This window comes from Myotis daubentonii, chromosome 13, assembly GCF_963259705.1.
Source record: "Myotis daubentonii chromosome 13, mMyoDau2.1, whole genome shotgun sequence".
NCBI lineage: Eukaryota > Metazoa > Chordata > Mammalia > Chiroptera > Vespertilionidae > Myotis > Myotis daubentonii.
In genome coordinates, this window is record NC_081852.1 from 58547266 (window position 1) to 58689945 (window position 142680).

General features: G+C 48.4%; 3 protein-coding genes and 1 long non-coding RNA gene across 16 annotated transcripts; 2 read left to right on the plus strand and 2 right to left on the minus strand.

The window, feature by feature from the left end:
• Window positions 1-1942: 1942 nt before the first annotated feature.
• RGS10 (regulator of G protein signaling 10) lies at window positions 1943-34594 on the minus strand. 3 transcript variants are annotated; one of them, XM_059661590.1, is made up of 5 exons: window positions 34439-34594; window positions 23721-23839; window positions 22559-22645; window positions 12447-12590; window positions 1943-2421 (listed from the first exon to the last, which is right to left on the minus strand). In XM_059661590.1, the coding sequence occupies exons 1-5, from the start codon at window positions 34485-34487 to the stop codon at window positions 2275-2277; spliced, it is 546 nt and encodes a 181-aa protein (XP_059517573.1). In that variant the 5' UTR covers window positions 34488-34594; the 3' UTR covers window positions 1943-2274. The 3 variants fall into 3 exon arrangements, with proteins under 3 accessions (XP_059517573.1, XP_059517574.1, XP_059517572.1); XM_059661591.1 differs by lacking the exon at window positions 34439-34594 and adding an exon at window positions 28736-28875; XM_059661589.1 differs by lacking the exons at window positions 1943-2421; window positions 34439-34594 and adding exons at window positions 8626-9704; window positions 28736-28885.
• A 2824-nt stretch (window positions 34595-37418) lies between these two features.
• LOC132214400 (uncharacterized) lies at window positions 37419-38481 on the plus strand. The gene is made up of 2 exons (XR_009448278.1): window positions 37419-38065; window positions 38120-38481. It is a non-coding gene; the product is annotated as an uncharacterized LOC132214400 (long non-coding RNA).
• A 16752-nt stretch (window positions 38482-55233) lies between these two features.
• Window positions 55234-74545, minus strand: TIAL1 (TIA1 cytotoxic granule associated RNA binding protein like 1). Of its 10 annotated transcripts, none has more exons than XM_059661598.1 (14): window positions 74338-74478; window positions 72050-72117; window positions 71491-71552; window positions 67781-67877; window positions 62177-62275; window positions 61882-61936; window positions 61609-61696; window positions 59711-59786; window positions 58429-58537; window positions 58026-58121; window positions 57828-57912; window positions 57460-57583; window positions 56994-57133; window positions 55234-55737 (listed from the first exon to the last, which is right to left on the minus strand). In XM_059661598.1, exons 4-14 carry the CDS (start codon window positions 67790-67792, stop codon window positions 55611-55613), a joined length of 1011 nt encoding a protein of 336 aa, XP_059517581.1. In that variant the 5' UTR covers window positions 67793-67877; window positions 71491-71552; window positions 72050-72117; window positions 74338-74478; the 3' UTR covers window positions 55234-55610. The 10 variants fall into 10 exon arrangements, with proteins under 10 accessions (XP_059517581.1, XP_059517577.1, XP_059517582.1 ...); XM_059661594.1 differs by having other exon boundaries at window positions 62177-62326; XM_059661599.1 differs by lacking the exon at window positions 71491-71552.
• Window positions 74546-103959: 29414 nt separating this feature from the next.
• Window positions 103960-127554, plus strand: BAG3 (BAG cochaperone 3). 2 transcript variants are annotated; one of them, XM_059661609.1, is made up of 4 exons: window positions 103960-104482; window positions 121099-121425; window positions 122800-123195; window positions 126207-127554. In XM_059661609.1, the coding sequence occupies exons 1-4, from the start codon at window positions 104303-104305 to the stop codon at window positions 127023-127025; spliced, it is 1722 nt and encodes a 573-aa protein (XP_059517592.1). In that variant the 5' UTR covers window positions 103960-104302; the 3' UTR covers window positions 127026-127554. The 2 variants fall into 2 exon arrangements, with proteins under 2 accessions (XP_059517592.1, XP_059517593.1); XM_059661610.1 differs by having other exon boundaries at window positions 126210-127554.
• Window positions 127555-142680: the final 15126 nt, after the last annotated feature.

Here is a 142680-nt window from a genome sequence, read left to right on the forward strand (position 1 = left end):
CCTGCTGGCAGTGGGCTTCCCAGGCCGCCCCTAAGCGAGAGGCCCTGCTCTCGGGGGACAGTCGTGGGCGGACTGTGTCCTCCACCCGGACCGCCACCTCCAAGGGTCTCTGACCCCAGTGGGGAAAGGGTGAAGCTAGAAAGAGGCCCCAGCCCACGGGTGGGCACAGGCTCTCCAAGGGCAGCACCCGGCAGGTTGCTCAGCTCCACGGACCCCGAAATGACCCTCTGTCTGCACTGGCACCGGGGGGCCCGGAGCTGTGCATGTCCTGGCTGGTGAACTCAAAGTTGAACTAGAGAACCTTTATTCTTAAAAATGCATCCGTCTGGCCTGGCCAGTGTGGCTCAGGGGTTGAACATCGACCTATGAACCAGGAGGTCACGGTTCGATTCCTGGTCAGGGCACATGCACGGGTTGCAGGCTCAGTCCCCAGTGAGGGGCATGCAGGAGGCAGCCAATCAGTGATTCTCTCTCATCATTGATGTTTCTCTCTCTCTCTCTCCCTTCCTCTCTGAAATCAATAAAAATATATATAATACAATAAAATGCATCAATCTGCCCTGGCCAGTGTGGCTGTTGGTTGGGAGTCGTCCCAGGCACGGAAAGCTTGCCGGTTCGAACCCGGCACATGTGGGGTTTCAGACTCAGCCCCCGGTAGGCAGCGTGCATGGGGGCAGCTGATCAACGTTTCACATCGATGTTTCTCTCTCTCTGTCCTTGCCTCTCCCTAAAAATCAATAGAAATAATTGTAAAAAAAAGACATTTAAGTAGCGTTCCTTAGAAAGTAGTTTTTTTGTAAATAAAATGCATCACTCTGCTCTGCTTGAAGGACTGAATTTCTCGGATGCCGGGGCCCTTGGAGGTCATTCTCAGGTGGAGAGGCCGGACTAAGGAGAAGCCCCCTGGGCGGGGGGGGAGGGGGTGGTCCAGCCCGGGCAGTTCCTGCTGGATGCTCAGCTGGTGACCGAGTTCTCAGCAGTGAATGGCCCCCCAGGCCATCCTCCCCCAGGCTGGACACGCAAGGGCCTGTCCCACAGGTCACCCTGCGGGAGGGTCATCCGTCGGGACACTGCGAACCGCTACGCCCAGAACAGAACGAGCTCACGCCATTGCCCCCTGTAATTACTGAACTCACCCCCACCCTCTCTAAAGCGTCCTGGTTTAACTGGAAAGCTATACAGTCACCCTCAGCACCAGGCAATTTGCAAGTGAATGGGACGTGGAAAGGCTCACAGCAACAGGGTCAGCAACAGGGTCTGCCTGCTCGGTTTGCACAAACCGGAGTGCGAGGCTCGGCAAACCGGCCGGAGAAGGTCTGCAGGCGCAGGCGGCAGGGAGAACTAGCAGGAGGGACCTGGGCTCGTGGGCTTAGCTCCAAAGGGGGCGTGACCCGGGCTGGCGGGGTCAGCCTGGGCCGAGCTGGGCTTCCCTCGAAAGAAGACTTTCAGAGACGGCATTTCTGCCTCCTGGCTGAAGATTCGAGCCCGGAGTCCAGCAAAGGGTGGGGGCAGAGCGGGAAGGAGGGCGGTGCGTCCCCGACGGGCTACGGGGAGACAGGGAATGTGCACGCCTTCCATCGTTGGCACAGGCCGGGCGGCAGGGTCCCACTCAGCGCCACCCCCCGCCCCCCATTGCCTGGGCGACTTCCCATTCGTCTTTCTTTCTTCCTCGAGATCGTATTTGTATCAGGATGAACTATTTATGTTGCATGAAATGTCACAGACTGTGGGCGAAACCAGGACAGACCCCGCACAAGGAAAAGCCCCTGGTGATGCTCCCCGACAGCTCCCCGAACCTGCAGGGCTGAGCTCGCCCGCCCGAGAGAAGTATTTAACCCAAAAGGCGCCGGACAGACAGCACCGCCCCCCCCCCCGCCCCCATGGCCTGAGTTTGTGAGGTCCACTCCCACAGAGGCAGGGCAAAGACTTGAAAGCTAAGAGGTGGCTGGACGTGTCGCCTGGCGGCCTCGCCTGACATTTAATCAAACTGTAAAATGCTCAGTGTCCAGTGTTTAAGGACTCCTTCCACCCGTGTGTGTTTGTGAACTGAAACTTCAAAGCAACATGTGTGTTCTCTACGTAAGCTTAGCCATCATGCAAAACTGACTGGTCAAGCAGTTAATAAAATACACGTATCCCATGGACGGGTGTTGTACATTTCAGTCCTTGCAGATAACAAAGCAATTCTTAACCCTGCACGGTCCTGAGTTCCTTGGCGCCGGGAGCTGCCAGTGCCGACCGCTGGCGGGGAGGGGGGGGGGCGGGGAGGGGGGCTCATGTGTTATAAGTTCTCGACGCTCTTTTCGCTGCCGTCTGCGTGTCGGGCGGCTCCTCCTCCTCCTCCTCGGTTCGCTTGTGCTTTAAAAACAAGTCAGACTTCAAGAAGCGGCTGTAGCTGTCGTACTTCATGAGGTTGAAGATCTAAGGGGAAAGGGAAAAGACGGCTGAAGGCTGAGGCGGGCCAGGCCATGACTCACCCTAGCAAATATTTATTAAACGCCGCTCACGCGCCAGGGAACGCAGATCCGTGCGAGACACACACGGGCAGCTAAAGCCGGTCCTGTGCTGGACGATTCTGGTCGCCGTGAAATAACCTCAGAGGAACAGAACAGCTTGGGGGGGCGGGGGGGGGGTCACATGAACAAGCCCCTCTCTGTTTTCCACGGAAGTCTAGCGCACGCAGCACTGATTCACAGCCTTGTGGCGAGAGGTCCTTTAAGAAGCTCCACTTTATGTGGAAAAATGACACACAGGGACTAGAGACGGAGGAACAGGAGCTGTTCCCGTAGAGACGGTGCTGGGGTGCAGGCCAGAAGAGGCCAACATCGTCAGAGGCACAGAAGCCTGGCATCTAAGAACTCAAACAAACCCCTCGTTATGCCAGGAAGCAACAGGGGGCTCATTCAATCCGGGCAGAGGGGCCAGGCACAGCCTACGAGAGGAAGGCTTTAGCAACAGGCCTGATGGAAGGGCCAGCGGTCTGGAATGGCGCTGGCTGCCAGGCGGGGTTGCCAGGCGGGTGCTAACACCCTGACGTCTTTTACATCTGCCCTTTCCCTCCAGGCACACGAGCTATTTTGTAAATTAAAGGTCTGATGGAGTCTGCTGGGGGTGGGAGACCTGGAACCTTCGGCCTTTGCACATTCATGCCCCCCTTCACGGTCCCCACTCCAACCACAGGGGGTCCACCTAAACCATGTGCTATCGGCAAAGCCAACAACCCAGGAAGGTTTAGGATTTGGGGTTTCTTTCGACTCAAACTCCTGCCTGCCCTTCCCTGGTCATCCTTCCCGCCTGCCCATGTCTCCAGCGGCTCCGAAAGGCCACGCCTCCCAGAAACCTGTTGTGTAGCAATCTTGTCATCCTAGACCCACTGCTGAGGTTTAGAGACTGTATTCATTAAAAATAATAATGCCCCCCCAAATAATAATAATAATAATGCCTAGCCAGTTTGGCTCAGTAAATAGAGGGTTGGTCTGGGAACGGAAGGGTCCCAGGTTTGATTCTGGTCAAGGGCACATGCCCAGGTTGTGGGCTTGATCCCCAGTAGAGGGCGTGCGGGAGGCAGCCGATCAATGATTCTTTCTCATCATTGATGTTTCTCTCTCTCTCTCCTTCTCCCTTCCTCTCTGAAATCAATAAAAATATATTTAAAATAACAATGCCCAGAAAATACTAAAATCGCAGCCAGGGGTAAGACGGGGGATGAGGAGTTATCACCCCGTGGCCTCCCACGAACATGCCGAGCGGACGTTACCGTCCCGACCACCGGCCTGGCCCGGCCCTGCAGGCCTGAGGGCCCCCACCGGAACTCTGCGATGCCCACCGAGTTCCAAGTGTGGACCGGGTGCTCGGAGAGGGACTGAGGAAGCCAGCTCCCGAGGCCCCTGCCGGCACCCAGCCTGCGCCCCTCCCCACACCGGGTCCGCCGCAGGCGGGACCCCCACTGCCTGCAGGATGCGGTTCGACCCCACGTCTGTCTGAAGTCGGTGCGCGTGGGAGTGGAGCATCCTGTTTGCCTGTCGTGGCTCTGAGGCTCACACTTCAAAGAGAAGAGAAAAGGCAGGGGCTGGAGGCACCCAGAGCCGGGGCGGCGGGGAGGGCGGGCGAGGGGGCGGCTCAGCAGGGGGAGGCTCAGGCGCTGCTCAGTGGCTGGCAGGCGCTTTCTGCCTCCAGGAGACCCAGGCTCCCTCAGCCAGCGCCAGGGCAGGGGCTGGGAGCTCTGTACCACGAGCATAACGGCCACACCACCGGGGGCAGGTGTGATGCCGGGAAGTCCTCCAGGCTGAGCTCCCATCCAGGCCCCTGGCCTGCCTCCTGGTGTAGCTCCTGGCGCTGCAGTCACTGGGGGGCAGCGACAGCCCTGAGGCCGGACAGATGTGGAAAAGAAGAGACGTCACTCCCAGTGGCCGCATTTGCTGAGGCTGTGAGCTGCCTGGTATCCCTGCACGGGCCTTCAATGGCACGGCCACAGGCCCTCCTGGCACTGGCCTCGGAGCACATGGCCATGGGGCGCTCCGACCACACGGTCCATTCAGGGTGGTGCTCCGCAAGGACGGCTTACAGGAGAGAGAGCGCACCCAACAGTCTCTCCCAGGAACGTGTAGCCAGCTGCGGCCCCAGCAGCCACCAGGGCAAATGGCGTGAGTGCGGCCCAATAAATGCCCACCCGGCGAACGAACAGAAGCCGCCCAACACGTAGAGGCTGGCGAGGTGCATCGGGTGGTGCCAACGCGCCGAGAGCGCCTTCCAACAGGGCACCGGGCAGCATGATGCTCATGTGATCTCACCAAAGCCCCGTGAGAACCCGGATTACACAGAGGGAGGAGCAGGGCCCAGCGGCTGGTGTGCTCGTCTGCTCTGCGGCCGTGACGAGTCCCACAGACAGGGGATGGGGGTGGGAGGGTGTTCAACAACAGGGATGTCTTTCCTCGCAGTTCTGGAGGCTGGAGGGCCAAGGTCGGTTCTCCTGGGTCCTCGCTCTCTGGCTTGTGGACGGCTGTCCCCCCCCCCCCCCCCCGTGTCCTCTGTGTGCGTCTGTGTCCTAATCTCCTCTACGTGTAAGGACACCAGTTGGCCTGGCGTGGAGCCCACCCCCAATGGCCTCGTTTCACCTTAAATTCCTCTTTGGAGACCCTCGCTCCAAACACAGTCACATTCTGAGGTCCCCGGGCTTGGGACGTCAACATATGCATCGGGGAGCGGGGAGGGGGAGCATAATTCATTCCACAGCAGTGAGCACGAGACCAGAGGATGCAACCCTGGCAGTCCAGCCCTGGAGGCCACACCACTAGGCTGCACTGTCCCCCACACGGCGGACCAGCAGGAAGTCTGTAAAGAGTTTCGCATGGAAAAGTAGATGTGAACGCACAACAACTGGACACTAAATTTTTAAAATGCACTAGAAATAAACACAACGATCCCAAATATGCTCTTTACGAGTGTTTGTGAACACTTTGCAAAGTACGTGATTAGCTAACCACTGCTGCACACCTGAGACTAATATAAAATAACATGGAATGCAAACTGTAATGAAAAAATAAATTTTATAAAAAAAGGTGTTTGTGTACAAAGGAAAATAAATATCTTCAAAGGTCAGTGTCCTGGATTAAACGGTGTCCCCCCAAGTTCCTGTCCACCTGGAACTTCAGAATGTGACCTGACTTGGGAGCAGGGTGGGTTGAGGATGCCGAGATGACAGCCTGGATTTAGGGAGGAGAGGACAGACACGCAGAGGGGAAAAGGCCCCGGAAGACAGAGGCCGAGGCCGGAGTGACGCAGCTCCGAGCCAAGGAACGCCAGCGGCCACCAGACACTAGGAAGAGGCAGGAAAGGAGTCTTCCCGCCCGGCTGGCGTGGCTCAGTGGTTGAGCATCGACCTGTGAACCAGGAGGTCACGGTTTGATTCCCGGTCAGGGCACATGCCTGGGTTGTGGGCTCAGTCCCCAGTGTGGGGGTGCAGGAGGCAGCCGATCAACGATTCTCTCTCATCATTGATGTTTCTGTCTCTCTCCCTCTCCCTTCCTCTCTGAAATCAATAAAAATATATTTTTTAAAAATGAAAATCAATAAAAACATTTTTTTTTAAAAAAAGGAGTTTTCCCTAGAGCCTTCCGGAGGGGTGCAGACCTCCTGACAGCTTGATTTCGTACTTCTGGCCTCATGAGCTGTGAGAATAAATTTCTGCTTTAAGCAACTCAGTTTGTGACAATTTGTTATGACAGCCCTTGGAAACTAAATTATTGACTTCCCCTCACTCCTCAGTGAGCACAGAAAATGAGCTGGCCCTCAGGCTTCCAGAAGGTTCTATAAAACCAGGACACTCTGATGGGGGGAACTGGCCTCCCTGGGGCTGGGCTGTGACCATCACCTGACCCACACGCCTCAGGCTGTCTGTGGGGCAGAGGAAACCGTGGCTCCAAATCTAGGACGGGGGTGAGGCTCCAGGTGGGCAGAGCGGCCGGCAGAGCAAGGAAGCAGCCAGTCCTGCCCAGGCAGCCGATGAGGCAGAAAACGCAAGTTGGCAGCTAAACTGCATTCCGTGCGTCTTTTTTTCCCCCCAAGACAGCTGTGGCTCAGCAGGTTTCGGGTTTTGGCAGCGCCACATCTGTGAGCTGCATGCCCAGACTGTAAACTGTTTGGCGTCGTTGCCTGGGGATGCAATCCTGCAGGCAGCTGGAGGTGGGAGCCTTCTGCCCACGTGCAGCTATGCACACGGCCCCACAACGCCAGGTCATTGCACAGCCAAGGCGCCCCCCCCTCTCCGGACCCCTTCCAGTGGGGACTGGCTGGGACCTGCCTTTCCGTGGGCGCCCCAACTTGAGAGTGTCCCGGATCTGCCGCTGCAGAGAGGGACTCCCTCCCGGCGCCCTCCTCATCCACGTGGAGCGCGAGCTTTCCCAGCCTCGAAGGGCCCTCGGTGAAGATTTCAACACTGTCCCAATGAAGCACATTTCAAGCCTAATAAATCTCCTACCACTTCTCAGAAGACGAGGACACTGGGTACAAGGAGGGGCAAATCGATCTGTTCGTGCAAGTTTTATTAATGGGACTTCATGTTTGCTGCAAGAACTGGGTTTAGTTTTTATATTAAGAAATTGCTGAAAGGCCTTAGCCAGTTTGGCTCAAGTGGCTAGATCATCGGTCTGCGGACCAAAGGGTCCCGGGTTTGATTCTGGCCAGGGGCAAGTACCTAGGTTGCAGGCTCCTCCCTGGCCTGGGCCTTGGTCAGGGCTCATGCAGGAGGCAACCAATCGATGTGTTTCTCTCACATCGATGTTTCTCTCTGTCTTTCCCTCTCTCTTCCACTCTCCCTAAAAATCAATGGAAAAATATCCTCGTCTGAGGATTAACAACAACAAGAACTACTGAAAGAAGGCGGCCAGCGCCCCTGTCTCCAGATTCTCTCTCCTCACACACCCAGACGACAGACGTGCTTTCAAATGCACACGGACAGACAGAAAGTGCAAAGAAAGCCCCTCTCCTACCGGCCCTCCAGCCTGGAGGTGACGGCCGCCTCCCCCTCTTCTGAAGTGGGGATGGGGTGCATCCGGGAGAAGGTCGCGGGCAGCTGGCAGAGAGCAGGTGAGGCCAGGCCTGTCCCGGAACTATGGTGGCCCTGGACCGTGCTCCTGCTTCCCAGGCAGGCTCATTGGAGACGGACAAGGTGTGGGGGGATCAGAACTCCAGAAAGAGGCTGGACGTGCGTGGAGAGAGACCCCCGCTGGGGCAAAACCCCCTCACCGGACGTGGGTCCTGGGCAGCCCCATTGCGGGGGGGGGAGGAGGGGGTGGTGACAATTTGTTCACTTGTCCGGAGTCCATGATACTCCAATCCAAAGCCCAAATGACATTGTTTGTGCACAGGCCAAGGTATTTTATGTTTGCTTTCTGCCATGAGGAGAGTTAAATGCTATTCTGATGCCTGCCCCCTCTCTTCTTCCCCTAAACACCATTTCAAAGTTTAAAAAAAAATCTCAAAGTCTTGGAGATACTGTCCTTCCCGCCCCGCCCCTCCTAAGGCGAACAGCTGTGGGAGGCGCGGGCACCGGCGTTCCTCACATTTGAACGAAGCCCCACGACCTGCCCTTTCTGGCTCTGCGCGTTGGAAAAGGCCGGTTTCTGGGCCGGACTGGACCTTGGGGAGCGAGTGTCCGCCGGCACCCGCAAGACGGAGGATTCCAGAATCCCCAGCTCCAGCCGCCACGCAGACTTAGAGAAGCAGAGGGTGGGAGAGGACCCCCACCCCATGGCCCCGGGACGCATGGCAGCCCCGCCCCAGCTCCGGTCCTCACCAGCGGGTCCAACCCTTCCTGCTCCCGTCTCGGTTCTGGGGAAATTCACAGAAATGCCGCTGCTGAAAGGGGCCGCCCGGCGCACGGCCCTTCCTCTGCCCGGGATGCGGCGGGCGCTCACATCTCACAGGCCTTCCTAATTGTGTTTCTAATTTTTTTTTTAAGCATCAGAGGCCGAGGCTTCCTTTTCCGTGGAGACGGCACCTCCACTCCGCCTTCCCCAGAGCAGACCCAGCACCAGCCCCGAGCCCGGGGAGGGCATCCTGGCAGCACCCAGAACCCGCTCCGTGCAGGCCCCGGGCCCTGAGCTTCCAGGGAGATGAGCACCTGCTCCCCTCCAGCCTGTCCTTCTCTTTCGCGGCCCGACAAAGCGATGACCTCGAGTGGCCGTTTGCAACGACCTTGACCTTCCATCCTCTCCAATCTCCTTCCGGTTCCATTCAAACCAGAGGCTTCAGAGCAAGAGAGGTGCGTGAGCGGGTGCTGGGAAGCTTGTAGGAGCAGGATTTGGTTTGAATCTCTCGTGGGGCACAATACAGGCCACTGCACAGCTTTCAAAGGGCTTCATTTTTAAACGTTTGCAGAGCCGACTTCTCTGAAACACTCACTCCGCTCACACGAGTTTTCCAAAAAACCGAATTATAAACTTCTCTTAAGTTAGCATCTTGACAAAAACTCATAGACACAGACAGCAGTATGGGGGTTACCAGAGGAAAGGGTGGGGGGGAGACAGTAAAGGGTTTGAGGGGCCAACTCTATGGTGACGGGAGGAGACCTGACTTGGGGTGCTGAACACACAATGCAATATAAAGGTGATCTATTAGGGAATCGTGCACTTGAAACCTATATAATTTTACTAACCAATGTCACCCCAATAAACCTAATTAAATACAGAATAATTTTTAAAAGTACATCATTTTGATGAAGTGCTTATTACAAAATGTTCTTCACAGAATGCACTGGCCACAGTTTAAGTTTGCCTGATGCTTTGGGGTCATTAAGATCACTGACCCCGTCATCGCCCCGCGGCCCAGGGATGCCCCCCGTGCGGCGTGTGGGTGGGGGTCCCCGAGCTCGGTGGCTCCAGACCGCTGTGCTGTGGTTTGTGTTTAGTATCCATTTTTCTGCCCCCCCCTCCCCCGCAGCTGTTACCGATTTTGCCGCCCGTCTCCCCACAGCCTCTACCAGCGTTTCCAATCTATTGCGGACTGAAACCCCAGAGCTGATAGAACTGTGTGTAAACCAAGAACAAACAGGACCCGAGTGGGGACCCCCAACAGGAGAAGATGCATGGATAGGGGCTCGTCTCACCCGATGCTCGGGGAGGACTTTCCCATCCTTCTAGGTCCCGGCTGTGCCCCAAAGTCCATGCTGCCCCATCAGCTGCCTCCAGAGCACAGAGCACCGCCCACTGTAATGGAAGTGGGGGTGGGGGTGGGGGGGTGAGGTCACCAGGAGCTGGGGACTCCTGGGCACCAAGCTGCCTGCTCAGACAGCTCCGAGACAGGGCAGCCAGCGGGGCTGCATGCAGCCAAAGCCACGGAGTTGGTTCTGTGGTGCCCAGCCGGCTCCCTCAGCTCCAAACTCCCTCGCTCAGGACACCCGGGCTCTGGTGGGGGCCTTCAGGGAGCAGAGACCCACAGAGCGCGCTGAGCACACGCTTTGACGGTTACCAGGCCCCCGACAGGCAGAATTTTCTGAGGCAAAACAGGACCCAGAGGCCCCTCAGAGGGACTCGCTCTGGCATCAGCTCCGATTCCCACCCCTTGTCGTCAGCCAAGTGAGCCTCAGAGAGACAGTGAGGGCCTCTCTATCCCGCTCAGAGACTGACTCTTAACAACAGTATAAAAGCACTTCCTTTCCTCTCTCTATTTTTTCCTTTAAGCCCTGGCCTGTCCCCTGGCAGGCAGGCAACAAAAGGTAGCATTTATTAACCATTTATAGTCGATTCAAAGTCCTTTCTTTCTGTAAAATAGTTTGAACTAAAAGGGTTGGGCCGTATTTGTGAGATGGGTGCATGGATGCATGTGTAGGAAGAAGGACGGAAATCTAGCGACCCGATGGTAGTTGGGGGTCCTGTCCAGGTACAAAATAATGATTCTTTGTCGTCGTCGTTGTTGAGCACGTGTGACTTTTATAGTTAGGTAGGTAAAAGTTATTTTTTCTCTTGTCACTTAGAAAGCTCTTCCTCTGTCCCTTGTGTCCCTTCCTCCTTTCTGTGCCAGCAAAGCGCCCCATGTATGACTCTAGTGCAGCGGTTCTCAACCTTCCTAACGCCGCGACCCTGTAATACAGTTCCTCATGTGGTGGTGACCCCCAACCATAAAATTATTTTCGTTGCTACTTCATCACTGTCATGTTGCTACTGTTATGAATCAACATGTAAATATCTGATATGCAGGATGGTCTTAGGCGACCCCTGTGAAAGGGTCGTTCGACCCCCAAAGGGGTCACGACCCACAGGTTGAGAACCGCTGCATAGAGGGGCATCAGCCCGTCTCCCTCCCTGTCCCTCCCTTGGGGTCTGCAGCCGGGAAGGGGGCCTGTACTGACAAGGCCTTCCCAACCCTCTGCTCCAGCTGGTCTCCTGGGCTTGGAGGAGCAGCGACAGGCTGCCCATGAATGCAGCAGAGGGTGGCCTGTGAAAGCAGGTGTGATTTTGTGCCATGAAACCATTTAGCACCCCTGAACCCTGCTTCTTCATCACCAAAGTGGGAGTAATATTCCCTGGCGATGCAGTGGATGCAGCATGCCCAGTGGGCATCAGGCACAGAGGGCACCCCTGAATAGCAGACACTGTGATTCGTGGAAATGCTTAGCACTCAGGGGCTTCAGTACAGTTCTCAACCCTGGCAGCACTTTAAAATACAACAGGAAACGAAAAGACTGAGGTCCCGGTGGGGCAGACATCCTCGTGCAGCCAGAGCCACAAAATAATTGCCTTTGGGTCAGACATTCCACTTGCTTTCCCTCCACAAACCCACACGCACGGCGTCCTTTCCACTGACTCGAAATCACCCCCTCCAGGAGGCCCTCGGCAAGTCCCCCGTGCGCACCGGGTTCCTTCAACACCCATAGCTGATTTGGAATTCAGGGGAGTTTGCACTTGCCACTGTGTCGATGGGAAAACACCCTCCAGCTACCTCTCGCGTGCGCATTGGTTTTCTGGCTGATGGCTGCTGGGGCGGGCATGCTGTGGGCTCTGTGCACACTCACACCAAGGCCGGCCCTGGAGGGACCAGTGGTCCTCAAAGTGCAGTCCCAGGACGGGCAGCACCCGCACCCGTCAGCTGGGGCCTTGCTGGGTCCCGCTGGGACCCTCGCATTTGAAACCGTTTTCTCGGGAGAGGGGGCCGGCGTCTGCCTGAACAAGCCTCCAGGTGGCTCCGGGCGGGCGCAGATGGGGGACTGCTGAGTCAGGCGAAAAGCCGGTCCCCCCCCTGTGTGCCACGGGAGCCCTCGCTTCCCCGATGAGAACTCGGCCAGCAGGAGTCAGAAACCGGTGCCCCAGGTGTGCGTAATGTTTCACAAGAACGGGGCACGCTACGGAGCCACCTCTGCAAGCCCGTGTCTGTGAGAACCCCGGGGGTGCACTTTCACCCCGCTGCCCATGACCGTGGCCGTTCCTCATAGGAGAGTTTTCCGAAAAACCAACTTGCCCCTTCTAGGTCTGTTTTCAACCTGATTATTCCTGCTTCACGTGGAACACGTATGCTGCCAGATAGTAGCACTTCATTGTAACTCCGGGGCCTCATTAAGACCTAGCTTATGGTACTGGGCCGCCGGATGTAGGCGATGATGTTTGGACATCTGCACACAAAAAACAGCCCCATGTTCCCGAGCATTCTGAGTCTTTGGGCTCGCTTTCTAGAATTTTCTGCCTGCGCCTACCTTCAGCGGGTATCACAGGGTGCTTCCTCAGCGTGGGTGCCTCAAACAGCCCCAGCCTCCCTTCTGATCTGCGTCGAGAAGACAGATCACCCTGCCGGTTCACACGGCGTGCTGAGACCGGCGTGGGGGAGCCGCCGGGGGTTAATCCCGAGCCTGGCATTCCAGGCCTCTGTGCTTTGCCAGCCGCGCTCCCTCCTCCACGTGCCCGGCTGCGGAGACACGTTGGCTTCCAGTCACAGTGCAAGCAAGGAGGTCGGGTTACCTGGTCCTGGAGCTTCTGGAACATCAGGGGGTGCGGCTCTTCCAGGATCTTCTCGTTGAGCCGGGACTGCCCCTCGACGTTGACTTGTGACGAGGCCTTGCTGGACAGGAAGGTCATGTAGATCTCCTTGGCCTTTTCCTGCATCTGTGGGAGACACACAGGGCCTGTTCGCGGTGAGCTCAGCCCTTCCCGGCCTGAGCCCAGCTCTCCCCGCCGGCCTGGCCTGGGGGCTCTGCCTGCTGCTCCATCTCCTGTCACAGACGGCTCCCCTACCCACTTGGAAACGGTGACAGGACAGATCCTGGCCCACAGTAGTGACCTTTGGTACCATTCAGGGAGTCCTGTGAATTCTCCCAATTAAGGACTTAAGGACTCAAGGCAGGGGAGGGAGGGGATGGATGAAGGGGGTCCTAAGATATGGTGACGGGAGAAGATCTGACTTGGGATGGTGGGCACACAGTGCAATACACAGATCTTCTAACATAGAAACCCACACCTGAAACCTGTATGATCATAGTAACCAATGTCACCCCAATCAATTTAATTAAAAAAGAGGAGAAAAAATAAAGGACTTCTGGGAACATTGTTCAGGCATAACAAGCAATGAAGTCCTGGCAGGTGCACTGCGTGGGTGACCTTGAAACATCATGCTAACTGCAAGCAACCAGACGCGAAAGGCCACATATTGCGTGCTTCCATTCACCTGAAACACCCAGAATACACGAACCCATGGAGACAGAACATGAGGGGTTTCCCGGGGCTGGGGGCAGGGGAGAGGGGAGTAACTGCTTCATAGGCAAGGGGTTTCGGGTTGGGTGGATGAGAAATTCTGGAACTGGGTAGTGGCGATGACTGTATAAGTCTATGAGTGCACTTAAGGTCACTGAACTATACACTTTATTTTCAATATATTTTTATTGATGTCAGAGAGGAAGGGAGAGGCAAAGAGGGATAGAGACATCAATGATGAGAGAAAATCATTGACCGCCTGCCTCTGCACGCCCCCCACTGGGGATTGAGCCTGCAGCCCAAGCATGTGCCCTGACCGTGATCTCTGGTTCATAGGTCGATGCTCAACCACTGAGCCACGCCTGCCAGGCTGAACTGCACACTTTAAAATGGTTAAAATGATAAAAACGAGAGCCCTAAAAAAATGGCTAAAATGGTAAAATTTTACGTGCATTTTACCACAATTTAAAAAAAAAAATCAGTGGCCAGGAGAGCGCCCAGCTGATCCCGGGAGCCCGCAGGAGCCTGAGGACCATGCGCTCCAAAGCCTTGCATTGCAGCTCAGCCCCGTGCCTGCGGGATGCATCATCCCCTCCAGGGTGCTCCACGTGGCAGCCTCCCCTCCAGGGTGCTGCTTCCAGGTCATGAGGTGTGAGCAGGAGCGAGGGAGAGAGCACTCACTGGCCGCCCCGCGTCCCAAGGGCAGTCCTTCTGGGAAGCACTGGCCGTTGAAAGGCCTGGAGGCGGAGGGGGCAAGGTGCGCACGTCTAATGCACTGGCAGCCGACCTCGGCCTCGGCTGGCACAGGGACACGCTCGCCCTAAGTGCTTTGTCTTAAAAACAGCCTCGCCCAGCGGGCGTGGACCCATGAGCCAGGAGGTCAGGGCTCGATTCCTGGTCAAGGGCACGTGCCCAGGTTTCAGACTCGATCCCCAGTAGGGGGCGTGCAGGAGGCAGAGGGTCAATGATTCTCTCTCATCATTGATGTGTCTCTCTCTCTCTTCCTCTCTCTGAAATCAATACAAATATATTTTTTAAAAACTAACGAACAGAAAGCCGGCCTGCCTCCTTGCTGGGCTGCAGAAGGCAGCCTGGTCTTCGGGGTGTCCCCTGAGGGTTCTCCGCTCTTAGAACCAGGAAAGTGCCCGCACTCAACCTCAGGGCAGCACACAGGGGGGCTGTGTCTTTAAACATTAAAGCCTGAAGTATCACTTCACCCCGGGAGGAGCCGGACCATAAATGTCTCAGAAACGCAGCCGGAGCTACGCTTTGTGCAGGGAGTGAGGGGCTGGAGAGGCCTGCCAATTGCCGTTCTCCCCAAAGAGACCCCAGCCTGTGAAACCCTCTGGCCTCATGGAAAACACCAGAAGGCTTTCAAGCCCTGGTGTTTGAAAGTAGACAAGCAGTCCTTTAACTTACTTGGGGTCCAAGGACAAGTTGACAAAAGGCCCGAGAGGCCGAGGCCCGCCCGCCTCCTGCCCCAGGAAGACTGCCCAGGCGGAGGCCGCCACCCAGGCCCCGGGGTCGGTTCGTCAGCACCGGGCCCAGCGACAGGAGGAGCCTCTCATAATCAACATGGCCGGTCCAACGGACAAGCGGGGCCCGTTATCCAGATCCGGGTCGGGCAGCACCTTGGGGCTGTTCGCCTCTCAGAGACCCACCCCCTCCACGCAGCCGCGAGCCTCCCTCCCGCTGCCCCCCTTCTCCCAGGAACGAACATTTTGGGGAAACTTCTGCCTGTTTCATGCTTCCTAAGAGCGTCGGCCAGTCAGAGGAACAGACCCCGTGCAAAGCGCTGGAGGCAGGAACCACTTCAGGCCTCCCCTCCCCCTTGAATAGTCTCTCTCTCTCTCTGTCTCTTTCTCTCTCTTTCTCTCTCTCTCTCTCTCTCTCTCTCTCTCGCTCGCTCTCTCTCTCTCTCTCTCTCACACACACACACACACACACACACACACGTTTCCAGATGAGCCCAGGCTGTCTGGGTGGCTCTGAAAAGACGTGGAATGAATCAGTAGCTTGAGGCGTAAAGGAGGGGGTGTGAGGGGCCCGGAGGAGAGGAAGCAGGCTCTGGGGGGCCTGCTCTCACCCCCTGCCCATCCCCAGCCCCCCCTCCTGAGTGCCTGTGGGTCCCCGCGCCCCTGTCTCTGAGAACAGCGGCAGCGGCCGAGCTTATCTGGCCGGGTAGGAAGCGTGACTGGGAAGGGAAACCCTGACGCGGCGACCGCAGGCCAGTCACGGGAGGCCGCTGCCCACCCGCGGGCGCTGAACAGAAAGAGGAACCTGCGTCTCGAGACACTCTGGTGGGTTTCCCAGAGCCTGGAACCCTATTCTGGCTTCTGTCGGGACCGGAGCAGACAACGTCCACCCACAGGCGGGGTCCCGGGCCTTTGACCCTGGGTGTGACCTGGAGGATGGCCCTTCTCCTCTCCTGCCCCCTGTGGAGGGCATCCCACACTGCCCCAGAAGGTGCTGGAGAAGGACCCTCCTGGGCCACGCCAGGATTCCCGGCTTCAGCGCGAGGACTGCCTGTGGGGGCGTTTGCACCCAGGGGAGCTCTTCCCAGACACCCCATGAGCCTGGGCACCAGCCCACGGTGCCCAGGCAGCCTCTGCCCCCACCGCACACATGCTGGAGAAGCGAGTTCCCTTCCATGAGCCTGAACAGTCACCCCCTCCAGGAGGGGCCCAGGCACAGCTCCTGCCCCGCCCCCCACCCCCACCCTCACCCAGGAAGCAAGCTGAAACTTTTCCCACTGGGAAAATAAAACCCCATCTCCTGTTAATCACGTCCTCCTATAGCTAATGACCTCCCCAACCCCGCGCCCCGCCCCAACCCCGCCCGCAGCTTTCTTATGGAAGCATCGCAATAGCTAAGCGTGCACGGCCAGCTCGGCCTCGCCTCCCACCGGCTCACGGAGGATCATGTAGCAAGTCCCTCAGATGCGCTTCTGGAACGCTCCTGGGCCCTGGCCCTGCTCCCCAGCCCTCTCAGGATTCTCCAACACTCCCTGTCTCCTTTGTCAGCTCCTGTCCCTCTGCCCACCCCCCCACCCCCCGCCCCCACCACCACCATAAATTCAGGGTTTCCCAGAGTTCTGCCTAGGCCAACTGCTTTCCTAGCCACATGCTCTCCCAAGATTTCAGCCCCTCCCTTACCTGAGCTGCCAACTGATCTCTAGACATGCGGCCTTGCACGTCCGCAGACACTGCCATATCCAGGACAGAGTGGTCCCTCCGCCAGGGGGTCCTGCAGCCTCTACTCCAGGAGGCTGGGGACCAGATCCCCTGACACCTCCCTCCCGGACGCCCTGCCTGTCACTTCCTGCCTCTCTCCACCGGCTGTTCCTCTCCACCCCGCCACTCTCCAGAGGTGGACAAGGGAGAGGCGCTACCTTCATTAACATGGGCTTCGGACAGAGAATGAGGCAAAGAAAATACCACCTAAGTGATTGGAGAGTCTTTCCGAGAGCTGGCTGGGGAAGTGGAGAGCAGTGGAGGGCAGCGAATGGCTCCCTACAGAGAGCAAGCACGAACCTCAGCACCTGCGGGGGGGGGGGGGGGGGGGGGGGGCGGGGTGCCAGCAACAAACGTCCAAATGCGGGCAGCAGGTAAGCCCGCCGGAAGGGATGAGAAGGGCAGCAGGAAGAGGCCGTGAGACCCCCAGGCCCAGGCCCCCAGCTCTGAGCACCCCAGTGATCATCTCCCCCTCTCTCTCCCCTTCTCCCTCCACCCAGGCTGGAGTTTCCTTCTCTAAAGAACTGACCGGGGGAAGCTGCAGACGAGGCATGAAGGAGGGCAGGGAGGAGAAGCCCACCGGACGGAGGGGTTGAGTGAACTTCTGCATACAAACCCCTAAGTCTCCCCACGCAGCTGATCGGAGATGTGTGCGTTTATAAACATCATCTCAGGCTTGGGGCCACCAGAAAGACACCAGAGGGTCTAGAGAAAATAAGCAAAACAAGCATAAACAATTTCAACAGAAGGATTTGAAAATAAAGTTGAAACCTCCAAAGAAAAGTAGGAATCAAAAGCCAAAGAGATGAAAAAATAAGGATACTAACTCGAGAACACGGTCCAGAACCATAGCTCCCAGATTAACGGTCTCCATGAAATGCCCCCACGGGGAAGGAAGCCTGCCCTTCCCACTGTACCGTTCTAGAAAACTGGTGGTGAAAAGAAGACCCTGTACTATTTCCGGGAGAGAAAAAAGCAAAGCAAACAAATCAGCTTCCACATAAAATTCTGATTCTCAACAGCCATGAAGACAATGGAACAATGAGTGAGTTTCAGCCTAGAATTCATCCAGTTCTATGCTCTGTCGGATTATTAATGAAGTGGGAGAGTCGGGGCGGGGGATCACATTTTCATTCAACAAGATCTTTAAACGTCTACCTTCCGTGCCCCCTTTCTCGGAGGCGATTGCCCGCCGTGCTCCAAGGCAGTGAGCGAGTGACTGAGGACAGAGGGCCTGGGGCCAGGAAGCAGGAGAGGGCAAAGGGCATGGCCAGTGGTGGCCCAGGAAGACCCAGGGAGCTGAGGTCAGAGGGCCCCGGAGGACTGTCCCCAGGTGAACCCGGGCCGCAGCCATGAGCTAAGAGGCCTGAGCCCGTGCAACATCCTATCGCGAAGCACTTTAAAGGGCTGTGAAAAGAAGAAAAGCGAAAAGATGGTGCAAGAAGAAAAATGTAACTGGAGCGTTCTCTTTGGCTCAGCGGCAGACGACAAACAATACACATTTTCGTAATGAAAATGCAGCAGACAGGATGTAAGTAAGTGAAACCTCGGTGATAGGAAGAGGAAGTGGCAGACAACATCTGAAAACGATACGTGAGCAGGGAGGGAAGGAAGGAAGGAAGGGATGGAGGCGCTGGGCAGGCCTCCATGGAGACCACGTGGAGAGCCTCTGAGCTCCGAGCAGTTCGGCCTGGACCCGGCCAAGTCCACGTTGAAAGACGAAGGTTGGAAAGACGCAGAGGGAGCTCTGGAGGGTGCTGAGCGGCGAAGGGAACGGCCCTGCCCATGGCATCCGCCTGTGAATGAATGGATTTCATCTGAGGAGTGCACATGTCACTTTTGGAATTTTTAAATCCTTTTATTTCTTAAATAAAGAAGGTGGTGTTTCAGCCTTTTAGGAAAACCTTTACCATTACTTTCAATAAGAATACCAAGCACTCTAAAATCCTGGATCGAGTTTTAGTGTTAAGTAAGACACAATAACAAAAATAAATACGATAGACTCCCCCCATAACTCTGTCAACTCTAAAAGATAGTATCCATGCTCGCTTCGGCAGCCCACATACTAAAACTGTGCGAGGGATTGATGGCGGCGGACACTGGAGTGCTCATCTGCCTGAAGTGGATAATTGTTCTCAAGATGTCAAGGCCTGAGCTAACCAAGAGAGTAGGCCAAAACTTGCAAGACAGAGGAAGTGTCAAGGACCAGGTGAACTGTGTCCAGGAAAACGGTGAAGAAGAAGGCAAAGGGGAATGAACAACCTCATTGTTAAGAAAGACATCTTAAAATACATAAAAATAAATAAAGGTGTCGTCCTATTTCAATGCCAGTGCAAGCCGCTCTCAGAGCTCTGATGATTAGAAACCTCGTCCCACCCCACCGCGTTGCCACGCCCACTCTCAGTTTGGTTCTCACAAATCTGTACAGGCTGCCCTATCCATTCCCATCCTCGGCACAGAGTAAACTGGCCCAAAAGAAAACAAATTAGCTTCCATATAAAATACTGACTCCTAACAGCAATGAAGACATGTGCTGAATGAATGAATGAGTGAATGAGTGAATGAATGAATGAATGAATGAATTCAGGAGTAGCCAAAGAATGAGCACCTTGCTGGAGTTTCTTTCTGAGGTTTTGTAAAATGTAAATGCGGCTTTGTTGTAGAAGATAGATATAGCTCACATGCTAATTCACAGGGAAGAGGCACTTGACAGAAAAATGTTAAACCACAAAGACAGTGCAAAGGGAGGGAGCTGTTTTGCATGCTGCTTGCTGAACACCTAGAAGGTACTACCACCCCAGGAACCCCACGGAGGGTAGGGTAGGGGGCATCATCCTCACAAGTTCCTACAGCCCCAGCATCCCCACCAGAAATGCAGAGATCAAGACCCTCCCAAACCAAGGGGCGCTTCCTGCCTGTCGGGGCGAATCACAGGCCCGGAGGACAGTGAAGACACAGCTCCCACTGTTCGGAGCCTCTGAGCACCGAGCCCCAGCAGGATGGACTCATGTTCAACTCTCAAGTCCAAGGCTGCAACAGCAACACAGAGAGAGAGAGAGAGGGAGGCTAGTTCCCCAGCCACGGGGGGTCCTCAGGCGCCGCCTGACCTGAGTGGAAAGAGCTGGAAGTCCCGTGTGCCTGGCACTGGCCCAGGCATGTGGACACAATGGGGGAGCAGACAGACAAAGATCTCAAACCTTAGGAGCCTGCATGACAGAGGGGAAAGCCAACAATCAGAAGATGAATAAAGAAATTATATAAGAGACCAGATAAATCAGGAAGTGCTAAGGAGAGAGCCGGCTGGATGAACCTAGTAAAAGAACGGCAAACCAACCAGTATGGGTCCCCTTCAAAGTAATGGAGGCAAAAGTGAGGTTCCCGTGATCCCACAACCGCCTCAGTTCACTGTAGAGATGAACCCTCACCAAACTCCAGGCGCCGTAAGTCTGATTGTGAAACTCAGTTGGGCCGACTTCTCCCCGTGCTGAGGTCCTCCTCCGCTTTTCTAAATTAGTGACTTCGAACTTACTCGAGGTTTTACTTCCCTTCAGCCAGACACACTAGCAACTTCCCAGGCCCTGGAGTGGGAGACCGGTCTGCATCCTGGCTCTGTCTGTCCGCACCACACTGGCGGCTGTGGGCAAGCCGCTGCGTCACCTTCCAACCACAGCCCCTGGGAGGAGGGGAGTCGCCCTGAGGCTCATGCAGACAGGTGTGGACGCCTGGATGCTTCCCCTTCCAGGACCGCCGCCTCCTCAGGCAGCCGACAGCGAGGCGGCATTCACTGCACTGGAGCAATCACCAGGCACATTCCAGGCGGAAAGACACAAACCTTCAAGGACTCACAGTCTGGGGGGCGGTTCAGGGGGTGCCGAGAGGGGCTGCCGGATTCTGGAAGCTCTGTCTGTAGGATGTGGATGGGCTAATGCAACCTACCACATGGCTTTCCAGTGTTCACCTTGGTGCCCAGGTCCTCCAGGTGTGGCCCCACCCGCCTGCCAGCCTCCAGGACGGCAGAGCCAGGCCAAAGAGCACAGCAGAGCATGCCCCTCAGCCATCTGGTCTACCTTCGCTCTCCTCTCCAGGAATTCCTCCCCACCTGCTGCCCCCTCCTCCAGGAACACGACCCCAGCCCCAAACTCCACTTCCCTGTCATGTTGGCCTAAAAGTCACTTCCCCTGGGGGCTTCCCAGACTGCCGAGGCCTGCGCTCCCAGAACCTGCACTTCCCTTTCCAGGCTCACTTGCAGAGGCTTAACAAGCGGCTTCCCTTCCCAGCGCCTGTTCCCCAGTGAAGCTCATCTGTCTTGTCCCTGTGTGTCTCTCGTGCTTTTCTCAAGGCCTGGCCCTGAGCAGGCACTCCACAAAGATGGGTGAGCTCAGCTGAACTGGAGGACACACCAGCATGGTCCGCAGGGAAAACGATGGGGTGGCCTCGGGGCGCTGGTCCAAGTGTCAGCTTGGCCAAAAAAGGAACCTCAACTTCTTGGTTTGCCCAGTGATGGGTGGGCTGGCCAACCTCTAGGCCCCCTCTCACCTCCAACACAGAAAGAGCAGGCAGAGGGGTGGGCATCTGTTTCTCGGCTTGACCCTGAGCTAGGGTTTCAGGTGATGCTGGACCAATCAACGGCACAATCCAGCATTTATGGGAGGTTGTGCCTGGGCGCCAGGGGCACTCCTGCCTGAAAGGCTGCAGCCAGCACCCTAGCTTTCCAAGGCAGGCCCCCTCTCCTGCTCTCTGAGGCCATTCACCACCCAGGAGGCTCAGGCAGCGCCATCCAGGGAATAGAAGAAGCCGAGAAAAGTCCATGCCAATGGCCACGTCCCAGACGGCTTTCTAGGCCGACTCGGGAAATTCAAGCTCCAGGGACGCTACCTCAGAACCCATCCTTGCCCCTACGGAGAGGAAGGCCTCCCGCCCCATCTTGGGGACAGTGTGTCTGAGTCCAGAAGAGCCTCTGAATAAACCAATGGCCATTTCCCAAGCTGTTGCCTGCAAACGCGTGATGACTGCTGGATTCCAGCTTTTGGAGACAGATGTGCAATAACTGGCAGCCCACAAGCCACATCTGCCCGTGGATGTGTTTGGTTTGGCAGGCAAGGCTTTACTTTTTTTTTTTTTTTTTTTAATTCTACAATATTGGATGGTTCACATCAAATTCCAAATGTTTAGCTTCTCTGGAGAAACAGGCAGCACTGGGCTGAAGACGAGAGAAATGCCTTAGGAAGAAAGGCCCCTGGGTTTCTGGGAGCAAGGGTGGGCAAGTGAAAACCCAAGTGGGCAGAACCTGAAGCAGGGGAAGGCCAGGAGCCACAGATCCCAAAGCATTCACTGCCAAAGTCAGCTCAGCAGCCAGCTGCAGCTCTTGGAGCCAGGGAGCTGCCCCCTGATGGTCCCAGGCCCCACCGCTCCCTACAGCCTCACACCAAAAGCCTCCCTCATGTACATTACTTCCTGGACCCTGTAAGCATTTAGCTGGTAGCCTCTTAGAAATACACACACAAAAAAAGAAAAAGAAATAGACAGTCACAGGCCTCATAAACACCTCCAATCCAAAGGCCTCCTTCCCCATAATCTCCTCCACCTCCCCTTATACCCCACCTTCAATGGTAAAAATACTGGCTGACATTGGAATGAAAGGCTACTGCCTGCAAAGAGCACATATCTACCCTGAACAGTCAGAAACGTTTTATGTGGGATGCCTGCCAACTACAGGATGTTTCATAAAGATGTAGTGAATAATTGACAATCCATCCGAGACACGCTGCTTTCATCGCCACATCTGCTTGTCATTTTACTACGTCTGTACAAAACGCCGACATGTCAAACACAGGGGAGCAGCCACATAACTTATTCACGAAGAAAAAAAATCGTACGCGGTGATGAACTCTAAGTGACAAATCGTTATTTTTACTTTAAGTATTTGTCCACTTGCACAGCTCCATTTAAACAAGGATTGGCACCCTCTTTTTAAATTTCTGAATATTTGAGTAACACAGGATACCTAAGCTGAAGCTTAAATCTTCCCCCTAATCCCATAGGGATCAGATGTCCTTAGGCAATTTCACAATGTATTGGGAAAGGCGGCTGTAAGTTTGTAAGGACAGCAAAAACATTATGGAGAATAGAATTACAAAGTGGAAGAAATACCTGCTTCTTATCTTGTGTTTTCTTAAAATCTTCACATGCTAACCAAAATAAAACATTTTCTTCACTGAATTCCTTTTTTAAAAATTCCTATGGATACAGAGAAAAAAAAGAATGCATAAAACAGTATTCTACTTTAAAAACAAACAAACATTTCCCTTCAAGGGTTGATTTGGTAAAATCCAAAACATGAGCATGAAAAGTCCACCCTGAAAAACAAAGATTTCGTTTAATGTTAAAGCTAGAATTTCGTCTTCATTTGAACGTAATGGCTTTGACATTGTAAGGAAGAGTAAAAATGAAGCAAGCATCTCCTCACAATTCTAAGCTAACAATAAATTACCAGAAAGTAAATTAAAGTGGAAGATATATTGGTTCCTTCCAGACAATGTTTAAACAAAGTACATTCCTCTAAAATCAGGCCCATTTTTTAAACAAAACAAAAGAAAATATATTAAGCATGTCCAAAAAGGTCATGGTGAAAACTATTTTAAGTTGGAGGTGTATATATTTCTCTTTTGGCAGATATTGGGGATTCGTGGCACAGAAAAGTGTCCTCCATGAGATCCAGACCAAGTTCACAGTGGCCTGGTGTCCAGGAATATTAATAGCCCTGCCTGCCACCCCCTCCTAAGACCCCAGACTTAAGGACAGACTTCGGTGGAACTCGGGCGGATACAGGGTACTCTTCAAATTCACACAATCTTCTTCTGACACCTGGGGTTACTGGTGGCCAAAAAAGTTATTTCTAGGCAGCACTGATGCTTCCCCATCCATCAGCTTCCTCTTGAAGTTCAACTTCACTTTGCCAGCTGTTGTCTTGCCTGTCTCACCCTGTTAATAATCCCAACACACAAAAGAACAACTCCTCTCATCAGAAAGATGCAGACCACCCCTCCCAGGTATCACAGAGCTGGACATTCTTTGTAGATCCTGTCAATGAACATGGTATGTCTTCCCCATTGTCCCAACCCCTCCCATTCAGCAGCTATATGAAACCCAGAAACGCCCTGTGCATGGCCCTCGCTGCTGGCCGATGACTACGCATGACTTTCCATGTTGGCATCGACAGGTGAGAAGTTCTTATTCTTGGGTTGGGACAGTGTAAAAAAACTGGCCTGTGCTTCCCCACACACCCATCTAAACCTCAATGAAAAAGGCAAACCCGAAATCTCTTCACGCCTTCCGGGTCTTCGAGCAGATTCTCCAGAGAGGCCGCCCACTTGGCTGTGCTCTTGGGGTTCTGATGGCTGCTGCTGGAACTCCCATCACTGTCGTGGATGTCTGCAAAGCAAAGTGTAGACTGTGTATGTGACCCATGGATACTATCATTTAGAAATATCTGCATATCATCACCATTGTGGCTAACAGATTCTAAGTTAGGTGCCAGAATCTATTCTAGGCACTTAACCCGGTGAACTCACTCTAGCCCTGACAATAAACAACCTCATGAAGGAGGTGCTCCCATCCCCTCCATTGTACAGATGAGGAAAACTGAGGCTCAGAGCGATGAAGAGACTTGTCATTTCCTGACATTCCCCTTACATCCTTCCCCCACCCATGTGTCCACCGGCCAAATGCAGGCAGCCCGCAAGTCTCACCCTCCCAGGCACCTGGGCTCAATAGAGACTCCTTCCCCATTACACTTTCTGTCTTACAATTATCATGTTGAGCTGTTTCTACTGGCTTGACAAACTCTTTCTCATCTGAAAGCTCCTGGGTATCTCTATCTTGTGTCTCCAGCATGTAGCTCATTGCCTGGCACACAAATAAATGTTCCAGGGACTAGGGTGGGGCAAAGGAGGCCCTGCCACAGGTGCAAGTTTAAAGGAGCTGCCAAAACACTCGGGCATCAAGATAAATGACTTTTTCATGCAATATTTTGAAAAAATAAAAATGAATGCTCATCATTCCGTAATGAGCAAAATACCAACATTGAAAATAAAGTCAGGGTCGTTATTACCGATTTTTCCCTTTTCCCCAGGCTCCAGCATGGCTCGGCAGCACGCTGTTGACCTCGTGCACGGACTGAAGGATTGAATGGCTCTTTGTACCTACCCAGCTGCTGCCCTCTCCTACTCCAGACACCTCAAAAGCCCCCTGACTGAGGGGTGGGGCACTGGGGATCTCCAACTCGCATACTGTAGCTACTTGCCTGAAAGAGGAAGTGACACCACAAACACGTCTCCGTCTACAGGATCTGGCCCCCTCCTGGAGCCGAGGGAAACCGTGGAATGTACTGGGGTGAGCCCAGGTTTCACACCCAGTTTGGCCAATTCAAACTGTGCGACCATGGAACACAGACAACCCCCCTGTAGCTCCGGTTCCCCAAAGGATTAAAAGAGGAAGGGGCACCTGGAAGCTCACAGTGGACTCCCAACAAATGTCAGTTCCTCTCTCCCCTTCCTTAAAATAATGTATCGAGTGAACTATTTTTGTAGCTAATGCTTTTTTCTCCGTTGCCTTTTTTTTTTTTTCCTTTCAAAGTAGAGACACGTTTCTATAAAGAAAAGTTTGAATCTAGGAGGAAATAAGCTTTTAATGAAGAAATCGGCCAAGTGGGGGGAACACTTTGTAAAGTATAGGATTGTCTAACCACTCTGCTGTACACCTGAAGCTAATGCAGAATAATGTTGAACGTGAACTATAATTGAAAAATAGATAACAAATCAGCCAAGCAAATGACTTGAAAAGGATAACTGAAAGAGCCTTATAAATGTTGGCCCGTGAATAACTAGGGTGTTTGGGGAGGAAAGTTGTATCAGAATACATTGGACTTAGTAGTCATTCCGCTTCCGTGACCTCTCATGATCTACTGGGGGTCCACACACGCTTTACTTTCTCAAGCAGCCGAGACTCCGTCTCCCAGCAGCTGGGAAAACTACCTGGATTTTAGACAGTCTCGGGCTGACTTGGGTTAAATCAGGCAGAAGCCAGGACCCCCGCGGAAGGCTGTGTTTCCATACGCACCGGCGATGGAGCGCGGGACGGGGACGATTTGGGACAAATCCATGCCTCTAACGGAGAAGCGAACTCACGCGAGCACATCGCAAATGGATCTGACGCCTCTCTCAAGCGAATCTTCAGTTCGCGGCCGTTACATGAGTTTCCTGCACCCTCTGCGAACGCTAGCTGGCAGGGCAAGCCGCGGAACACGGAGCTTCTTCCCAACGAGGGGTAAATCAAATTAAACGGTCGCTATGATCAGACATTTCTGCAACAGCGTTCGTTCTGCCAGGCACCTCACTAATTTACTCTTCTGCTCCCGACCCCGAGGACGCAGCTGGTCAGCTGACTTCGTTTCCCCAGCAGAGCCCCTCGAGTAAATAAATGCAGAGACACAAGCTCGCGGCTCCAGGAACAACCCCGGGCAGCTGCGCGCGTCTCTCCCTGTTGCAGAGCCACCGGTTGGGCCCTACGTTTTCAACCTTGACCTCAAAGGATTCCAAAACTCTTGACATTCTTTTCCATCATAAACCAAACCACCATCTGGGTTTTCACTGACGTGCTCTCATGCAAATGCACACACTCGGTGGAGTCCCATTCACCTAGAAGAGTGCTGTGGGTGACGGAGAGGTGAGGCAGCTGTCCGCACCACTGGACAGCTGCTACCGCCCCCTCGCCCTCTAGTCCATATTCTAGCCCTTTTGCATGTTAGGTTTCCGCAACAGCTTTCATTTGAACAAAAGGTTTTATAATTCAGAACCCACTCATGGAATCTAGTCGCCTTATTCTACAGAGCCTGGGAAATACAGGTGCACAGGGTACATGTCCTAGGAGAGGTGACCCAGCTAAGGAACGGCTGGAGGGAACCTGATTGTCTTTCAATTTGATTCAGGCTCTGGGTTATGCCTTCTTTCCTATAATCCTTCTTCATTGGTATTAATATAGATCGATCGATCTGGACAGATCAGTATTTGCAAACTCCATTTCCTGAACAGTGTCTCTCTTTTCCAAGCCGTTATCCCTGACCTCCGATGAGGCTGAGCAGAGGTCCACTCCATTTGACCTGCCCTAGAGACCGCCCCCTAGCTCAGCATTTCCGTTACTCGGGGTCTGTCCCCGGCTCGGCAGACGTCCGCTACTTTCTGGTGTAGGCAACTAAAGGCTTCCTAAGCCATCCCAGTTCACTCTGAATGTTACAGTCAACCCAGTGATGCACAGGAGATGGAAATAACCTTTCCCCGTAGCCAGCTGGTTTACTGACTGGACTTCAGGATAAAGCAAAACCCGGCTTCCCAACTCCTGGCACTTGGAGCACAAAGGCCTGAGACTCCTCTCTCCTTCTTGATAAAAGTGTCCACTGGAGATAGATTCCACAAGGTGGGCTTGGAATGCACCGGTGGGAGAGAAGCTACACCTGTTTTCTTAAGAACCTCAAGCTAAGAAGGAGCTGTTGGTGACAACATCTGTTTTAAGTTTGTCCAGCTCTGTTTACTTTTTGTTGTTCTTTAGTTCACTTGTAGGACATGTTTGTCATGAAAAAAGAATGGTTTCTGTACCTCGTGGGCTCTTGAAAGCATTTTAGACCTTCAATTTTTGCAGACACAATACTTATTTTTCAGTAACTTTATTTTCAGGTTAACCTGTCATTAGCTAATAATAAACAAGTTGTTTAGCATGTTCTGAGCTTTTCACATGGCTTAAGTCAGTCTGTCCTCACGGTGACTCTCTGATGTGGTTGATATTATCCCCACCTCCCAGGTGAGGAAACGGAGGCACTGTAACAGACAAGGTGGCCCAGCTGGGAAACGGAATCACGGTCAAGCCCAGACAGTCCTGCTCCAGCGTGCCTGCCCCTGGGCACCAGGCTGTGCTGTCATTTTTATCCTTGATGTCTGCTGATCGTCACACTCACAGGGGCCAGAACTTGACGGCCCTCAAGTGATGATCACAATTACACTGCGGGGAGAGGCCTGAGGAAACTGGGTAAGAGCCCAATTCCGCGCAGACAAAAACTCCCCTGAGACTGTGCCAGAACCATCTAACACGCAAACACATGTACGTACACTTTCCATCTACATGTATGCTGCTCTGTGTGGTTTCTGGCTTCAGTAAAAGCCATCGTGTCAAAGAGGGCGCGGCTCTGGGTGCAGACGGCCGAGGCTGGGTGCTTGCAGCATATGGTGCCATGCATTATTTACAGCTGCCGTGACGTCACCTCTACCAGAGGCCTCTCCACACATCACTGCCCTGGAAATCCGTATTCCAAAGGCATCTGGAACGCTCATCACAACCGAATGCTCACCGTAGGGATTCCTGCTGCTAGTCTGCAGGAAGGCCTGGGCCGTGATCCTGCATGGACAACTTCCCCAAGTCACATAGTATTTTAGAAAAAAAATCTCAAAATCCAGCGCCTTCAACAGCAGAGTCAACTTACAACCTCAAAGGGCCTGTCCCAATTACCCCTAAAACCCACAGCACATTAAAGAAAATAATCTAAACATTCAAGCCCAGGAAAAGACAGGAGGGTTAACCCTAAATTCTAAAGCGGTTTGGTGCCACACACACACACACACACACACACACACACACGCGCGCGCGCGCACATAGACCATACTCCTTTAAGATACTCAAGGGAAAGTACACACCCCACAAAATGTATTGAAACCCCAGATCACCTCCACCACATCAAACATGCTACATTTTTTAAAAAGTCACCCCGACTCCGAAGCAGCGAATGGGTTCATTAGGACCCGTGATCTAGTGCAAGCTCTGGAGAAACTGGGTCATGGGAACACTCTATCTTCTAAATATCACTTAAGCATTTGTCAGCTCCAGTCTCTAGCTTCTGAGAATAATTACCCATCAGGCACGCAATTCCCTGGGCGGGGAGGTTAGCGTGGACTGCAATTAGCCGAAAAGAATAACAATAAAAAAGTGTGCAGTAATCATAATAGGAGCAAGCGTCAAGGAGCAGCGCGGGCAGTGCGCGGAGGGTTGGCTCGGCTCAGAAGCGGCACCGGCAGTTTCACAGGCGGCCCGAGGCCACCGAGAAAGCCTCGTGCTCAGGCTGTGCCTCCAAAGGCCGCCTGTGCACCTGCCTGCACCCCACGCGGCCCCGGCCCCTCTCCGCCCTGCCAGCACCCCACGCGGCCCCGGCCCCTCTCCGCCCTGCCAGCGCCCGGGCGGCGGGCGAACCCAGGGCACCTGCCACAGAGGGTGGGGACCGTTCCTTACGTTCCATGCTCCGGGGTCCACCGGGGGAGGTCCGGGCAGCCCCAAACCCGCTGCCTTCTCAGAGGCGCTTCGTGTGAGACAGGCCGGGGCTGCAGGGCTCCCCAGCACCCTTGGGTCCGAAGGAAAAACAAACCTCAACATCCTCTTTTGAGTGGACTGAACAACAGATGGCCACTGGTTGTTAGTTTCTACCAGAGGGAAGGAAGTACGCCGGCCGGGCTGTTATTTGTAGCCTCCCTGGAATCCTCACTCTCGAGGCAAAGGCCCAGGGAAAATAAACCTGCCCCAGGAGCCCCGTCTCCGGGGTGAGCGCGAAGACCCTGTCATTATGGCTTTCACTTTCCGGAAGCCCCGTGCTTCCACCGGAACCGATATTTATTGATAAGGGGCCCTGGCTCCCCCGCTCTGTCACTCTCCCTCGCCCCCGACCTCGAGGCACATCAGTATCAGCCGGGTAGACTGTGCATTTGTTGAGAGTCAGTGCTGTGTCTTTCTGCCATGTGGGGGCAAGCAGAGAGGAGACTGGCAGTTGTAAAATTAGCTGGCATTTCCTGAGCACTTACTAGATCCCATCTCAACTTCCCCACAACCCTTGGAGGTCGGGTGCACTGTTGGTCCATTTTACAGATGAGGAAACTGAGGCACAAAGAAGTGAAATAACTTGCTCCAAAGGAGCAGGCAAGGAAGCAGACGAGTTAGGATTCAACCTGAGGCTGTCTGGCTGGAGAGCCTAGAAAGGAAGGGGCTGTGAAAGATGTGAAAAATGAAAGGCAAGGCCCCTTTTCTCACAGAACTTAAAATTAATTGAGAAGTTGAGACCAGGAGTTCCCCAATGGCCATCTGCCGGCAGTGCCACAGGCAGGCATGAAGTTTTCCTCACTGGTCCATGAAGAAATGAGAAGAAGAACAAGTGAGCACTGGCTGGTTTTGCTCAGTGGTCTAATGATGGATCATGAATTCGACTCTGGATCAAGGGTACATGCCTTGGTTTGCAGGTTCAATCCCCGGCCCTGGTCAGGGGTCGTGCAGGAGGCAACCAATTGATATGTCTCTCTCATATCGATGTTTCTCTCTCCTCCCCTCCCCTCCCTCCCCCTCTCTCTAAAAATCAATGGAAAGAATATCCTCGGGTAAGAATCAAAAAAAAGAAAAAAGAAAAGAAAAAAAAAAAAACAAGTAAGCTGTGTGGACAGAGGAAAGACAGTCTGGGATTTTAGTGGGGTTTTTCCTCTTTTTAATAGAAGATAACATTTATGTACATGGTGCAAAATTCCAGGGCTACAGAGGGGAGGACAGCAGGGCAGGTCCTCTTCTCCTCCACCCAGGGCCTTTCCCTAGTAGAAGATTCTTGTGTAGCACAATAGTTCTCTACATGAGATATATCTTTCCTACTATCTGGGGAGTTAAGGCATCCTGGCATTTGTGGAATGATAAAGATGGTTGATGATGGCGTTGCTTTTAACGTCCCATCTGGAGAAAGGAAGAAAGTGGGGGGAAAAAAAGAAAGAAAAGAAAGAAGGGAGGGAGGGAGGCAGGAAAGGAAAGAGAAAAGTCATCTCCATCTTCTTTCTCTAAATACATATCTATTTTTTAATATATTTATTGATTTCAGAGAGGAAGGGAGAGGGAGAGAGACATAGAAACATCAATGATGAGAGAGAATCATGGATCGGCTGCCTCCTGCATGCCCCGCCCTGGGGATTGAGCCCACAACCCAGGCCTGTGCCCTGACCTCCTGGTTCATAGGTCGTCGCTCAACCACTGAGCCACGCCGGCCGGGTTAAATATATTTTCATGAGATGACTAAATAGATACCGTGTGAGGGAGCTCTGGACTGGGGCCACAGATCTGAGTTCCCTGCTCTGTCCCTTCGGAAATGGGCAGCTCCGGACAAGTCCCTGCCCCAGGGGCCTCTGCAGCTGCCCAGGGAAAGTTGCAATGGACAGGCTGTGTTTCAGGGAGAGAGGGGTGGGGGGCGGCAGGAGGCCTGGAAGAGCAGGCTCGCCAGACAGGGGACACCCTCCGGAGCAAAGGCACAGAGATGGGAATGTCTAGCCCCCAGGGGCAAAGCTGGGAGGGGGGAATGGAACTGGGCAGGCCAGAATAGGGGTCCCTGAGCACCCCGCAGAGGAGAGAGAAAAGCTGACCCACACGCAGGGCCCTCGAGAGATGGGAACTCGCTTGGAAGGGCAATTTGTCTCCGGAAGTCTGCAAGGGGCTGTTTCAGCCCAGTGGACGCCTCCTGACAGTCCTTATCGAGGAGTTGCTGCTGTCCCCGGCCGGGCCCCGGGCCCCCACAGCCGCCGCTGGGGCAGCTGCCGGGGAGAGCTATCTGGGGGAAGCAGAAGAAGCTGGTGAGAGTAAATTTAGTATAATTTAAACAGCAAGTTCCCAGAGCCCAGTGGGGGGAAGGGGACTGGGGATTACTCAACCACAGGAGGGAAGTGACTCAGTTCACCCAGGAAATGGGCACCTGTCTGGGTTTCCAAAATTCCTAACAGTGAGGAAAGGAGACCGCCGCTCAGCTGCCAAGTCAGTGAAAGTAAATAAAGCACCATGAGCTCCTCCACCCACCAGTCCACAGGCCGCCCTGGGTGGTGCTCCGAGCTGGCACCGGGACTCCACTGGCTGTGGGCTGACCACGCCTGAATCAACAACGCCCCTGAGCCCAGCCTCTCTGTGTCCCTGCTCCACGCTCCCTGGACCCCAAGACCAGGGCCAGGGCCGTGCTGCAGGCAGAGCGTCCCAGGCGCCAAGACTGCTCTGCTGCTGGATTGTTGAAACAAAGACATTAAAATTGCTATGTCAACTGTCCTCTTTAAATAAAAACTTAAGCCCAGCAATAAATCTGAACCTGGCCCAAAAGTTTAATGGGATAATGCATAACAGGACCGGGGGAGGGCTGAGAGGCCTGGCTGGCAGATGGGGATTCCCCCGCCCGTCCCCGTCCCCCCCCCCCGCCCCGTCCCCCCCTGGGACTCGGTCAGGTCACAGGGCTGTGGCTTTGGCCTTGGCTTTGCTTTTCAACTAAGCAGCATCACAGTTGCCATCAATAGTGCAGGTGGCTGCGGGGGGACGGGGTGGGTGGGCAGAATCCTTCAGGGGGTCTTCACACTTTCAGGGACATGAGAAGCACCTGGAGGGCTGTGGACAGGCGGCCTCTCTCCCTCCAGCCTCGGTCCCCAGGACTGCACGGAAGGGTCTGGAGAGAGCTCCTTCCCCCTCTGCCCCCATGTGGTTGCTGAACACGTTTTGAGGAACCTCAGGAAGGAGAATAAGGGAATCCCACTTGAAACCTTGGCATTAGGGGCTGGGAATACCAAGCCCTCCAGTGTCTTCAATTCCCGTCCAGGGCACATGCCCAGGTTGCGGGCTTGATCTCCAGTGTGGGGCGTGCAGGAGGCAGCTGATCAATGATTCTTTCTCATCATTGATGTTTCTATCTCTCCCTCTCCCTTCCTCTCTGAAATCAATAAAAATATATATATTTTTAATTTTAAAAAAGAATCACACACACACAATACAGGGTCCCGTGGATCACGTGGCTAGCTTCAAGTACCTTTGTCTCGGGGCCCACAACATCCCTTTCTCACTGGCTCCTCCTTTTGCTGGATGAGACCAAACTGGCAGGACCTAATTTGTCCTTTCCCATGGGGGAGGGGGGGCACTTTAAACATAAAAAGCGTAAGGAAATCAGGCCCTTGGATGCCAGGCATCCAATACCAAATCATGATTTTTTAGCTACTGATCTCTCTACCAGCGACCTAACCACATTTCATCAGGCTTCAAATGCGTAGTCCTGAAAGTGGTACATCCCACTGGTGTCCCTAAAACTGCCCCCAACCTTTCTGGGGTGCAACCTGCCCACATGCAAGGGGAGAGACTTGACTGTTAGCATTTGCCCATTTCCATGATATAAATATCCAACAATAGCCCATTTCAAGCTAGGTATGGTTTAGCAACCAGCTCCCCAATTTCCCAACAATTTAGCAGTTGGGCTCAGAGGTCAAGTAACTTGCTCAAAGTCACTAAATGATAATCAGATGGGAACCAGGAGTTTAACTCCAGAGTGCAGGCTCTGCCTGCTGCTCCCCAGGTCTGTGAACAGCCAGCAAGAGGGAATGGCTAAAATGCACACACACAAGGGACTGCTTTGGCCCACGGTCCACACGACAATGTTTCCATGACCACTACCACTCATATAAGCGCCTTGCAATAGCCCTGTGAGGTTCTACTTTAGTAGGGTTGTCCTTAATATTAAACGCAATGATCTGCATCACCAGACGAAGGGGAGATCAGCTCCAGTTAAGTGCTCAAAAAAGGGAAATTCCCGGCCGGTGTCGCTCAGTGGTTGAGCAACGACCTATGAACCAAGAGGTCACGGTTGGATTCCTGGTCAAGGCCCATGCCTGGATTGTGGGCTAGATCCCCAGTTAGAGGCATGCAGGAGGCAGCTGATCAATGATCTGCTCTCATCATTGATGTTTTTCTCTCCCTCTCCCTCTCTGAAATCAATTTAAAAAAACCCTCACTTGTTTGTTTAAAAAAGGGGGGGGGTTACTATGATTATTCCATTTTGTAGATCCTTATCTGCACAGACATGGAGAGGTTCCCCAGCTCCTAAGTGGTGGAGATAGGATTCAGGCCCCAGCCAGTCTGCATCCAGGCCACCCTCTAACCGCAAGGTCCCTCATAACGTGATATTAGGTGGGAAGAGGGGAGGGACCATGCTCAGACTCCTTCTTGCAGGAGTCATTCTTGAGGTGGGAGGCAGCAGAAAAGCCTCTGAACTCCTGAGCCAGGCAAACCTGGATTCTTCATTATCGACTAAGTTACCTAACAGCTCCTGCTTCAGTTCCCTGGGCTGCGAAGTGGCCGGGACCATAGGTATCGCACAGCGTTGTCCTAAAGGTGAAGGGACAGTTCACAGAGCAGGGGGAACGCAGGCCTGGACCACAGGAATCACTCAGAGGGGCGTAGCTATTATTACGAACCAAAAGGTTGGAATCAAGGACATGGTTTCATCTTCACTGTGTGTGTGTGTTGTTTTGTTTTTGTCCTATCGGGTCGCCTCAAATTGTAGCGCAGGCTGGTCCAGAGTGATGGCCAAGACGAACCCTTGGTACCTAATGTCAGAGCTTCCCTGGCGCGAACGACAGAGGGGTCCTCCTCCACCCACCCACCCTGATCGTCACGCTCCCTCGCGCCCCACATTCTGACCGGTTCGGGGCTGGGGGCGCCGGCAGCCCAGGCCCGGATGCCCCGTCGGATGCCCGCGGTCAGGTCCGCCGCCTCGGGGCGCCCTGCGGGCATCCTCCGCACCTGCGTCCGCAGCGCACACAGGCAACTCCGGCGCCCGGGGACCCGCGCGACGTCCTGCTCTCGGAAGCCAGAGCCCACACGGAACGCAAAGTTCGGCGTGCTCTGCCTCCCCGCTCCTCCCCATCACTCCCAAGAAGACTGCTGTGTTCCTCCGGCCGCCGAACTTCCTCCCCGGCGCCTCGGGGCTCTGCGCTCCCGCCGCGGCTGGAACCGCAGGAGCGCGGGACGCGCTGGGCGAAGAGGCGCGGGCGGCCGGGGTTCCCGTCGGGACGGCAGCGCCCAGCCGCGCCCAGTCCAGGCGGGAGGGGAGGATGCTCGGCGGCTCCCCACGGCCCCGGGGGCGCCCCCACCCCCCGCCCGCGGGCCCCGGGCGCAGCTTACCTGACGGCGGTCGCTTCCTGCTCAGCCGGCTCACCGCGCGGTTAAACATCTCCGCGGGCGCCCGGGTGAGGAAGGAGGAGCGGCCCGCCGCGCGGCAGCTGAGCGAGAGGAAGGCGAGGAGGAGGAGGAGGAGGAGGAGGCGGCGGCCGAGGAGAGGAGGAGGAGGAGGCCGAGGAGAGGAGGAGCCGGCTCCGCGCCGCCCAGCCGCCCGCCCCACTAGACGCCGCGTGGCGCGCTCCCCGTGCCCTGCCCGCCCACCCCGGCGGGGGCCTCGCCGTCCGGCCCAGGGGGACCCAGGGGGGCCAGGGGGGCCAGGGTGGACGCGGCTGACTCCCGACGCCGGGACCGGCCCCGCGCCGGGGATGGAGATGCTCGCCCAGAAGGAGCCCGCGCCCCGGGAGTTAGGACCCTGCCCCAGCGGCTCGCGCGCCCCGGGCCCCTTCGCCTCCTGGACTCGCGGAGATGCCGCCCGGGCCCCGCCCGCCCGGCTCCCAGCTCCGGCGTCCGTCCCGGGGCGCCCTCTCCCTGCAGCCCCCAGACACGGCGCGGCGCCGCGGGCGCCCCGGCAATCTGCATCCCATTTGTCGACGCCTCACTTTTTGCCCGTTGTCCCCGCCTCTTTCTTTTCTGTGTGAGGGTGACTGCATTTTCTGGGGAGGGTGCTGCAGGAATCCCCGCGGAGCGGCAAGCGGGGTCCCCTCCGGGGTTACAGACTGGGATGCGGAGGCCTCGCGGTTCTTCAGAACCTGGGTGCGGTCCAGGACCTTCGCTTCCCCGCCCCCCTCCCCCGCGGGGATCCTGGATCCTAGCGCTCCCGCGCGTGCCCCGCTGGGGGCTTTGGGGGCGCCGGGCACGGCCGCAAATGCCGGTGGGGCATCGCCAGGGTCCGAGCCGCGGTTCCCGCAAAGAGGAATGAGCCGCGCCTTCGCGGGCGGGCGCCCTCTCCCCGGGCGCACTGCGCCGATGCTGAAACGTGGGCGCCTTCTGCCCTTGGCCTGGAGGCTCCGGGGCGGGCTCGGGGCCATTCTGTAGGAACCCCATGGATTCCGCCGCAGAGTGATGCCTCTCCTTCGCGCGGAGACTGGCCGGGGACACTTCTCTAACTTTGGGGACACGTGGCACACCTTCCGGTAGAGCCATTGCGCTCAGCGCTCGCCGGCGCCCCGCTTCTGAATTTTGCCTCTCCCGCCGCCAAGTCATCTGCTCAGGCCGTGCGCCCCCCTCTAATCTATTATCTCGTTTCTTCTGCAAAACATCCCGGGGAGGGATGTCATTAGCCCCATTTTCTTGAGCCTTTGCTTTGCAAAGAATTGCCTTTCTGGCGAGTCTTATTTTTCTCCTTGTGTGTCTGGCTTTGTCTCTAAATTGGACTTTATTTTTAGCTGGGCTAATTGCTATTTTTCTAAACCGATCCCCAGTCATTGCCCCCCCCCCTTCATCCACCCTTTTGCAATATTTTCACTAGTTGGCACTTTCTTTTATAACTTCTATTCTGAGCTTCCCCTTCTGCTAATTTTTCCTCCCACCCTCTCAGTCCCAATTCACCCCATCTCTGGCCGTGGGGTTGCGTCTCCTCCCTCTCGCTAGCCTTCCCCCCTCACAGCCAGTTTCCCCTCTCTGCTGCTGGGACAGGCTTTTCTGGTCCTGAAGGTTACAGGGGTTTGGGGGCTGCAACTCCACGGTGGTTAGGAAAAAGGGTTAGAATCCAGCTCAAAAGCTCAACTTTTTCCTTTAAAACATTTTTATTAAACATTAAATGCACCCAAAAAAAGTGAATAATATATGTCAAACAATGACCAAGCGAACCCTCCCTGAGCCCACCACCCATCCAGTGGTACATCCTCACATAATGAGAACAGATGGAAGGAGGACAGAGATGGGCCCCTGGAGGCTAGGGCAGCTGGGAGGCTAGAGCAGTCTTGAGTGGGGAGATGAAGGGGTCCGAGGCAGGGTGGGCTCAAGAGATATTTAGGAGGAAACCTGGTTTGGGTGGATTGTCACTCACTAGTTGTGTGACCTGGCTAAATCCCGATCTTTCCAAGCTTCAGTTTCTGCATCTGTAGAGTAGGCTGGTAATAACTGGTTATTTGTATTCCTAGCCCCTAGCCCCAAGCCCCAAGCCTGGCATAAGATGACCCAGAAAAATCACAGCCACTGTTGCTAATTCTGTACCGTGTAAGCTTCGGAAATGCCGGCAGGAGGAGTATTTTGTCAAACTTGGGGCTGGCACCCTCCGTTTCCTTCTAGGAAGGAAAAGGATAAATGATGGGGACGCGCCAGAATCCATGCCCATACTCCCCGGGGAAAGCGGCAGCACCGGCCAGGGTCAGAGTCTGGGCCAGCCCGAGCCCCAGCCCCGGCCCCGGCCCCGCCCCGGCCCCGCCCCCGGTCCAGCAAGCCCCGCCCCCGGTCGCGCGCGCCACGCCCACGCCCACGTTCCAGCGAGCTCGGCGCGCGGCGGGGCTGGCGACGTGCGGGGCCGAACGGGCCGGCGAGCCACTCCGAGCCTCGCGCTTCTGCGGGCTCCGGGGTCGCTGGGGCTTCGTGGCCGGGGCGGGGTTCCCTGCGGGGTTCCCCCGCTCCTTCATCTCCCCGGCGCTTTCTCGCCGCGTCCGGCGCGGCCTGCAGCTCAGCCGGAGACCAGGAAAGAGTGAGTGTCGGCGGGAGCGGGATGGGACCGGCCGGGAGCCAGAGCTGGATTTTAGAAACGTCCCCTGTGTGTGTGGCCGGCGGACGGGGCACGAAGCTTCCACTCCGTTGTCATGGAACCGAGCAGTGACACTTCAACCGCAGGCTGCGGTCTCCCCTGTTGTAAGAGTCAGACTTTTAAACTCTGGGCCCCCTGGATCCAGACGCGGTCAGCCCCGCATCCTCACAGCAATGACAGAGGAATCTGTGCAGTGAAATGACAAGCGACCCTAACCCCCTGCCATCCTGAACACACACACACACACACACACACACACACACACACACACACACACACACCCCTGGTGCGGCCCAGGACAGGCTTGTGAACGCCTCCTGAGCTCAGAAGGTGGCCAGCACTTTCTGAAATAAAGTGAAAACAGAACAGCTTCAAATCACTCTTGCTGTCCTGTGAGGATCAGTAAGTACAAAAACAAAGACCCCTGCTTTAAACTGCTTCAGGACCGAAAAGACTGTCCTGAAATTGCCGGAGAGCCTTGTTTCGTGTGTAAAGATCTAAGAGCCGGCCCTCCAGGTGCAGTGGATAGAAGACAAGTGCAGAGCCTCCCTGTCCCTAGAGCCAGAAGAAAACACACTCGCAGCACATGATTCAGCTCCGCGGTGGTTTGCATGTGGCTGACCATGCCTGCCATCCGAGTGGCATCACCCCCTTTCTGTAGAGCCTCTCAGCCCTCACCAGCACTGGCAGTCCGTCAGGGGAAAGAGAACATGGCACTTCGGCCCTTTCTACCCCTGCTGTTCTCCCCTTTGGTTAAACAGCCTTCATTCAGACCAAGCATGGATCAAGAGACCAAGATGTCTTTTGGTAAAGCAGAATTTCAGAGAAAATTGTTGATTGATTATAATTTAATATTTTTTATTCTAGTCAGAAACTTTAAAATATTGGTAATGTGCAAATCATACTACAGAGTCTCTTTTGTTGTTGTTTTTTTTTTGTTATCCCCACCGCCCAGCCCCCAGAGTCTCTTAAAGTATATTTTAGAGTATCTTATAAAGAATATTCGAGGCCATTTGAGGCAGGTGAGGTATAGTAGAATAGGTAAGTAAATTGTATTTGAGTCAAGCGATCTGGGTACCCATCCTGGCCATATAGCAGGCCAGCTATGTGTTCCTTACCACAGCCTCATGGGATTGGACAAGGAAAGGTTGCCACCTACATTCTAAGGGTGTGGCATTCACAAGCAATAAACGAGAGAGCCTGTGGCATAGTGCCCAGCACATGTAGGCACACAAAAATTTACTCCCATCTGCATTACACCCCCCACACACACACAATGTTGTTTCAACAGATAATAAACTTTAGCCTATACACAGTAAAAAGTGACATTTTTTTTTATTGCTTAAAGTATTACAAAGGGTATTACATATGTATCCATTTTATCCCCCCGCCCTAGACAGTCCCCTAGCCTCCCCTATAACCCAGTGTCTTATGTCCATTGGTTATGCTTATATGCATGCATACAAGTCCTTTAGTTGATCTCTTACCCCCTTACCTCCTGCCCCCCAACCCTCCCCGGCCTTCCCGCTGCAGTTTGACAATCTGTTTGAGGCAGCTCTGCCTCTGTATCTATTATTGTTCAAAAGTTTATAATGGTCTCTATTGTCCATGAATGAGTGAGATCATGTGGTATTTTTCCTTCATTGACTGGCTTATTTCACTTAGCATAATGCTCTCCAGTTCCATCCATGACGTTGCAAATGGTAAGAGTTCCTTCCTTTTTACAGCAGCATAGTATAAAAGTGACATTTTTTTAAAAGAAACTATAGAAAGTTGGCAGGGCTAGTGATAGTGATGCGATTGCCAAGCAGAATGAAGAGAGGCAAGTAAACTGTTAGGACTTCTCTGGAAGGCAAGAGAGGCTGGTGTGTCAGGATGTGCATTTGGTAACATATGTAAGAGCCTTCAAAATGTTCATACCCAGTGAATAATTCTACAAATGGTCACTTATGCCAAGGAGAGAATAAGGGATGCAAAGATTTATGTGCTAAGTTGAACATCGCAACACTTCTTCTATCAGTGCATTTATGGAAGCTATGAATGCCCATTACTGGAATGACGAAGTTACAGTGGTATATCCCTGTGATGGAATATTAAACAGCTGTAAAAACTGTAAAGCCGAAACCGGTTTGGCTCAGTGGATAGAGCGTCGGCCTGCGGACTGAATGGTTCCAGGTTCAATTCTGGTAAAGGGCATGTACCTGGGTTGCAGGCACATCCCCAGTAGGAGATGTGCAGGAGGCAGCTGATCGATGTTTCTAACTCTCTCTCTCTCTCTCCCTTCCTCTCTGTAAAAAATCAATAAAACTGTAAAGAATGTTTTGGTGATGTAGGAAATGCTTATGATGAAGCTTCCATCGGAAAAAAGCAGGATACAAATATAGAGAAAATTTTCCCTCATGGAGAGGAGAAAATAGAGTCGAAAACTATGCCAGATGTTACTAATACAGTAGAAAACTATGCCAAATGTTACTAATACAGGCATACATTGTATTATGCTTTGCTTTATGGTGCCTCACAGAAGTTGTGTTTTTTACAAATTGAAGGCAAGACCCTCTTACCAGCAAAAAGATTATGACTCACTTTATTGCAATACTCACTTTATTGCAGTGGTCTGGAGCCCAGTCCACAGTATCTCCGAGGAGGTAAGCCTGTATTTTTATCTCTAGATGATGGGATAATAGGTGAGTTTAATTTTCATTATATTTTCCTGTTTGGCAACATTTCTTCAGTGTATATACCTTTAAATCAGGAGCGGGGGATTCGGAAGTTGGAAACTGATCAAAATCTCTGCTGGGTTTAATCTATGAATATTTAAGCTCTCGTTTCTACATCAGTTTTGCTTTCTTTAAACTCTGAATTTCCCATGGGAAAGGCAAGAAGAGGACTGCTTTTCCCACCTTTGATCTCCCTTGCATTGCAAGTCACACATTCAGGCCACGTCCGAGCGCAGGGATCTTGCGAGGTCAGCCTGTTATGCTGCAGGTCAGGAACCGGAGGCCCAGAAAGCTTTAGCTACGACAGGCCAGGACCTGCTGCAAGGTTTCCTGGGTGGTTGGCAGGCGGTCTTCCTGGTATAGCGCTCTGTCCTGTGCCATGCTGCATCGTGAAGATACACCCAAAAAGGGAGACCTTTATGTATTTTTAGATTATATTGGGATTCCTGCTAAGCAAGGCGGATTCATTCTGTCAGCACGCGGTCATACTTGTATGTATCCAATCTCAAACAAAAACAAAGCTCTGGCCCTGGCCTGGTAGTTTAGTTGGTTGGAGCATCATCCTGATATGCCAAGGTTGTGGGTCTGATCCCTGGTCAGGGCACATATAAGAATCAACCAATGAATGTATAGATAAGTGGAACAACAAGTTTCTCTCTCTCTCTTGCTTCCTTCCTTTCTCTCAAATCAATCAATAAGTAAAATTTTAAAAAAGACTTTTCTCTTGCCCTATTTCACCAAGCACTTTTCATCAAAGTGCCTCGAACGAGTTGTCCCCTCTCACTGTCTCCCCTTTCCCTCCTCCCACTCTCCTAAACTTCCTCTGGTCTGACTTCCAGCCCCACCCCCACTGGACTGCTCTTGCAGGGTCACAGTGACTCCCATCTGGGGCGTCAGTTCTGTCGCCATCTTACCTGACGCACAGGTCAGCAATGAACCTCCTTCCCTCTTGAACCAGCACCTTGAAGCGTGCCTGTCACACCGTAAACACTCAACAAAAACGTGTAGATGATCAAGAGAATATTTATCCCCTCTCTCCTGCAACGACACTAAGGTGACAGAAGAGACATTGAAATTAAGGTTATTTTTATACTGAGGTACAAAACCACCAAGACAAGGGGTATGGAAAAGGGGGCAATAATGGAAGAGAGGTTTCAGCCAAGCTGAGAGCAGACGGCAAAGCACAGACTGACTTAATCAGAGGAAGGAGCTGCAGCCCCAATGCAGGCAGCTAGGGGCTGGGGGCTGGGGAGAAGAGGCCAGCTCACCTTCACAGGGCTGGCAAGGGCTGGAGACAGGCCCTCCCCCCGCCCCAGGAAGCCAGAAATTATCGTGGGAAATGTGGAGGAACAGAGGTTGTGGATTAGGGACCACTGGCTGAGCTGGGCTATGCAGACAGTGCAGTGAGGGTCTGCGTCTGGAATGGTGAAACCTCTTCCCCTCCCTGTGCCCAGAAGAAGGCCAGCAGCCAGCTGTCCTGGAAATTTTAGCATCTCCTCCAATCACATAATTAAAACCAAATACAATAGGTAACATTCAGAGTTCCCCTAAGTTAGCACCCCTACCTACTCAGAGAGACATACACTGTCCACGGACCCCTTTCACACACCTCCAGCTTTGAGACCTTTTGATGCCTCCCTCTCAAATATGAGAGGTATGCAAGGATCACAGGCATTTCAGGAATGCCTCCAACATGAGAGATCCCGACAAACCTAAGGTCAAAATTCAGGGGAAAGACGAGAGAGGATAGAATAAATCTTTTTAAAAACTATAATTATCTTAGAGAGAGAGAGAGTAGCTATCCCATCCATAAAACAAGAAGCATAGCTTGGAATATGAAAATAAAGTGGAAATAAAACATAATCAAAAAGGTTGGAAGAAAAAGTCAAGAAAGTCTTCTAAATATTAGAACTGTAAAATAGGAGAGAGAGAAAAATAGAGATTCAGTCCAAGTAATAGGAGTTCCAGAAGGACATTACAGAGAAAACGGTGGAGAGGAAACCACAGATATAATTCAAGAAAATTGCCCAGATTGAGGAGCAGATCTCCAGATTGAGTGGGCACAGTAACAGACCTACACCAGCACAAAATCTCAAAACGTAGACAATATCCAAGAAACATACCGAGAGCACGCTGCCGGTGGGAGTAGAAAATGGTACGACCACTTTGGGAAGTTTCTTTAGAAGTCACGCATACACCTACCACAGAACCCAAACATTCCACGTCTAGGTATTTACCCAAGAAAAATGAAAGCAAAGGCCTATACAAAGACTTCTACATGAATGCTCATAGCATCTTTATTTGTGACATCCCCAAACTGGAAGCAACCCAGTTGAATGGAGAAGCAAATTGTGGCACAACACCATCAATTAAAAAAAAATAATGTATTATTGATATATTTAACAAAATGGAAAAATCTAAAAATAATGACGCTCAGTGGGGGAAATGCCATACAAAAAAGGATACATACCATATGATTCCATTTGTGTAAAATTCTAGGAAAGCAAACTAAACCATATATGACAGAAAGTAAAAGTCATTGCTTGGGGATAGTAGGGGTCAGGGTGTGTGGTGGGGTGGGAAAGATGAGTCTCAGAGGGGCTTGAGGAAAGTTTTGGGGTGATGGATATGTTCATTAATCTTGATCGCGGTGGCAGTTTCACAGGAGTATACATAGGTCAAAGCTTCAATCGTATACTTTATATATGCGCAGTTCACTGTCCATTATACCTGGATAAGGCTCTTTGTAAAATCACCTGTGAGTTGAGAATGTAAAATGGTGCTGCCCCTTTGGAAACAGTTGGGCAGTTGCTCAGAAAGTTAAACATTAAATTACCAAATAATTCAGAAATTCCACTTCTACGTATGTACCCAAGAGAAGCAAAAACGAATGTCCATGCTAAAACGTCTACACAAATGTTCATGGCATTATTGGTAATAGCGAAAAAGTGGAATGTCATAGTCTCTTGGATATTTCTAAGAGTGAACCATGTCTTGTGGATCTAACTGGTTTTTGGAAACTGCCAAAACCTCTTGGCAGAATGAGATGGGTGATAGGCACAGGGTGAAATGCTGGTGGGGGCGGATTTGAGACACAGCTCTAAAACAGCTGGGCCTTCGCTGGTGTGGCTTAGAAACCACACCCAAAAATTACTTCAAAAGAGTCAGCATTTGGGAGGAGCATTACAGATGACTACTTTTTAAGACAAGCACACCTTTCACATTTTTTAAATATAAAAATAGGCATGATTAAAAGATTCACTTTATAAAAGCAATAGGTTACGTCACTAAAACTTATGACCATCATATAATACTTACAAATTTTCATCACTGCTTAATAAAAACAATGGATGTTTTGTGAACTAATCACTTGTATAAGCCAGAATTCAATTAAAAATTTAAATTAGGTATTTAATTGATATTTAAAATGATAAAATTTTAATGATTTTTATTAAAAATCTTCTGGTTATTCATCGATGCTTATGAACAAACCTCTAAAACTCTAAAATGCTTTTTAAAATCATAAAACCCAACTGAGAAATAGAAAGCAATCTTGAAAAGAGAGATTATTTACCAAAATGTTCCCATTTCTGTTTTCCAACTACTTTCTTCTCAGCCATCAAATCGCATCTAAAAGCTATTTTATACCTATTTTTACATGTGGCTGTAGAAAATATGTGGGGGAAAAAGGTGGTAAACATATTTTTAAAAAATCATCTGACAAAAATGCAGGGACTTGAAAGCATTTCATTCTTGCTTGAATTTTAGCCAGATGGAGACTTTCCTAAATCTCTATTTCCTAGATATACATTGACCAAATTCTCAGAAAATGTACTTTGGCTCAGCTCACAAGTTTGATATTTTTATCAGATGTTAAAGGAATATTACATGCAAAGTTTTATACCATAAAAGAAAAAAAAAGCTAATATAATATACAAAGCCATAACTCAGATTTTGAAGATACTTGTAGTAAAAAATGTGTGTATACACATATGAATAAATGCATGTGCCTGCATGTGTATGCACATATACATATACATATTTAAATGAGTTTGCAAGCAAGCTGAAAAGCCGTGAAGATTGTTGGCACAGCAGCTGGACAAATGCATTTGAGAGACAGACAGTGTGTACAACTTACATCTCTCAGGAGTAGGCATTAATTCCAGAGACCTGGCCATTGTCAGATCCAAAGCTTGAAGCCCAAAGATGTTTCCCTAAAGAGGAATTTCTGGTTATCAGGACCATCAGATGATCTCTGTTGATGAAGACAGGAGGATCCATTAACAGTACTTCCTGTTATATGCTTCCAGGCATAAATGCCAAGAGACTTCCCTTAGTAACATCAATCCCACACATCTGCGTAATAGGCTATCAAGGGCTCTTTTGGATCCGGTCCATATTTTGAAGGGATTTATAGATACAGGTAGAATCTGTTGCCAGGCACTGTCTTCAACCTCAGTCTTTCCAGATGTTCTCAGCCACCACTACCCTCAACCTTTGTCAGTCAGGGTCATCAGAAAGTTTTTTCACCCTTAACATAAACAGCAGTAAATTCTCCAAATGCAAACATACAATTCTTAACTTCATAGGCTAAATGGATATGTGACCGTTGAGGAGCAAAAACTGTAACCTGCTATATTTCGCAGGCATGTAGAATCTCCTAGTGCTGCTGATCTGCCTTCTTTCTTCATGTCTAGTATTTGTATGCCTTTAGATCAGCGGTTCTCAACCTGAGGGTCGCGACTCCTTTGGGGGTTGAACGACCCTTTCACAGGGGCCGCCTAAGACCATCAGAAAACACATATTGAATATATAATTACATATTGTTTTTGTGATTAATCACTATGCTTTAATGATGTTCAATTTGTAACAATGAAAATACATCCTGCATATCAGATATTTACATTACAATTCATAACAGTAGCAAAATTACAGTTATGAAGTAGCAACAAAAATAATTTTATGGTTGGGGGTCACCACAACATGAGGAACTGTATTAAAGGGTCGCGGCATTAGGAAGGTTGAGAACCACTGCTTTAGATTAAAAATGCCAGATTAGGGACATCAGGGTTGTGCATGCACAGAGGAGGAGACTGAGGATGTGGTGAGAAGGCAGCTATTTTTAAAAAATTAAATCTTTATTGTTGAAAGTAGTACAAATGTCTCTTTTTCCCCCTTTGTCCCCTCCTAGCTCACCCCACCCCCCACCACAGGCCTTCACCACCCTATTGACTGTGTCCATGGGTTATGCATATATATATGCATATAAGTTCTTTGGTTGATCTCTTCCCACCCATCCACCCACCCTCGCCTGCCTTCCCTCTAAGATTCTGCAGTCTGTTCTATGCTTCTGTGTCTCTGGATCTGTTTTGTTCATCAGTTTATTTTGTTCATTAGATTCCACATATGAGTGAGATCATGTGATACTTGTCTTTCTCTGACTGGCTTATTTCGCTTAGCATAATACTCTCTAGGTCTCTCCATGCTGTCTCACAGGGTAAGAGACCCTTCTTTTTTACTGCTGCATAGCATTCCATGGTATAAATGTACCACAGCTTTTCTATCCATTTATCTACTGATGGGCACTTGGGCTATTTCCAGATCTTAGCTATTGTAAAGTGTGCTGCCATGAGCATAGGGGTGCATACATTCTTTCTGATTGGTGTTTCTGGTTTCTTAGGATATATTTCTATTTCTGTTTAGATGTTTGACCCAGGGATCACTGGGTCAAAAAGCAGTTCCATATTTAATTTTTTGATGAAACTCCATACTGGTTTTTTAAAAAAATGTTTTTGTTAATTTTTAGAGAGGAAAAAGAGAGGGATAGAGAGATAGAAACATCAATGAGATGAGAAACATCATCTATATACTGCCCCTTACTGGGGGTTGAGCCTGCAACCCAGGCATGTGCCCTGACTGGGAATCGAACCTGTGACCTCTTGGTTCCTGAGTTAATGCTCAACCACTGAACTACATTGGCTGGGCTCCATGATGGCTGTTTTCCATAATGGCTGCACCAGTCTGCATTCCCACCAGCAGTGTACTAGGATTCCCTTTTCTCCACATCCTCACCAACACTTGTTTATTGATTTGATGATAGCCATTCTGACAAGTGTGAAGTGGTAACTCATTGTCCTTTTAATTTGCATCTCTCTGGTGATCAGTGTGTGACTTTGAGCATTTTTTCATAGGTCTCTTGGTCATCTGTAGTCCACATTGGGGAAGTGTCTAAGCCACCCAGTCTGTGGCATTTTGTTATGGCAGCCCAAACAAATTAATAGTCATCATCATTGGCCTTTGCCTTTTTCTGTCACTAATAATAAAAATAAAGGTTAACCTTTATTACCAAATATATATATATTATATGGTGGATTAAAATCACCATAAGGCAAATTGAGTCAAGTGGAAACCCACTTATAGGCTGACGACTAGCTGAGATCGTAACTCACCTACTGTCTTAAATAACTAAATCCCATCACATAAAATGGACACTTGATGAGGCAAAGAAAGATGTGGAAGAGTGTTGTTTCTTAGAAGGCAAGGTATCTGAGAACAGGCACCTAAGAAAAGGAAAGCTGAGTAAATTTACATGGAGACTCTGTCAGAGAAAATAAGAATTGGGAGAGGGGTGACAAGCTGAAAGGAACAGTATCTAGGCCCAAGCAGTAATGATTCTCCTGTCCATTTTCCAATGTGATATATAAAAGTTAAAAATGATATTCTTTACTGTGCTGAAAGTACACAACAGAAAACTGACCATCTTAGCCATTAAAATTTAAAAAAAAAAATTTATTGATATTTGAGAGAGCAAGAAGAAAGAAACATAGACTGCCTCCTGCACACCCCCTACTAGGGACCAAGTCTGCAACCCGGGCATGTGCCTTGATCAGAATCAAAATAAAAATTGCACCAGCAACCTCTCTGTCAGGGGATGAAGCCCAACCGACTGAGCCCACTGGCAGGGCCACCTTAGCCACATTTAAGTGTACAGTTCAGTAGGGCTACGTATTCACATTGTTGTGATACAGATCTCCAGAACGTTTTCATCTTGCAAATCTGAAACTATACCCATTAAACACTCCCCTTTCCACCTCCCCAAGCCCCTGACAACCTCTACTCTCCTTTCTGTCTTAGAAATGTGACTGCTTTAGGTACCTTGTGGAAGTGGAACCACACTGGCATTTGTCTTGTTGTGACTGGCTTATTTCACGTCGCTTAAGGTCTTCAAGGTCATCCAAGTTGTAGCCTGTGTCAGAATTTCCTTCCTTTTAAGGCGAAAAAATCTATTGTATGCATATACACTTAGTTTATCTGTCAATGGACATTTGAGTTGCTTCTACCTCTTGGCTATCGTAACGCTGCTATAAATATGGGTCTCTTCATGTATCTGCTTGCACTTCTTTTGTGTATGCACCCAGAAGTGCAATTGCTGAATCATATGGTGATTCTGTTTTTAATTCATTTAAGAACCTCCATATTGTCTTTCACAACAGTAGCTCCATTTAACAAGCCCACCAACAACAGTACAAAAGAGTTCTAATTTCTCCATAGCCTCGTCCAAACTATTTTTCTGGTTTACTTTTTTCTTTTGGATAAAAATATATAGTACTAGGGGCCCGGTGCACGAAATTCGTGCACTGGGTGTGTGTGTGGGGGGGGGGTAGTGCCCCTCAGCCCAGCCTGCCCCCTCTCACATACTGGGAGCCCTCAGGCGTTGACCCCCATCACCCTCCAATCGCAGGATCGGCCCCTTGCCCAGGCCTGATGCCTCGGCCAGAGGTGTAGACCCCCATCACCCTCCGACCGCCTGATCGGCCCCTTGCCCAGGCCTGACACCTCTGACAGAGGTGTCAGGCTTGGACAGGGGACCCCCATCTCCCCCTGATCACTGGCTCTGGCCCCCGCCCAGGCCTGAGGCCTCTGGCCCAGGAATCATGCCTGGGCAGGGGACCCCCATCTCCCCCCGATCACTGGCTCTGACCCCCGCCCAGGCCTGAGGCCTCTGGCCCAGGAATCATGCCTGGGCAGGGGACCCCCATCTCCCCCCGATCACTGGCTCTGACCCCCGCCCAGGCCTGAGGCCTCTGGCCCAGGAATCATGCCTGGGCAGGGGACCCCCATCTCCCTCTGATCGCTTGCTCCACCCCCCGCCCAAGCCTGACACCTCTGACCCAGGCTTCAGGCCTGGGCAAGGGGACCATCATATCCCCCCAATCCCCGGCTCCGCCCCCCACCCAGGCCTGATGCCTCGGCCAGAGGAGTTGACCCTCATCACCCTCCGATCACCAATCACCGGATCGGCCCCTTGACCAGGCCTGAGGCCTCTGGCCTAGGCGTCTGGCCCGGGCAGCGAGGACCCTCAGCTGCAGCAGCCCCGCGATCGTGGGCTCCACTTTAGGCCCAGGCAAGGGACCCCTAGCTCCCGGGACTGCCAGCTTTGACTGTGCCCAGCTCCCATCGCTGGCTTCACCCCTACTTCCTGCTATCACTGGCCAGGGCGGCAAAGGCGCCTGATTCTCCGATCATGGCTGCCCCCCAGCTCTTAGCTCCCCCCTGGGTTTCCAATCACTGTCAGTGGCAGGGGGCTTCTTCCTGCTTTCCCTTTTGCCTCCCTGCATTGTGCCTACATATGCAAATTAACCGCCATCTTGTTGGCAGTTAACTGCCAATCTTAGTTGGCAGTTAACTGTCAATCATAGTTGGCAGTTAACTGCCAATCATAGTTGGCAGTTAATTTGCATATAGCCTTGATTAGCCAATGAAAAGGGTATCGTCGTACGCCAATTACCATTTTTCTCTTTTATTAGATAGGATACTGTTGAATTCCACAAATATATATGTTAAAAAATAAGCAAACTAATCCATGGTCATAGAAATCACCAAAAGGTGATTATCTTAGGGAGAGAGTGGAGATTAGAGACTAGAAAAGAACATGAAGGTCTTTGCCAGCAAGGTCCTGTTTCCCAGTCTTGGTGCCACGACATGAATGTGTCCACTTTGTGGAAATTCAGAGCTGTGCACATGTGTAATTTTATGGGTCATGTTCTAAACTCTACAGACCAGGTAGAAAGCGACTGCGGTAGTTCGGATGAAAGGTGTTAGGTTCAGACTTGGGTAAGAATAGGTAGCAGGTGAAGACCAGATCTACAAAGTGACATGATTTTGTTGTTTCTGTTTTTGCAGTCTAGTAAGTCTAATAAAATCATCACCAAACTTAATGTCAAAACTAAGCATTTGCTGGAAAGAGATAATAGATTTGAATAGAGTTATAAATACTTGAGAGTAAATGCAAATAATTTCCAGATACATTAGAATTGAAAACTTCTGCATTTGACAGCACAACTAGATTCAGGGCACACTTAAGATCTAACCAAACTAAGAGCGTAGATATATAAGGCCTTCAGTAAACATTTACCCTTCTTCATAGAAATCAAAGTACACTTGAAATAACACACTATTTAAACTGTGCACTCACATAGGGGTACCATACCTTGGAAGATCAACAGTTCAAATTATCTGCTGCTACAAGTCTTTTTTAAGTTGTCATACTGTCACTTAAGTAGTAAATGTCCTCCTATTCTGATTCTCAATTAAACAAGAAATTTCCTTCTAACCAGTTAGCAAAGATGCTGAAGCACACAGACTTAAGATGTCTATGTGCTGTAAGTATAAATGCCACTTTAAGAATCTTAACTGTCACTTCCCATGGCTAGTTCCTAGTTCTGCTATACTCAGATGCTGCCTGTACAGGAACCCAATTCTGCCTTGCTGGTAGCCCCTCTTCCTAAAAATTCACCCTCCCCAAACCAGCCAGCACCATGGTCCAGCGTCACCCACACTCTTGAAGAGTGCTATGCAGGGGGAGCTGCGTTTCCCACGTGGTGCGCCCAGATACAACACCATGAGGAGTGTATTCCCATCCCCTTTGAAAGATGCTTGACAAACTATATTGAGTAGCGATCACAGGTCATGAACTCCAAAAACTAGTTTTTCTGGAAAATGTGTGACCATGATCAACAGGATTTTCTTCCCGACAAGAGTGAGAAGAGGAAAACAGGAACCCCTGCTAATGCGATTTCAGATTACCTTCAACCACAACTGTGCAGCCTCAGAATCTACATTTTAACAAGCACCCAGTTTACTCCGATCAAGCTCTACTCAAGTAGAACACCAAGTGGTGTCCTTGTTTTCCAAGGGAGACTGTTTACCTTTACTTCCTCAATTACATTCATGCACTCAGCATTTACTGAACAGCTACCATGTGCCAAGTACTGTTCATGTAAGTCCTGGGGTTTGTATAGTTATCAAAAATAAGTCCCTGGCCCTAACCGGTTTGGCTCAGTGGATAGAGCGTTGGCCTGCGGACTGAAGGGTCCCAGGTTCAATTCCGGTCAAGGGCATGTACCTTGGTTGCGGGCACATCCCCAGTAGGAGGTGTGCAGGAGGCAGCTGATGGATGTTTCTCTCTCATTGATGTTTCTAACTCTCTGTCTCCCTTCCTCTCTGTAAAAAAAATCAATATACATATATATATATATATATATATATAGAGAGAGAGAGAGAGAGAGAGAGAGAGAGAGAGAGAGAGTGTCCCTGCCCCCATGGAGTTTACATTCGACCAGAGGGAGACTGACATAGCCAGACATAAAAGTAGCAAAGCAACCTGGGAACGATCATCCATTTTTAAAAATAGGTGCTTGGTTTTAATAAACTAAATGTGGATTTTGACCGATATCCCAATCCCATTACTTTACTGAAAATGCTCAAAGGCAGTATTTTCAAACAGCAGCAGTTGCCCAACATTCTAATACACAAGTAGATACACTAATAAAAATACACCTTAAGGAAATTCAATAAAAATGATCAGGGCCTGTAAGACAAAAATGTTGGTAATATTTTATTTTCAAAAATATGGGGTCTCCTAGTCTTGATAAAATGTGTGTGGTCTTAAACTAATCTATTAAATATCAATATCCAAGCCCTGATATTCATGCATGGCTTACTTCACCTGCCCAGGATCGCCTATTCCCATCTTAACACTCTTCAGAATCAAGGACTTCTCCCCAGTAGGAGATGGGCCATATGCTAACATATAACCCCGCTAAGGTAAACTAGCTAAAAATGTTTTTGCAAGTTTAGTCCTTTTCAAAAAGAAGCAAACTAAAATTTATTAAACGGGCATTCTCAATTTTGTTTAGCTATGTTAAGACTTTTAAATTCACTTTTATGAGCAAAGGTAATCATATTAAACTCATGACTTGAATAGTCCCAACTCATAATTCAACCAGTAACATGACTAAAAATCTGAAATTTATACAATGTTAGTATCAGTTCTCAGAACAGACACAGCTGGATAAGGCTACATTTTACCCAGAAGGTGTTAGACTTCTCTTCATTGATAAACCATTATTTTGGGGAAAAAGGTGTAGGAACAGGAAACAAACTAACCAAAAAAATCATAGTTGGGCAGGCAAGAAGTAAACAGCAACGTCTGGTTTACCTCAAAAACGCAATTCTACAGTACCACCTGATAACCAGGCTCTCTGCCAACTCTTGTCAGTTCACAAGAAGGAAAGCTAAACCCAGCTGCAAAACCAGCATGTGCACAGAAAGATGACTTTGCAACATGCAATCATTCTGGCTTTCCTTTACCAGCTCTTCAACACACTTCCATTTTATTCATGTCTGGTAAACTTTCCAAGCTGACTTCAAGATATGAATCACTTTTCCACAGGAACATCTGAGTTAGTCAAATTTCAAAAAATGCAGCAGCCCTGGCCAGTGTGGCTCGGTGTCGTCCGTGCACCCAGTTGATTCCCGGGTCGGAGCACGTGCCTGGGAGCAGGCTTGATCCCCAGTGGGGGTGTAGAGGAGGCAGCGGACCGATGTTCTGCTCTATCGATGATTCTCTGTCCCTCCCTCTCTCTCTAAAAATCAATTTAAAAAATCTTTTTAAAAAAAGAAACTAAGGTAAAGGCAACTACTTTATAAAATAATATATAAACTTTTTTTTAATGCAGCAATTTGGAAAAGTTAAAAAAAATGTAGCTTATGTATTACAACTGATTTGGTACATTAAGGAAATCATTTATTATATTCACACCTTTAATCAGCTGTTACTCTAGTTGACGTTCTTGTTTAAAAACCAAACTCTGAATATTCTGTGGATAACCTCTCTCTCCCCTTAAACAAAAGCCTAAGTTGACAAAAGGGTCAACTACTATTAGTGCCCTTCCCTTTCTTTGCCTTAGATTTTTAAAAATCCAAATATATAGAGTTCCCCCATTTCCTGTATATAAATCAAACTTCCTTCACATTTAGTCAGTTCTACAACCAAGTCATTTTTGCCCCTAAGAAATATTTACACAAAGTACCTTGTGAATTAGTTTCTAGCCTATCACATAAGTTTCAAAACAGACCCAATTTAAGTAGTCCATATTACATATTAATATAGCATTTAAATACCACGCTAACTATAATTGGGAATAATACAGTTCTTAAAAGTCATAATTATCCACTTTATTTCCTTGTTTAAAAATAGCATAGATGGCACTCTAATTCACATTAACCTGTTTAAACACAATTAAGGAGGACATTTTATTACTATACAATAGCAGAAACCTGCTCATTTAGATCACTTAAGGCTTACATAAACTAGTAAAAATATTGTTCATCTTTCAATGCATACTAAAAATGCAAATTCAATATTTAATATGTTAAGTGGAAGCCCAAATGCTGATTTTCAGGAGGTAAGATTTAAGTTGGGCATACTAGCTAAAAAGTGTCTAATTTACTAAATTCTTAGTTTTTGTCTAATGCAATTTTTACTCACCACCAAAGTTCCACCTAGATATGGTGAAATAATGGTTTCCATCATCTGTGGACTCTAAATTAATGAGGCTTTAACAGAGCATACATTTTTAGAAGGATGCAAATTTCTACTCCTCCATATCCAGAAATTAAGATTTAATTCAACAAAGCTAATGGGCTTTTAACACTTACATAGAACACAGAAACAGGTCTGAAATGTATGTATATTCCACATACTTTACTAACAAATTACAGTAAAATTGCTTATTTCATGGCAACCTGGATTATATAATAAACAACAAGAAAAGGCCACTTATCATAGAGTGTAGTCTTTATTGAAAGACTTACTTCAACTGTGGTTTACAGCTTTGGCTTAAGTTGGCCAGTCATTTTAGCCTGTTACTGCCAACAGACATAAAAATCAAGTGGGAATGCCATGGGGGAAATACTAGCAGGGATTAGAGCAAAGATGGCAGTCAAAATCACATCACCAAAATCGATCTCAAAATAATTACAAAATAAGAAACATTTATTGCATGCCAAAGAATCTCTGCTGTTTCTAATGAACATGGAAAAGGCAACGATTCTTGGGCTTAAATTGGATCAAAATAGCACTGATTTCACTTTGTTATGGTCGCTGTTAGCTTGACAGTTTTAAGTCTAAGATTGTGCATTTTGTTTGGATACTTAAACAGTTTACTATGAAATAACTTCCACTAACTAAACTGATCATGAAATCTTGTTCTCTTTTCGATTAAGACAAAGGACACTTCAGTCATATGTTTACTATGGCAATATAATTAGTCCTTATAATTTTATTAATTCATAGAATATACAACTAGGAAATACTGCAGCTATATTTTAGCTGGTATCGCAATAAGCTAATTGATTTACTGGCAGACCAAAAAAGGCAAACTGAGAATTTAATAGGCTTTTATCCATATATTTTTAAGTCTTTAATTGTTCAAGTTTCACATATATTCAAGAAATGTTTTACTAGGAGGCATAATTGATATAATTTGAGTGTTCTCCTTATAAAATGTAAAATAACTTCTCCATAACATCCCCCAAAGACACCATGAACAAAAGAAATAAGGGTAAACTTTGTAATAGAAGAATATAACAGATGACTACTACTGAGGTTAAAACTAAAGTGTCATATAAAATTGGCCCAAAGATGAAACTTTAGACTCTGAATTTTCAGGTATAATAACAATTAGCTATATTTCTAAATGGGGGGAAAAAGGGAAATAATACCAAAATTATTGTGGTTACCCATTTATAAAACCATCATTATTTCAAATCTAATTGTAAGATTTCAAAAGTTTCAATAATAATCTGTGGATATTAGCTACAACTTACTAAACTATAAAGGGTTTTCTCATTTTGGTGTCCAGGCCTCAAAACATTTCAAATATATTGCCTAAACATTTGCACCCCCTAGCTGTCAAAATTCAAATACATAGGATTTTATCCCTTTTACATTCCTGTTATGATAAAAGTTCAAGGCAGATTTTATCCACATAGCCTGAAAAATATCTCAGAAACAAACCTCATTCTTCTCCACCTGCTAATTCATTTACAAACTGCACTCATACAGCCCAGCCTCTGTTCAGGCTTGTCATCCCATGCACACTACCCACACAGGAAAACAAATTAACCAAATAAAAGTCACAACTGTGTACTAGTTAAAGCGAAGAGCCAATTATAAATTGGTACACTGAACTGTCTAAATAAGATGCTTTAGCAATCTTGTTTAAAAAATCATTGGGCAAAATATATCGAATTTAAAAAACACCCAAATATTAAAAAAACAAAACACTTGTATTATACAATTTATAGGAACCTTGATACGGTTTACAAGGTTTTAATCAAGGTGTTTACATACCAAGTGATGTAAAGCAAAGGGGAAAAAAAGCGAAGAAGAAAGTCTAATCTGCAGTGACATTTTAAAATGTATTTCTGCATCAAAGATTTATATGAAATTAAAATTAAGGCTTTTTCTGTATAGTAATTTGTATAATTTTAATTTTACATAGTAGCCAACCTTCGAAATGTCAGTCTTAAACATCCTTATCAATCCATTGCATTCAATGCAGTGGACTATTGTTACTTCAAATAATTACATTGCTACTTCTATGTTGAAGCATGCTTTTTAAACACTGTAGTTAATATTTACAATGTATATCATTTAAACTTCATGTAAAAGCATTCCATACTTGGAATTTTCCCCCAAAAGTGAAATGTAATTTACTACAGTTTTAATAACACTTTTTAAAGTCTTAAAAATATGTGTTCATGTGGATCACCAACATTTGCTCAAGTAACTCAGACAATGCTGTTCCTTATTTAGGTTGCAAAATGTCTTTATCAGTCTGGCTTCAGGTTTCTTTAAGCATAAAATAATATTTCCTCCAAAGCGACTCCAAAACCATGCATTTCTTCTCAATATCACACTTTTTTCTGCTGACTTCGAATGTGGTCCACCTCAGAGTAGGGGAAGGAAATGTCAAGATTCAGGATGAACTTATATGTGATTCCCAGTTTTTCACGATCCTCCCTTCTTTTTTTTTTTTTTTTGCTCTTTTAAAAACTGAGTTAAAATACTGAATAGCAAGATAAAAATGGAATAGTATCTAGTAATCAAAATGTATTACCCATTTCTCCTATAAAATTTGTAGTCAGAATTGTCTTTATTGACTTTATTTTAGTTTTTGTACACAAAGAAAAATCATGTTCATATCCATCATGAACAAAAACTTAAAAAGGCAGAACTAGAAGACATGTGTCCTTCACCAAAGCAAAGCTGTGCTAAAGGTTCCAAACATTTCAATTTTTAAAATAAATATTTCCATTTTCCGATGTCTACTTCCATGTCTTCAGAGTGTCACAGGAAACTGAAGCTATTATGAATTACAATTTTGTTTAGAGTCCCAGCTCACTGTGTTTGGTAACTTGCCATACCATATCCAGCTTGGTTAGGAGGAGGTATTACAGGGGGAGGAGCTTGTCCTTGGGGAGGCTGAGCACCAAATCCACCCATCCAAGCAGCAGAAGGTGATTGACTGGGAAGAAAAAAACACCACTTCAGCAAACACAAGGAAAAATCATCTGTACATTTGTACAAAAACCAAGCAGAGCTAAATCACAGAATAGACATCAAGGAATCAACAAACCTAAAACAAAGAGCCAAGAAATAACTGATACATAGCCAGCCACATATGTGGAACACATTATTACAATATTAGTCTTTTTTTAAATTTAATTTTTATTGATTTCAGAGAAGGGAGAGAGATAGAAAACAGCAATGATGAGAGAGAATCATTGATTGGCTGTCTCTTGCATGCCCCGCACTGGGGATTGAGCCCACAACCCAGGCATATGCCCTTGACCGGAATCGAAACCTAGGACCCTTCAGTCTACAGGCCAATGCTCTATCCACTGAGCCAAACCAGCTAGGGCACAATATTAGTCTTAAATTGTTAAGAAAATACCCACAACTTAACACAATGACTACTCTGAAGAAAAGACAAATGGCCCGGCCGGCTTGGCTCAGTGGTTGTGCGTTGACCTATGAACCAGGAGATCACAGTTCAATTCCTGGTCAGGATATATGCCTGGGTTGCAGGCTTGATCCCCAGTAGGGGTGGGCAGGAGGCAGCCAATCAATCAATGGTTCTCTTTCATTATTGATGCTTCTGTCTATCTCTCCCTCTCTTTTTCTCTCTGAAAGCAAGAAAAAGATATTAATTTTTTACAATGACAAATGATTCAACACATCGTCTACCTACCGTATATTGCACACTGTATATCAATTTACAAGAAATTGTGTAAAAACACAAGTTCGTGTTTGAAAAAGAAGAAGGAAAAAATGAAAATAAAGGTGGCTGGCCTATGGGGATAAAAGTGCAAGGGACCAGCCCACTCTATCAACAAAGGAAAAAAAGCAAGCTACTTTTTAAATCAGATAAACCTCTGAAACCCCTCACACAAGCCAACAGTATAAATCATTACATTTCTGAACATGTCTAGACAAAGATCTTTTCCACACCAAAATAAACAAGTAGATAAAATAGTACTTTAGAAATGTAAATCAAATTCTACCACTACTTATAAAGGTAGTAGGACACACCAAATATTACCCCAACCTCAATTTTCACCTAGGTAATAAGAACACATTTTTAGCACCATAAATCCCCTTTCATAAGGTTTTTAATAGTTCAATATATTTAATTTAAATAGATCCTCCCTAGGAAAAACGTACTTTTTATTGCTTTTGTCAGAACCATATGTTTCTATACTGGAAAAACCCCAAACTTACTCTACTCCAAATCCTTGTTGATTCCATGGTTGCCCGTATACTCCATAAGGCGGTACTTGCCACCCATTTGCCATATACTGTCCATACTGCTGTGGGTTTCCATAAACTTGGCTCCACTGACCCCACTGACTATAGTCAACCTAGGAAAAAGCAAATTACTGTTTTAAGAAACAAGTAAGAAATACAGTATTTGAAGAAAGTGGGAGACAAGGAAGAGAAAAACTAAGCACCCTTATGTGAATAGGATTCTGTTATTTATCATTGTCTAAGTTTATTGGGGTGGTGACACCTGTGAAAAGAAAGTATTAAGATTCAGTTAATACCACAAAATAATCACTTTTGAAATAGCATTAATAAAAATCAATTGAAAGCAGATATATGCTTCTTTTTTAATTTCAGTTTCTAAAGTGTTTATGTAGCTACATAAGATAGAAACCTTAAAAAGTGCTATGAAAAATCGAATTACCTGTTGGAAGTTTTTAGTCATATCAGGAGATTCTTTACCCCAATAGCATTTAACAACATGTCCTTCGATCGTAGTACCATTCACCGAAACAATGGCATGGGCTGCACTTTCGTGGGTTGAAAATCTGAGAGAAAAATAGAAAAAGTTTTTTTAAAGAACTTAACACAGTTCACAGTACTAGTTTACACACTTGTTAGTTTATAAGTGTCAATTTGGCATTGGTATCCTAGAGTACATTATATAGGTAGTTTAAAGTCCTACATTACAAAGTAATACTAACATAACTCTGATACCTGGGGGGATCAAATAATGTAACTGAAAGGAACAAATCAAATTTAAGAGTAATTATATTACAGGTAGAATTTTACCTGACAAATGAATAGCCCTTCTCTGGAAAAACTCTTATTTCCATGATTTGTCCAAATGGTGAGAATGTCTGTCTCATAAGCTGATCTGAAAAACAAAAACATACAAACAGATTATTCAAGGCTCATGTTTACCATAAAATTGGTACTAATAGTGATGAAGCTCCAGAAAGAAGGGGGTTAGAAAACCAAACACAATACCTGTTAACCCAGAAGCAATTCCTCCACAGTACACAGTACAATTTTTTGGACTTGACTGGTTTACTACATCTTCAAATCTTAACTGCTTAGTGTTATCTATATGCACAGAGAAAACAAAAATGTTGACAGCTATAAAGTGTTATAAAAGGGATTATTATATTAAGATATGCCTCATTTGGGGGGGGGGGGGAATGAAAGAAAATATTTTTCTTGACACTCTGATTTGATCTATATCAGCTGGTTCACAGCTCCAAATATACGTGTATCAAAGCCCAATTATTTTCAATTATATTCAAGATGAAATGAGTCTTGCAATGCTAATAAAATGTTTAAGAAATTAAGACTATACTAATACATGACTTTGTGAAGTCCCCATCATTTTAATATAGTAGACGTATCTTACTTTCTTGTGTGCTTTTAGGTGCAGGTGGTTTACGTGTGGCCCAATTGGTTCTGATCTGACGACCACCCAGCCACTGACCTCCCATGTGCACAATTGCATTTTCTGCATCCTATAGAGAAAAAAAGAGAAAGGGCAATTACAAACAGAAAATTGTAGTATATAAGACCCAGAAGATGAAAGAAAATGCTGGCAATGTTGGATCCAATAAATCTTATTAGTAAATTAATTCACTGAGCATCCTAAACAAAACTGCACTAATATACTAAGAAAATTATTTAAATTGAGTGATTCATAAAAGTTATTATTTATGGATTTCAAAATACCAGGTCAACATTTAAGCATCAGAGAAATTTATAATTCAAATATACAAGAAAAAGACCACAATCCCATTGATTAAAAAATAAGGCAGAAATCCCGTAAGACAAAGTTGTTTACTAATATTTTAATTTTATGGATGATTTGTAATATAACTTTTACTGAATAATTTGTAAAAACTCTAATGTTATGGTCTAAATCACCTACCCCCAAAAATGAACATTCTAGTAGCAATGGACTGTAACTATAACACAAGATTAAAAACTCATTTAGGGCAGAAGACTTCTGCATTGTTGGAAAATGCTGTAAAGTGGCTGCCAATAAAAAATGAGCTTGGATTCTCAGAATTAATGTGAATTTGCAACGAATGCAATGAATCTAAGCAAAGAGAGTATACAACTCCTGCCCTTTACCTTACTGCTTCAATAAATGCAGGTAATTTAAGTTGCTGAAGATGTTCTAAAATGCTAATGCCAAAGCCCACTTTATTATCTGATGTTATAGTTAATGCAAATACTTAGATATTTTAGTACTTCTTTCTTAAAAAATACATGCAAAAGTCAGAATGAGTTGCTTCAATTTTCATTTAATATCCCAACTACAAAAGTATGAATAATTATTAGAAGTTAAAACTGAGATTTTCAAAGTTAAGACCAAATATAATTTAACTTCCCCCCAAATTCTGAGACTATCTCATTTGTCCTACCCTTTAGCTTTACTTCTAAGTTACATCTTACCTTCACCAATGCACAAACACAACTTTATTACTCTTCCTTATTATAATCAGGCTATCTTTTTCCAGCTATATATTTCCAAGCTTATGAAAAATATTAATTACACTCTATTGTTAAGACATACAAAATTACATAAAAGCTGTGTTTGTAGTTAACATCTAAAAATATTCAAGTTTCAGATTAATTAATGACTAAATTCTGTATTAAATTTAAATTGAATTGAAAGAACGTACCAGTTTGTTATAAAAAGATACAAAACCATAGCCTTTGGATTTTCCAGTTGCCATGTCTTTAACTACTCGGGCATCCCTGTGAAAAGAAGCACAGCTAAATGAGGGAAGTAAGAGTCATCCTCAAAATAAAAACTAAAAGGAACCACACACACTGTATTGTGAGCATTTTTTAAAATAAAATTTCAGTTAGCCCTAATTAACTACAGTCATTCCTGAACTCTCCCTAACGCTTCTTTACCTGTTAGAAAAAAGCAGTAGGACAAAAACATGTAATAAACATGCAACCTAATCAAATAGCCTGTGCTTTCTAAACTAAATGCTCAAATCTGAAGATTAATAGGAACAATAGTTTCCTTTTCTAATATTCTATTGGCTAGTGTCCTCTAAGGTTTACTGATTCTATAAATTACTGTAACAATGCTAACTACTTTACCATGCAATCTCTAAATAGTTAAATGTTTTCTGCCTAGTGATACAAAATATATGAAATATTAAAAAATTGAAAAAGAGGAAAAAATAGGAATTAAAAAGGCATACATGGCCTGTTAACAGATTTCTTTATTTTTCTTGGTCAATTCTCTATCATCATTTTGGAGTTTGGGCAGCTGTAAATTTTGAAAAATTGACATTTTCAGAAATTTAAGAAAGGAGAATAAAAAACTAACAACAATGCTAAGCACACCAGTACGAAAACAACAAATTTACACAGAAATTTTAGTGAGTAAGTTAAAATGATTGGAAATATAGAACTCCACTGAATATAGAATGTTAAAATGTAAATACTAAAATATATGTATATATAAATAATGTATAATAAGAATAAATAGAAATGAGAAAAAAATCTACAACTGAGTTCCAGTGTGCACAGTTCCTTGCAGTTAGCCTTCAAGATCCTGTCCATTCTTATGAGCAATTCTGCAAAATAACCAGAATGCTATTACTTTTAATTGTGACTTGGACTTTAGAAAACTGCAGCTCTCAGGTATAAATAAAGATTGAAAACAGCAACCTGTATTACTTTTTATACTGATTTTCTACTTACCACATTTAGAGATTAAAAAGCAAAGCAAATATCAAAATAGAAAATTAAGAATTAAATATTTCTTTCAAATAAATTAAATCTACAGAACAACAAATTGTATACAGAAAAATATTGTTGTTCTTAGTTGAAACATATTCCTGTAAAGTAATACTAAAATGTATAATTTAAATCTACAGGAAATACATAAAACAAATAGATCTTAATCAAAAAGATAAATTATGATAAACATTTTATAGAATTGTAACCACTTTTAGTTTTCTAATATATTTGATCAAGTAACATACAGTGAAATTTGAGCATGAACTTTGTTAAAAATTAAACCACATTTGGACCCTAACTAGCAGAATAAAACACCACTAACAAAACAAAAAACAATTAATCCAAATTTATGGCTCAGACATTGAAACTTAATACTATAATAACATTTATCATTATAATTAAACATATACATTTTCAATCTAACCACAATATACCCAAGGATTTATCTACTTTCCCCCATTTATAAAAAGCTTAATACACAGTATAAATCACATTTATTTTAACCCATTATCTTTAACCACCAAATATTGAAAACATTCGACAAAAAGTTGGACTTTATAATAGTTTTTACTACCCAAACATCTGTTTCAAAGATAACAAACAATCACTTAAAAATTTTAAACACATTATACACAGGATTAGATTAAAACAAGACCCCAAAACATTAAAATGACAACATTTTCAACAACATCTAATAAAAACAAAAACAAAACAAAAATCACACTAAGTAGGAAAAGAAAATCTTAATTCTTATACAAGTTAATCATATACTATTGTGCCTATCACTATAGAGTATAGTATTGATTATGATACTTACGATATTTTACCAAAGGGGGCAAATGCTGATTTGATATCTTCTGTTGTAATTTCTGGACTCAAATCCCCAACAAACACATGGAAGTGATCTGAAATCAAAGCATTTGGTAATCAAATACTTAAGAAGTCAGCTACTAAACCTTTCATTTTTTTATTTTTGCTACTAAGCTTTTTATAGGCAACACTAAGGGAAGGAAAAACCCTACTTAAGCTGGAAATGCTGCCAGGATAATTTCAGAACTCTTCCACAGTAAAATGCAGCAGGAGTACTTACTGGAAGTATCTTTTTTCTGGCTACTTGGTGTTGTTGCCCAGTTTACTTTGACCTCCTAAAAATAAAGATTATATTTAATACAATTATTAGAGATATCATTAAAAAGCATAACACTTACCACTTATTAAATCATTTATCAAGCAGGGTAATTTTTGTAAAAGCACTAGGCTGAATAAAGCAAAACCATCACTCAGCAGAGCTTAATATTCTTTTAAAAACTTGCTACACAATAATGCAAACTAATTTGACATGCAAACACATATATTCATTAGGTGCCATTATTCTATTATCTTACCTTTCCCAAAATTTTTCTCCCATTCATAGCAGCTAATGCAGCAGCTGCATCTCTGTGTTCATAAAATTCCACAAAGCAATATGGGTCATTGCTTGTATGCTGCAAAACAGAAAATCCAACAGAAGAGTTGACCCTTCTGCTATCGGGTTGCTGAGAAGAAAATCCAGGAAAAAACATTACTGATAGCTAGGAATGTACAGGTGAGATTGCATCAGCTTATGAAAGCCTAACACTTTATAAATAAGAGTTATAGCTAGACCTGACTTTGCACCTCAGGATTCTGTTGTACGCCAACAGAACTGTCAAAGCAATATAGAAGTATGACTATCAGCATTAAATCAAAATACAGAATTCTAGTGAAGTATGATAAATATAAAATAGAAATTTATATTAGACCAAACAAAACCTCAGTTCAGATTTGATGGATAAGGACCACTTCCTTACCACTGCTCTTCTTTCCCAACAGAATTTTCAAAATGATGAATTCTATTTATGCATCAGAATCTTTCACTAACTGTAACCCATGACTATAAAAAATACAGGAATGAACCAACTTTACAAACTTTACTCCTGTTAGTACTACATATGAGACGAGATTATGTATTTCTTTTATAGATAAGAAAGGAATGAGAATAAAATTGAAAAAGTTCAAATTTATAACTTGCTATTAAAGTGAATTCCCTTTCAAAATATTCTAATGTATTGGAGATTCTATAAACTTTTGAATTTGGTCATCAAAGACCAAAAAAGTAAACTAGTGATTATTGAGAAAAAAATTTCTAAAAATGTCTTTGAATAAACATTTCAGGACAACGCTACAATTTTATATCACAAAAACACATAAAAAAATCTTTATTGTATATATTCTGCAACATTATGCTTGACAGTAGTTGGCAAATAAGTATTTATAGATGATGAGAAAGTAGTACACCTAATTGTATCATCTTACAACCTAAATAGAAGTAAATTTTATAAACCTGCAGCCTATATTGGAGTTACACAACTGTATAAATATATTTACATAAGGTTAAAAACATTCACCACTGTTCCATGTAAAATGTCCTAAAAAAAAAAAAATTTTAAATGTGGAATTCTAAGTTGCACTTACAAAGGATAAAAATACCAGATAAAATAAAGATCTTTTCAACAATCACTGTTTTTCATCCCAGGAAAGTTTTAGGAGAAAAATCCAAAATAAGACGTCTAAAACAATAGTGGCGAAGCAACCAGAGGCATTTCCTTGAGAGGGGAAAAAAAGTGTGATCATTAATACTGACAAGAAAACTATGGGCTCCCATACAAAATCCTACTGTCCTAGCCACATGAACGCTGTTCATAAAGAGGCAGAGAAAGAAAATGGGGGGAAAAACCTCCAAATCTTAAATTCCTCCTTTAAGAAAGTTAATATTTACTACTAACATTCATTAAAGAAAAGACTTTAAAGGTAAATAATAAGCTAAAACTACGAGTCAATTTTCCTTTTAGTCCTACCTTTTCTGCCCTATGGCCTCTAAGGAAAACACTGATAACTGTGGCAAAGCATAGAGAAGTCCAGTGGTAGATCTATAACAGACTTTAGTAAACTAGTCTACTCATGCACACTGACTACACGTTTATCTAAGCGGTAGCAGGCCAAACCCCATTCAACATATGTAAACATGCACATTTATAAATTCACATCACACTACATTTTATATAAGACCCCACTGATTTCTGCCACTTCCCAAATGTCAGATGTGTTAAAAAAAATTTTACTAGATAATATACATTTATTATAGTATACAGGGAAAGCTAAACTCTAAACAATATCTAAAGTTAAAAAATCATAAAACTAAGGGTAAGAAAGGATTTTTAATATGCTGCAATGAAATTCATGAAAGAAAAATAAATGCCTAGACAGTCAGTAGCCGTGGTCGCCAAGTGGTGGTCCGTGCGGTGCGAAAGGTTGGCGACCACTGGTCTATAGTTGGAGTTCATGCCCTTTGGAAGTTTCCCACTTACACCACTGGCAAGTGACACTAAAAATCAACTGTGTCCTTAATTACTATTGTCACCAAATTTTTAAAAAATCCTTACCAAGGATGTAATCTTTATTGATTTTAGAGAAAGAGGAAGAGAGAAACATTGATGTGAAAGGAAAACATAGATCGGTTGCCTCCTGTACGTGCCCCAACTGGGATCGAACCTGCAACCTAGGTATATGCCCTGACCAGGACTTGAACCCACAACCTTTTGAATGTATGGGATGACCACGCTCCAACCAACTGAGCCACCCGGCCAGGACTGTTGTCATCCATTTTTGTGGGATGACATAAAGGTCAAGACAGAGAAATATGAGTCTTACAACTATTTACAAGTTCAAGTGTGGGAGTTGTAGAATATGGATAAATTTTGAAAATTCACTTCAAATCCCTCTACCCCTCAAACGGCTGTACATGCAGGTTTTTAAAAATCACTTCAGCCTAACCGGTTTGGCTCAGTGGCTAGAGCAGCCATAGGCAAACTATGGCCCGCAGGCCGGATCTGGCCCGTTTGAAATGAATAAAACTAAAAAAAAAAAAAAAAAAAAAAAAAAAGACCGTACCGTTTAATGTAATGATGTTTACTTTGAATTTATATTAGTTCACACAAACACTCCATCCATGCTTTTGTTCCAGCCCTCCCGTCCAGTTTAAGAACTCATTGTGGCCCTCGAGTCAAAAAGTTTGCCCACCCCTGGGCTAGAGCGTCGGCCTGCGGACTGAAAGGTTCCAGGTTCGATTCCGGTCAAGGGCATGTACCTTGGTTCCGGGCACATCCCCAGTGGGGGGTGTGCAGGAGGCAGCTGATCGATGTTTCTAACTCTTCCTCTCCCTTCCTCTCTATATAAAAAAAAAAATCAATAAAATATATTTTTTAAAAACCCACTTCAAATAATTATTAAATGTCTTGCAAAATTTTTCCAATGATTCTTTCCCTTTTCACATCCCATCCTCTTCTGAACCCACTCCAATTGGCTTCCAACCCAACTAAGCCACTGAAACTTTGTGTTCAACTCACCAATGGCCTCTCTGCCAGTTCTGTGATCCCTTTTCTGTCCTCATCTTGACTTTTGAGCAGAATTCAAAACAAGGGACAATCCGCCCAACCATGCCTTTAAATATTCTCCTTTATATCCCACTATACTCTCTTGGTTTTTCTATTTCCTCGGGGGGGGGGGGGGGGGGGTTAGTTCTTTCAAAAGGTAGTTCCTCCTCCTTAACTCAGACTAAATGTCTAAGTGTTGAGATGCTCCAGGGTCCCTCTACTCTTGTCTACAGCACTCTCTCTCTGGATCTAGGAACTAGATGTCACCTAGTCCCATGTCTTCAAATACTACCGCAAGCTGGTATCATCAGCACTGGTCTCTCTCAAGTATCCGACTAGTTTATCCAACTGCCTACATATCACGTCCATTTAACTGTCTAGCACACATCTTAAATTAGCATTGCCAAAACAGAGCTGATTCCCACCACTCCCCCCATCCATCCTGTGCCTCCCCTAGTCATGCCCACTTTAGCAAGTAAATAGCATTACCATCCATTTACTTGCACAAACAAGAATCTTAGGGTCACCCTGGTCGGTTTGGCTCAGTGGATGAAGCATCGGCCTGTGGACTGAAAGGTCACAGGTTCGATTCCAGTCAAGGGCACATGCCCGGGTTGTGGGCTTGATCCCCAGTAGGAGCCGTGCAGGAGGCAGCCAATTGATAATCCTCTCTCATCATTGATGTGTCTGTCTCTCTCTCCCTCTCCCTTCCTCTCTGAAATCAATAAAAATATTTTTTTTAAAAAGAATCTTAGGGTCATTCTTGAAGTCTTCTTTCCCATTACGTCCCACAGCCAATCGAGTACTACTGTTATTCTATCTCCAAAATATACACCAAGTTTATATACCTCCATCTCTATGGCTACCACTCTAGAGAACAAGTCCACATCACCACTTAAACTAGACTAGTGAAATAAACTCAGCTGGTTTCCCTCCTTCCACTCTTGCCCCTACAATCCATTCTCCACACAACAGTCATTCTCCAAATATAGTACCTTAAAAATACAAATCAGAATACATTACCCTACTTAAAACCCCACTGCAACCGGAGTAAAATCCACTCTCTGTCATGGCCTGTACTGCCCTAAGTGATCCAAACCCTGCCTGCCTATCTCTTTAGACTCACTTCCCACCATTACCCCACTCACCAGGCTCAGCTATCCTGGGTCTTTAATTGAACCAACACACCAAGCTCATTACCAACTCAGGCTTTGTATCTGCTGTGCCCTCTGCTTCTAGCTCTTCACGTAGATGGCACCATCTTGTTATTCCTATCTCAGCTCGGAGGTGACACCTTCCCTCACCACCTAGCCCATATAGCACCTCCCTCCAATCATCATCACAGAACTGCTTTATTCTCTTCATAGTTCCAGCTTTGACTATTGCCTAGCACAAAGTAAATTTTGTGAAAAAATGAATGAATAAATAATCAGAAATAGGAAGAAGCAGAAACATAATATACCAGAACAGACTGATGATTATCATTAGTTAGGAAAAAAAGATCAAAAGACGAATTTGCTTTACAGATTTTTAACACTTCCCCTGTCTCGGGATATAACACAAACTCCTTAGTACAGCTTCTGGTCCCTAATGAACACTCCTTCTCGTCTCTTGGCATCTCTATGACTAACCAACCCCATTGGAAACTCCAAGCATGCCACGATTTCTATCTTTTCCTTTCAAGCATTTACGCTGTCTACCAGACCAGATCAACATTCCTCTACCTGGAATCCCTTCTTCCCAAATTCCTTTTTAGCCAGTTTCCATTTATATCTTTTCCAGTTTCAGCCTAGACACTGACTCTTCTAAGAAGTCTCTCCAGACCTAAGGCTGTACTGGAACTCATATGTTCCCCCCCAGCACTTGAAACTGCTCCAATAGCATTTATTAACCTGTATCATTAGTATCTGTTAACTCCTCTGTCTCCCTCATTAGACTCTAAAACTCTATGGGGCTCCACACTACTTTATTCACCTTTATGTCCCTAGGACTTACCATAATACCTGGTACATAGTAAATAATTTTTAAAAGTGTTGAAACGATATTATTACGCTAACAATTTAAATTCCTATCTACAATAGGCTACTCAGTCATTAGTATTTACTAAAAACACACAAGGTGCATAGTGTCGCACTATGCAAATAACACAATATACACCAATTCCTAAACTTTAAACGTATACTACCTAAATCAGTAACACTCTTGTTGAATTGTATGGACTGTCATCTAGTTTTTCAACACTCTGAGATAAGTTGTAATAATTCTTTACAAGCAAGAACACTTGAAGATAACACATCATGAAGAATGACCATTTGAGAGTAACAGCACAGGAACTTTGTCCTTGCAAATAAAACTCCATTCCAAACCTAGTTTGTCAGCCAGATCAAATACGTCAATACAACAAACATGAATCTCTCCATCAGAATAACTTGAGGTTTACTTAGAATGTTATTTTTAAATGATACTAGTCAACTCATGTACTGTATCTCAAAATGTTAAACATCATGCTGTCAGCACGTGCACCTGGGAAGATCTTACCTCTGTTATCATTTTACAGCTTTTACAGGGTCCAATCTGACTAAATAACTGAAGTATAAGAACTTCCGTCACATCTCTGGAGAGGTTACCTACATATCTGGACACAAAAAAAGAGAGAAAAAAGAAAAAGAAAAAATCAGTAATTTTCTTTCAGCTCTAGCTCTAACGTGTTATTATTTAATTCATCACCTTTTAGTTCATTTTTACTTCCTGTCTTCATACAGATATTCCAATTAAGACTGATTCTATGAAAGTAAAATTAATCCTTATTTATGAAAGCAACAAATATTCTTAGGCCACTAATGAACCACTTGAAAAGACTTTTATAAAGAACAAATTAACATAACCATGTATACCAAAAGCAGTTTTCTCATCTCATTAGAATAAAAATAATGAAAACTTAAAGCAGTTTCAAGATAACTACAATTTTTTAATGTGAAGCACAATTTAAAATAATGGATAACACACACACACAATTACTGACTTATCAAAACACCTGATAGTAAAAGGATATCCTTTTATATTAGATGTAAAGAAATATAACATGAGTTTATCTTAGACCTCCAACCAAGCAATTACATGAACAAAAAAGAGAGTTAAAGTTATAGCAAAACACACAGAAATCAGAGGGGTTTGTTTTGTCTTGCTAAATAAAACTGTTATTGATATTATGTCTCATTTTGTTTTAGAAGAGCAGAGTAAAATAAAATTTCCTAGCCTAAAACACATCATAATCAACAAAATACGCATTTATCTAGATAAAGCAAATATAAAGACTTCTTTAGAAACTCTGAGAAAATTTAAGACAAATACGGCTATACTTCTGACTATGCCTAAAGAGCTGGGATTGGTTTTTGTTTGTTTTATAAATTGAGTATATATATATATATATATTTTGCTTAAGAAGTTTAAAACACAGCCTGGCCGGCATGGCTCAGTGACTGAGTGTCGACCTAGAACCAGGAGGTCACAGTTCGATTCCAGTCAGGGCATATGCCTGGGTTATGGGGTCGATCCCCAGTGGGGGTCGTGTAGGAGACGGCTGATCAGTGATTCTCTCTCATCATAGATGTTTCTATCTCCCTCTCCCTCTCCCTTCCTCTCTGAAATCAATAAAAATATATTTAAAAAAACATTATCTAAAAAGAAGTTTAAAACACTGATGAATTTTTAAAAGGAAAAAAGAACACCATCACCCAGAGATGACCACCTTGGTTTTTCTTGTACCATGGATTTATTGTAATTTAGCTTACTTAATTGTCAAGCTTTTAAGTCTTTCTGGTACTCAGTGTAATTCCTATAATTTGCCTGTTATGAACCGCACCAAGCAAACAATATTTGTAAAAATTAACAGTTTCTTCTGGAAAGTAAATGGACATACGTTTTTATTTTCCTAATATGAAACATATGGAAACTTAGTACCGAGACCAAAATAAGCTTTGCATCTATTAACATATTAAATACGTAACTGCTTTAAGATGGAACACTTTGAAAGGAGAAAACAGACTGAGAAAGGTAAAGTTACGTGTAATAAAGAAAATTATCTGATTAGGAATGAATAGCCACTTTCCAGTTCAGCTAAGAATCTCATTGCAATGGGTACTAATACCTTTAATTTATATGCTCTAAAACTGAAACACAAGCCCAATGCTAATTAGTAGAAGACTAACCCAGTAACAAACTTGTTTAGGTCCACCCATACCATCTTTTCCTTACAATTAAAGTAGAACAGACCCATTGCTAGGGCATACAGTGACACACCTCTTCCAGCAGTATGAGTTAGCTAGACAACGACCTGTCCCTTTTCAACTCATAGGGTGTTTGAGAGCAATCATGGATGGAATAATTTATTTTTTGTACAAGGTAGACCTCTCTATAAAGAAAGTGAACAAATAACCCTGGTCTCCTGCGTGCTATGTTCGTCTAACATAAAGTGCTAGTTGGCTCATTTTTAAGAGAATTGGCGTGGATAAAACTAATTTTCACATATTGAAGCTAACAAGTAACAAAGTTAAAACAAAACGATCATTGTGGTATAACAAATTTTAAAGTTTTAAATTTGTATTACTGCTTAAAACCTTGATTTGATGCACAGGCATTAATTACCTTCCATATAGAACAGTCACAATCAAAGCTGTTACTGTTTCATAGGATTTTTATTTCAAGCCAATCTATTCCAATACTTTACAATTTTGAAGAATTTCTAGAGGCACATTTAGATATATTAACTTACATCTCAAGCACTGATGCCAAAGAGCAAAAATGTTAACCAACATTTAGAATGACATTAAATACTTATAGAAAAACCTAGTTTTAAAATGTTTGCTATTTTTCAAATATCTCCACTAAAAGTTCTGTAGTAAAGCAGCAAACTTCTTTCTGCTCTGGTTATGAAGCAGTCCGTTTATTCTAAAGTTCCAAGTGTTTCAATGTAAAATTTCGACTCAAAAATCATATATAAAATAACAGAAAAAGACAAATGACTCAAATTTTGTATTGAGAGGTCAACTCAGAGTAAACGATTTTTAACTCAAGAAAAAAGAAAGGCATACCTTAGGTCTATTTTATCTTCTAAGAACAGGAACTGTAGGAACTAAAGCATTAAGAGTGGAAAATGATGCCTTTATCCCTAACATCAGGGTTAAAATTCAATTTAAGACTAGAAACTTCGCGGTTGCACAGTAGGCAAAAGTTCACATTGCTAAACTATTTCCTATGTCCCACTGGGCAGAATTTTAAGTTAAGAACATCATGCCTTTCAGAGAAAAGACAAATCACATATTTCACCATTGGATGTTTTCTTATTCTGAAAAGGGTAGCCCTACCAGGGCTGAAATTACCAGCATTTTTACAAAAGATATTATAACTAAATTTCTCTAATAAAATAATATTTTTACTTTTGTTCTTGAGAAGTTCCTATACAAGAGGAGATTTTGCAACAATACCCTTCAGTGGGCATCTAATGAATTATCAATCTGACAATATTTCATTTAAGGTAGGAGGCAAGGTGCAGGAAAGGTACAGGTGAATTGATCAACTACGTAAGATACACTGATAATACATTTTAAATAAGCAGACAATATTAAGTTGAAAGGCTTAATTACAGCCATTAATTAATACAGGCAAATCCATGGTGTAGCTAGTCAATATTATAATGGAACTTAATAGTATTTTCTTCTGCTGTTGCCCTTATTCAGATTATAGTCTAAATCATTGGTTTATTTCCTCCGTTTGAGTATCAGGAAGGAAAGTTGTAAGGGATGACATTGCATAACAAGGTATAATCCCAGATCCACAATTTCTACTCATTTTGGTGCATCAGATGAATGAAGAAAGTAAACTATCACAGAACACCGTTATAACTGAATGTTGATTGCAGATTCAGATAGACCATGGCTCAAATCACTGCATTTAGAGCTACCCACAGCACGTCTGAAATGTGGGTCCTACAAGGTAGCTCTCAGGCAGTCCAGTTCCAACATCAGCTTTACATAGCATGATCTCATTTGTTTGCTTTTTTTAAATCACAAGTTACCCAATACATATTACCCCAAAATAAATGTCAAATGAGAATGGAGAACAGCAGAAAACAGACCTTTAAAGCAACTATTTGAAAAACTTTAGGCTCAACATCAAAGCAATTCTATACCACTTTAAAAACCATCGAATAAATTAGTAATACTGTAGGTAATGAATATTTAAAGACCTACCTAGGCTATAAACACCATATTGTTTTCTGATGATAGAACCATATGTCTTAGCTTGTGTGTGTCTGCAGGAAAAAAACCTCACTAGTAACACACAGGCATTTTAAAGAAACAGAGTACATTATCTTTTAAAACATACTGGCCACTTGAAAACCTAATCCGTAGATCACAATGTTAAATAAAAGGAGCTCCATAAATAAACAAAATAAAACCCTACCAGATATCAATCTCTACAGTCACATTCAAACGTTTTTTATTACATTACTTGTATCTAAAGAACCCTTTCAGGAGTAATATGTAAAATAAACACTTAAAACTACTATGCATTGTTTTTTTTAATTAAAATCCGATCCCCCAAGAAATCCCAATTGTGAAACATCTGCTTTTACTTCAAAATTTTACATTTGAAGGTTTTAAAATATATATAAAATCAACAGACAGCAGCATGTGCATATGACAATCAAGTCTGCCTATAATTTTAATCAATCGGACTTTTTTCTTAAAAAAAGGACTTAATACTAATTTAATGACAAGAGTATAATCAATGTAAAATATTGAATACCTCTTATTTTCCAGGCAGTGAACTAAGTGCTGCAGGGGTAAGACCTAGGAAGATGTAGCAGTCCTTGTCTAAAAAAAAAAAACCCTTCCCATGAGAATAGTGGGAGGAAGAAAAAGGCAGACAGAATAGTAAGCATGTACATCAACGCTCAAGACGTTTCCTTACCTACGTGTATACATGTCACATTTTAGACAACTGTAAACACAGATCAAGTCAGTGTGTTTGGGAGAAAGAAGAAAGTACAGGTCGGAAATAAGAGACAAAAAAGTTAGCTTATTATTATTAGTCAACTGAGGAAAGTCTAAGGTATGATAGAGATGAAGACAAGACAGATGCAGAGATATATGAATTAAAAGTATTGAAATAGTATATTTTTAGCACGGCAAAAAACAAGAATTTCTCTTAATAAGGAACAGTTAAATAATGAGAAATATGCCATGAGAATTTACCAATTATACAGCAGCTATTATGATGCAATCATGACATTTCAGATTTTTAGATACAACATCACCTTCTAAAAAAAATTTTTATTTATTTTAGAGAGAGAGAAAGGGAGCGGGAAAAACACCCACGTGAGAGAGAAACAGGTCTGCTGCACACCCTAACCAGGGATGGAGCCTGCAAAAATGGAACTGGAGGCCTTTCACCAGCCAGAGCAATACAAAGTTAAATGTTTGTTAAATACACGCTAGCTGGGCTCCAAATCCAGCTTTCCCAGATGCTTCCATCAAAACACACACTAACTAAATATCAAGCCTTGGCTTCAACAGATGTTAAAGAACAAATTTCAAGTTTGTCCCAATTCCCTTTCTGGGAAAAGAAGGCCAAAATGGAAGACGGAACAAAACAAAACATAAAAGTTTCACTAAGCAGGCTTTTCATTCAAGCATTTGGTGCTGAAGTTGGCCTCAAATTCTCAAACCAGGATGGCAACTGCTTTAGTGAGGCAGAGCAATAGGCATGAAAAAGTGCAAGCCCGCCCCCCCCCCCCCAAAAAAACACAAAAGGAAACGCCAAGCCTGTATGATTATGGTACAGGCGTCTCTCTGCTTGACTGAGCCAGCTTTTCTTTGCTAAGACCCCAGAGATGAGAAGCTAGTCGGACTTCCTGAGGACCTGTCCCCCTGCATCTGCTCCCCAAAAACTAACGTGCCCATGAAATCGCAGAGCCAGGTGAACTATGACCCTAGCAACGCCAGGCGGAGGCAAGAGGAAAAACAAAGCAGCGATTGGGTTCCTTGGACTCCAGGTGGGCGCTGAGCTCCGAGAGGCGAGGAAAACCCGAGGTGCCCAACATAAAACATGGAACTAGAAGTTACTCAGACTTCTGTTTTTTAATGCAGGGAAAAGAAAGGAGTGCCCACACTACCCAGAAAGGAATGCAAGTGCTGAGTCATCACTCTTCGGTAGGAAAGACACTCCGGCCAGCGGTGGGAAGAAGAAATTCATTCATTAGACTGGGCTCCAGGTAACGAGCAAGGGCGAGCGGGCAGAAAGCGCGTGCCGACGACACACAATGCGCGGTGGGTAAAAGGCCCCGTTTTATCCAACCCCGAGGGTCTGGACAGAAGAAGAGGCAACGCCGAGAGGACAAAAGCAGCGGGACCCGGGGTTGGCAGGGCAGCGCAGGGAGCGCTCGAAGGAGACTTCGTTATCCCAGCAGCGCAAGATGCTCCCGCGGCGGGAGGCATCCCTGCGCGCCCCAAAGTAGCGGGCGCCGGGCGAGCGTTTCCGACAGCGTGGGCGGGGGCACGTGGGGGCCGAGCCGGGGACGGGGCGCGAGCGCCGGGAGCCCGGCGGCCGCGGGGAGCTCCGCTCGGGAGGAGACGGGGCGGCCGGAGCCGGGGACCCGGAGCGCGCGAGCGCCCCTTCCTCCGGGCCCCGGGGGCTGCGGCGGCGGCCCCACCCCCAGTCCCACCCCCACCAGGCCCTGCCCCCGTGGGGACAGCGCCTGGCTCAGCCCCGGACCCGGGAGCGGCGGGCTAGCGGGAGCTCTCCGGGCCCGACCGCCTCTGCCGAGCAGAAACCGGCCTGGGAAAGGTGTGCAAAGAAGGCGCGACAGAAAGAGCTCGACACCGGCCCCGGGAAGTGGCCGTGGGGGGAAGGGAGGGCTTCCTTCCCGAGGAAAAGGGGACAAACGAGGAATGCACTTCGCGGCCGCGCCACCCCAGCCAGGGTGCCGCCGAGGGTCTCGGCTTCGGCCCCGCTCCCCTGCCGCTCCCCTCCCACAGCGACCCGCGGTGCCCGGGCCTCGCGGCGCCTGGCACCCCCTCATCTCGGGTACTCACAGAGTCCGGGGCTGCCCGTCGTCTTCCATCATGGTGGGTGCGACGGAGAGATCCCGGGACAAGGGGGAGGGCAGGGTCGGGGAGGGGAGGGGGCGGGGAGGAAGGGGAGGGGGGCTTCGGGCACCAGCTGGGGACAAGGAAAGGACACCGAACCCTGCTCACGGGCTCTCTCCCCCCAGCCCGCTCCGGACACTGCGCTCCAACCAGGAGGAGCAGGAGGAGGAGGAGGATGAACAAAATGGCCGCCGCCACCAGCCAGGCAGGAAACGGGGCAGAGCGCAGGCGCGGCCCGCCAGGTCACAGCTCAGGCCAGCCGCGACGGCCTGTGAAAGGGATAACTAAGTGAGAAGCACAGGCCGCCGAGGAAGCCGTGTGTCCGGTCACGAGGGCTCACGTCGTCGCTGTGCGCCCCCTGGCCGGCCGAAGCCCAGCCAACTCAAGGAGAGAGTGAGAGGAGAACCGCCGTGAAACCGAAGTCTCTGGGAATTGTGGTCCTGGAAATGAGAGAGGGCAACACTTCAAAGTGCTTCTGGGAACTGTAGTCCAAAGGAGACGCGCGCTGGGACGCGAAGAAGAGACTTCTGGGTACTGTAGTACGTGAGGACGTGCGGCGACCAGGAAGTCGGAGTGCTGGGACCGGAGGGGGAGAATAAAGGCGACGTTAAAAGGCTGGGAAACGATGCGGGCGAAGACGCTGTCCCGGACATAAACTACAAATCCCAGAGTGCCTCGCGCTGGGGGCTGTCCGAGGACTGCTCCAGGCATTTTAGGGCTCTTCTGTTGGCTCGGCCTGAGCTGCTGCTCCGCCTCCGTCCAGCCCGAGAGCGGTTTCTTCAACTGCGGCTCAGGCATCCCTCTGGCTCCGCATGGTGTCCGAGCCGGCAGGTCTCTTCGGCCCTGTATTAGTCCGAACGGCTGGCCCGCGGACACCAACCGCCGCCCCGCGCCAAGGGCCGGAGTCGCCCAGGCAGGCCTCTGGCGGGGAGGAGCCGGGAGGTGCTTTCTGCTGGGCCTTTCGGGCTTCCCTAGGGCCGGCCGCGTCCTTCGGGCGCGTTTCTCCGCAAGGAGGTGTCCTGGCTTCGGTAGCCGGCTTTAAAGGTTTCGGTGATCTCATTGGTAAGGGTAAGAAGAGTAGTCCTCCATTAAAATGACTCATTGAGGCGGCGTAAGGTTCAGTGGTAATGCCCTCCACCCCCTATTTACTTTTTAGAGTGGAAAAAAACCTGTGGGCCGAGACGTGCCAGACTTCAGGCCGTGCCGATGGAGAGCCGGCCGGTAGGCGGGGAAGGAAGTCGATGGGCACGGAAGCCACGTGCGGGCTGGCTCTCGCCCTGCCGTTTGTTCCCCCCCAGCTCACTCGACTCTTCCCACCGCCTCCCCGCAGCCGTCTCTAGGAGAACGTGGGGAGGTCATGCCCCTCTTGGAGCTTAACGAAGGGTGGGGACGGGTTTTTGAGCCCCAGCTTAGCGGTCCCAGTTAAAACCGCACCTTGAGTGAGGGCGTCGGCCCGCGTCCAGGGCACGTACCTGGGTTGCCGGTTTGCTCGGGTCCCCTGGACAGCGTGCACGCCAGAGGCAGCCAGCCAGTCGGTGAAAGGATCTCTCTCTCTCTCTCTCTCTCTCTCTCTCTCTCTCTCTCTCTCTCCCTCCCTCCCCCCCCCCCCCCCCAGGTGAGGAGTAACGAACAAATAAACACAGAAAACAAGACCCGGGGCCAGACTGTTTGGTTCCCACCCCCATCCCCACCCCAGGGGAGCAACGGGGGGAAGGCGAGAACGCCCAGAGTACAGGCTGGACGCTTGTGGAAAGAGAAGGGAGGAAGGCGGATTTCTGAGGCATTGCCTCAGACTGGGGGCAGCTCCAAGAAAGCCTTGGCCAGGCCACTGGGGAGCCCCGGACAGAGCTTGCCCCTCGGGCACCCCTGCTGTCCCGGCCACAGCCCGGGAAGGCCTGGTCTCTGCGTGGGTGCTACACCGGGCACAAAGCGGCGGTCTTCTAACCTGGGGAAGACCTGGAGGCTGCCCGCTACCTACACACCTGGTAGCAGGTTCTCGCAGGGAGGTTAGTGACCTCGGTGGTCAGAGCTGCGGACGGGCACTGGCCCACCTCTCTACGCCTGCGCCAATCCAAAACTTCCTAAGTTTGAACCCTGGTAGGTTAGTCTCCGCCGTCCTTTACTCTCCCGTATGTGTTAAGCAGAGAAGGATACCAGATGTGTGTTGTAGCAGGTAACTCAAGCAGTTGTCTGGGTTATTATAGGAACGACTGATTTCCGGCTGAGTTCTGGGACATAATGTCAATAACCCAGGCAAGAAGAACAAAAGAAACAAGAGCCCAGCCGGTGTGGCCCGGGGGTTGCGCCTCGAGCTGTGAACCAGGAGGACACGGTTTGATTCCCCGTCAGGACACAAGCCTGGGTTGTGGGCTCGATTCCCAGTAGGGGGCGTGCAGGTGGCAGCAGGTCAATGATTCTCTCATCATTGGTGTGTTTCTATCTCTTCCTCTCTGAAATAAATAAAAATATATTTAAAAGAAAAAAAACCCCACAAAAATAAAACAAAAGTCCAGCAAGAGATAAGGAGATACAGATTGAGTGGAGTTTAGCCAGTAGCAATGGGAAAAGGAAGTTAGGGATTCAAGATAACGGGGGAAGACAGGAGGGAGAAAGGGAAATTCTGAGATGACTCCGAGGTTTATGGCTTGGCTCTCCACCCGGGTTGTGGGGCCTTTCACTGAGTTGGGAAATACAGGAGAAAGAAAGGCTTTAGGGAAAGTTAGTTTGCTTTTGCACTTGCCCATCATGTGTGTATTTAAAGCTGCCCAACCAATGTACAAGTGGATAAAGAAGTCTGGAGCTCATGTAGGGGCCAGCCTGGCTTTGGGGGTAGTCCATCTGTGGGTGTCATTGAATCTTAATATGAGAGAAAGTGTCACCTGAGGAGGGTCTAGAAGCTAAGAGGCCAAAACAGGAGAGGACACTAACATATAAGGACGAAGAAAAGGTGATCGGGAATAATCACGAGGAAAGGCGATCTAAAACGCACAGAAAATAACACGAGCTGGTGAGGATGTGAAGAAATCTATAGCGTCTAGTTGTTTGGTCGAACAGTCCAGATGCTGTGGGCGTCTATTGTAGGTGTGATTAAAATTTACAATCAGTTGGCTTTAAGTAATGGAGATTACACTCGATAATGTGAGTGGGCCTCATCAAATCAGTTGAAGGTCTGAAGAGCAAAAACAGGTTTCCTGGAAAAGAAGGAATTCTGCCTTAAGTTCTTAATGAGTCTCCAGCTGCTGGCCTACCAGCCCCAACAATCACATGAGCTAATTGCTTAAGACAAATTATCTTTTTCCTTTGATACAGATGGTATACATATAAAGATATATATGACCTCCTTTTGGATCTGTTTCTCTGGAGAACCCTGACTGATACGTGTCCCAAATGTCCTTAAGCTTCGGAGTGGATAAACAAACGGGTACATAATCCATACAATGGAATAACACTTAGCAATGAAAGGGAATGAAACAGGCATGCAACACAGGAATGAATCTCAGATGCATTATGCTACATGAAAGGAGCCAGGTTCAGATGGCTATATACTGCATGACTCCATTTATATAAAATTCTGAAAGAGGCAAAACTGTAGGGATGGAAAATAGATCAATAGTTGCCAGAGGCTGAGGACGGAAGGAAGAGATGACTATGGTGTGGGGATATTTTGTGTGCTGAGAACTTTTATAGCTTGATTTTGTGAGTTACATGGCTGTAAATTATACCTTCATAAAAATAATTCTAAAAAATAAATAGGAGCCCAGCGGTGTGGCTCAGGGGTTGAGCATTGACCTATGCACCAGGGGGTTGCCTGTTGGAGTCCTCAGTCAGGGCACATATGATCGTGTGAGGGAGCCCAGTTTAACTTGCTTGAGGAGAAAGAGACAGCGAGGCCAAGCCATCCAGATGTCCCAGCTGACCTTCCAGCTGAAGACTGCACCATGGACGAGCCCAGATGAGACCAGCAGAAGGCCTGGTTGGCCAACTCAGAGACGTTAAGCCTCTGACAGTGATGGCGAACCTTTTGAGCTCGGTGTGTCAGCATTTTGAAAAACCCTAACTTAACTCTGGTGCCGTGTCACATATAGAAATTTTCTGATATTTACAACCATAGTAACACAAAGATTTATATTTTTGATATTTATTTTATATATTTAAATGCCATTTAACAAAGAAAAATCAACCAAAAAAATGAGTTCGCGTGTCACCTCTGACACGGGTGTCATAGGTTCACCATCACTGGCTTAGGATAACGTAATGTAGCAGTAGATGATTGAAACGGTTCTGATCATCCCAACCTCTTCCTTCCACCAAAGGGATGGCAGCTACCCATTTTGTTTCTTCCGTCCTCCAACACATACAGTTTAGTGTAAATTCTGCTTTCCTAAGTGGACCCTGAGTGATACAGTATTATTATATCAATTTTACAGATGAGAAGACTGAGGCTCATGAAATTGAAATATGCCAAAGGTCACTGCTAATAAGGGTCCCAGGCTGACTCCAGAGCCCTTGCTATACTTCATATTAACATTATTAATCAAGAATAGATGGATGTACTCTATAATAAACAGCTTGTTGTAGATTATGATGATAATTATTGGAAGTTGATGTCACCACTATAGAAAGGGTTCTGTTTAACATTCCGAAGGCCCAGCTAGTGAGCCAGCAGAGGGAGCTGTCTCTCTAAGGACCAAGACAGCAGCTCTCACGCAGTAGGGAATAAGACTAACAATGCAGATCAAAAGGACTGGCTCCGTGGTTGAGTGTCGACCTATGAACCAGGAGGTCACAAATTCCCATGGGAGAGGAGAGGGGGACGTGCAGGGGGCACCCGATCAATGATTCATCACTAATTGATGTTTCTCCCTTCCTCTCTGAAATAAAAAAAAGGACTGGGCAAGCCCTTCATCACAGGAGACTGTTGGCTCCTTGAGCCAAACGGAAATGAAGCAATGTAACATTGATTAAGCCCCAAGGATTGCGTCAATTTAAATTACGTTAAGCTGGAGCTGCTCTGTTTGAAGAGGATTTCCTCCAGGAGGAGGGAACCATGGTCCCTTCCTGCCCTCCTCCCACCTGAGCCTGATTCCATCCTGATGCTAACAGCGGTTTCTCTGGAGTGGAAATGGGGCAGTGTGTACCAGCCCAGCCACCTCCTCCTCCTGAACTGGGGTTTGGAGTGACCTGGCATTGCCTCCTTTGTACACGTACCTGCTGTGGAACTAGGTGTAGGTAGAAGTGATAGGCCAAAGGTAGAAGCTGGGTATTCTTGACTTCCCCTAGCCAAAATGCCAATTTAAGACATGTTGTCATATGTAACACATATGAAAGAATACATAAGAATAATAAAGTGAATTCTTAGGAGCCCACTTTATTCTACGCAGTGAGACGGGTGTCTGTCTTGCTGTGTCCCATGAACCCTATGCTACGAGACCTTTGTCTCTGTGCTAGGTGAGTGCTCAATGAGTGGGGAGCGGGTTGATTGGGAATCCATGGAGAATCTTGATGTTCTGGAGCCTGTAGTGGGCTCTGGCCTGCTGGAGAGGATTTAAAACTCAGCTGTACAGCTTCTGCTGTGGCTGCTGCCTCCACCACCATCACCTCTGGCAGGGAAAACAGCCATCGCCTCCTCTGGTCTCCCTCCTCTCAGTGCACTCTCCACAGAGAACTCCAGTGATCTTTTTGAAAAGATAGGAAACAGACTACATCGTTGTTTGGCCTGAAATCTGTGGCCTCCCATAGCAGTGAGAATGAAATCCAGGCTCCTTGCTGTGGTCTATACAACCACGCAGGTATGGGTCCCCTTGGGATAGTTTCTCCTCCTCCTCTTCCTCACCATGGTCCAGCCACCTGGGATTGTCTCAGTTCGCCAAACACTGAGCTCTTCCTCACCCCACAGCCTTGCCTTTGTTCTTCCTTTTGCCTAGAATGGTCTTTCTCCACTCTTCCCGGAGCTGGGCCCTTCTCATCTATCAAGTCTCAGCTCCTGTGTCCCCTCCCTAACCAAACATGGAAAGTGAGTCCCGGTTACTCTCCATTCATCGCTGTGTATTTCCATGTGGCTGCAGTCACAAGCTGTTTCCTGTGCTTATTTATGTCTGTCTCCCCATGAAGAACCTTACAGGCCAGGGACCCTGTCCCATCGTGTGCATTCTATCTCTAGCTTCCAGCACAGGGCCTGGTGCGTTCAGTAGACTTCACATGCCAGGCGCTCTCCAACCAGCCCCTGGAGCCTGGAGCAGAACTCCTTCCAGACATTCCAAGGAAACCCAAAGCTCAGCAGAATCACGGAGCTGCAGCTCTGGCCCAACCCAGTTCCCAACCATGCAGCTGCCATCAGAATTTAAGTGGGTCCCAGGAGCCAGACGTAGTTGAGATGCAGAGCTAGCAGCAGTTTACCTCCATCGATGGGACTCCCTGTTGCTCACGGTGTTAATCTGGTCTCAGGCGCTACCACTTCAATTAAGACTCGCACACTTCAAAATCCCTCTGAACAGCGGGACACTGATTGAATCCAAGGAGCCAGGAAGCCAAATAGAAAAATGATAGTAAAACCAGTGGTCCTTTTATAGAGTAGTTAAACGCTTGAACAAACAACTATTACACCTCCTTTAACATTCTAGTCTGTTCCAGTTTAATCTGGAATAAGCACAGTAACAGGCTCTCTTAACCCGCCTCCTCCGGTGGGATGTCCAGTCGGGTCCACAGTGCCCCTGATTGAGGTTCCCGTTCGCCTCTCAGCAGTGCTGCTGGCACACAGTGTGGGTCAAATTTATGATCTGTGAACGTTGAAAAGGATGTTTGAATTTTCAAATGCATGCATATGTGTTAGAATATAAAACCTCTGAACAAATACGCAACAATATATTTTAAATGCTCCCCTTGGGTCATATAAATTGTGGGACATCAGTCAATGAAACACTGCCCCATTATTTAAAAAGAATGTGGGCAATCGAGATGCCTTAATATGGAAACGCCCGGGATTATTATTCACTGAAAACTACACTACAGAGCATTAAGTATAACATCTCTGTGTGCATGTATATGCATAGATTTTTTTCTTGTAAGCATGGAATGTTCCTGGAAAAAGACCCTACATCATCTCTGGAAATGGAATGGCTGTGATGATAATCACTAACATGTCAGGTGCTTGCTCTCCGCCAGGCGTTGCACCAAGTATGCTCAAATGCCTTCTTTTCAGCTCCAGAGTCCCCCTTGAAGGGAGGTATCACTATTATCTGTCATTGACAGGTTAGGGAGCTGAAGCCAGGAGACGTGAAAGGACTCAACCTCAGTGTCCTGTCTTACTTGAGGTGTTTTTTAAAACCTTGAATCTGCATTACTCCTACCATAAAAAACAAACTCGTTAATAATTTAAAATCATTCCCTCTTGGATTTTGAAACCGAGAGGGGCAGTGGAAATGTTTAGTCTCAAGTTCCATTAGAACAGTGGATGCAAACCCCGGTTGCGTCACTTCCAGCCGGTGCCCTTTTCCTGGCAGTCTGGTCCGGAGAGGGCGGTCAGGACCTGCTGGGGCCAGAAGCAGAGTTCAGCAGAAGCAGGAGCGCAGGAAGGAGGAAAAGTCGGTCGGAGGCCCTTCAGGGTCAACCAGCTCTGGTTTCCTAAGCGTGTGATGGCGAAGAGCTGACCCCACTGCCCACCGTGGCGACATGAGAGGAGGCCTCCAAACGGAAGGGCAGTGCTGTCCCCCAAGTGGCCAGGACAATTTAAGATTAGCCACTGGCTGCAGCCTTTGATCCGGGCACCTGGAGGAAAAAACATTATTATTAAACACTCATTGTGATGGCAGACCTCACACTCATACTTGGTTTGACACCCACCATAGCCCAGGAGCAACATTATCCCCATTTGAACAACAAAGAATCTGGCACTTTGTGAAATTCAGTAGTTTAAGCCCCATAGCAACCTACAGGGTTAGGAATGGAACTCAGGTCTGTCTGGCTCCCTTTAGCTCCCGCACTGGGGTTCCCATGCGTGAGCTGCTGGCAGCCAGGTGTCGCAGGTTTCATTCGTTCAGCCCTTGCTAAGCACACTCCCCCAAATTGTGTAGGATACAACAAATGAAACTGCAGAGCTCCTGCTTCAGGAGCCAGGCCCTGCCTGCTCCTATCTCCCGCAAAAGGAACGCTGAGCCAGGCGGAATCTGCTACCAGATCACCTGTGGGCCTGCCTCGGGACCTCTGCAACCGCCTGAATCTTGTTCCTGTGGCCAGAGTCGAGAGAGACCTTTCTGGATTGATTGCTGTGTCCACAAGTCCCCCTCCTGCTCGGGGCTCTGGTGCCCCAGCCTCCTCAGACCAGTCTGCCACCCACTGAACCTCATTCTAACACTTAGGCCCCAGATGCCCACTAAGGTGGAGCTTGGCAATGAGAGCGCTTGGCCTGGGCGCATCTTGGGAGGACTCATGCTCTGAATCTCATGCCCTAGAAATCTAGTGGATTGAAGACATGCCCCCGGGGCCGTTCCCAGAGGACTTCCTGATGCTAAAAATGATGGTGATGAGCAAACGTGTACCCAGCTAGTCTCGTCTTGCACTTGAATCCTGGGCTGCCTGGAATGCACGCGCGCGCGCGCACGCACACACACACACACACACATTTCAGACCTTTGGGTCTCAGCTTGCTTCTGCCTGAAATGCCATCCCCACCTTTCTTCACACGACTGACTGTTATTCAACTCCAATGTCAATCACATCCTCAACCCCATGCTGGGCACAGCTTTCACAGCACCAGGGTTTGCCGCCTACTCCCAGGCTCTGGGCTTATTACAGGGAAACGTGTCCCCCACCTCGGACCGCTTTAAGGATGGAGCTGAGCTGGGTCCCCTGGCATTGCTCAGTCTCACCTGCTGTCTGGAGTGTGTGCAGGTGCTCAGAGCAGGTATGTCTCTCTGCCCAGCCTCCAGGTGGCCTCACAAGGTTCCCATTGGGCAGACTCGTCACAGAAGTGCCATGGCTGGGAAGACTGCCGCTTACCTGAGGTTCATCTGCAAGAAGCTGTAACGGAAGCAGCTTCCAGGATGGAAAAATCACTTCCAGAATTTAAACTCTAAGTTTGTGGCCTGGATCCTTCAGGCTGCTTACAGGAAATGCTCCCTGTGCTGAACCCAGATGGGTGTGTCTATCCGGCTGAGAAATGTTAATCCTGTCTTTGGCCCCCAAAAATGTCTGGCATTCGCTTTGGAGGAAATAGAAAAATAGACTAGTGCAGCCAGCTAGGCTCAATTATATTTCTCTTAAAGAAAGGTTTTTGGTTTTTTTCCCTAAACAATGGCGAGGGGAACGGGGGTCTGCCAATTTTAACCTGGAGTTGTTGGGGGGCCTTTGCTGTTCAGGAGACAGGGTGCAACTGCCATTGATTTTAAAAGTTCAGGCCCAGCCCTAACCGGTTTGGCTCAGTGGATAGAGCATGGCCTGCAGACTCAAGGGTCCCAGGTTCAATTCTGGTCAAGGGCATGTGCATTGGTTGCGGGCACATACCCAGTGGGGAGTGTGCAGGAGGCAGCTGATCAATGTTTCTAACTCTCTATCCCTCTCCCTTCCTCTCTGTAAAAAATCAATAAAATATATTTTAAAAAAAAAAAGTTCAGAACCAGCCAATGTGGCTCAGTGTTGAGTATCAACCTATGAACCAGGAGGTCATGGTTTGATTCCCAGTCAGGGGTCAGGGCACATGCCCAGGTTTCAAGCTCCATACCCAGTATGGAGCATGCAGGAGGCAGCTAATCAATGATTCTCTTTCATCATTGATGTTTCTATCTCTCCCTCTCCCTTACTCTCTGAAATGAACAAAAACATATACTTTTTAAGTTCAGGAAAAGCCTTCGCCGGTTTGGCTCAGTGGATAGAGCATTGGTCTGTGAACCCAAGGGTCCTGGGTTTGATTCTGATCAAGGGCACATATCTCAGTTTCAGGGTCCTCCCCAGCCCAGGCCCTAGTGGGGGCTCAGTCTTTAGCACCATCACAAGGCGGGCCAAGTGTCGAGAGGGCCCAGACTGTGACAGGAGCACCCAGGGAAGGGAGTGGAGACGGAATCCTCCCCTTGTGAGGACATAAGTAAGACTGTGCGTGTGCTCGAATGACCGCAAGAAGAATGGCTCCCATGTCCTGAGTCCTTGGCTTCCTGCCAAGCGCTAGGCTAAAAACTTCACATCCTTCCATCATTGGCTCCCATCACTCTGTGAGCTGGACACTGACATTATTCCCACTTACAGCTGAGGAAGCCAGGGGTCCAAGGCGGCAGGCCTCCCATTACTTTCCAAACACTTTTACAACTTTAATCGTGGAACTCTGGCATGGGCACCCCAGCCCTGCCGCGGGGTGACCACCCTGTCCTGTGTAGTGAGCATTCCAGTTCCTCCGCTGGGAGGTGAGCAGGGGCTCCCCCGGCAGCAGGCAAAGATGCCCTTTTGCCCCTGGTGAGCATTTTCCCACATGGTGCTCAAGACGGCAAAGACAGGAGGTTCCTTAGCTGAACGAGTGACCGGCCGCCTTGGGTTATAGTGCAGTGAGCAGCCAGGGAGAGGACTCGAGCCCTTTGAAGCCCTGTGAGTGGCCTGTCGTGGATGTATTTCTGGGCCTCAGGGAGCACCTGCCCGCAGATGCTAGGGAGACAGCGAGGAGGGGAAGAGTCCCTCTTAATCAAGAATGCCACCTCCTGAGGCTGGCGCCAGGAGAGAGCGCTGAAGCCCCACTGGCCGCTTGCCGTGAGCTCAGCTCCGTGACTCATCCCCTGCCTGGCATAGCTGCTTGCAGAGCTCTGTAATTAGTTAATGAACCAGCTGAATGATATTTCTCTAGTCATTCAACCAGCCCCATCCTCGGGGTGATAATTGTATTTGAGGTTATTTAAAAACATTATTGTATCCAAATAGAGTTCACATCAGCAGACAGGGTGGTTAGTAGCTCCACTGTCCCCAGTGAAGCGAAATGGTGCTATAAACTGCCCGGTGAGTCGTGCAGAACGGCTGCTCCAGCAGCGAGCCCTTCTCCCCCACCCCCGTGGGCATCTCTGCCAGGAACAACCAACCCTCTGCGAGAGGAAGTAGGGAGAGCAACCTGTGGCCAGAATCCAGCTGAACTGGGTTTGGAAGAGACTGTTTTCAGAGGAGGTTCTCCACTGATTTGATCATCGTCTTCAGATGTGAATGAGCTCGCCCTTATCTTTACAAGAAAATACACTCACACGAATCTCGGCCTGCCTTCCTTCACCACCGTTTGGGGGAATATTTGTGTGATGCAGCTAAACGCATGGGCGTGGCTCACTGAGCACCTCCACGCCTCCGTTTCCTAGTCTGTAAAACTCGGATCCTCGTAGCAGCAGCAGTGAGAGCTGACATTGTAGCGTGCATCATGGGTCAGGCACTGTTCCAGGTATTTCACATGAATTGTGACCTTCGGGCTAACTCTGTGACATACCACTATGAGGTTCCGTCACTGGGTACTATTATCATTCTCACTGCCCATGGCGGGAAACCGAGTCACGGAGAGAGTCCGGGCACATGCCTGGGTTGGGGGCTCAATTCCTGGGGAGCGTGCAGGAGGCAACTGATCAATGATTCTCACCATTGATGTTTCTATCTCTCTCTCCCTCTCACGTCCTCTCTGAAATCAATAAAAATATTTTTAAAAAGAGTTTTAAAAACCCAAAAAGGTGTGATTGTTCTCTATTGCTGTGTAACATATTACCCCCAACTTTAGTAGCTTAAAGCAATAGCAAACATTTATTACTCACTCAGTGTCTGTGGGTCAGGAATTTGGGAGCAGCTTAGCTAGGTGGTTTTGGTTCAAGTGTCTCACACAGTCAAGATGTCAGCCAGGCCTTCAGTCATCCGAAGGCCCGACTGAGGCAGGGAGACCCACCCGCCTGGTGACTCACTCACAGGTTGGTGCTGGTTGTCGGTGGGAGGCCTCGGCTCCTCCCCACATGGGCTCTCCACCAGGCTGCTTGGGTGTCTTCACAGCACGGTGATTGGCTCCCCACCACGGGAATGTTTCAAGAGACCAAGGCAGATCTGCAATATCTGTTATGTTCTAGCTTGGAAGTCATGCACCATCTGTTCCGTGAAGCCCATTAGTCACCCAAGTCAGCATTATTCAATGTGGGAGGACAAGTACCCACATCACCCATACAGAGCGAGTACCCGGAGGCGATGATCGGAGGTCTTGGAGGCTGACGACCACAAAGGCGAATTAAAATCAGTGGCCACCACCCCGGCAGCCCTCCCGGAGGGCACCCCAGAGCCAAGGCAGCGCTGGGCACTTTAGTGGCGGCATCCGCAAGTCTCCACTCCTGCTCTCTCCCCTTCATGTGACTCAGCCACATCCCTGCTGTCTTCTCCTGCCAGTTCTTTCCACGTTTCTTACCTCATATTCCTAAAAGCAGAGCCTGATGGCTCAGTTCATCTTTCCCCCTAGGTCATCACAGGTCACATGCTGGCCTATGGGTTGGCTTCCTGGGATCCACTCTGAGCTCAGACATTTGGGGGAGGCAAGGTTCACATGGTCCAAACATCGATGCCCTAGCACAGGGCTGTGGTCAGGACAGTCTCGCTAAGATGAGATAGTGGCTAGGCCAGGACTCAGGGAGCATAAGCCACTCAACATGGCTGTTGCTCAACAGGCAGGCACTGTGCTGGACTGAGGGGCCACAGGTGGACAGAAGGAAGAAAAATGAAGACGAAAATAAGATGACCCTTGGCCTCTCAGTTGAGAAAGACACCCCAAACCAAATAATTTGTGCCTATTAAGTCTATCCTAGAAGTATCTGGGCAGATGGGGAAGACTCCTTAAGGCAGCGGTTCTCAACCTGTGGGTCGCGACCCCTTTGGCGGTCGAACGACCCTTTCACAGGGGTCGCCTAAGACCATCCTGCATATCAGATATTTACATGACGATTCATAACAGTAGCAACATGACAGTTATGAAGTAGCAACGAAAATAATTTTATGGTTGGGTCACAACATGAGGAACTGTATTTAAAGGGCCAGAAGGTTGAGAACCACTGCCTTAAGGAGACTCCTACCAGGGTCTTGAAAGATGAAACAGAAAGGACCCAGATGAAGAGAAGAGGCAGTGGCCTTTCCAGCAGGAAGGAACCTGCACGGCTATTGTGGAAGGCGAGATGCTATAGTGGGACCGGAGGGCAGAGGGATAGGAGGAGAGCTGGCAAGGGTGGCTGGAGCGACGCTGTGACGGTGTGGCAGGCTCGGCGAAGGACTTGGGCTCTTCCGGAGAGCAGGGGGACGTTCTTGGAGGATCTGAAACAGGAATGAGGACCAGCCCAACAGCAACCCTGGACGGGCCCGGGTCCAAGGCTTCTTTTGGTTTTGTTTTTTAATTTGAATTCTTTATTGTTTGAAGTATTACATGATCTCCTTTTCCCCCATTGACCTCTCACCAGCCGCTCCCACCCCCCAGCACATGCCCTCACCCCCAACTGTCTGCGTCCATTGGTTATTGCTCATATGCACGCGCACAAGCCCTCTGGCTGACCTCTCGAAGGCGTCTTCTGAAGCCTGACTTACTTAACCACGCGAGCATCCTTCTCCTACAGGTTCTACTGCACAAGGGCCCGGGTATGATTTGAGGAAAGCTTTTCTCTCTTACAAAAAGACATCCATTCTTATGAGGGATTAATGACTACTCCTTCACAGGTTTCCTTTAATAACAGTCCTACCAACACAATTCCTCAGGCATCTAAATGAAGTAAAGCTTTATTCAGCAGCAAGCCGGCTGCATCTGCATAATGAAAGGATTTAATCGGAAACCTAAGAAAAGTCTCCCGGTAGCCTCCACCTTAAATAACTTAATCTCCTGCAAACAACCGACTCAGAAAACAAAGTCTGGAGAAGAAACCCTTCTTAGAAGTTCAGGCCCTACCAATAAGCAGCTCACAGCAGACTCAAGTTCCTGCGTTAGTGAGCAACATCCAGGTGTGCAGGTGGCCGGTTTTATTGCTTAAATGTCCTAGAGCCGTGGTTCTCAACCTTGGCTGCACAGTACAATCACCTGGGAATCTTTTTAAAATCCTGATTTCTGGGTCTCGTCCTCCAGAAATTCTGTTTCTTTGTTATGGGGTGGGGCCACAGCATTAGAATTTCCGGAGGATGAGGCCCAGAAATCAGGATTTTAAAAAGATTCCCAGGTAAAAAAAAAAAAAAAGCCGAAACCGGTTTGGCTCAGTGGATAGAGCGTAGGCCTGCGGACTGAAGGGTCCCGGGTTCGATTCCGGTCAGGGGCATGTACCTGGGTTGCAGGCATATTCCCAGTGGGAGATGTGCAGGAGGCAGCTGATTGATGTTTCTCTCTCATCGATGTTTCTAACTCTCTATCTCTCTCCCTTTCTCTCTGTAAAAAATCAATAAAATATATTTTTTTTAAAAAAAGATTCCCAGGTGATTCTAATGTGCAGCCAAGGCTGAGAACCACTGTTGTAGGTGACTTTGGAGGCCAAAACAAGCACCGGAGCTTTCACTGGGAGAAATGGCTGCTTTGGGGAAACCTGGCCGTGGCGAGGGAGACCATGACATTGCAGAAGACCCTGGCAGCTGCGTGGCCCTCTGCAGCCAGCCTGCCCGGGCTCTTATCCGGCTCTGGCACTTCCAGCTGCGTGTCCTCAGGTTAGTTACTTGAGCTCTGTGTACTCGTTTCTCATCTGTGGAGGCTGAGTAGCTTATAATCAACAGGCACTCGTTTCTCACGGTTCTGGAGGTCAAAGTCCAAGATGGAGGCCCCAGCATGGTCACATTCTGGTGGAGGCCTTCTTCCTGTTTCATAGCAGGTAACTTCTCACTGTGACCTCGGATGGTGGGGGGGCCCAGGGGTCTCTCCATCTCCAGACTCCTTTATAAGGGCATGAATCCCATTCATGAAGGCTCCAACCTCATGACTTAAACGCCTCCCAAAGGCCCCACCTCCTAATACCATCACCTTAGGGCAGTGATGGCGAACCTTTTGAGCTCGGCGTGTCAGCATTTTGAAAAACCCTAACTTAACTCTGGTGCCGTGTCACATATAGAAATTTTCTGATATTTACAACCACAGTAACACAAAGACTTATATTTTTGATATTTATTTTATATATTTAAATGCCATTTAACAAAGAAAAATCAACCCAAAAAATGAGTTCGCGTGTCACCTCTGACACGCGTGTCATAGGTTCGCCATCACTGCCTTAGGGGGTAGGATTTCAACACATGAATTTGGGGTTGGGGGGGACACAAACGTTCAGACAGACCACAGCAGGGATAACGCTAGCACCTCCTTAGGGTTCTAGGGATGGTTACGTGAATCAATCCTCATAGAAAGCTCCATAGAAGTGTTCACTGTTTTTATTATTAATTTAGCATAGATCCGTGGTCGGCAAACTGCGGCTCGCGAGCCACACGCAGCTCTTTGGCCCCTTGAGTGTGGCTCTTCCTAAGCCTTAGGAGTACCCTAATTAACTTAACAACAGTGTACCTACCTACATAGTTTAAGTTTAAAAAATTTGGCTCTCAAAAGAAATTTCAATCGTTGTACTGTTGATATTTGGCTCTGTTGACTAATGAGTTTGCCGACCACTGGCATAGATGAACTGATTTGCAACTTTTATCTGGTTAGGCTGTACCTGCAGCGAATGTTCATTTTGAGTTGGGGGTTCCAATCATAATAAATGGCACCAAGCATCTCGCTTTTCCCGACTTTCGAATGCACCTTTGCCAGCCTGGTGCTGTGGGCCTGGAATACTGTCTGGATTCCCAGGGGCCACCAGGCCTGTCCCAGGGCGTGCAGGCTGCCTCACAGGTTATAAACACCATGAAGGCGAGCGCCACCTGTTGCAGTTCACCAGCTGGTCTTGACATTTGGTAGCCAATCAACAGCAAGCTGATTGATCATGAGAAACAGAGAAATTTTGGGAAATCATAACAAGTATTTTCCAGATTCATGTGGGTTCAACTCTAGCCTATGCCCTGTAAGAATAACCCTAAAGAATATGAAGAAAGGGGGGGGTACACCAAGGAAGCATAACAAAATGCGGAGACAAAGAAACAGGACAAAATTGTCAATGGAAGATATAGAGTTCAGAACCACACTTTTAAGGTCTCTCAAGAACTGTTTAGAAGCTGTCGATAAACTTAATGAGATCTACACGAAAACTAATAAGACCCTCGATCTTATATTGGGGAACCAACTAGAAATTAAGCATACACGGACTGAAATAACGAATATTATACAGACGCCCGACAGCAGACCAGAGGAGCGCAAGAATCAAGTCAATGATTTGAAATGCGAGGAAGCAAAAAACATCCAACCGGAAAAGCAAAATGAAAAAAGAATCCAAAAATGTGAGGATAGTGTAAGGAGCCTCTGGGACAGCTTCAAGCGTACCAACATCAGAATTATAGGGGTGCCAGAAGATGAGAGAGAGCAAGATATTGAAAACCTATTTGAAGAAATAATGACAGAAAACTTCCCCCACCTGGTGAAAGAAATGGACTTACAGGTCCAAGAAGCGCGGAGAACCCCAAACAAAAGGAATCCAAAGAGGACCACACCAAGACACATCATAATTAAAATGCCAAGAGCAAAAGATAAAGAGAGAATCTTAAAAACAGCAAGAGAAAGAAACTCAGTTACCTACAAGGGAATACCCATACGACTGTCAGCTGATTTCTCAACAGAAACTTTGCAGGCCAGAAGGGAGTGGCAAGAAATATTCAAAGTGATGAATACCAAGAACCTACAACCAAGATTACTTTATCCAGCAAAGCTATCATTCAGAATTGAAGGTCAGATAAAGAGCTTCACAGATAAGGAAAAGCTAAAGGAGTTCATCACCACCAAACCAGGATTATATGAAATGCTGAAAGGTATCCTTTAAGAAGAGGAAGAGGAAGAAAAAGGTAAAGATACACATTATGAACAACAAATATGCATCTATCAACAAGTGAATCTAAGAATCAAGTGAATTAATAATCTGATGAACAGAATGAACTGTTGATTATAATAGAATCAGGGACATAGAAAGGGAATGGACTGACTATTCTTGGGGGGGAAAGGGGTGTGGGAGATGTGGGAAGAGACTGGACAAAAATCGTGCACCTATGGATGAGGACAGTGGGTGGGGAGTGAGGGCGGAGGGTGGGGCGGGAACTGGGAGGAGGGGAGTTATGGGGGGGGGGGAAAAGAGGAACAAATGTAATAATCTGAACAATAAAGATTTAATAAAAAAAAAAAAAAAAAAAGAATATGAAGAAAGGCCCCGAGTAAGACTCTTTGGATGAAATCCTTGATTTACAAGTGAGTTTAAAATTTAAAACACATTTTCAAACAAGGATATATTTTGTGTATTATTTGTGTGATTTAAAACCATTAACATTTAAAAATCTAAACATGAACAAAGGAAATGATGCTAACTCCTCCTCTCTATTTACCGAGAATAATGCATCCTTTTGTTTGTGAAAAGTGGTCAAGAACTAAACCAGTTTTGCCTGTAGCCTGAGTAGCTGCCGCCCAGTGGAAGAACGTGATCTTTAAACACAAATAACAACCCAAAAGCCTGCATCCAGGGAGGCTGGGTTTCCACGGGGATCTAAGAAAAGAAATGAAAAGGCCCTGCAGACAGAACAACCCGTTTTGTATAACACGCAAATGGCTCCGAGAAATGCTCTGAGAGGTGCGCTCACTACAGCCTTGGAAGCGGACAGACAAACGTGTATTCAAGCACAGCAACAACAAAAGACCCTGCGTCCAGCAGCCAGGAGAGGGCACAGAAACACCAAGGCCAGAAAAAGCTTCACGTGTGGAAGACTTTTCCTAACCAGCTCGACACTCCCAGAAGGCAGGGACATCACGTGTCTGTCTCCTTTACCTTTGCATTTCAGTCCCTAACGCCCAGTAAGTAGATGCTCAATACATAGGCTGGTCTTGGTTCAACAGCAAGGAAAGATCTGATAACGTGGTGTTGATAACGTACCACGTTGTACGGTTAACAGTGATTTAACATTATATTATTTGAATTGCTTTTGGAAATGGGATGTAACAAAAGTATTTCCCCAGCCAGGAAAAAGTAACTCTCATACCTATCAGCACCGATTTCTTGACCTCTTTTGAAACAAGGTGGGGACTTAATTCTGCCACAGATTACAATTCAACAGGAGGACAAAGCAGATTTAATCATCCCACAAATATGTATTCAACACCTATTTGTTTATCTAGGTAGGTATGCGAAATAGATAGGCTCAAAAATCACCAGTTTACAGCCTAAGAGGGAAACAGGAATCAGACACGTATTCCCACTAACAGGGGTCCAGTTGCATCTGTGACAGCTACCAGGGAAAGGCACCCGCTGTTAGGGCCACCTGTGTCTCCAGAATCAGTCCTCTCCTGGGGCCTAGCTCCACCCGGTTCCTCCTGCTGTTTCCCCTCCCAGCAGGTCTTTCTCCTTCTTCCCCCCATCCAAACTTGATCTTGCCACAGAATCCTGCTCAAGTCTCTGGTTCCTGCTCAAGGCCTCTCTGACTGCTGGGCCCTCACTTCCTCCCTCCTCTCAGCATCTCTGTCATCTTATGCTAAGTCAGATACTGCCTTGAGGATCATGTCCCTCACTAGTAGTTGTATTAGTCAAAGAGAGAGAGGGGTTGAGAGAGAGAGAGAGAGAGAGAGAGAGAGAGAGAGAGAGAGACTTTAAGAAACTGGCTCACACAATTGTGGATGGATGAGGCAAAATCTGCAGGGTAAGCCAACAGGTTGGGGACCCAGGGAAGAGTTGCAGTCTGATTTCAAAGGCAGTCTGCTGGTGAAACTCGCTCTTACTCAGGGGACATAGCCTAGTCTTTGTTTTATTAAGGCCTTCAACTGATTAAACGAGGCCCACCCACATGAGGGAGGGTCGTCTGCTGTACTCAAAGTCCTCCAATTTAAACCTTCATCTCATCCGAAAAACATCTTTACAGAAAGATCCAGAATAACGTTTGACCAAATATCTGGGCACCATGGCCTAGTTGACACATAAAATTAAGCCTCACAGGAGTCTTATTTCCCTAGCTAGAATGTACCATCTTGGATGGCACTGGTCAGCTCTTCCATGTCTGAATCCTCCCACAGGCCAAGCTCAGGGATTATTGCCAGGAGGGGTTTAATAAGTCCCCAACGAGTGGAGGGACGGAGCAGCAAGACTTGACAGACCCTCTGGAAGCAACCTCCTGCACCTTCTGGAAACAACAGAGGGCGTGTGACCACCCGCCCAATCCCCAGAGTGCCAGGCACACGGCAGCAGAGGCACCAAACGCATGGCCTGGTTCTTTCTCCGTCCTGCAAACAACTCTTCGGCCATCTTCGGTCATGCCTTTCAAGGCAATTACAGGCGTAGACAGAAATATCTAGGTTGAACTCAGCACAGCCCAAGCCAGTGAAGAAAAGACAAAAGAACAATGCAAAAGTATGTTGTGATTCAGGGAGGAACTTCTGCCCCTGGCCTCTGACCATCTTTTTATGACAGATATACCTGTTTCAACCTTTCTTTCTCCTATTATTAATTCATGCAACAAGCTCCCGCCTCTTATCCGCCCCATCCCCCCAATCAAGTCTCTCGGCTCAGAGAAGGGGCCTAGCGCTTTCTCAGCCAATTCCCAGGCCAAGCTCAAATACGCAATTCTAAACCCAGAATCAAATTCCCAGGCTTCTCCTCCCCAGAGCAGGCTGTTGCTTAGGCAGGAGGATGAGGCAGGCCTGGGCCAGAAATCTCAAGCAACTGGAGAGGTGGCAGGTCCTGAAGCCATTTTTCAATGTCATTCTCCATCTTCAAGTACCCCGCAATTGTCGTGTGCCCTTTCTAGTTCCCTCTTCTGCATCTTTAAAACTCCTTGTCGCCCTAGCTGGTTTGGCTCAGTGGATATAGCGTTGGTCTGCGGACTCAAGGGTCCTGGGTTTGATTTCGGTCAAGGGCATATGCCCAGGTTTCAGGGTCAATCCCCAGTAGGGGGAGTGCAGAAGGCACCCAATCAATGATTCCCTCTCATCATAGATGTTTCTAACTCTCTCTTCCTCTCCCTTCCTCTCTGAAATCAATAAAAATATATTTTTTTAAAAAAACAACCTCCTTGTCATTCTTTCTCAGGACCAGCAGAAAAGTGGGCAAAGGATAGGTACAAACTGTTCAAAGACGAGGAATTCCAAATGTCTCTTCAGCACATGAAAAGGTGCTCAATTATGCTCATCATAATAGGGATGCAAATGACAAGTACAGAGGGAATATCACGTTAGCTGAGAGCAGACATTAGTTAACACCGTCTGGTTAACTAATTCTTGAGCTGTGAATGCTGCTGCTGCAAGGCCAACCTTCTCTGACCTCCTTGCAGAGCAATTTGGCAAAATATCTCAAATTTTAAAATGCGCTAGTCCCACGACCGAGCACTCCCACTTCCACGCCCAGGTATTAACAGATGCACTCCCATACTCATGCAAAACGTCACGTGCCAAGGATGTCCTTTGCCCACTGTTTGTAATAGCTGAGGGCGAGCTGTCTGTTAACAGGGAACCTGTTAAATAAGTTATGGACTCCTGTACAGCCACTCCTAAAGGAATAAGGAAGGTCTGTGTGGACTGATATGGAAAATTTCACCGGGGTATTATTGTTCAGTGTAAAGCAAGCATGTCAAACTCAAAGGTCAATAACGGGCCAAATACACAAGGTTTAAGTTTGTGTGGGCCGCAAAAAAACAAAAGCTTCAATTTTCATAGAAACGGAGGTTTATTTCAATAGAGACATGCTGAATACAAAGGGCTGAAATAAATGAGTCATCGTTAACATAAAATAATGGAACATTCTAATCAAAATTAATATTTTTTTGAACAATAACTTACCAGATACTGAATAACTGCACAAATTAATAAGCGTAACACAAATAAACCCATTTTTCTTGTCCTCCGAAAGCAAAATATTTCCTGTTGCGCACACCAAACAAGTCAGTCCAAGACTAATGATGTGGCAATTGGCTGCTAAAATATTCACTGCTAGTGTTAGTGGAGAGAAATGGTGCGCCTGCAAAAAAGACGCTTAAGGGAAATGAATGCAACATGATTATAGTAATCGGTCATTAGCAAACTTTGTAGTTCATTATTAATAATTATGTATGACAGGATATTATAAAAATTAAGTTACAAAATTTTTATTAAAACATTTCTTACATACCGCTATATTGGCTGGACCACAAAAATACTCGTTGTGGGCCTCATGCGGCCCGCGGGCTGCGTGTTTGACATGCTTGGTGTAAAGGGTAAGGAGGATGCCAATGCATATGGTGCACTGATATTTGTGAGTGAAGAATGTGCACATAATATTTTGGTAAATGCATGGAGGACCCTGGAATAATACCCAGAACCTGGGCATACTGGTTGCCTCTTGAGCAGGAACTTGGAGGCTTGGGAACATCAGAGGGAAGGAGATTTATTTTTCTACTAGAGGCCTGGTGCACAAAATTTGTGCACTTGGGGGCGGGGTGGTCCCGTAGCCCAGCCTGCACCTTCTCACAGTCTGGGACCCCTCAGAGGATGTCCGCCTGCTGGCAGGGAGCAGGCCGAAGCCAGCAGTCGGACATCCCTCTTGCAGTTTGGGACCCCTCGTTCCTTACCACCCACCTGCTCATTACTCCTTACCGCTCAGCTTGCTGCTCCTTAGCGCTGCAGCGGAGGTGGGAGAGGCTCCCGCCACCAGGGCTGCACTCACCAGCCATGAGCATTGCATTGAGTTGTTCTGGTGGTCAGTGCGCATCATAGCGACCAGTTGTTCTGGCCGTTCTGCTGTAACGGTCGCTTAGGCTTTTATTATATAGATTATAGGTTGAATCATGACTCACAGTATTCATATGTTGAAGTCCTAACTCTCAATGTCTCAAAATGTGACCTTATTTGGAAGTAGGGTTGCCGGAGATGTGATCAGTTAAGAGGAGCTCGTAGAGGAGCAAGGTGGCCCTTAATCCGGAACGAAACGTCTCTGTATATAAAGGGGGTTGGACACGGAGAACACTGGGTGAAGATGAAGGCAGAGACTGGAGTGATGCTCAGCAAACCACTAGAAGCCAGGAGACAGGCAATGAGCACATTTCCCCCTTGCAGTCCTTAGAAGGTACCAACCCTGCAGACGCCTTGGTCTCGAGACAATAAATTTCTCTTTTTGTAAACCAACCAGTCTGTGGTACTTGGGTTCAGCAGCCCTGGCAAACGAATACAACATCCTTTGGTGTCTTTTTAATTCTGTATTATGTACCTGTGTCACCAATGAAAACTTTTTCCAACACAAATGTCCAAGCCTCCCAGATTCAGCAAGCTGGGTCAATTTTTATAGACTCTGAGAACATTTTATCTCCACAGCAGTTTTTACCAGGTTGTAATATAATTTAACTGTTCACAGGGCTCTTGCCTTCACAAAAGGGGCCAAGCCTATGTACGTTTCCTTCATCATTATCATCGTAGAGCTCCGCCCTCCAATGTTTGCTGGAGTAAATGAATATGGGTAACGACATTTTTTACTCCCTGCCTACATTTCTATCACTATTTATTGATTTGGGGGCTTGATAAGCTATCAAATGATTTATGTTTAGTCAGAGTGACATGACTGAAACCTGACCTTAAGATTTGGAGGATAAGTGGGAGGAAAAAAATATCATTTAAATACATATTTAAGAATTTCACTTCAATTGAGTCGGGGGTTTAGTACTTTTCAGGGGAGATAGTTCTTTAAACAGGATTTTATTTTTGTTTTCCTGGTGGGGAGATGAGGAATCAAGAAAGGCTTCCTTGCCCGAACTGGTTTGGCTCAGTGGATAGAGCATCAGCCTGCGGACTCAAGGGTCCCAGGTTCGAATCCAGTCAAGGGCATGTCCCTTGGTTGCGGGCACATCCCCAGTGGGGAGTGTGCAGGAGGCAGCTGATCAATGTTTCTAGCTTTCTATCCCTCTCCCTTCCTCTCTGTAAAAAATCAATAAAATATATTTTTTTTTGAAAAAAAAAGAAAGGCTTCCTCTCTCTGCTGCTGTGTTTGATGAGGGACAAATGAAAGAATCTGTCAATCTTGCTCCAAAGGCTGGTCCTTGGATGATGGAAGTGACATTTGCATTAGGCACTAAAGATCAATAGTCAGGCTCCTCTACTTGTTCCCTGAGCTGCCTTAACAAAGTACCACAAACTGGGTGTCTTAAAACAACAGGAATTTATTGTCTCAAGTTCTGAAGGCCAGACGGTGGAAATCAAGGTGTCAGCAGGGCCGTGTGCTGCTGGGAGACTCGAGGGGAGGCTCCGTCCTTGCCTCTTCTATCTTCTGATGTTGGCTGGCAATCCCTGGCTTGTAGACACATCACTCTAACCTCTGCCTCCACCTTCACAGGGCATTCTCCCTATGCCTGTGACTCTGTGCAAAGTCTCCTCTTCTCATGAGGACGTCAGCCATTGGATCAGGGTCTGCTCTAACCCACTATGACATTATCCTAACTTGATTACATCTGCAAGGTTAGATTGCATACTGCGGTTCTGGGTAGATGTAAATTCAACCCATTACTGCTGCTGAGCTAGAACTCACTGAGGACGGAGAAGCAGCAAAGGGCAAGGGAGTGTTAAACATTGTAGTTGAGTACAGGCCGTGGACTCAAACAGACTTGGTTTGTAATCCTGGTTCTACCTGCTGGTCAGCCATGGGAATTTGGGCAAGTTAATCAACATCTCTAAGCCTGTTTTCTCATCTGCACAATGGGCTTAATGCCGGCTGGGGTTGCTGGTGAAATAAATAAGATCAGGTCCTGGCATGCTTAGCCCAGGGCCTGATTTTTTTTTTTTAATTAATTAGCTTTTAACACCAGAGTCCCCATTTCCATGGCTCCTGGCATTCTTTCAGGGAGGAACGTAGACAGTTAAATAGCAAAACAGGATAGTTTATGATTAAAGGCTCTGAGGCTAGTACAGGATGTACCTTGCCACAGGAGGTCAGAGAGCACAGGACAGGACAGAGGGACTTTAACTTTTCATAATAAACAGATGCAAAGTTAGTGCTGTAATCTGAGACGCCGCACCTAAGCACTATTAATTTCCCCCTTCCCCTCCACCAGGGTGTATTTCTTTCTTTATTATTTATTTATTTTTACTTTTTTAAAAATATGTTTTTATTGATTTTAGAGAGAGAGAAAAGGAGAGGGATAGAGAGATAGAAACATCAATCGGCTGCCGTGATCGAACCCGTAACCTCTTGGTTCACGGATCAACGCTCAACCACTGAGCCACATCGGGTGGGCCCCATGGTGTATTTCTAGAGCTTATCATTGAGGCCAGACCTAGCATCACCAAACCAGACATTTCCTATTCCCCTCCCTGCTCTAACACCCACGGCTGAGGCTGCTCTCTCCCTATGCACTTGACCATCAGGACATTAGAGAGAGGCCATCGCGCCCACCCACGTGGACCTGGCCTCCCACAGTCTAGCTGCCCATAGTGGAGTGGTCTTCTTGGGAGGCATTGGCTGGTGAAGCTGTGCGTGGCCGTGTGTGTCGATCTCTGATAACATCCCAGAGACAAACCAAAACGACTGGGGCCGCTCAGCACTTTGCACAGGTCGGAAGGCCTGGCTGTGCTCCTATACCCGCTCACATGTTCCATTAGAAAGGGACTAAATCGTGCAGACACTGACATCTTTGCGGTGACATTTTCTTTGAGAATCACCATTGTAGCCGGGCTTGAGTCCCCTCTGTGACCTGCGCTATGCGTCAGCCAGCCCCAGCCCCATCGCGATCGGGGCTGACTGCCATCTTCCCCAGCGCCGGCAGCTGCCCTTGTTTCCCAGGCACCGAGAAAACCCGTGTGCACAAAGCTTTGTTCCTGAGCTGTAGCTTTTTAGATGTTTTCCATGGTGACTGGTGGAACTAAGCCCGTCCACTCACTTATTATATTTATTGAGTGCCTGGTTAATAGCACAGGCTCTAGATCCAGTTGCCTAAATTCAGACCCCACCCCTACCAGTCATGAGCTTTGTGACACGGAGCAAGTTACTTAGCGTCTCTAAGCCTTCATGGCTACACCTGTAAAGGGAGAATCCGCCTCATACCCAGAAGGCCGCTTGCTGAGGGGACTGTTCCAGGCTGGGGTCCTGGGGAAGCAGACTGTGAGGCAGAGTGCGCAGGCCCGACTTTAGGAGGGAATTCATTCTCTGAACAGGGAGAGCAGGAGGCAGGGCTGGGCAGAGGGGGAAGTGAGCGGCCATGCAGTCCCAAAAGGAAGCGGCAGCCAACCCCAGAGGGCGCTCTGGAGCTGGGAAAGTGCAGGAGCCCTGTTCTCAGTTGGACCCAAAGGGCAGGGCCATGAAGCCCCTCTCTAGGTCAGTCCCTGGATGCAAGTTCCCCTGGGAGTTTTCTTCAGCTGAGCCAATTCCCAAATGGCAGCTGGGAACCGTCTTCCTGCGTTGTTTCCAGCATCTGGGAGAATAAGCCCTTCACTGCTGAAAGGCGAGCCCAGCCTCCACCACAAAGTTAAAGAGGTGATCCACATAAAGCCCGTAACACAGTACCTGGCAAGCAAAGACTTACCAAACGGTAGCGATCACAGTTGCTGTTGTTGTTATACCTTATTTACCAGGCCCTGTGCCAGAGGCTGGGACACAGTGGTGATCAAGATTCCTCTCTTGTCCTCAAGAAACTCAACCCATAAGCTAATCAGACCATCAAACAAGTAATTGCAAGGCAGTGGACCTGATAGTGTGGCCCAGGATTTGTATGGAGGCATCTAGAAGGGATACATGACCCAGAGTAGGAAGATGAAGGGGAGAGTGATGCCGAAGGTGATGCCTGGAGATGAAGAGGAGTCAGCCAGGCCAGGGCAGCTGAAGGCGCGTGTCGTGGGGGAGAAGGCAGAGGAAACAGTGTGCGCAGATGAGAAAGCACGGTGCGTGCATGACACAGTTCTGCAGGGCCAGCACCAGTGTGCTCCAGGGAGCGGGAAGGAAGGGTCTTGCGCACACCAGGCCAAAGAGTGTGGACTTGGACAGAGACAGGGCAATAGGAGCCATTAAATCATTCTACCAGAGAAAGGATGGTGTTCATTCGTACTTGAAAACGTTGCTCAGCTGCCATGTTGGCAATGGATTGGACCTGGACAAGATTAGAAGCCCTTGCCAGGTCCAGATGAGAGATGAGGGTGACTTGGATAAGGCTGGGGTGCTGGAGGAGGAGACAGCACAGTGCCAACGAATATTGGGGAAGTGGAATCTACAGACTTGGTGATGGTTGGATGGTGAGAGAGAAAGGAAAATCCTGGGTCATATTTAAGTTTTTGATCTGGGACAATGAACTCCAGAAGGCCTGGTATCTTAGTCCAATCGGGCTGCTATAACAGAATGCCACGCACTGGGTGGGTTAGAGACAACAGAAATGTATTTCTCACAGTTCGGAAAGCTGGGAAGTCCAAGGCCAAGGCACCAGAGGATTCAGTGTCTGCTGGGATCCCCACATCTCAATTCAGGGGTGACTGTCTTCTCACTCTGTCCTCACATGATGGAAGGGGTGAGGGATCTCTCCAGTCTTCCTTTTTTAAAAAAAAATATATATTTTTATTGATTTCAGAGAGATAGGGAGAGATAGAAACATCAATGATGAGAGAGAATTATCAATCGTCTGCCACCTGCACGCCCCACACTGGGAATTGAACCCACAACTCGGGCATGTGCCCTGACAGGGAATCAAACCATGACCTCCTGGTTCATAGGTCGTCACTCAACCACTGAGCCACGCCAGCTGGGGTCCAGTCATTCTTTCTATTCTTTCCTTCCTTCCTTCCTTCCTTCCTTCCTTCCTTCCTTCCTTCCTTCCTTCCTTCCTTCCTTCCTATTTTCTTCCTTCCTTCCTTTCTTTCCTTCCTTCCTTATTTATTTTTAATTATTATTATTTTTAAAATATATTTTTATTGCTTTCAGAGGGAAAGGAGAGGGAGAGATAGAAACATCAATGATGAGACAGAATCATTGGTCGGCTGTCTCCTACAGGCCTCACACTAGGGATCAATCAAGCCCACAACCAGGGCATGTGCCCCAACCGGGAATCAAACCGTAACCTCTCAGTTCATATCACAGTTCGTTCATAGTTCGATTCTCAACTACCGAGCCATGCTGGCCAGGACAGTGTTTTTTTATGAGGGCATTACTCTCATGTGGCTCTGCCCTCATGACCTAATCACCTCCTCAAGACTCCTCGTCCAAATAGCATCACATTGGGAAGAAGTGTCAAATATGAATTTTGAATGGACACCAACATGCAGTCTATAGCACTTGGGGAACAAGTGTTATAAAACAGTGGTCGCCAACTGGTGGTGCGTGGACCACTGGTGGTCCATGAGGTCCAAAAGGTTGGCGACCGCTGTTCTAAGAGCTAGAGTGGGGGGAAAAACCACAAACCATTAAGGACAGACATGCTCCTCCTTATTCGGCATGGCTCAACAGAGCTTCTCCCAGCCAGCTCTCCAAGGCCTACGGCGACATGTTGGACAGACCCCTGTGAAGCTCCTGGGGGATACAACTCTCAGCAGCAGCTACATTAATCCCGGTCCCGGAGCAACTTGCTTCCTCCCTGCCTGTGTCTGGGGAGCCCCGCAAAGAATGCTCTCATTGTTTAAACTGTAGTTGCAGTGGAAAGCAAATTAAGCAAAGGAAGAAGATAGAAATAAAAATTCACTTTGGATTCAATGCTTGGTAAACATCAATATTTCTTGAGTACGGACCCTGGGCTCAGCCCTGTGGTCAGGGCTTTCGATATAAGGAAGAACAAGATAGATACTGACCAGGGAACTTGAGTTGAGGGTCCACCTCCTTCTATTTTAATTCTTCTGATGGCAAATTAGTAGTGTTCGGTCGCCGAAGGAGGTACGCACCAGACCAAAGTGGTGAGGGGTTATGAATTTATTTGATCATCCCATCATCCGCACACCAGGTGGCTGAGCCTGGATGGCTCCAGCACCCAGTGACGGGAGTCAGCGGCTTTTAAAGGACTTTTGGCAGGCTTTCTTCTGGGCAGAGACTTCTTTATGCATACCCGGAGGGGAGATAATGGAATGTGGTCACCACAAGTGAAATGTGGTCTTCAGCAAAGGGAATGTCCATAGTGAAATGACCTGAAAAGCCAGTTCCTGGGGGAGGGGTGTCAATTCAATTGCTTCATCAAACCTAACAAGTAGGCTGCCATTTAGGTTCATACATCAGTCTCTTTCGTGTTTGGTGACCCGAGTCAGTCCCTTAATCTCCTCTGTGTTTTTACAAAACTGGGTTTCTGGGCTTCAGAGAAGATGTGTAGACCTATTGTAAGTGGGAATCGCGCCACTGGAAATGATTGGCAGGCCTCTCTAGCATTTGCTCCAAAAGGAGTGAGGTGTTAACACGTCTCTGAGGGCCCCAGGGTAGGCTCTGAATTTGAGTGGGAAAATTGGGCCCAATGATCAGTCCAAGGCAACTTCTCAAAATGTTTTTTGGGGAAGGGAACGAGTCTGTATGCCTGAGGATCTAAATGGAGCCTCCTGCCCTGACCGGTTTGGCTCAGTGGATAGAGCGTTGGCCTAGGGACTAAAGGGTCCCAGGTTCGATTCCAGTCAAGGGCATGCACCTTGGTTTCAGGATATATCCCCAGTGGGGGGTGTGCAGGAGGCAGCTGATTGATGTTTCTCTCTCATCGATGTTTCCAACTCTCTATCCCTCTCTCCCTTCCTCTCTGTAAAAAAATCGATAAAAACATATTTTAAAAATAAAATAAAATGGAGCCTCCCAAACATTTTCTGGGGCGCATTCTCTCCCCCAAGAGGAGCTGGGTGCTTGACTGAGGTTACAAGCGCAACAACTATTGAGTCAACCAATTCTTTTTCATTTCATAAGGTCCTTACTTCCTAAATCTATGTCAAGATTTAAGATAGCGAAAACCAACCTCTGCCATAAAAAGGACCAGAGCTCCAAAGAATGCGATTTTTTTCTTACAGTTGTTTGCTGCAATGGTAGTTTCTGTAACTGAGATACAGGAGCATAAAACTATGCGCTGCTGATGCAATCTTGCATTCTCTTTGGGTTTCAAAAGGCAGGCAGGTGAATTTCCACTCGCACATCCATTTTCTCCCTGCTTTCTCAGTCAGATCCACATTCCTGAGCCCAGAGGACGAAAACAGTGATTAAAACGTAACTGAGAGACTCCAGTGTCCGGAGCAGCAGTCCAGGAGGGAGCCAAAGGGGGTGGGGGTGGGCGATGGGGAGGGGGCCCGAGGGCGAAACTCCAGCTTAAAACCAGCGACTTTCAAGGCCAACGATGACTTTGTTTTTATACGGAGGAGCCGCAGCTCGCACCCCGAGAGCTGACTCCAGCCCCGGGAGTACCCCCCGCGGCTCCCAGGAGAGGGAGCGAATCTGAAAACCGACACTGGCCGGGGGGCATTCAGCCGACGCCCCCGGCCGCAGGGGGGACCCCGGGCCTGGGGGTGGGGGGGAGGGGAAGCGGGGGGGAGGGGCGGCCTGCGCGAGGCCCCGCCCCGCCTCGCCGGGCGCGCACGATTATAGCCGATGACTCAGGGCGGAGCTCCGCTCCAGCCGCGCGCCGCCAACTTCTCTGGATGGGACCAGAAGTTTCTAGCCGGCCAGTTGCTGCCTCCCTTTATCTCCTCCGTCCCCTTTGGCAGCGAGGAGGCCGTTTCCAGACACTTCCACCCCTCGCGGGCCACGTCACCCCCTCCTTTAATTCATAAAGGTGCCCGGCGCCGGCTTCCCGGACACGTCGGCGGCGCGCACGGCTCCTGCTCCGGCCGCGGCCCGCGAGCGACTCGGCGCCCGAAGGCCCAGCACCCCGTGACCCGGCACCCGGCACCCCGCACCCCGGCGGCCTCCCCTCCGGGCCGACCCCGACCCGACCCAGCATGAGCGCTGCCACCCACTCGCCTATGATGCAGACGGCGTCCGGCAACGGCGACCGCGACCCCCTGCCGCCCGGCTGGGAGATCAAGATCGACCCGCAGACCGGCTGGCCCTTCTTCGTGGATCACAACAGCCGCACCACCACGTGGAACGACCCGCGCGTGCCCCGCGAGGGCCCCAAGGTGAGCCAGGCCCCCACCTGACGGCGAGCGGGGGCTGGGCCGGGCCGCGGGGCTGCGAGGCGCCTGTGCCCGCCGCGCCCCGGCCCCAGGGGTCGGCCGCGGGGACCTCCGGGCGGCCCGCTGCGCCCCTACGAGCCCGCTCCCGGGCCGCCCTGGGCCGGCGTGGGGCGAGGGGAGGCCCCGGTGGGACTTTGTTCCCTGCCCGCCGGCTGTTCCCGGGGGTCGGCCGGGAAGCGCGTCTCGCGCGGTGGCGTCCGGCCCCGTCCGCCGGCTCGATTGGAGGGTCTGCGGGCCGGTGGCCGGAGCTGGCCCGGGCTCCGCGAGGGGCGGCCGGCTGGTCAGCACCCCGGGCCCGGTCGCCGCCGGCCGCCCGGGGGGAGGTGGTGGTTTCGCTCGGCGGACGCGCCTCGGCGGCGCCAGGGGCCGTGCGCAGGCCGGGCCGGTGGGCGCGGCGTCCCCTCCCGGGCTCCTCGGCTCGGTCCGGGGGTACCGCGGCCGGGCTCCCGGCTCCGACAGTGACTCGGGAGACGCATGTAAACACATTCCCCCTTTTCCTTCCTTCCTTTCCTTTTTCGATTTGAAATTAAAATGGGATTGTGTGAGACCTCCAGCGGGGGTCCGCTCCGGGATGACCTGCTGAAAACAGGCTTCTCCTGAGCCGAGGGGGTGAGCCTGCTCAGAGCTGGCCATCGCCTTACGACACCGCCTCACGGGGGAAGAAATGGCATCCATTCCCTTCCTTGTTATGGTATTAAAACGCCTAGGACTGGCTTTTAATACACAAATAACCGAGTAGGAATACTTTGGTGAGCACAGCAGAAGTATGCCCCACTTAGATATAGGCAAGGATAAGTACTTAACCCTAGGAGCATGGCAATCTGAAAATAAAAAAAATTGAAATGAGTCTAATTTTAAAAATTATAACAAATTGCACAAAAAAATTGTGCAATTATTTATAAATTTGAGCTCCCCCCCCCCCCCCCAAGGAAATATACTTAGTCCTGGCCGGGTGGCTCAGTTGGTTGGAGTGTCGTCCTGTATACCAAAAGATTATGGGTTCCATTGGGTTCAATTCCTGGTCAGGGGAAGCCACCGATGTTTCGCGCTCTCTCTCCCTTACTCTCCCTAAAAAAGTCAGTTAAAAATACCCTCGGGTGAGGATTAAACAAAAGAGTAAATATACCTAAAGGATAACTGTAAATGCTGTTCTGGACAAAATGAAAATAAAAGCCCTAAAGGACTGGTAAGTTATTTCGAAGACATAAAAATCCACAAAGTTAAAAATACTTTAAAAGCTATTATTTTAGAAGAAAGATTTATATTATTTACCTTTATTTTATGAACTTTTTTCTTTAAAATATTGATAAAACTCTAGTGCCCAATGATGAGATATTGTACATTCAGCAGCTTACATTTATAAGAAATTAATTGTATATTTATTTCTGAAAATTAGTACAAGCGGCTGTAATTGGTACAAGAGCCATAATTATACGTTTATTTGTGTGTGTCTGTCTGTTCAGCCCATCATTGGGTGAAACTAATGCTCATTTCAAACCAGCTCTCTTACTGCAGTCTGTGCGGATGTAGATTTTTCTTTTTCTTTTTTAACATATTTTTCTTGATTTCAGAGAGGAAGGAAAAGGGAGAGAGAGACAGAAACATCAATGATAAGAGAGATTCATTGATTGGCTGCCTTCTGCACGCCCCCTATTGGGGATCAAGCCTGCAACCCAGGCATGTGCCCTTGACCGGAATCGAACCCAGGACCCTTCAGTCCCCAGGATGACGCTCTATCCACTGAGCCAAATTTGCTAGGGCTAGATCTTTAGTGTGGTTAAGAAAACAATCATTTTCAGGCTTCCTTCCTATAGAGACAGGGACAGTCAATTTGCTGGCACCCTTTGTTGTGAGTGAAGGTCAAGTTTGAACATATCCACTAGGAGTGCAGTATAAGACCCAGGTTGCCAGCACTTTGTTTTCAACATGAAACTCACCCAGCAAGTTGAGATCTTTGTTCACCCATCCGATGGATGGCTTAGGCTGTGGTTTCATAAAGCGTCTGAGGGTGGAAAAAGGCAGGTTGAATTACTCTTCTTCTCAACACATAGAAAATAAGAGCTACTAAGTCAGAAGTCTGACGCTGGAAAAGTTGACTTGAAAATTCAAGTTTGAATTTTAACGTTGAAAGGTCCTTAGAGGTCTTTTCGCTCAGCCTCTTTATTATATTGAAAGAAAAACTCAGAGAGTTGAAGTGTGCTTGCAAAGGCCTCTCAGCTAATACTAATAGCAAAGAGAGAACCACACCAGAAAGCCTTGAGAAGAGGCAGTGTATCTGTCCGGAAGAAGGTAGAAGCATCTTGAATTTGTAGGAAGCCTTCATGAAGTGTGCGGGCTGGAATACTTGATTATTTTTGTGTCCTTCTGATCGCCAAGGATCGGGTGGCTGATTTCTGTGCTGTTATTACGTGAATGGTGATGGCTGGTTGTGATCAACTCAAGAAAAGAGTTCTCCTTACCAAGTTAATTACTTGCGATTTCTCAGCACGGAACCAACACATAAGGTGAAAACTAACATCCAGTTCATTAGCTCTTTGGACTTGGTTGCTTTTGAATCTCTGCTTTGATATACACAGAATATCTGGATGACTAGTTCAGGTTCACTTATATGACTTACACCCTACTCCAGACCAGATACAGTGGAAAGCCTTTCAGTATTGCTTTATATGAGAAATCGGTTCTTTTTTGTGTTAATCCTCACCCAAGGATATTTTTCTCCCCATTGATTCTCAGAGAGAGTGGAAGAGGAGAGACAGAGAGTAACATTCATGTGAGAGAGACACGTTGATTGGTTATCTCCCTGACATACCCTGACGGAGCCTGGGGATTGAGCCTGCAACCAAAGGATGTGCCCTTGACTGGAATTGAACCTGGGACCCTTCAGTCCACGGGCCTGAGCTCTAACTACTGAGCAATTTATCTTATTTTTTAAAACTGATTTTAGAGAGGAAGGGAGAGGGAGAGATAGAAACATGAATGATGAGAGAGAATCATTGATTAGTTGTCTCCTGCACACCCCCTACTGGGGATCGAGCCTGCAACCAGGGCATGTGCCCTTGACGGGGATGGAACCTGGGACCCTTGAGTCCATGGGCCAGTGCTCTATCCTCTGAACCAGACCCGCCAGGGCAGAAGTTGGTTTCTTAGTGCATGCTGAGAAAAGCGCCCTGGCACCAAACCAAGGGCTGTTTTGGAGGAGCTGAGCTGAGCTAAGGGGACCCTCCAAGCATCCTTACTTTGGAGATGCTATCAGTCAACCGAGAGCTATTCACTGAGCAGGAATAACACAGAAAGCCCTCTTAGGGGAAGTCAGTTTCCGAGTGTTTACAGTGGAGCCATGTTGGTAAAGGAATGGCTTTCAGTTAGTCTTCTACTCTGTCTTCTCACAGTTGATCCTCCCACATTCCCCTGGGGTGGTGAGAGTGACTTTATCCCCATCTTTCCCGGGGGGAGGGGGGAGTGAAAGCAGTGTTGCCCTTCAGTGCAGGGGGGGGACAGCTGGAGGCAAAGGCGCCGGGCTTTATCCAGCTCCACTCTCAGTGAACCTCCCACCTGCAGTCTTCCTGGATATCGATTTTCTGCCCACATGGGCTTCCCACTAATCTCCGGCAAGTTCATACCAGTCCAGCCGCCTCCCTGGCAGAGAGGTTGGCGTTCGCTTTGGAGTCAGGAGATGCAGTTCCCTTGCAGCCCCTCCTCTGGGTTCTCACTGAATAAACAATGGCCAACTCCATTGGAGTGTGTCACTGCATTGCTCTGTCACAAACCCCCCTGGGACCAAAGGGAGACCCTCTCTCCAGGTCTTGGAGGTCGCCAGCACAATTCCAAGCATGGCAGTCTCCAGGGAAGCTTTTATTATTAGTATTCTTACTAGTGGCCCAGTGCACGGATTCGTGCACATTGAGAGGAAATTCATTAGAAGAAATATTTTAATATCACTATTTGCCTATATCACTTTCTCTATAATAGAAGAGGCAGAGATGAAGTGTCAGAGGTACGTTGTGCCAATAGTTGGTCTTCAGACATATTCTGTCGATGCCACCGCTTTCTTTCAGCTTCAGAATGTCAACAAAAACAGCCAAATTCACCATCAACAATGACAGATCAAAACCCGTGCATGCAATTGGCGCCAGCGAGAGCTTTACATGTATCATGCATGTGCAAGTCAACATTTATTTTTAGATTGCCAGTGCATGTCATATGTACCGGCCAGACAGTCGGACGTATGTATGGTCAGTCACTTAGCCTTTTATATATATAGAAGATTATTATTTTGTTAATCCTCACCTGAGGATATTTTTTCCATTGATTTTTAAATATATTTTTATTGATTTCAGAGAGGAAAGGAGAGAGAGATACAAACATCAGTGATGAGAGAGAATCATTGATTGGCTACCTTCTGCATGCCCCACACTGGGGATCAAGCCCCTACTATTGATATTTAGAGTGGAAGGGAGGAGGGGAGAGAGACACACACATATCAATCAGTTGCCTGCTGCATGTGCCCCGACCGGTGCTGGGGATCGAACCTACAACCTAGGTACTTGCCCTTGACCGGTAATTGAACCTGAGACCCTTCAATGTGAGAGCTGATGCTCTAACCACTGACCAACACAGGCCAGCGCTCAGGGAAACCTTTTTAAGAACACAGATTTCCAGTTGTGTCACCCACTGTCCCCACCCCATGTTGAATCCCAATTGCTCAGGGTAGGGCCCAGAAATCTGAAACTCAGAAAAGCGTTCCTGATGATTCTTGAATCTGCAGACTTGCATTTGGAGTCACTGAGTGGCATTGATCTCATTTGAGGGGAAGGAGGTGGCAGATTGTGACTGAGAGGACGGTAGGCCTGCACGTAGGCCCTGGAATCCCTCATTTTCCTTCTTAGTGAAACTCCACAGTGCCTGGCTTCTAGGAGTGTGAATATGGGGGGGGGGGGGTGATGTGGGGAGGGACGGAGCCTGGCGGGTGACAGTGCTAGGTGTGGGGAAGGGTCAGACTCAGGGAGGTTCCCAGACCCTCCTGCACCCCAAGAAAGCGCGAGTCAGTGTTTCCTTCCTGTCGCGCCCTCCAGCAGAAGCCCGCCCGTCATAATTTGACAGTTGATCCTCAGGTCCTGCGAGAGAGGTAGAGACATCCTTTCAGAGGAAATTGGAAACGTTTTGAGTTACGATTGAAGTAGAGACACCATTTATTCCGCTTCAGGTTCGGCAGAGCCTCCTGGTTTTCCTTGAAGATGAGGTCATTTTGCTCTTTGCAGGTGGATTGCAAGCGCTCTGCTGCTTGGAAGGATCAGAGCAGTGAGGGAGGGAGTGGCCATTCTGTCCTGTGAATTTCCAGCGAGTTGCAGATTCCTTTGCCACTGATGAGCAGTGTGGATAGAGAGCTGGCCAGATGCCTTGCAAGTCCAGCTCAGCCAAGGCCCTCATTTCCCCGCTAAAGAACAGCCTGTGTTAGGCTTGTGCAAGGCCTGAGCATAACTTGTCCCCCGTTTCGTCCAGTAGATTTGCCCTTTACGAGGGTAGAGTCTGTACACAGCCACGGTGGCGTGGCGGCGGTTGACGTTAGCCAGGGCCGGGAAGGCTTAAGCTGCTTCATGCTGTTGGGGCTGGTTGTGAGTCAGAAAGCTTCGTACCTCCCATGAGGCTTGATTAGCGCTGTCCTCCTCCCTGGAATGACACACGGTTGCCTTACATAAGCCACTCTACATGTTTGTCATTTCCTATTGACGGTTGAAAATGATCTGACGTTTATCATCAAGAATAGAAAGCTGTGCATAATCCAAACCTACTCTTTCTCTACATTTTTGCTGGTTTAACCTGGCTCTTAAATATTTGAGATACTTGCCCCAGCCGGTTTGGTTCTGTGGATAGAGCATTGGCCCATGGACTGAGGGGTCTCCGGTTTGATTCCTGTCAAGGGCACGTACTCAGTTGCAGGCTCGATTCCCGGCCCTGATGAGGGTGCGTGAAGGAGGCAGCTAATTAATGTCTCTCTCACATCCATGTTTCTCTCTCTGTCTCTCCCCCTCCTACTCTCTAAAAAAAAAAAGTCAACGGAAAAATGTCCATTGGTGAGGATTAACAACAACAAAAATATTTTAAGACACTTTACGGAGAAAAAAATGAAGTGTAAGACAAAGGTCTTGCTTGGTAGGAATCTTTTGAGGACCCACTAGTGCTGATGAACCCTGAAGAAACCTGTCCTACCTGCCTGGAATTCTCCAGCCCCTGCCGGCTCCCCCTTGCTCCTGAATCAAGTCTGCACCCCGGGACTCTCCTCGGCCTCAGCTCCCGGACTCACAGCTGGACTCGCTCCAGATCCCCTCCTGGGGCAGACGTGGGAGCTAACCCCCACCCCTCCCTTGGCATTGCGCGACTGTGTGCAATATCTGGGGTTATAGAATCTTCACATATTTCTATGAAGATTTCTTGCAGGGAGGGGCTTGGCACCTATTCAGGAAGCCAGGCAGCTTGCAAAAGCTTAATCAGAGAGTTTCTTTAGGAAGGCATGAACCCAATATTTTTGGGGTTCATATTTATACAGTTGTGCCAGACACTGGTGGGTGATTTCACAAACCTTATCTCTTTAAATCCTCAAAGCAGCTCTCTAAAATAGAAACATTCAGGTGCACCTTCTCTATGAGAAAACAGACTTGGAGAGGGGGTGTGTCTGGCCTGAGGCCTGGCAGCTGAGACAACACGGAACTGGCTGGTGTGGCCAGCGATTGCCCCCACCCGACAGCCAGCAGGGGTGACAGACTTGCCCCCAGTGGGCCTTCTTGAAAGTCCTTCACACGCAGAGCTCGCCAGGCATAGCCTCAGTAATCAGCAGCCAATTGCATCTCTGTACCGCGGATGAGAAATGCTGGCTTGTTTCCGAGCCTGGGTCTGAGCTTAGGAGACGGGCCGCGTCTTCACTCACTCATTCATCCCATCTGAACTCGCTGATGCCTGCTCTCTGCAGTCATGGTGTTAAGGGCCACATAGACGCTATATCATAGAGGGCAGCTCTGCCCCCTTCACTGTGATTCTCCACCAAGCGTCTCCTGCACCTCTTGGGTTAGGAGGCAGGCTGTCCCCGAGAGCTGGTTCCTTTTCATCGCCTTTCTTTCCCTCCTCCTTTTTTTTTTTTTTTTTTTTAACTGTTCTCCATCACATTTCTGAATGGCCTTTTCTCCATAGAGGCTTTAGTATCAATCCCCTAGGTCAGTGACGGCGAACCTTTTAAGCTCGGCCTGTCAGCATTTTGAAAAACCCTAACCTAACTCTGGTGCCGTGTCACATATAGAACTTTTTTGATATTTGCAACCATAGTAAAACAAAGACTTAGATTTTTGATACTTATTTTATATATTTAAATGCCATTTAACAAAGAAAAATCAACCCAAAAAATGAGTTCGCGTGTCACCTCTGACACGCGTGTCATAGGTTCACCATCACTGCCCTAGGTTCATTCTTCTGGGTCTGTAGAGACTGTTTTTCTGGGTGTCCCCGCCGGTGACACAGCGTCTTGGAGCAGGCCTGCTGGAGACGCGGTTGCTGAACGTCACTGCCAGACCCACAGCTGCACAGAGAGCCCCGGTGCTCTGGCAGTTTCTTACCCCCTGTGGCCGTCTGAGATCAGACACCACAGAGTGAGCTGCTTATTCACTGTCAATTCAGAAAAGCCAGGGGTTGCAGATTGCTCGCTGCCTCTATCAGGAGCCCGTAAACAGCACGGCTCCCAAGAGCTCCCAGTACGGAGCGATTGAGCTGAGACTTCCCACCGCAAATTCCTTAGCATCCTGCTGAAGAACAAACCAGTAACTTCCTCAGTTCATTAATGTGGACTGGCAGTTTCCCATTTATTTTAGATTCTTCACTTAGACACTGAGTGAATGAAAGCCCATGCATGTGCAAGAGGGAAGGCGGCCACTTCATTTTCTGAATTCTCCAGATTAGTCCTGGGGATCCTGAGTGTCCGAGCAGGACCAGCTCTCCTGCCCGGGTAGGAAGAAATGTGGTGACTGAAGTGAGCCCAGCACCCTCACTCTCGCTGTCTCCCTGCCCTGCCTCAGCCAGGCAGTGACTCAGCAGCAGCGCTGGCTTCCTGGCCCGGAGCACACTGGAACTGAATGTTCCAGGTCTGAGCCTCGGCCCAGCTCAGCCAGGCAAAATGAAGCATTTTCTCTCTTGCTGCGTTTAACCCCAGGAAGATGGATTTGAAGACGTTAGCCACAGCTTACGGGTGTGGCAGTAACAGTGAAAGGGTTAACACATCCTGGTCTTGGTATCAGGTGCTAGTGGTCTCAGATAAATCACTTACCCTCCTAGAGCCTCAGTCTCCCCTTCTGTAAAATGGGCGTACAGAAGGATCCTGGGGGAAGGCTGTAAGGGTCATAGCTCTGAGGATCATGGGGGATGGCGTACGGAAGGTGACAGGACAGGGCCTGACCTGCCACGTGTGTGCAGTCCTCAGAAAGGCTCAGGGAGGCATTTGACTTCCGCACGCGGTAGACGGTTCTGGTTGGACCTGGGTCTGTCGGCTCGCAGGTAGAAGTCTTGTTTCTCAGAAGCAAGGCCTCCTCTTACCCCCTTGGATCACTTGAACTGAGTCTCCTTCCACCAGTGTCCACGGTCGGGGGGAGAGTACCCCCAAGACTGCCACCGTCAGTCAGAGGGGTTCTCTAAGCCACGGTTGATGAACTGGAGATTTTTTTCTTTTGGGAAATTGTGTTTTATGCAAAATGCATGTCACTTGAAACCCTGCACCGTGATACCAACAAACACTTTCGTGGTTGGCTTCTAGCAGGTGGAAGAGCCAATTGATTGACCAGTGTTCAACCACAGTATGAGAGCAGTGCTTGAGAAACCCATGGAATGTAACAGGAGGTCGCTTTTATCTAACTTCAGACGGTCTGTTTCCTGGGATGGGAATTTCAGGTACTTTTCCATCTGTGATTCAGGCTCTAGGTGATTTAAAAAAGTGCTTCTACTCTGTCTGCCCCCCTCTTCCCCCCCCTGAAGAGGAGGTCGGTAGTTTTGGATTTCCTGTAGCTGTGAGTTCAGGAGCTGGGAGCCTGGTGACCGGAGTTCTCAGCCTGGTTCTGCAGTAACTTCCCTGTGACCTTGGGCCACATCTGCATGGAATCCTTGAGGACTCTAGGGGCTGGGGACTGGGGAGGCCGGGAGCTGACTCTGAGCCCCGAGCACTCCTTCCGGCAGGGAAAACGCAGCTGGAGGTGCTGGGGCCTAGCCTGGAAACCACTCCCCTGGTGGGGGAAGCACTGAGGATTTTGGGGGGACACCAACGGATCTTCTCCCAAGCAGGTCCCCCTGCCCCAGCCTGGCTTGGCTTGGTCTCAGCATGTGTGTGAGGAGCCACGGCCACTGCAAGTTGGGTGTGGGTTCTCAGCGGTGAGTTTGTCCAGAGTGCAGGCCCCTTCAGAGCAGCCGGCTGGGGCCTGTTGGAGGGAGGGGGTGTTTAGGGCTCCGGTCCCTATCGTTATTTCTGGTGTGTTTGCTCCCAGGTCATGGGACTTTAGATACAGTTCTCAGCAGAGAAGATGGCCCTCTTGCTCATCAGTATTCTTAAGACTTAGATAAGGGGCTTCTAAATCTAACAGGCTCATTACCAACCTGATGAGACCACTGAGGAATTCGGCTTTGGTGTAAATAGACTTTGGTGGGTGTGGCCCTCACTTATTATTCAGATTTTGCCTATTGTATGCCCAAAACAGGGCTGGAGGTGTGGGAGAGACCCTTTATCACAATCCAGTGGGAACTGAAGAAATTTGAGTTTGGCTGTGGACATACAAATATCTGTTTCTGTATCAAACTAGAGGCCTGGTGTATGACATTCATGCACTGGGAGGGGGTCCCTCTGCCTGGCCTGCGCCCTCTCACAGTCTGGGAGTGGGCCTAAGCCGTCAGTCAGACATCCCCCCAGGGGTCCTTAGTGGTGCTGCGGAGGCAGGAGAGGCTCCCGCCACTGCCACTGCACTCGCCAGCCGTGAGCCCGGCTTGTGGCTGAGCGGAGCTCCCCCTGTGGGAGTGCACTGACCACCAGGGGGCAGCTCCTGCATTGAGCGTCTGCCCCATGGTGGTCAGTGCACATCACAGTGACCGGTCATTCTGCAGTTCGGTCTATTTGCATATTAGCCTTTTATTATATAGGATAGCAATACTACTTAATTCATTTCTTTTTTTAATGTATATTTTTATTGATTTTAGAGAGAGAGGAAGACAGAGGGAGAGAGAGGAACATTGATCAGTTGCCTTCTGTATGTGCCCCAGCCTGAAACCTAACCTACAACCCAGGTATGTGGCCTGACTGGGAATTGAACTGGCAGCCTTTCAGTGCACATGGTACAACGGAGCCACTCCGGCCTGAAAACCGTTCATTAGCATCTGTGTCCTCCTTCAGACTCCAGCGCCCTCGGCCGACTCCAGGGCAGTCCTCAGAGTTCCCTGTTGCTGTCGCCTCCATTCAGACCACACTGATGGGAGCTGTGCTGGGCGGGTGTTGAGCCCACAGGGTGCTGTACCATGGAGCTGAGGTTGGGGGCTTGCAGTGGGACAGTTTTTTAGGGTTCAGAGGTCACTCTTTGTTACAGGGAACCAACTGTGGATGGGTCGAGGCACACCCTGCTCCCCGGTTGTCCCCAAAGCAGCTAAGGCGCTGCATGTATAACACCCAGTAGTCATCAGCATGTGCCTTGCAGGTGCCCAGGGGCTGTTCCTGCCCTGCTTCTAAGGCCAGAGTCCTGCGGGCTCAGTAGCTTCTCCTTCGTTTGTTTGGTATGTGAAACTGGAGGGGCACCAGGAGTTCCAGCCGTTTCCGATACGATATATGAGACCGATGGGCTGTACTGACGAGGCACCTTCTGATATGACTTAACTGGGTGCAGGAGGAGTGGTCTTTTCTAGATTTCCGTGAAATCCCCGTTTCCTTGTTTTGAGCTTTATGTAGATACGTACTACACAAGTGGGGACCTGGGAAATCAGAGGCCGCGGAGCCTGGCAGTGCTGGAGGGAACTTCCTTAGGTCAGTGTTTCTCAGTGCACTTCTGGTTGGCTGTCCCACGCCTATTGAATCAGACTTGGTTGGGGCTGGGCTCAGCGGTTTTGTTTTGTTTTGCATTTCCTGGGTGCTCTGAAGCCCTCCCCCACCCCCCGCCCCCCGAGTCTGAGAAACACTGTTTACAAAACATCTGGGCCTCCCCTTCCTTCTATAGCTGAGGGAACTGAGGACCAGAGAGGGGATGCGAGCTGCTTACGTCGCACACCTGTTAGGACAGAACCTGGATTAGGACCCAGTGCAGCCTCCTCCCACGTCCCCTCACTGTCCCCTAGCGCCCACATTGGGTTAAAAACAAGTAATGAAGTTAGATGTGCTGTTCAGCAAACAAGGCTTACGTAAATTCCTGGGCTCACCCAAGCTCAGATCCTAACCCCAGGCTTCTCTAATGACGTTACCTTGTATTCAGGAGGGCAAATTGTGGCTCATCTGGGGTAGCTCTTCCTGCTTTTGTCCTGGCTGCCTTGTGGAGTTGTTTGGTGCTCTCTGAGACACACCGCGGAGGATTTTACTGTGTGTGCAAACGAGAAAGGGGAATTAAATTTTATGAATTTACAAATTAATGCAGTGAGAGAAGCAGCGAAGTCAGGGTGTCGGCTATTTCCTAATTGATTTTTTTTTTTATAATTCACTGTTGTTAAAAGTATTACATAAGTCCCCTCTTCCCCCCACTGACCCCCTCCTCCTAATTGGGTTTTGTGTGTATGTGTGTATTCCTTGTCTTTGGCCAAAGATAAGGATAATGAGCTGAGCTTCCCTGGAAAACAATTCCTGCCCTGGTCGGACTGCTCAGCTGGTTGGAGTGTCATCCTGTACACTGAAAGGTTGCAGGTTCCATCCCCCGTCAGAGGCGGTCAGGGGCGCGTAAGGGAGGCAATCTATCCATGTTTCTCTCTCACATCGATGTTTCCCTCTCTACCTCCCGCTCCCTCCTTCCCTCCCTTCCTCTCTCTAAACATATATCCTCAGGTAAGGATTAATAAAAAAAGAAAGAAAATAATTCCTGTGGTGCCATCATGACTCCTTAAGCTACAGGCAGGTCATGATGAGCAAGGATTGGCCCTCATCTGCTTGGTCACTGTAGTCATGCCTGGCCCTATCATGTGATCATGCTCAGTCCCTATCACATGATCACACAGAAGAACCCCAAGGAGGTGGGGTCCCCATGAAGTCAGAGGGGGGCAGATAGTGAGTCGTCTGTGAAAGCTTCTGGCTTAACCAATAGGCTTTTTCTGGACTTGGCTAGAACTTGAGTCATATTCTAGGAGGATCATAAATGTTACATATTTTAAAACTTTTTTTAATTTAAAAAATATTATCTATTTTTTACTGTGTTGTGATGAAAACACCATAGAAGCTAGGAGGGCAATTTAATGACCTTTCGGACGGTGCTGTTGATCAGGCCCCAGTGAGAGACACACTAGAAGGTGGGTCCGCGTTCCTGGACAGACCTTGATACAGGCGGGAGTTTCATTCTTGGTTTAATTCTCCGTCCATGTGGACGTACTTAGTTGTCTGCTCTGTAAAACTGATGTGATTTATTAATTTACCTAAAGCAGTGATTTGCTAAACAAAATCCCACCATAGTGGGAGGGAAGGCACTGCCTTTTAGACTTGAGGCTCATGAAGAGCTGCTTGGTTTGCTTGTTTATTTTTTATTGAATGCATAGGGGTGACATCCTATATAATAAAGAGCTAATGTGCTAATTAAATCGAACAGCAGAATGACCGTCCAGACAACCTTCTGGAAGAAGCTGGGGCTGCGAGGGCCAAGGCAGCAGCGGGGCGGCTGTGAGGGCCTACCCCCTTGCACAAATTTCGTGCATCAGGCCTCTAGTTGGTTAATAAAATTATATAGATTTCAGGGGTACAATTCTATGATACATTACCTGTATATTGTATCGTGTGCTCACCACCCCAAGTCAAGGCTCCTTCTGTCACCGTGGTTTTTTATTAAATGGAAAAGGGGACGTTTCATTCACACGGAGCCAGGAGTGCCGGCCTCAGCACTGCAGGAGCGGCATACTCCCGGCCGCCCGTAACCATCCCTGTCTTCCACCTCTGCCAGCGGCAGCACCATTGTTCAACCAATCCAGGTTCAGAACTCGCGTCTTGGCCCCTTCCCTCCCTCTTCCTCCCGGGTCATGCCCTTGTCCCCAGCTCTGCCCTGACTTCTCTTATTTCCTGTCATGTCCTGGTTTCTCCTTTCGATTCCTCCCGTCTTGGTGAGGTCACTTGTCAGCAACTCACACAGAGGACATGGGGCCTCTCCAGCCTTTCGGCTCAGCACTTCCCTTCAAGGGCCACCCCCTTCTCAGTGCTGCTCTGACCCCCACACCTGCCCACAGTGACCACAGGCTTTCCTCCACTGACCCCCACGTGGCACCTCTTCCAAGGCCCGGGCAGAATATCGCTCTGGGGATCAGTCTGCTGTCCAGCCCTCGGGCAGGCAACATTCCCCCCCCCCCCCCTTCCTTGCCTTTTCTCTATCCTTGAGGTGCAGAATTATTCAGTGAGATGCATAAAATGCACAGCTCTTGGCAGGCCGCCCCAGGGCCTCCTGGATCCAGGGGCTTCCCCAGGAGGAGCCCTGCCTCAGCCCGGCCTATGGTCTCCAGGCCTGGAAGGGTCTGGGTTGGAGGCACAGCTGACTGCTGGCTGTGGGGAGGGGGAGGGTTGGCAGCCTCACCTGTGGAAACCAGATGGTGTAGGTGAAATATGGCAGGGAACGGGCAGTAGTTGGGGGTGGGGGGGGGGGGGGTTCCAGAGAAGTTCGGTAGATTGGTAGTTTTGTAGATTTGTACATAGGCGTGTACCCATGTATCACTACCCAGAACAAGATAGAGTACATTTCCATTCCCTCAAAAGGTCCTTTCAAGACTCCCCAGTCCCTACCATTTCCTCCGGGGCAGCCACCATTCTGACTCCAGTCACCGTCTGGTAACTTTGTCCTTCAGTTTTGATTCCTTTGACACTTTGGGGTGTGAGTAGCATAATCGCATGCCTACTTAGGGAGGGAACTCACGTGTGTTTCGGGCTCCTGGGCATCCCATCCCTCTGGACCTCTCATAAAACCTCACAGCAGTCCTGTGACGTGGGCATTGCTAGCTCCATTTTCTGGATAAAGGGAGGAAGGCTCACAGAGTTAAGGGAATTGTCCCAGAACTGTCACTAACGGAGGTCAGAATGAACGTCACCCTCTAGGAGAGACCCATCCGAACTGGAAAAGCCCACGTGTTTGCCCACACGTCTCCCCATCTGCAGGGCCTCCCGTGCTGTCCAGGTAGTGGGGCTTCCCATTTGTTTAATTCAGCCTTAAACCTTTTATTTTATTTTTAAGAATAGTTTGTTGATTTCTGAAGGGAGAGGGAGAAAGGAGAGAAACATCGATGTGAGAGCACAACATGAATTGGCGGCCTCCTGCACGCCCCCCACCAGGAATCCAACCAGCAACCTCCTGGCTCATGGGACGACATCCCACCAATGGAGCCACACCGGCCAGGGCTGACCTGTCCTGGGTAAGCCCAGCGGGCAGGGATCGCACTTGCTGGTTTGGCCACTCATCGTACCGAGCACCTCAGTAGCAGGACGTTCATCAGGAGGTAGTCCGTGGATGAGGGCTTGCTAACTGCCCAGCTCCGTGGAGTGTGCAGATGCGTGAGGCTTTTGTGGTTTCCTGGAGGAGGCAGTGCCCCTGGGCAGCCAGCACAGACCTCCCACGACTTGTCCAGACCCCGGGTTGAGCCTGGCGGCATGCTAGGAGCCAACACCACATAGCACAGGGCTTCCTGGTGTTTCTTGCTGCCTCCCTTTGGTGCCAGTCTCATGGCAGGAATTCGATTTTGAATGTGAAACCTGGACGCACTCCCTGCTCTTGGGTGACCTCAGAATTGAGCAGGCTAAAATAATGCGGCTGCCCTGAGCACGTGGGGATTCTAATCTGAGAGTGCCTTTAGTTGATGTCCCCAAGGACACTGCGACACCCTTGCCTCTCCTGGGTGCTGGAGGCCCTGGGCGGGGGCTCAGCAGGAGGAAAGCATTGATGAGCTTGAAAGGGCTAAATTCCGGGTCAGCCACTGGGCACACAAATATAGAAACATGGCAGAATTACAGTGTCCATCACTCAAATGCAGATTGGCCCTTAGCTTCTCTCACCGGCAGCCGAGTTACACACCCAGCAAGCTCCTAGAATCTCAGTCTTGGGCGTTTGTCCCTGGTTCAGAGATGCCTTCTGAAGTGGGGATCCTTCTCCTTCTTAATAGTTGATCCCTTCGGATGTGCATACCAGTAAGTGGCACGAATCCACAGCCCCAACCTCTGTAATGCTCAGGAGACAGGCAGGACCCAGCTGGGGGCTCCCGGCTTCGGTTGCCCAGCTTCTGCCTGGTGAGAAGTGACATTGCCCGGTGAGCGACTGGCCAGTCTTGTCATCTGAAACAAGATCTCTCTGTGGTACATCTGGAACTTGGCCTTCTCCAGGCTCCCAAAATAGCCAGGCCACTAAAGGGAGAACTTCCTGAGAGGACATGGGGGGACCCCAGCCGCTCCTCACCAAGCAGGCTTTGTTGGCATCAGAAACCCAGCACATGTAATCCCTGGGTTTTGTTTTCATCCTGTGCAGCTTCTGCGTTCCTTGTGTGTTCATTCTCCCCCCCCCCCCCCCCCCCCTCTCTCGGAGCTTATTCTGAAAATATTCCAGAGAAGGCAGCTTCCCCCTGCTGCCCCTTCTCTGCAAAGGTCTCCAAGCTGTGGCCTGTGTTTGAGGCCAGTGCCACTCTGCATTGTTAGGAAACCGGAGGGCCTTGTTGTTGTTGTTAATCCTCCCCGAGGATGTTTTTCCTTTTTAGAGAGTGGATGGGAGGGGGAGAAACAGAAAGAAAGAAACATCATGTGAGAGAGACACATCGATTGTTTGCCTCCTGCACACGTCCAACCAGGGCTGGGGATCGAGCCTGCAATCAAGGTACATGCCCTTGACCAGAATCGAACCCGGGACCCTTCAGTCTGAGGGCTGACACTCTGTCCACTGCGCCAAGCTGGCTTGGGCCGGGAGGCCCTTTGAGAAGCAGAGAAGCTGGCTCTGGTTAGCGAGTTGGGATTGACGCCTCCGCACACCTCCTCGCATCTGGGTCCCTGAAGGCTTGGGGGATAGACAGTGGCTTCCCTGCCCACAGTGCTGCCTGGTTGCCCCAGAAACGAGCCCTGTCTTCCCAGAGTGGGAGAGGGAGACCTCTCTTGTGCTCAGCAGATACCTCGGCCCGTCTGATTTCCCCTGATGTCTCTAATTCTTAACCTGCTGGCCAGAGAGCGGCCTCTGTAGGGAAGGGGGGGTCTGGCAGAAGTGGGGGGCAGCTGTGCTCCCTGTGCCCGGCCGAGCTGGCTGGTGCTGGGGGGCCGGGGTCCCTCTGGAAGATGAGGGCGCTCAGCACCATGTTCTTTCCTCTTCAGAAGTGTGTCCATCCTAGTTTCTAACCCGTCTGTGTTTCTCCTTTTATTTTAGGACACTCCGTCCTCTGCAAATGGCCCTTCCCGGGAGGGCCCCCGGCTGCTGCCTGCTAGGGAAGGCCAGATTGTGTACCCCCAGCTCCGACCAGGCTACATTGCCATTCCCGTCCTCCACGAAGGCCTCAACAGCCGGCCGCCGCACCATTTCTTTGCCGTTCCCCAGCCCGGGGCCCAGCGATTCCGAACCGAGGCTGCCACTGCGGCTCCTCAGAGGTCCCAGTCACCTCTGCAGGGAGCGCCGGAAGCCACCCAGCCCGACAAACAGTGTGGACAGGCGGGAGCAGCTGTGGCAGCCCAGCCCCCAGCCTCCCACAGACCCGAGGTAAGGAGAGGCCTGGCTCTTGGGCCTGTGAATGCGACGTGGGAGTCTTGTGTTCCTTAGGCTGGCATCAGACCCTGCCAGCACCCTGGGCCTGGCACCTGATAAAATGCAGGGCATCTGGGCCTGGCCTGCAGCAGCAGAGGTCACCCAGCAAAGCCAGCTTGACAGCCCACATGCCCGCCAGCACAGGACAGGTGTGTTTCAGGTGGGCAGGGATCATGGCTCGTTTTTGTAGTTCAGGGGCTGCGGCTCAGAAGGGTAAGGAGTTTGGACCAGATGTGTCATCGCTAGGACGAGCCTGGCGGTCTGGTTCCTAACCTGCTGCTCCTTTCACTGGCCTTTCTAGTTCAGAAACTCAGAGCTATTTGTTAAGTTCAATGCTTACAGAAAAGGATTAGCTGCTTGGACCTATATTGGTATGAAAATGAGACAGCATAGCTGCCCTCATAGGGTCCCGTGGTTTGAACGGAGACCCAGAATAGGGAGTCAGGAAGGCGGCTGCTCTGTGGTAGGGTTTTAAAGCCGAAGCCACTACTGAATCGGTGCTTAGCCGAGATTTGAGGGCCAGTGGACCCAGGAGGGTTCCTGAGCGGTAAGTCCTCTTGGTTTTCCTGGCTGCAGACATTGGCACAGTCTTAGGCACGAATGCTCGCCCCGTGTCTGCACCCAGCCTTGGGGTTGCCTCCCTCAGCTCTGTTCCGGGGGTCTGGCTCCGCTGTCTGCTTGGAGTAAAAAGCCATGGTTAATGCAGAACACTGGGAGGCGCATGGCGTTTCTTGGAGAAGCAGCACCTATACTTACAAGGTTTTTGCTGTAAAAACCAGAAGTGACACATCGGAGAAATCTTAACGAATTTGTGCTAGCAGGACCCTCAGAAGCCGGCCGGGGAAACGCCCTCCTGGTTTCCTGTGTGAATAGAAGGGAAAGGGCCTGGCCTGCCTTGGGCCACGCGGGGGAACGCAGCTCCCTGTGCCCAGCTGAGTTCTCTGTGGATTAGCAGGGAAAGGGTTAACAGGAAGAAGGAAGCAAAGCGACATATAATAACAAATACAATGTGTCGCGTGCTTCTTGTTTGTGGGACTTGTGCCCAGCACATACACAGGTTGTTTTCCTTAAGCTTCAGGCCAGCCCGGTGAGGGAGAGGGTGCCCTTTTCTGTGTGTGGAACCATACAGAAGCGGTTGAGCTGGTAAGAATCGGAACCCAGGCCTCTTGACTGCAGGGTTCTCAGCCCAAACACTACAGTTTGAAAACAAAGGCTTACACATGGGAGGTCCTGTGAGACCTGTTGCCCTGAGCACATAATGGAGGCGGGTCAGAGTGCCAGGCGGAGGGTCCTGTGTGGGGCCACACCTCTCCCCTTTATGTCTTGCAGCGATCCCAGTCTCCAGCCACCTCAGACTGCTCGTCCTCGTCCTCCTCAGCCAGCCTGCCCCCCTCCTCCGGCAGGAGCAGCCTGGGCAGCCACCAGCTCCCCCGGGGCTACATCCCCATCCCTGTGATCCACGAGCAGAACGTCTCCCGGCCGGCAGCCCAGCCCTTCCACCAGACCCAGAAGACCCATCACCCAGCTCAGCAGGGTGAATACCAGACCCACCAGCCCGTGTACCACAAGATCCAGGGGGATGAGGGGGAGCCCCGGCGGGCAACATCCCCATTCCGATCGCCTGTCCTGGGTGCGTCCAGCCGGGAGAGCTCTCCAGCCAGAGGCAGCACACCAGTGCACTCCCCGTCGCCGAGACGTGTGCAAACCGTGGTCAACAGGCCTCAGGTAGGAGAGTTGGTCTTGCCAGACTAGCTACGGCAGCATCTCTTTAGGGGCGAGGAGCTCTGTGCAAGTTCTCTGCCACCCCACCCTCCACCCCCTCCCAATCAGGCCTCCCTGGGTCCCATACATGTAACGGGAAAGTGAGATCCTAAAATGGCTGGTCACTGAGTAATACAGGACCAAGGCTGGCTGTACATCCTCAGTGCTTTCTACAGCTTTTGCTCTTTTTTCAGTGCATCTGCCTTGGGGGCAGGCTCCAACCATCACAATGGGAAACAGCTGGGCAGAAGGCATCATCACGCTCACACCTAGGGCCCAGGTGTCTTAGTGCCTGCCTTTCAGGGCCCTTCAGGCCCCTCCACACCCAGCCACAGCCTCGTCTTCCAGGCAGCTTGCTCCTTCCTCACCGATCCCCCTTCTCCACTCCGCCCCTTCGGTCCTTCCCACGTCCGTGCCTTTGCCCGTGCTGAGCCCCTCCTTGAAATGCCTTCACAGTCCAGGTTCTCCCTATCCTGCAAGGGACAAGCCAGTCTGGCCTCCGTGAAGTCCACTCACCTATCTCACGGCGCCTCTTGAGTCCCTTACAGTGCAGCACGGATTGCTCTGTGCATGTCCAGTGTTCATTTTTATCTCCTCACCTTAGCTCCGAGCTTGACGGCAGAAACCATCCCTTACTCCTTTCTCCTCCCCTTTGGTAGACCATACTGTCTGGCCATGAGTCGGCCGTCTGGGAGGATGGGGCTACCTCTGGTCTGGGCATGGCCTTCGGCTCCTTCAGTGGAGACTGGGGCATGGGTTCCGGAGGAGGAGGTCATGTAGCTCAGCAGCCCTAAGCCCCCTCTGGCTGCAACTTGAGCAGCTGCATTAATTCTCTGCCACAGTTTTTAGAGGGAAGTCCCTCTGTAAACAAATGCGGGGTATCTTTTTACTACAAATAGTGACACGTCCAGAGCCCTGGAACAGAGCGTCATCCTCTTACTATGTTTTTTTTAGCCTCTTTTGTATGTAAATTAACTTCCACCTTACAGAGGAGTTGTAAGAATCATACAAAAAAAGTCCAGTATACCCTCCACCCTTATTCACTGTTAACGTTTTGCTGTTGGCTTTGTCATTTCTTCTCTCTCTATATCTTACCCTATGTATTGCGGTTGTTTGAAATTTAGTTGTTAGATATCATGCCCCTTTACCCTTAACTACTTCAGTAAATATTTTCCTAAGCAAAAGACCTTCTCATTCAGAACCACAGTAGAATGATCAGATTCAGGAAATGTCACAACCTTACAATACTGTTACCTAATACACAGTCCATTTTCAAATCTCCTTTATCACAGTTTCCCGTCCCGGGATCTCATCTAGGATCATGAGCACTGCACTTAGTCATTTCTTGTTAGTCTCCTACAATCTTTCTTTGCTTTTGTGATCTTGACCTTTTGAAGAGTATAGCCATAAAGCAATTCCTTCTAAATGTTTCTAAAATCACTTCTTACCCACCCCTTGTTTTATTTTTTTAAAATACATTTTTATTGACTTCAGAGAGGAAGGGAGACAGAGAGAGAGAGAGAGAAACATCAAGGATGAGAGAGAATCATTGATCGGCTGCCTCTCGCACACACCCCACTAGGGATCAAGCCTGCAACCTGAGCACGTGCCCTGACCGGGAATCAAACCCTGACCTTCTGGTTCATAGGTTGACAGTCAACTACTGAGCCACGCCGGCTGGGCCTAGCCGTTATTTTAAAGCCCAAAGAGACATGTGGCTGGTTCATGAGTGATAAGGGCCAATGTTGAGGATGTCTGGGTTGGCAGGAGAGATTTGGTGGAAAAGGAGGTTGCTGGCATTCAGACAGCGAAGTGCCCCCCAGGTCCTTCCTCGGGCTCAGTAATCCCAGGAAAGAGGTGCCCATTTACAGAGCTAGAGTTTTTCCCCCTCATGTCTTTCCCACATGTGTCCCATAAATGGTAAAATAATATTTAATCCTGTTTCACGTCCCTTCATTAGCCTTGTTTGTGATGAACCCCTGCCCCAGTCTCCACTGAAAACTCCCATGCCCAGACCGGTAGTCGTCCCATCCACCCAGATAGCTTGTTCAAAGATCCCTTTTTGGAGGCTTGTAAGGATTTGAGCCAACTGAACATTATAGTGGAATTTAGTATTTTAAATGGGAAATACTTTAGAAATAATGTAGTCCAATTCTTATTTCCCAGTGGATGGAATTGGGTGTGGGGTTTTTAAGGGGTTTTAGATATTCACCTAAAGTGGAAGAGCCAGATGTGTGGTTCTAAGCACAGCTCATTAAAAACAGGATGGCTCTAACTTACAGTCGCGTTAAAGAGGCTCCCCGAGGCCTGTGCAACCGAAGTCGGTGCAGAAATGCTCCGCTGAGTGGCAGTTCTGGCACAGATGTGCCCAGCGAAGTTCCTACAGGGTTAACTCTCTGGGGCATCTTGCCTGGTCTCAAAAAAGATGTCATTCTGGGCAGAAACCACTAGGCTGACATAGGTTAAAAGAAATTATAACTTTTCTGAAACAGGAGATGGGAAGATCACCCCCGGAGCAGGGACTGTCCCCACAGCGTAAGGAAGGGCACAGGTGGCCATTAACCCTCCACAGCTGCCTCACCTGAGAGTCTGAGTCGCCCAGGACTTTGCTTTGAGCTCAACTAGCTCAGTGGTCAGCATGAGCTTTTAGTATTTTCCTTTTTGAAAATTATATTGGTTTTCTTTTTATTGCCCTAAGAATGCCAACTACAGAAAAATCTAGGGAGAGGTCACAGACTAATAAATAGGCCAAGGTGATGAATGGGAGCATGGCTCATGGTTTGGTCACACACGTGATTAGTGCATGTTTATTTTGTAACAGCTGTTAATTGACTTTGAAAATCTCTGTACTGTTAAACTTTTTTAAAAAGCCATTCCCCAGCTTGCTTTCTAATCAGTATTATGCTAGCTACAAACAACATCCTGTGACTCTCAGCCAGTTATTAAAAATACCTTTGTGTCCTTGCCTCTTTCAGCAGCCCATGACCCACCGAGAATCTTCCTTTGTCCCACAACCTGAAAACAAACCAGAAAGCAGACCCGGCCCAGCAAGTTCAGACCTCCCTGCTGGACACATCCCGATTCACGTGATCCGCAAGGAGGGGGATTCCCAGCCTGCTGCTCAGAAGCCCCCACCTCCTTTGGAGAAGGTGGAAATAAAGGTTCCTTCTGCTCCGGTGCCCAGCCCTGCTCCCAGCCCTGCCCCCGCTGCTGTCCCCCCATCCCCCAAGAATGTGGCTGCAGAAGAGAGGGCAGCCCCCAGCCCTGCCCCAGCAGAAGCCACACCCCAAAAGCCAGGAGAAGCCGAGGCACCCCGCAAACATCCAGGTGTGCTGAAAGTGGAAGCCATCCTGGAGAAGGTGCAAGGGCTGGAGCAGGCTGTGGACAACTTCGAAGGTAAGAAGACGGACAAAAAGTACCTGATGATCGAAGAGTATTTGACCAAAGAGCTACTGGCTCTGGATTCGGTAGACCCTGAAGGACGAGCTGATGTCCGTCAGGCCAGGAGAGATGGAGTCAGGAAGGTTCAGACCATCCTGGAAAAACTTGAACAGAAAGCAATCGATGTCCCAGGTCAAGTCCAGGTTTATGAATTCCAGCCCAGCTCCCTTGAAAGCGACCCGCCACTGCAGGAAATCATGGGGGCCATGGCAGCAGACAAGGGTAAGAAAAGTGCCGGAAATGGGGAAGATCCCAAAGCCGAAGCCCAGCAGCCAGATGCCAAAGCAGCAGCCACTCCAAACCCCAGCAGCACGACAGACACAGCTGGTGACCCAGCACCACCATCTCAATAAAAAGCAGGCTTGGAGCCTGGGAACTGACTGTGTGCGTTAGCAAGTTCTAAGTTGCATGCATTTCAGGGACTTTAAATCAATAGGTTTTTACTATTCATAGCCGCTTGGTACGCAGTAACCTGGGTGGAGGCAAAACAGTAAAAGGGTTAAAAGGGAAATGATGCTTTTCTCCAGTATTCTTACGCTGTACAATAAAGAAGTTGCTTGTTTCTAAAGTTAACAGCGCTTGTTGCTTCGGGGCCCGCTCTCTGCATGGGCACCACATGTTAGCCAGGGTTGTGAACTGTCTTCCTGTAGCTCTGGACTGGAGGAGTTTTGGGGGGAATAGATGGGAAGTCAGTTTCCCATCACAAATAGGAAACCTGTTTTTCAGAAATGTTGCCATTTTAAATGGGATGATTTTCTTCATCTCAAAGCTAAAATGCCTAACTTTTGAGAGAACAAAATGTGTAAAGAGCCATAGGAATTTCTGTATGTTGGATGACTTGAATGTTGCATTTTAAAAAAGGAAAATAAAGTAATAATGTGACTCGGTGTTTTTTTGTGGTTTGTAAAGCTTTGAAGAGTGTGGCATCATCAAGATGGTCTCTTGCTGGCTGCAGTGAAAATAAATGGCAGGCGCATTTACAAGCCGGCGCTGGGGTTCTACCATCTCTGCCGGCCCAGCCCATGAGAACATGAGTCTTGGTCAGTTTTCAGCCTCGGATTACACTGCATCCTGGGCAGACGTGGGGCTGTGAACTCAGGTAATGGGATGTGTGTCCCAGACCTCTTCAGACTACCTGGCCTTAGACCAGCCGTGGACAAACTACGGCCCGCGGGCCGGATCCGGCCCGTTTGAAATGAATAAAACTAAAAAAAGAAAAAGACCGTACCCTTTTATGTAATGATGTTTACTTTGAATTTATATTAGTTCACACAAACACTCCATCCATGCTTTTGTTCCGGCCCTCCGGTCCAGTTTAAGAACCCATTGTGGCCCTCGGGTCAAAAAGTTTGCCCACCCCTGCCTTAGACCATCTGCAGGTCCCACCAAGCTACACAGGTTAACCAGCTCCCAGTATTGCTGGAGGCTGGCCAAAGTGTTCCTTGAGTCCAGGTCGTAGGGGGTTGGGAACATGTTCTCGGAGTCTTGGGGTCATCTTTAAAAAATACCCTCCCATATAATACAAGCTAATAGGCAAAGTGTCCCCTGGCACAGTCGTTTGACCGGGAGTTCCCACCGCTCGCTATGACGTGCGCTGACCACCAGGGGGCGGCGTGGTGCTGGCCCCGATGAGGAGAGCAGATGAGAGCAGAACCGTGGCGGGATGATGGAGCAGGTGAGGGGGCTGCACCAGGCAAAGGCAGGGTGCCAGGAGGGGCTGCAGGGCTGGGGGTGCAAGCTGGGGCCCAAGGAGTCTCACCCATGCATGAATTTGTGCACCAGACCTCTAGTGTGTGTGTGTGTGCATGCGCACGTGTATTTTTTAATTTCAGAGAGGAAGGGAGAGAAATACCACTGATGAGAATCATCGATCAGCTGCCTCCTGCACACACCCCACTGGGGGTCAAGCCTGCAACCCAGGCATGTGCCCTGACCAGGAATCACCATGACCTTCTGGTTCATAGGTCGACGTTCAACTACTGAGCCACACTAGCCGGGCTTGGGGTCATCTTTATCTGACACTTGTCTGAGTCACCAAACCAGCTCGGAATGAGGTTTATCTTCCCAGATTGGGCTCCTAGAAGCCACTGGGGTTGGGGATCAGATGAACTCTGAAGCCACTGGATGGAAAAAGATCCCTCTGTCTATGCCAATGTCTTCTAAGAGCCGGGGAAGGACCACAGCCCCGGCATGTGGCGGTGTGCTGGATGTCTTCTTAACTGCTTACCAAGTAAACCTGAAAATAAAAAGGGAGAGAAAGATGAGCCTGAGGTCTTGCAACTCCCAGGGAGCACGCTGACTTCGTCCCAAGCTGAATTCCTCATGACTGTATTGAGTTTAATACTGGTGCCTGCCTGACCACGCCGCACCAAAATACACACCGGTACACTTGCCACTCTTAGCTGGCTGAGCAAGGTTGAAGTTATTCCCGTGGGACTCTGCCAACAGCATTCCTGGGTGAACTCATCTGGGGAGTACAGCGGATGGCTACAGACGCCACTGATTCCAGAAACGGCCATGTCAGTAGGAGGGGGAAGCCTACTGGACTGTTTCTAAACCGAATCAAAGAATGTGACCATTTCTTTTTGTGCCTTGGGCCTCTCTTCTCACTGGACCTGAGCATGAAGGCTTCTTGGGGGCTTACTGAGCTAGGTTGGTGTTATTTTGATGACTAAACACCATCAGTAGGTAGCCCTTCGAAGTTAGAATAGTTTCAATCATCCAAATTAGATGGTACATGGGTGGAGATCGAGGCGGGAGTTCATCTGACCTGTGGGGGGTGGGGGTGTCCCTGGGCTTTGCTTGGGGCAACAGGCTGGGCATAGAGCTGATTGCAAGGTTCTTACCGACATGACTGTCTGCCCCTGTAAGAGTCAGGGAACTGAGAGTCACGGGGCTTTTGGCTTATTTAACCCTCCCAATGCCCTTTACGGGAATGATGGTTTAGGACACAGGCTTAAATCAGAACTCCTGGGTCCAGTCACAGCTTCGTGGACCAGCTCTAGGACCGTGGAAAAGACACTTGGTCCTTTCCTTCCTGGTGCTCTCTTCCGTTGTAACATGTGGGCGGGGTGGAGGAGGAGGACTGAATGAATTCAGACAAGCGAAGCTGGGACAGTAGTGCCTGGCACGTGGCAAACGTTAGCTCTTAACATCCTTGTGTATTGTATTGGGCGAGGAAACGGGAAGTGACGTGCTTACGCCCACAGAACCAGGAGCAGAGGCAGGATTTGAATCCAGGCCCACGAGACATCGAAGGCCACGTTAGCCTCACCATCTTCTTTAGCACCCACTGGGCCGCGGTGGCCAAGAGGGAAAGGGCTGAGAACCTCTCACCTCCTTCTAGGTCAGGGCATATACTCAGTGTTCAGGGCCTGTGAGATTATTTGTCTCCCAGACAAAGCAAGTGATTGGAAATTGGCAAGTAATGGTGTCTATACTCAGCCTTTAGGGATCCCCGATCCCTGGGTTGGCTCCCGAGGCTTTCAGAGCACCCTTCCTCCCTCAGTGTCCGCATCCCCCCCCAGCTCCCTCCCACCCTGATGTCTGCGCTTGCACTCTGTACCCCCTTTTCCAGACCTGACCCACCTTTTTGTGCAACCTCCCTGCTTGGACAGGACCCTCCTCAGACTTGCCTTTCCCAAAACTCCTCCGAGCCTTTCTTCTATTTTCCAGAGCCCAGTTGTCTTAACATCTTTAGTCATTGCCTAGTAACACTGAATCCCCAGGGCAGGCCCACTCTGACAACTCCTCATTCCCTACTGTTGTCCAGACCCGGACACATAGGCACCCTGGGTGGCCAGGGGGCCCTTAAAGCTCCCTTGACTTAAGATCTTAGTGATTCCAAGGCTAAGTTGACATTTAACCAGAAACAAATGTCAATATTAGTGGACAAGACTTAGGGCCAGCTCTCCCACCGACTTTCTCTTGCAATCCCCAGATGTGTAAGGTTGGGCAAGTGTGTGTCCCATCTCCCGGCCTTTTTCTCCCCCTCCATGAAAGGTGGGCGCTGCCCACGCCCCTCATGGTGATGTGGATGGTCCTGGTGGGTCCCCACTCCGTCCCGCTGTGGTCTCCCAGCCATGCAGCATGGTCTCCATTCTGGGCTGTGCATTCCTGCAACTCCCATGTGAGTGTGGCCGCTCTGCCCACTGTTCTGTAACATTATACAAATGTAATCATATGCCAAGGGACGGGCTCCAGGCTTGTAGTTATTTTGGGATGTGCAGGAACCTGTGGGAAAATGCTGGAACATGTCTGAGTCACTCAGGCAAATACCTTTCTTTCCGTGTTTCAGCATGTTTTGAACTTTGAGGCGGCACACATAAACACACACGCACGCGCCTGCGCGCGCACACACACACACACACAAAAGCCCAAGCAGCGCACACGCCCTTTGTGTGTCTGTGTGCCCTTCCTGAGCAGCTCTCCCTGCCCTGGGCTGGGCCACCACATCCTCTGAGCTCTGCGGAGGGCGAGGGCAGGGCTGGGTTAATCCCTTGGAGGCCCTAAGTGTGGGTAAAATTGAGGTTCTTTCTCCCCCACACGTAAAACAAAACCAATTGTACGCCACAAAAGTAGTGTCAGGATGACCTGAGTTTGCCATGTTGTACACTCTTTTTTTTAAAATATATTTTATTGATTTTTCACAGAAAGGAAAGGAGAGGGATAGAGAGTTAGAAACATTGACGAGAGAGAAACATCGACCAGCTGCCTCCTGCACACCCCCCCACAGGGGATGTGCCCGCAACCAAGGCACATGCCCTTGACCAGAATCGAACCTGGGACCCTTCAGTCCGCAGGCCGATGCTCTATCCACTGAGCCAAACCGGCCAGGGCCATGTTGTACACTCTTGAAAAATTAAACATTAAATCGCCCCAGTTATAGGCGGGCCCCTGCTTTCCTGACACTCAAGCTGCCTGTTGGGCAGCACTGCCCGCCAGTGGGAGCCAGGCAGACCTGCTCCAGTCCCTGGGGACAGTGCTGAGCAGGTCGAGGAGGGGCCAGGACCTGAGGAGCACCCAGGAGGAGCCACCATGAGGCCACCCACTCGGTGGAAGGGAGTGGGAGGCGGCCACGGGCCATCTGCACGGATCCTCCCCAGACTTGAAGCCCAGAGCAATGGGGGGAGGGGGCGTGTTCCAGGTGCAACTAGAAGCCAGCCTGAAGGAGGTGAGGAGGGGCTTGGAAAAAGTATTTCAGGTGGAAGGGGCCCTTTCTAGAACACTCTCTTTCCTGTCCTTGTCTGTCTAGCCAGAGCTTTGCCCGATGCCCACCTGGAGGCCATACTTTCTCCGCAGCTCAGTTGCTGAGGATGAAGGTTTCCTCTTGTCCAAATAGAAATCCACCACGGGCCCCTCCCCTGCTCTTTCCATGTCGTCTTTCTCTCTTAACTGGCTCCTTCCTTCTCCTTCACCAACAAAAGTGCAGACCAAAAAGAAACCTTTTTTGTTTGCTCCTCAGTTTACCCCCTTTATCATCAAACTAGAGGCCCAGCATGCAAAATCGGGCGAGACCCAGACCCGCCGTGCCGCAAGACCCATCAATGCATCTCCTGGTGACCCATCGTTTGGTCGTTATGGCGTTACGGCCACTGGCCTTTTATAATATAGATATCTTGAAAGAGCCAGCCGATGTCACCCTCCTGGCGTCCCATGCACCGTGCTCCCGCCTGCAGTCCTGGGCAGGACTTCTCCCATCACAGCTGCCCCGCCTACCTCCTCCCCACCTACTCTCCTGGCCGCCTTCCTCAACCCTCGGCTCTTATCACTACGTGACTTAGGTTTATGTGTCTACCTGGCTAGGTGATAGTACCCAGCTATTTAATCAAACCCTTGTCTATGTTGCTGCGGAGGCATTTTGTAGACGTGGTTAACATCTACAACCAGTTGACTTTAAATAAAGGAGATGACCCTCGATAATGTGGGTGGGCCTCATACAATCAGTCGAAGGCCTGAAGAGCAAAACCGGTTTCTCAGCAAAGGAGACTCCCTGCCTCAAGACTGCAGCATCAGCTGCCTGAGTGTGCAGCCCGCTGGCCTGACCTACAGACTCCAACTTGCCTGTCCCCACAACTGCGTGAGCCAGTTCCTTAAAATAAATCTCTTACACACACACACACACACACACACACACACACACACACACACACGTGTTTCTCTGGAGAACCCTGACTGACACATACTGTTCAAACTCTCCCTGGGTCACTGGCTTCCACTTCCCCAGCCCCAGTCACCTCTGGGTCTGTTTCCCATACCTCTTTCTGCTGAACATCAATCGTATGTGCACCGTTGCCTGCAGGGCACACAGGAACGTGAACATTCACCTGCTATTCTCCAGAAGCCTGGAATTCAAGACCAGGTTCCCTCAGGATTCCTTCAGCACCGCGTCAGCTCTGTCACAGCACCAGCCCTCCATGGGTACAATCTCCTGTGCTCACAGAGGCCTCCGGTGGAGGAGTGGCAGTCAGCTGTCACAATGGGAGGAGGGCGGGGGACAGCGAGCTGCTGCTCAACCCCGCCAGCGGCTGCCATGTGGGGTCATGGCTGCCGTGTTATAAACACTTTCCAATTTTCAATAAAAGCCACAAATCTGTTTTTGTGAAACCTCTCCATTTTAAAATATTTGTAAATGTTTTTTAAAAAAATACCAGCAGGCCCCACAAAACCCATCTGCTGGCCAGATCCGGCCCTGGGGCTGCCAGTTAGCAAGTTCCAAGCCCCGCTGTGCTGTGAATACTTCATTCTGTCTCCAGTCCCTTCTGTCCTTCCCTCGGGCCTGGCCCCGTGAGAGAACACGGACTGTGGCCTGGGATTCTTCGATGTGGAGGAAGTGAACGGGAGACATGGCCGCAGAGAGAGGGAGCTGGGCGCCCTGCTCCCCTTTCATCCTTCCACTCAAAGTCTGCCAGCAGCACCCTGTCTAGTTCAGAGCTGTCCTACCTTCAGGGTGCCCTGCTCTGAGGACCTGGGCTGCCTCCAGGTCCTCATGTAAACACAGGCCACTTCTCTTGCTGGCCTGCGCTGTTCGCGGGCATTTTATTTATTTATTTTTAAATATATTTTTATTGATTTCAGAGAGGAAGGGAGAGGGAGAGAGACATGGAAACATCAATGATGAGAATCACTGATCGGCTGCCTCCTACACGCCCCCCACTGAGGACCGAGCCCGCAACCCAGGCATATGCCCCTGACCGGAACCGAACCCGCAACCCTTCAGTCCACAGGCCAATGCTCTATCCACTGAGCCAAGCCGGCTAGGGCTCACAGGCATTTTCAGGGCAGCGGTGGGTGGACTCTGCTGTCAGGTAGGCTGAGCTCCAACCCTAGCTTCCTCACTCAATAACCATGAGCTCAGGCAGGCTCTCAACCTTTTAGGATCTCAGATTCTCCGTGTTAACAGCGACCGTAAGAGTTCTCAACCCTACACCAGGAACACATTCAATCCGAGGGCAGCCGGGAGCATTGTTCCTACCACTCTTCCCTTCGTGCCGGCTGATGACAAGGAGAAAGGGGCCGAGGAACAGGTCTGCGGTGCTGGTCCTGCTCTCCAACCTCAAGACGGCATCTGGGCCCAGCCGCTGTGGCTCGGTGTTGAGCATCAACCTGTGAACCAGGAGGTTGCGTTTTGATTCCCGGTCAGGGCCCATGCCCGGGTGACAGGCTCCATCCCCAGTGTGGGGCGTGTAAGAGGCAGCCAATCAATGACTCTCATCATTGATATTTCTATATCTCTCTCCCTCTCCCTTCCTCTCTGAAGTCAATAAAAATATATTAAAAAAGAAAGATGGCATCTGGGCAGAGTCTGGGGAGGGGCGATGGCACATCACTCAGTTCTCCTGTCCCTGCCATCCCCTCCCGCTCTGCACGCGGGAGGGTAATGACTAAGAGGGACAGTCCCAGTCCAAAGCCAAGACACAGAAAAGGGTGCCCCTTTGTGCACTTCTGAGTGAAAGGTAAGCCAATTCGATCCTAGTGCTGGGTGTTGAGCTGGACAGAACAGATGGCAGGGCCAGCTCATGACCTGCTTGCAGCCTTAAAAACATCCGTGCTCAGCCTCACAGAACCACACCTGTCCCTATGTCATTCTCCCATTGAGACAGGAAAGGTATGACCGAGTAGACAATGGGAGATTGCTCAGCAAACAGGCTTGGGTCGGGAATCAGGCACACGGACATTCACAGGAATGTCTATAATGTGGTTCTCTATGAGCTATAGATCCTCGGAACTGCTTAATTCCAATGGCCACTGCAGCGGAGTAAACAGTGGCGTGAACTCTCAAGTCAGAGGGCTGTTGGAGCTGATTTCTTGCTTTCTGGAGGATGGGCTGTGCCGCCGGAAGGGCCCCGAAGTCTGAACATGATTCCCTGAAGGCAGAGAACTTAAGGGTGATACCAGCTTCATCCCAGAGCCATACGCGCGAAGAGGGCAGCCAAAGAAAGAAAATGGCATTGATTTTGGGGGAGACCATACATGAGACAAATTAGGAGACCCTGCACCTAGTTTGATCTGCTTCAACCACATACAGTTAGGGGTCTACATATACCTAGTAGCCAGGTCTCTAATTTTTCCAATTAGTTGCTTGGAGCACCTGCATGTCCATATAGACAAGAAGTGCCATGTCTCCATCACAGAGCATCTCCCTTCCTCCCTGAAATGTCCAGGAGTCCCAGGGGTGCACTCACTCGGGTCATTGGGAGTCAATCTCCCTGCAGGTGCTGGCAGAGGGAATGGGAGGTGTGATTTGTCCGCCAGCCAGTGCTTCGAGGCGTCCTCGGCGTTGCTGTTGACCGTGGCCCTTCCTTGTTGGGTGGACACTTGCTCTGTTTGCAGAGACCTGGCCTGGATTCCTAAGGCCACCACCTGGGGCTGCCTCCCAAGCGCTCAGTTCACAGCTCTCTTGGATCCTGCTGGTGCATCCAGCAGATGAGTCCAGAGCTTCCGCCTTAGCCAGGCCCTCAGCAAACACCAGCACATGGTCCCCATGCACACTCAGCCCAAGCCTGAGGCCCAGGGACACTGGACATGGACCTTCCCAGGTCATTGATTGCACACTCACACACACGAACAGTTTCCTTAGCACTAAGAATATGGCTGCTGAGAGGGCCAATGAGAGGATGTGCAAAATTTGTTCTGCTAACAGAGGGGCCTGCAAATCCATGGCCTTCGTTTCGTGGCACAACCAGGAGGGGCCCTGAGACGCCCTCCACTCGGCTGCACACTGACCATTGGCATCCCCTCCCAGGTGTGACGTGAAGGAGGTGTTTATCACCATGACAACACCCTTCTGAACGCTTTCACCTGAACGGGGATCGTTGCCACTTTTAACAGAACACAGCTGAATACAGTCAGCTGACCCGTGGACATTCCTCCTTGGGCGGCCTCCAGGTATGTCTTCCCGTGAACCCTCACTAAGCTCCTTGCCACCTCCCAACCACCTTTTCACCCCCCACCCCCAAACCCTCACACCGCTACCCCTCCCACACCCCCACACCTCCACACCCTGGCCTCCAGTTCAGATTTCCCTCACAGAGTTTTTCCTCAAGGACTTTGGTATTCTCTTCTGTCAAAAGATCCTTCATCTATCCCAACAGGCTTTTCTTTTATTTTTTATGTTTTTATTGATTTCAGAGAGGAAGAGAGAGGGAGAGACAGATAGAAACATCAGTGATGAGAGAGAACCATTGATTGGCTGCCTCCTGTACGCTGCTCCCCAAACCCCCACTGGGGGGTTGAGCCCACAACCCGGCCATGTGCCCTGACCAGGAATCTAACCATGACCTCCTGGTTCATAGGTCGACCCTCAACCACTGAGCCACGCCGGGCGAGCCAGACTTTCCTGTCTTTGAATCTCAGAGAAAGAAGGGGCTGGGATCTGGAGATTTTTGCCCCCGAAGGCTCCTTAACTGTGAGGCAAGTTTATACTCTTTCTCCCAGGGAAGCACATTTGCTCATCAAGAGGTATTAAGGGAGGGGCAGCTTTCATCCACCCTTCAAAACAGCTTTATGCCACTTTCCACTCAGGGCAACGAGCACCTACTTGCCCTACATTTTCAAAAAATAAAAGAATCCACTCAAAGGGGAATGAAAATCCTGAGATGACTCGGGCCCACCCTCTGACATGGAAGCAGCTGGAAAAATGCAGAAATTTCTCTCAATAGGTGACCAGTTATAGTTTTGAGGTCATTTTGATGACTTATTGGGTCACAGAGGTTTTTTTTTCAGACAAAAAGATCATTATCTTAAATACATTTTAAAACCTTCAGGAGTAAAAAATAGAAAAATATGGTAATTCTTTCCTTTTGTTCATTATATTTCACCCTAATGATGAAGATATCAGAGAATATCTAGTTTAAAAATAGCCCTAGTCAGTTTAGCTTAGTGGATAGAGAGTCAACCTGCAGACTGAAGGGTCCAAGGTTCGATTCTGCCAGGGTTGCAGGCTCAATCCCCAGTAGGGGGCGTGCAGGAGGCAGTCAATCAGTGATTCTCTCTCATCGATGTTTTTTTCTCTCTCTGAAATCAATTAAAAATATATATAAAAATAAAATGATAATTCATAATCTCATTTCATGAACAGTTTTAAGGATAACGTTTCTTAGACTGACAGAAAGAAAGAAAGAAAGAAAGAAAGAAAGAAAGAAAGAAAGAAAACAAGTGGAGGGAGGGAGGCAGGGAGGGATGGAAGGAGGAAGGAAGGAAGGAAGGAAGGAAGGAGGAAGGAACGAAGGAAGGAAGGAAGGAAGGAAAGAAGGAAGGAAGTCTGTTCCAAGAATAACTTACTATTAATTAGTACAGAATGTATGGCTGAAATGGTCGATTTTGGATAAACGTGATATTTTTCTGATACATTGGAAAGCTAAATTCAAAACATTTCTTTAGAACTAAGGGTTCACCAAAGCTGTTGGGAAGTCTGAAATCTCCAGGGGGATTAATTTAGGAGGGTCTGGCCTTGGTGGCCTCTGGCCTGGAGCCCTGAGATCCTGGCTCTGCAGCCCAGCACCATCAGTAACTCACTGGGTGTCTCAGCAAACCGCTTCCCTTCGGTTTTGTGAAATTCTGTTAGTAAAGGACTCAATCTCACAAATTATTACAATCTGAGGCGAGGGATTTCACCTTCTTGACCAAAAGGGGGCGACTCCTGACTGTGCCTTCCATTTCTACCCCAGCCTCCAATATTCTTTCCTGCTTTCTCAGGAAGTCATTCCCAAGAGTGACAAACTCCGTTTCAGAATGAATTATTTCTTCTTTCATATTATACAAGTGATGCACTAACAGAGACTAGCGCCTTATTTGAAAACCAACTAAAGGCAGCAAGTACAGGATGTGGTGTTGGTGTAAAGACTGGAACATAGTCATGAATTCATTCACTCTTTCATTCCATGAATAAATGCCACCTCCCCGTTTTCTAAAATTGGGGAGATTTGTGTAATCAGAAATAACTAATTCACAATCTGATTAGAATTTCCTTCTAATAATTGGAATTCTGGGTATCTGTTCAGATCCTAACTGCTTGCCATAAGCAAAAATAAATTTTATCATCATCCAGAGCCTCAAATTATATCTACATTTCATGTGATATCTAGAACCTAATACATAATAGAGCTCAAGATAGGTAACAAAATTGACATAAATAAAAAGCAATAGACAAATCTATGTGAAAAGTTGACAAAAATGGAGCCATTTTGAAATAGAGCCAGAGCAATAACATTGTAATAATAACTATGTGGTGTCAGATGGGTACTAGATTTATTAGGGTGGTTGCTTCATAAGTTATATAAATGCCTAATCACTGGGTTGTACACCTGAAACTAATATAATACTGTATGTCAGCTAATTGAAAAATACAAAAAATGAATTTAAAAAGTAAAATAGAGCCAGAGCAGCCATTCCAGGGGAACTGCTTGCACATCTTGCTCCTTGAATGTTTGGAATGTTGGATTGGACACAATAACCTTTGCACTGGGCCCAAGCAGCATGTCTTACAAGCAACTGTTGCCAGGGACTAGGGCTAAGGAGGAATGGGGAGTGACTGCTAACGGGCCTGAGGTTTTTGGGGGGATGATGAAAATGTTCTGGAATTAGATGCTTGTGATGGTTGCACAACTTTGTGAATATATGAAAGCCACTAAATTGTATACTTTAAAAGGTGCATTTATTTTATTTTATTATTGATTTCAGAGAGGAAGGGAGAGGAGAGAGAAACGTCAATGATGAGAGAGAATCATTGATCGGCTGCCTCCTGCACGCCCCCTACTGGGGATCGGGCCTGTAACCCGTCCATGTGCCCCTGACTGGAATCTAACCTGGGACCCTTCAGCTGGCAGGCAGACAAATTCCTCACTGAGCCAAACCCGCTAGGGCTAAAAGGTGCATTTTTTGGTATGTGAAGTATATCTCAACACACACACACACACACACACACACACACACACACACACACACACACACGCCAGCTCAGACTCCCCCATACCAACGAACCAAAAGACTCTGTGGCGGGGTCCAGGCATCGACGATTTTGAAAGGCTGCCAGGTTATTCTAAGGAGCAGCCAGGCTTGAGAACCACTGTTAGAACAACATGACTGTTCCCTTCCTTCCCCGCCTCTTCTCCCAAGGAGAGGCGGAGAAACGGGGGGAGGGGGTGGATTTTGCATGCTTGCTTAACAGTGTCTCTGTCTCTCTCCCTTTCTGATTCTCTTCCCTCTCTAGATCAGTTCAGCAGGGAAGAAAGCAAGAAGCCCAGTATGGCCAGTTATGGACTGAATTGTTGCCCCAAAATTCAGACATGGAAGTCCTAATCCCCATGTGAATGTATTTGGGCATAGGGCCTTTAAAGAGGCAATTAAGGTTAAATGAGGTCATCAGACTGGGGCCCTGTCCTCATAAGAAGTAGAAGAGCTCTAGCCAGTTTGGTTCAGTGGATAGAGCGTCGGCCTGCAGACTGAAGGGTCCCAGGTTTGATTCTGGTCAAGGGCACGTACCTCGGAGCCAACCAATCCATATGTCTCTCTCACATTGATGTTTCTCTCTCTGTGTCTCTCCCCCTTCCTTCCATTTTCTCTAAAAATCAATGGAAAAATGTGAGGATTAACAACAACAACAACAACAAATGGAAGAAGTAGAAGAGACACTAGGGATGAGCTCACATAGAAAAAAAGGCCATGTAGACAGCACAGAGAGAAGGCAGTCATCTGCAAGCCAAGGAGAGCGGCCTGGGAGACCCCAGACCTGTTGACACCTTAAATTTGGACTTCTCGTCTCCAGAACCATCTCTGAGAAAATAAATTCCTGTTGTTTAAACCACCAGCAGGTCTCTGACCTATTGTAATGGCAACCTGACTAATACGGTCTCCAATCCAGTTGTTCCCCTAATAGAGCAAGAGGTAGGGACAGTCTGATTCACCACTCTCATCAGTGGGTGCGGCAACTGGTCTTCAAGGCAGGGCCCAGGTTCCACCCTTCTTTCACTTCCCAAGTTCAGATTTGTGCGGGGAGCACACCCTTACAGGCCACCCCCCTGATAACATCTCCACTGTGACTGGATGGGCAGGTCCAGTGACCCTTGTCCTGTGGGTCCTGCCCTGTTGAGTTCAGTGGAGAGGGAGGACGACCACATCTCCCTTGGGCTTAGGTTTAAGTCATGTTTACTGGGGCTTTGCATGAAGGTTGGCTTTGGTTTCCCATTTGACTAGACATCCTTGGACATATATTCTATCGGTGTGCATCCTGGAGTGGGGGCGTGACTCTCTCACTGACTCACTAGGTGTTCTCATCAAATATTGGCCAGATTAATGAGAGAACTGATTGATGTATCCCAGCTTTTTCCTCCTCGAGTCATAGCTACTATTCACTGAGTACCTTCCATGGGCCAGGCACTACGATCTCATTGCATCCTCCCAACAACCCTATCAAATATGTATTATTATTTCCATCTTATAAAAGAGGAAATTTTCTATATCACTACCACATTAGCTATCCCAAAGCAAACCTCTGCTTTATTTTTATTTTTTTTAAAATATATTTTATTGATTTTTAAAGAGAGGAAGGGAGAGAGATAGAGAGTTAGAAACATCGATGAGAGAGAAACATCGATCAGCTGCCTCCTGCACATCTCCTACTGGGGATATGCCCGCAACCCAGGTACATGCCCTTGCCCGGAATCGAACCGGGGACCCTTCAGTCCGCAGGCCGACGCTCTATCCACTGAGCCAAACCGGTTTCGGCCAAACCTCTGCTTTAAAAAGGTAGCAGCCCCCACCCCCACCCCCGATTCCTCACAGAATCTGACCGCAGTTTCCAAGTCAGTCCTCATTCTGGTCCACACCTCAGCAGCTCAGAACATGAGGCGCCTCCGTATCGGCCATTTGCATTATTGATCTCACGGAAACATGCTCTCTCCTGCCTTGTTTCCTGCATTCATTCCATCACAAATATTTCTTGCAAATCCACTGCGTGCTGGGTATGGAAGCAGGTGCTGGGGACATGGTGGGTCATCAAGACAGACATGATTCCTGCTCTCAAGGAGCTTTCCTTTACCAGGTCAACAGACTTGAACAAACACAGTGGGTGCTGCACAGGAGGACTGTGGGCGGCGAGGAGGTGTGAGGCAGAGGGACGTGACCTAACTTGGGGAGCCAGGGAAGGCTGCCCTGAAGAAGCGATCAGATTGAGCTGTGCTTGCTCAGGCCACCCCTTGGGCTGGGATGCCCTTCCTGCTGATTTTCTCTGGCCCCCGTCTGTCCTTCAGCATCCTGATCCAGCGAAATCTCCAGAAATTTGACCTTAATCTTTACATTAGAATATAAAATAAGAAGATGCTAGGATGTTTAAAAAAAAACCCACACACGTTAGAAACAATTTAATCATAGGGATAGAAACTGCTCATTCTCTCCCAGTATCTCTTCTCTCCCACCCCCCTTTGGTAATAGGGACATAAGTTTTTAGCTGAGCCTCTGGCCACCCAGAGTATAAAGATGGTTTTTCCACCGCCTTTTCAGCGAGGCGTGGCTGTGGGGTGCACACAGTAGGTGCTACCATGAGGCATGTCCTCACAAAGAGGCAGATCTCCTTTTTCTTTCCTTCCCATTCTGATGCTCAGTGGATATGAACACTGGAGATCCACCTTGGACCATGAAGTTGAGGGCCATCTCCTAGAGATGGGGAAAAGGAAGCTGGGAGTCACCTGCATCCCAGATGCCCGGAGAACACTGTATTAGTTTCCTGTGGCTGCCATAACAAATCACCACTGACTGAGTGGTTTAATACAACAGAAATTCATTCTCTCACAGTTCTGGAGGCTGGAAGTCTTCCCTTTCATGAAGTTGCCCCTTCTCTCTTGTACTTCCATTGTTTGGATTACATGGCCCGCAAGGTTGCTGGAGTAGAGAAAGAGAGAGATGGAGGAGGTACAGCTACTCTCTTTTTTTTTTAAGATTGTTCATTTTCTTTTATTACTAGAGGCCCAGTGCACAAAATTTATGCACGGGTGGGGGGGGGCGTCCCTCAGCCCGGCCTGTGCCCTCTCACAGTCCGGGAGTCCCCAGCAGATGTCCAACTGACGGCTTAGGCCCACTCCCTACAGGGACAGTTGGACATCCTTAGTACTGCTGCGGAGTACTGCCTTGAGCATCTGCCCCCTGGTGGTCAGTGTGCATCATAGCGACCGGTCGTTCCGCCATTGGGTCGATTTGCATATTAGCCTTTTATTATATAGGATTACGTAAAATATCTAGAGCTTCAAAATCCAATATACAAAGCAAGGTCCACTCAAATAAATCTAGCTTATAGTACTGTCCCCTCTACCCTATTCCCTCCTTTCCACTAAAGTTAATTATAAAGTTATATATTTTTTATTTTTAAAATATAAGCAATTATGGACCTAGAGTTCTCTTGCTCTTTATTCAATACTATACAAAATGTCTCTACCTTACTTTTTAAATTTTTATTTTATTTTTTATCTTACTTTTTAAATTTTCTGTTTTTTTATTATGGCAAAATATACATAACAT

Coding starts and splice junctions, on each gene's coding strand:
- RGS10 (XM_059661589.1), bottom strand. Junction 22,646..23,720: donor AAGGCGTGAAGAGATTTCGG/GTTTGCCTTTTT, acceptor CTGTATCCATAG/GAATTTTTAAAAAAGGAATT. Junction 12,591..22,558: donor AAACACAAGATAAGAAGCAG/GTATTTCTTCCA, acceptor TGTCTCCCACAG/ATGCAGGAAAAGGCCAAGGA.
- TIAL1 (XM_059661592.1), bottom strand. CDS start 74,369: ATGATGGAAGACGACGGGCAGCCCCGGACTCT. Junction 67,878..74,337: donor GACGGGCAGCCCCGGACTCT/GTGAGTACCCGA, acceptor TTTTGTGTCCAG/ATATGTAGGTAACCTCTCCA. Junction 59,787..61,608: donor GCCCCCTTTGGTAAAATATC/GTAAGTATCATA, acceptor TTCTTTTCACAG/GGATGCCCGAGTAGTTAAAG.
- BAG3 (XM_059661609.1), top strand. CDS start 104,303: ATGAGCGCTGCCACCCACTCGCCTATGATGCAGACGGCGTCCGGCAAC. Junction 121,426..122,799: donor CAGCCTCCCACAGACCCGAG/GTAAGGAGAGGC, acceptor TATGTCTTGCAG/CGATCCCAGTCTCCAGCCAC. Junction 123,196..126,206: donor CCGTGGTCAACAGGCCTCAG/GTAGGAGAGTTG, acceptor TGCCTCTTTCAG/CAGCCCATGACCCACCGAGA.